The 144,179-nt window shown below is 42.2% G+C and overlaps 1 protein-coding gene and 1 pseudogene across 1 annotated transcript; both read left to right on the top strand.

Annotated features, from left to right (window-relative positions):
* Nucleotides 1-26,514: 26,514 nt before the first annotated feature.
* Nucleotides 26,515-27,117, top strand: TCEAL2 (transcription elongation factor A like 2). The gene has a single exon (XM_052663859.1). It carries the CDS (start codon nt 26,515-26,517, stop codon nt 27,115-27,117), a length of 603 nt encoding a protein of 200 aa, XP_052519819.1.
* Nucleotides 27,118-76,036: 48,919 nt separating this feature from the next.
* On the top strand, nt 76,037-120,534 carry LOC128070112 (T-complex protein 11 X-linked protein 2-like; annotated as a pseudogene).
* Nucleotides 120,535-144,179: the final 23,645 nt, after the last annotated feature.

Below are 144,179 nucleotides of genomic sequence, written 5' to 3'. Positions count from 1 at the left end.
AGTTCTATTGGGTGTTAATGCTTTCAAATACTTTCCCTACATCTATAGACATGGGCATTTTTTTCTTGACTCTATTATTACACTAGATTATATTAATGGATTTTCTGATATTGAAACAGCCTGTGTTCTTAGAATAAGCTCCACATGTTATGATATACCTTTTTATGTGCTTTCGATAGTGTTTGCTAATATTTTACTTAATGTTTCTTCATTTCCATGTAGGAGATTGTTCTATAATTATCATTTTTGATGTAATCTTTATTAGGTTTTGGAATTGATTATATACTTGCGTCATCATAAGAATTTAAAAGTGTTTCTTCTTTTCCGTACCCTGAAATCGTTTAAGTAGCATTGGGATTACCTTACCTTTAAATGTTTGGTAGAAAGCGAGCAACCCCCTCTCCAAAAAAAAGAAAAGAAAAAAAACAAATTAAACAAACAAAAAGGTTTGGTAGAATTTTCCCATTGAGGCTTCTGGACCTGCTTCATTTTCAGGGAAGAAATTGAACCAGTTTCTCTATTTCTTCAATGTAATTGATCTATTTGAACTTTTTGTCTCTACTGAGGTAAATTTTTGTAAGTTGCATTTTTCTAGAGACATCTATTTCATCTGTGCTTTCAAATATATTTAAATAGAGTTATGTAAATTATTCATTTAAGAATCTTGAAAATTTCCTTTGATTAGATGAGTATTTCTCAGGAATTCCCTGCCGGTCCTGTGGTTAGGACTTGGTGCTTTCACTGCCAAGGGCCAGAGTTCAGTCCCTGGTTGGGGAACTAAGATTCCACAAGCCGAGTGACACAGCCAAAATAAATAAATAAAAAGTAAATAAAATTAGATGACTATTTCTCTTTTGGCATTCTAGATGTTATATATGTTCATTTCCCTCTATTTTCTTGATTAATTTACCCAGAAATTTGTTCATTTTGTTGACCTGTACATGTTCTGCTATAGTTTTTCCTAACTCATCCATTTCTGCTTTTACCTTTAATGATTCTTTCCTTCTGCATTTTAAAACTTATATTGTCTCTCTTTATCATGCTTTTAATTGAATATTAAATTAATTTATTTTAATTTTATTAATGTAATTATTTAATACTATAAAAATTGCCTCTGACAACAGCTATGCTATAGATTCTGCTATAGTACTTTATTATCATTTTTAAATCAAATTGTACAAATTTAATCTATTTCCACTTTGTTTTTATCAAGAAACCTCAGATACAGTCAGTTTTCATAAATATTTTATGTTTATCTGAATTGTACTTTTGCTGTCTAATAGACATCAGAGTTCAATATATGAGATCTACCTTTTGGATTATGTTTTTTAAATCTTCTCTATACTTAACTGAAATTTTTTGTCCACTTGAATATTCTTGGATTGAGGCAAGTACAGTAGAATGATATATTGTTGGAGCTTTTTTCTATTTCTCCTTACACTTCCTGTGGTTTTATTGTATGAATATTTTATGTGTCTGTGTACATAAATATTAATAACACATCTTCCTTGTGAATTTTATTGTTTACAGTTATCAAGTGTGCTTTTAAAAAATCTCTTTTAATCCATTTTGATCTCAATTCCTACTCCTTAAACATCAAGATTATAACATTTTCTTTCTTCTTATTTGTAACTGCCTGATAATATTTGCTTATTTTAGAATGTTGACTTCTCTGACTGTCTTTGTTTTAAGTATATCTCTTGAAAAAGCATTGTGTTAGATTTTGCTTCGATAAGCAACATGAGATGGTTGAATGGCATCACCAGTTCAGTGGATATGAACTTGGGCAAACTCCATGAGATGATGAGGGACAGGGAGGCCTGGCATGCTGCAGTCCATGGGGTCTCAAAGAGTAGGGCACAACTTGGTGGCTAAACAACAAAGCAACTTTGAGAAACTTTTTTCCTTTTAGTAGATGAGTTAAACTTATTTACATATATTTGATATAACCAATATGTTTGGTCATTTGGGCTCAATTCTGTCATATGGATTATACACACATGGAAATTATATAATTTGTGTATATATACATTGTGTACATATACACAATGAATAGAGATAGACAAATTATATCAGCAGATAATTCACATAAAAAAGCAATATACAGACTGATAAAACTTTCTAAAATATGCCAAATTACAACAGCTAAAGAAATTCAAGTTAACATCCTAATCTATCATGATAAGTGAAAAAGGCATCATGCTGAAAATTATGTATGTGATCGTAATGTTACAAATGATGTATGTATATTCATTGTTATATGCATGCATAAACATAATGAGAGGAAATGCCAGACAATATACATTTTTAAAAATTAATGAGGGGTAGTGTTACCAATCAGAGAAGGCGATGGCACCCCACTCCAGTACTCTTGCCTGGAAAATCCCATGGATGGAGGAGCCTGGTAGGCTGCAGACCATGGGGTCGCTACAAGTCAGACACAACTGAGCGACTTCACATTCACTTTTCACTTTCATGCATTGGAGAAGGAAATGGCAACCCACTCCAGTGTTCTTGCCTGGAGAATCCCAGGGACGGGGGAGCCTGGTGGGCTGCCGTCTATGGGGTTGCACAGAGTTGGACACGACTGAAGCAACTTAGCAGCAGCAGCAGCAGTGTTACCAATTAATCGCATATTTAACTCTGGACTTTACTATGTCTTCTATATTTTCTAATTTGTTTAGATCATATTAAAAATCAAGATTAAAGCTCATAGAAACATTACTTATTATTAAACATTTCAGATATACAAAAAGTTATATAAAATAATAAAGCAGACTTCTACATACTCAACTTAAGAAATTACATATGGGTTGAAACTCACTTTGAGGTCTTTTATGATTATAGTAGTCTCCTTCCTTAGGAGAAACTACTGTAAAGAATTCGAGTTTTCATTCTTCAAAACTTTCATTAATAGTTTAATTACATATGCATATATTCCTAAGTTAATATAAATACTATTTTCTTGCATGTGTTTATGGGTAGATGCCTGGATGAATGATAGAAAAAGAGGAAGACCCCCAAAAAGGAGAACAAATACACATAACAGTGTGACAGTATAACCTGTATATATGGCTTCCTTGCAATGTGTTTGCTTTCAGAACTTCTAAAATGGACACACCTATTATTTTCACAGTTTATATGCTGAAGGAAGCACTAAAAGAAATCTGCACATCCTATTTTCAATCACTTTTTCCCTGATGTGTTCAAAGTCTAACAGTTTCCCTGGTACCAGCTACTCTAAAACAATCTTTCAATGTACAATATTCTGAACATGAAACATCTGCATATTTGTCTAAGCCTAATTTTCTATCTTTTGTTCACATTGTTACTCCTTTAGACCTGTATATCCAGAACTTAACCTGGGTCAGTCTGGTGAAAAAGACAGTAATGGCAGGAAGTTAGTTTTCCAGTATTCTGAAAGTGAAAGTGTTAGTTGTTCCATCGTGTCTGACTCTTTGCGACCCCGTGGACTGTAGCTTGCCAGGCTCCTCTGTCCACGGGGTTCTCCAGGCAAGAATACCGGAGTGGGTTGCCATGACCTTCTCCAGGGGATCTTCCTGACCCAAGGATTGAACTCGGGTCTCCCATATTGCAAGCAAATTCTTTACTGTCTGAGCCACCAGGAAAACCTAACACCTGTAACCCTAGGTTGGTATAAAGATGTAACTAATTTTGAATTTGAGCTGATTTTGTATTACAAGTCTGGTCATGTGTATATAGTTGGCTGTTTGTATCCAGGGGTTCCACATTCAGATTCAATACTTTGAAAAAAAATTCCAGAAAGTTCCAAAAAGCAAGGCTTGAATTTGCACACACCTGCAACTATTTATATACCACTTACATTGTGTTAGATATTATAAGCAATCTAGAGTTGATTTAAAGTATACAGAAGGGAAGAGGTCTATTGGTTATATGCAAATACTACACTATTTTATATATTTTGTAGAAAGGATTTGAGTATACATGGATTTTGCTATCTGTGGGGCATTCTGGAACCAATTCCCTGTGAATGTTGTACTTCTGTCTGCTTTTATTAGTTTTAGTTGCAAAGGGGAAAGATTTCAAAGGTGTTTTAATTTACATGTGTTGATTACCCTGGGAGCCTAGGCTGAAAGAGGCTGTGATTAAACTTTTACTCTTGAAAACCTCTGCTTAAGAATTCTCTTTCTAGAAGCTATTGGATCAAGTGCTGGGTGATCTCATGCAGTTCCCCATCCTTTCCATCCCGTGGCACTCACTGCTTTGCTCACTGGGTGGTTAAATATAGTTTCAATTCAAAGGGCTTTCTTTGGGAGAGAAAAGAAAAAAGCATATTGTGCATGTCAATGTATGGCAAAACCAATACAGTATTATAAAGTAAAATAAAGTAAAAATAAAAAGTTAAAAAAAAGCATATTGTGAAACTATTTTAATTTCATGACCTTCACAAATATTCCAGAGAAATGGAGACATTGTCTGACTGTGCAATGTCGGCTTATTTGAGAGACGTGCTTGTGCTTTCTCTTCCCTTAGGCATCTGCAATTTCCCTGAAGCTACCAAATGGGGATTGTCAAATGGTAGCCTTGGCTTAGGGATGTTCCCCATTCTGACACTAAGCCATTTTCCTATGGAAAGGGCTAGGAAGTTTTTTCACTGATCTTTTCAATTTCAAAACCAAGACACATTTATTGCAGATAAAAGTGGAAAATACAGGAAAGAAAAATAATCATTAAAAATCCTTAAATGTCTACTACTCTTGAGTAAACACTCTTGTCATTTGAACACACATATTGTTTTCAGTGAAAGTGAAAGTGTTAGTCGCTCAGTTGTGTCCCAATCTTTGCAACCCCATGGACTGTAGTCCGCCAGGCCCCTCTGTCCATGGAATTCTACAGGCAAGAATACTGGAGTGGGTTGCCATTCCCTTCTCCAGGGGATCTTTCCAACCCAGGGGTTGAACCTGGGTCTCCTGCATTGCAGGCAGATTCTTTACCATCTGAGTCATTGTTTTCAGAATGCTATCTGCCTGCCAATGCAAGAGACATAAGAGATGCAGATTTTATCCTTGGGTAAGGAAGATGCCCTGGAGAAGGAAATGGCAACCCATTCCAGTATTCTTGCCTGGAGAATCCCATGGACAGAGGAACTGGCAGGCTAAAGTCCATAGGGTTGCAAAGAGTCGGACACAACTGAAGTGACTTAGCATGCACGTCCATAATTAAGAATAGCAATGAGACGATATCTTCCTTATAGTTTTGTAAACAGATTTGTTTAGACAAACATTGTATTATGAATGTCAACCCATGCCAATCAATATAAATCTACATACTTAAAATGACACTAATGGTCAATTCAGGTATGGAAATAATGATGGCAATGGTTACTATTTATTGCTGACTTCCTCCATGCCTGACTCTGTTGTAAGTGCTAAACCTATACTTACTCATTTAATGCTTACCTCAACCTATGAGGAGGAGCCATTGTTGCCCAACTTTAAACATAAGAAACTAAGGGCAGGGCTAGCAGGTGATGAGGGAAAGATATATTGTGTGGCTCCTGAGTCCATACATCTAACCAGGACATGCTACTGTCTCTCCTATCACAAGGCCTTCAACATTACCATTATTCAAGGCAAAGTAAGATTAAACAACCTGAGGTACCATGTTTTTTCCCAGTTAACTAGGCAGAAATTCAAAATATTGATTATAATCAGTGTGGTTTGGAGTTTTGGGGAAGTATGTCCTGTTACACTGTGAAAGTTCCCCCACTATCTTGTCTCCCTTCCAGTTCCTCAGGTGCATTCCCTGTTCTCAAGCTAAGCGACTTTCCTGTTGATAGAACTGAAAGTATTTGTTTCCATACCACTTAATTACTTTGTATCGCTGCAAGATCAGTAAGTGTGTACTATAGGTAAAAACTATACATAGAAAGGAAATAAAGTACCATTACCTGAAAATGTACCATTTAAAACATAACTGCTGTATTTATTTCCTTAGGGCTGCCTTAACATAGTACCACAAAGTGAGTGGCTTAAAAAATAGAAATTTATTGTCTCTCGATTCTGGAGGCTAGAAGCCCCGAATCAAGATGTCAGCGGGCCATGCCGTCTCTCTCTGCAGCCTATGCGACTGCAGCCTTGCCTCTTCCTAGCTTCCTGGAGCTTGAAGACCATCCAGTGTTTCTTGGCTTGTAGATGCACCACTCCCAATCCTCCAACTTCATGTGACTTTCCCCCTCTGTCTCTTCATCTTATCTTCTGTGTGTCTCTGTGTCTAAATGTCCCCTTTTTATGAAGACACCAGTCATATCAGATTATAGCCCATCCCAATAACCTCATTTTAACTTGATTACCTGTACAATGACCTTGTTTCCAAATAAGGTCACATTCTGAGATAGTTGGAATTAGTACATTTTTCAGGGGATATATTTCAATCCAGAATAACTGTCAGGAAGCATTTAACAGGAGGCTTCCTGTGTGCTCTTTTGGATCTGTCATGAATCCTCTGTCCCTTATTAATTCCTGAATATTCAGGAATTAAGTAGGGTAGCAAACTACTCCCGGGGGCTTAGGAACGCATGCATTTCCTTCCTTAGTTTTTCCATATGGTGATAAGCAACTATTTACAACCCTCTTCCTTTTAATGAACCATATGGTAAAAGTGATTGTTTACAACCCTCTGTCTTTGATATGGATCGCCTTATATTTTCCTTGATAATTTGTAAGTCTGGACTTTTGATTTTTATCTTTGCTGCAAATAGCTACCTTATAGGACAGTATATATACTCACACAATGTTGAATAAAACACCTTTGCTCCATCAGAGCTTGGGTCCCCATGTCTTTCTTTGTCTCTCTCTCTCTCTCTCTCTCTCTCTCTCTCTCTCTCAGGCTAATTCTCTGGAGCACAGAGGCTCACTGAGCTCACTTTCTTGCCCTTGCAGGGCTTCTAAGACCCTCTGACTGCCTTCACCCCCTAAAGAGGGTGCCTGGTGCCTATGTGTAGCAGTGCAAGCCTTGTGCCAAAGGCTTTATTGGCTTTCTGCATAAACCAAGGAATATCAGCCTCTTTCTCTCTCTTTTACTTTCTTATCATCAACTCCAGACCACCAGGTTCCAGTCCATTAAAGGACCTCAATAAATAACCACTAATGTTTTCATCTGTATTGTACTCTTCTAATAGCTTTCTTATACAGGAATTTATATAGTTATGCATGTATGCATGCATTTTCAGATTTATGTACAAATATAAGATCACATTTATTCTTACGGGGTTGGCCAAAATGTTGATAAGATGGTACAGAAAAACCTGAATGAACTTTTTGGCTAACCCAATAGTTTTGTAACCTGCTTTTCTCACTAATGACATTTCTCAAAGTCACTGACTGTAAATAAATATCAGTCTATACTATATGCATAGTAGGTATACTAATGTCTGATAAGACACAGGAAAATAAAATGACTAAAATTTTACATGCCAACTGCTTTTTCTATATTGAGACATTTAATGATCATAGCATCATCATAAGGTAGTTATGGTGTTAATCTTCATTTTATAGATGAAAAATTGAGGGACAGGGAGATTAAGGACTTGGCTCAGGACTGCACAGTTAGAGAGCAGGACAGCTTGGCTTTGTACCCAGCACCTTATGCTCCAGAGCATGAGAAGCTGTCAAAGATTTGTTAAGTGACAGGAGCAGTCTGCACAAACATGCATTTTTTGGAGGTCATTAAAAGTAGCCCTCAGTATGGTAACATATTATACAAAATATTCTGCACCTTGTGACAAAGCAGTGATTTGCAACCATTGTGAGAGCATGTGACAGTGTGATAATGTCAGTTGGAAGTGAAGAATGTTAACAGGAAATGTAGAAAATGTCTTTGAAGAAGGAGCAATAGACAGAGATAGACACAGAGATATTGGGGGGTTAAGCAGGAGAGATATCCTATGGCTAACCAAGGATTAAAGGTCCATAGAGAGGTTTTTTGAAAAATCTTCAATGCCTTGAAACTTGAGTAAGTTTAAAAGTTTATATGAAAGAGCTGTCTTTTTCAGGTTTAATCTTTGATTTTTTTCATATAATCATTTTCTTTCTTACCCTCCTATTCCTGCCATAAATTTGATGAAACACCTCTAAAGGAACATTATAAGTTTTAAGCTCAACATACATTTAGTTATTAATGAATAGAAAAATGAGTCTTTGTATATCAGAGGAGTGCTATTCCTTTTGGGACTTTTCAGGGAGGCATCAGGTGGCTGGAATCCCAGTGGATGTGGCTGGATAATGCACAATCAGAGGCCTCCTGCACTAGTGACTGTGGCACCGGTCCAGAATTATTCTGTCAATGTATTGACTTAGGAAGCAATCCAGGAGCAGCTGTTAGCTAACACCACAGCACACTGCCCTGGTGCCATCTCTTAGCACACCAGGTGAGTCAAAGGCAAGCCTGTCTTCCCAGTGCAGGGACTGAATTAGGGTCTGCTCAGAGCCCCAATGTGAAACAGTTCTTATGAGTTACTGAAGTTAGTCAATCACCCAAGAAAGTAGAGAACCTCTGTCCCCAAACCTTTGAACTTAAGACAAATCAGAGAGATATTTGCTCCCTTCATCTGGATGCCTGAATTCTCATTATGAGAAAACAAGGAAAAAAGATTTATAACTTCTAAACTGCCACTAATGGTGGAAAAGGTGGTACCCAGTTGTATTTTTGAAGATGGCATAGCATACAGTGAGAATTTTTCTTTGATTTAATAAAATAGAAGCTTATTCTCTCATAGAACAGTCCAACACTGGTGTTACTTGTCAAGTTTTTCTCATAGATGCTTTTCCTGCAAGTGGGGTTACGGGAACTAGGACCTTCTATCTTGTGGCCCTGCCATTACCTTGAGACTCAGAGTTCTATGACAAATTCTCTGCTGGCAAAGAATGAGGGCAAGGAGTATTGCTTGGGGTGATTTTAGAAGCTAAGTGTAGGAGTGACATGTATCGCTTCTGTCCACATTCCTATGGATAGAACTCCATTACTTGGTGTTTCAGTTTGAGTTACCCACAAAGCAGAACTTGGGTGCTAGTATTTTCTTTGGGAGGTGATCCCAGGAAGCAGCAATGAAGCAAAAGCCAGAATTGAGTCAAGAAAGAGTTAAAGGCATCATTTAAAGGTAATGCGGACTACGGTTAGCTGGGACATCTGAAAAGTATACAAAATGTCTCCCAGAACTGTCTGTTAATAAGCTGAGGGTGGGGGGCTGGAAGGTTTATTTATCTCTGTCTTCTGTTGGTTAAGGATTGCTCAGGGGGGGACATTAAATCCCCTGCAATTCAGGGAAGAGCTTGTGTGGGGATTCTGAAGACTGTTTGAGTTGAATGAGAAGAATTTGAAGTAGGAAAGTGAATGGAAGTGGCCTGCTTGAGGTAGGACACTACCGCTATCAGAGAGAGCTCACAGGCAACCGTCCACAATAGCTGTGGATGTAGCCAAGGAGATACGATAGAAGGCAACAAACGTGCTTCCTACACATGACTTTCACCTAATTACAAGGGAAGTTAAGCAAAGTAGTATACTTGTGTATCGTAGAGGAAACGAAAATTGGAAAGAATCTAAATTTCCATAAGAAGTAGAATATTTAAATAAATTAAGAAGCATGTTCATTAACAGAAAGTTCTCTCACTTTCAAAGGGGAAAGAGTGAATTGCACAGCAGTCAAATATTATCCAGATTTCAGGAGTGAGATATGGACTTGGGGAGTTATAATTGTATAGGTAACATGAATTGCTTGAAATCATCTATTAAGTAGGTCTTCCCTGGTGGATCAGTGTTAACAATCCACCTGCCAATGAAGGAGACATAGGAGATGCAGGTTCAATCCCTTCGTTGGGAAGATCTCTTGGAAGAGAAAATGGCAACCCACTCCAGTATTCTTGCCTGGAGAATCCCATGGACAGAGGGGCCTGGCAGACTACAGTCCATGGGGTCTGAAAGAATAAGACAAAACTGATCACATGTGTGCATGCATGAGCACATACACACATACACACACACCTATTAAGTAAGGAATAAATAGATAGACAAACGTTTTTGAGCTGCTTATTTCACCTGTTTTCTGTTTTCTGTTTCAGGCAATGCTGAAGTCAATATCCTTTTGCCAGCCTATTCTTATCAGTTCAGTTCAGTAGCTCAGCTGTGTCCAATGCTTTGTGACCCCATGGACTGCAGCGCGCCAGGCTTCCCTGTCTGTCACCAATCCCTACAGCTTGCTCAAATTCATGTTCGAGTCAGTTATGCCATCCAACCATCTTATCCTCTGTCATCCCCTTCTCCTCTCGCCTTCAATCTTTCCAGGATCAGGGTCTTTTCAAATGAGACAGTTCTTTGCATCAGGTGGCCAAAGTATTGGAGTTTCAACTTCAGCATCAGTCCTTCCAATGAGTATTCAGGACTGATTTCCTGTAGGGTAGACTGGTTGGATCTCCTTGCAGTCCAAGGGACTCTCAAAAATATTGTCCAATACCACAGTTCAAAAGCATCAGTTCTTTGGCACTCAGCTTTCTTTATAGTCCAACTGTCATATCCATACATGACTACTGGAAAAACCATAGCTTTGACTAGCTGGACCTTTGTTGGCAAAGTAATGTCTCTGCTTTTTAATATGCCATCTAGGTTGGTCATAGCTTTTCTTCCAAGAAACAAGTGTCTTTTAATTTCATGGCTGCAGTCACCATCTGCAGTGACTGTGGAGCCCAAGAAAATAAAGTCAGCCACTGTTTCCAGTGTTTCCCCAACTATTTGCCATGAAGTGATGGGAGTGGATGCCATGATCTTCGTTTTCTGATTGTTGAGTTTTAAGCCAACTTTTTCACTCTCCTCTTTCACCTTTCATCAAGAGGCTCTTTAGTTCTTTGCTTTCTGCCATAAGGGTGGTGTTATATGCATATCTGAAGTAATTGGTATTTCTGCTGGCAATCTTGATGACAGTTTGTGCTTCATCCAGATTGGCAATTCTCATGATGTACTCTGCATATAGGTTTAAAAAGCAGGGTGACATACTCCTTCCCCAGTTTGGAACCAGTCTGTTGTTTCATTTCTGGTTCTAACGATTGCTTCTTGACTTGCATACAGATTTCTAGGAGGCAGGTAAGGTGGTCTGGTATTCCCATCTCTTCAAGAATTTTCCAGTTTGTTGTGATCCACACAGTCAAAGCCTTTGGCATAGTCAATAAAGCAGAAGTAGATGTTTTCATGGAACGCTCTCTGTTGCTTTTTTGATGATCCAATGGGTATTGGCAATTTGATCTCTGGTTCTTCTGCCCTTTCTAAATCTAGCTTGAACATCTGGAAGTTCAGAGTTCAGGTACTGTTAAAGCCTGGCTTGGAGAATTTTGAGCATGACTTTGCTAGCATGTGAGATGAGTACAATTGTGTGGTAGTTTGAGCATTCTTTGGCATTGCCTTTCTTTGGAATTGGAATGAAAGCTGACCTTTTCCAGTCCTGTGGCCACTGCTGAGTTTTCCAAATTTGCTGGCATATTGAGTGCAGCACTTTCACAGCATATTCTTTTAGGACTTGAAATAGCTCAACTGTAATTCCATGACCTCCACTAGCTTTGTTCGTAGTGATGTTTCCTAAGGCCCACTTGACTTCACATTCCAGGATGTCTGACTCTACGTGAGTGATCACACCATTGTGATTATCTGGGTCATGAAGATCTTTTTTGTACAGTTCTTCTGTGTATTCTTGCCACCTCTTCTTAATATCTTGTGCTTCTGTTAGGTCCATACCATTTCTGTCCTTTATCAAGCCCATCTTTGCATGAAATGTTCCCTTGGTATCTCTAATTTTCTTGAAGAGATCTCTAGTCTTTCCCATTGCATTGTTTTCCTCTATTTGTTTTTTCACTGATCATTGAGGAAGGCTTTTTCTCTCCTTGCTATTCTTTTGAACTCTGCATTTAGATGGTATATCTTTCATTTTATCCTTTACCTTTTGGTTGGACTTCCCTGGTGGCTCAGACTGTAAAGCATCTGCCTACAGTGTGGGAGACCTGGGTTCGATCCCTGGGTCAGGAAGATCCTCTGGAAAAGGAAATGGCAACCCACTTCAGTACTCTTGTCTGCATAATCCCATGGAAGGAGGAGCATAGTAGGCTACAGTCCATGGGGTCGCAAAGAGTTGGACACGACTGAGAGACTTCACTTTGCCTTCAGTTTCTCTTCTTTTCTCAGCTATTTGTAAGGCCTCCTCAGACAACCATATTGCCTTTTTACACATTGTGATAAAATGTCCCTATATTACATATTTACATATATTAATATATCTCTTGGGAGTTTATTTCAATAATGTAAACTCTCTCAAAAAGTGTATGACAATTCTCGTTTCTTCATCTTCACCTTCCTGGGGTCCCCAAAATATTTCAACTTATGTCTAACTGAAAACTGTGTTCCCATTTCCTTGATGTATATTGAAATTGAGCCTCTTTCACTCTCTCTCTCTTTCCACACATACAGAATCAGTTTTAAAATTTTTCTTATGTAAATTTTGGCCCATTTTGTTGGGTTCTTTCCATACTCAATTTTTGTCAGATAATAAGTGATAAATGTTTATTTAGATTTTTTTGTTTACATTCCTTAAATTATTAGTAACTTTGAACTGTTTCTTGTAGTAATTGACCACCTATATTTTTTCATCTGTGCACTATTTACAAATTTTGTCCATTTTGCTATTTTGTTCTAGGTACTAAGTGATTAAGGCTAATATCTTTCACTGATGCATAGATTTATCATTTTGATATATATTTACTGAATGTTTATTATTTTTCAGACACACCCACCAAAATTCATGCCCCAGATATTTCTTCTGAGATCTAGATGTTTATAATTATTGGAAATGCCCACTTAAAGAAAGAAAAGTATTAGTATCCATTCATACATGCATGAATTGTCAACAAAACATACACATTTCAAAAATACTTACCCCTGAGCACTCTGTGTGTGTGTGTGTGTGCGTGTGTGTGTGTGTGCTCAGTTGTGTCTGACTCTTTGCAACCCCGTGGACTGTAACTTGCCAGGCTCCTTTGTCCATGAGATTCTCCAGGCAAGAATACTGGAGTGGGTTGCCATTTCCTACTCCAGGGGGTCTTCGTGATCCAGGGATGAATCCCCCATCTCTTGTGTCTCCTGCATTGGCAGATGAACTCTTTACCACTAGCGCCACATGGGAAGCCCAGAATGACCACAAAGTAAAAAGGGTTCAGTGTGTTATCTGAGGAGAACCACTGGCTCAGTGTTAGTTTTTCTATGATCACTGTACCTATGGGAAGATATTTAAAAGGTACCTGATATATGTGAGTTTTCTTCTTCTCATTTTTAAAATGGGAATAATTGTATTCATATCAGACAATTATTTTGAGCAGCAAAATATTTCAAGTGTCATATACAGAACATGTATGTGTATAGGTAACTTGGCATGAACAGACATTAGTTCCCTTCCCTTCTCACATTCATCCTTCCTTTAAAGAAGACTCTTTTAGACCTACTCCAAATAGCATGATTACATGTTAATCACGTGGAAATGTTAACTGGAAACATTAAAAATTAACTTCAGTGTCATTTCTATTGATTTCTCTGATAATTTAGAAAAAAGAAAAACAATCACTGGGCCAGTTCCAGAGGGTTTGCAAATGAAAACTATCACCCTATCCCATTTTATTTCATATACTTTCCCACCCCTTTTTAAAATTCTATGTTATTTTCTAAAGAATAATGTGTAGTATGTGACCCATAAAGAAGAGTCCTTGCAGAGGAGTATTGCATTAGAACTTTAGAGACCAGGCACACCATAGAGTCTTGGATAAATAATGTTCCCTGTACTGGTTGATTTTTGGATAACATCTCAGATAGATATAGGGGTTAATGATATTTCATATGAGAAAACATGTATGATAAAATGTCAAAACACTAAATACACTTACTCATGAAGAAACAGGTGCATGTAAAATGGTGAAATCTGAATAAGATAGGTGGTTTGTACTTGTCAACCATAAAATTAATCAATAGTCAAATCTCAGAGAGAAATGGAAAATTTATTCAAGACAACCTGAAGATTACAACCCGGGACTCAGTCTTTGAAAAGAACCAGACACTGTTTCAAAGAGATAAAGGGAAGACCAGTATAAATGTGATTTTAGGGAAGGGGTATGTACAATCAAGCACACATATTGGAAAAAAGTTACTGCTATTTGCAAAGAACATGTATCTTAGTTAATGATTTTAGTGCTTTTCTAAGTATGAGAAGATGCAAGGAAAGTGGATTCATAAAATTTTTCTCCTGAAAATATCTAGCTATCTGAAGGCCAGTTCTGCTGCTTTTCATTGTGTCTCACTCCTGGTCTTCATCCTGAACTCCTTTCTGTGTGTGTTGAAGGTCAGGGACTTGTAGAACCTAGCGGTGAGCAACCTTCTTTAATTGTTAGGGCTTCTTCCTAGTTATAAACTTGACCAAGGGTTGGGAAGCCTTTCGTGACCATTTTGTTCCATGGTGCTAGGAATGCTCACTCACAGGTCAAGCCACGATTTCATTGACAGGCCAACTCAATATGTTATTACTGCTTAGGGCCTTTTGAAAGTGAAAGTGAAGGAGGAAACGGAATAGGCTGTATCTTGAAGCAGGACTCTATCTTGGTCCGGACTGTGGACTTTGAGCTATATGCCCAGTATCTATGGAAACGACATACCAACTGAAAAACCAGGCCGCCGGAAGGAAGAGCCCCAGGGCTCTCCATCGCCTAAAAGAATTATCTGTGTAACCGAATAGAATCATACATTCTATTATGCTTATTGGGGAATGACCACAACCTATTGTCAATTGTCCACTGTTAACTACCTAGGCTTAAGGCTTATGAATCACGGGTTAACTTAGATTGTATCTCTCTTTTCCCTTTGTTCAGACTAGTTTGAAGGAATTTTGGGGAGGTGGGTTTGGGCACGTTCACTTAGGGTATATAAGGTTTTCACAAAAACTGGTCAGGGTCCTTGGCTAAGAGGAGACTCTACCTTGGGCTCACTGCTGTAATAAACTGCACTCCACTATCTGCATTGTTCTTCTGAGTGAGTTTGTTTCCCACAACGTGTGGCTACAACAAAAGTGTTAGTCACTGTCTGACTTTTTGTGACTTCATGGACTGTAACCAACCAGGCTGTTATGTCCGTACTGAATACTGGAGTGGGTTGCCATTTCTTTCTCCAGGGGATCTTCCCGACCCAGGGATTGAACCCGGGTCTCTTACAGGCAGACTCTTTACAAACTGAGCCACCAGGGAAGACCCTTAGGGCTTATTAACAGTAGCTAAAAATCTCTAGACCACCTGTCTTATTAGACAATTATGGTCCAGGAAAAGATTCTTCCTTTTGTTTCTTCACATATCTAGAGTTACACTGTTACAATCATTCCTCTCATTTGGAATTACATACTTGGTCAATTGATTCAAGTCTCCAAGTCTTCATTATTATAACTGGTGATTCAGTCACACATTTGGTAATGCAAGAAAAAAAATAAAATAGGCAGAATACAAGTAATATTACTTGTAATATACAGAATACAAATAACATTAATCAGGTCATACATAAGTATTTAAGCTAAGACCTTCTATCAGGTGAAGGACCAAGTATATTCCCAAGTCATATGACCAGGTTGTTCTTCACAGATCACTATCTTTAAGGAAAATGATATACTGGCATTGTACATAAAGTTCACCAAAGATGTTTGCATGTACAAGGTGAATGGTGGGGCATTGTAACCCCTTACAAGACTGAGTAGGGAATGTTCTTTTCTAAGGAGTTACATGGGTGGCGTCAGAAAAAGAAAAATTTCCCTTTGTGGTTGAGCAGTTATTTCTGCTTTTGGGGAGGTCTGGTCAATACATAATACAGATGCACAATGCATACTAGAAGAGAAAGAGGAAGACCAAAGAAGTGGGGAAAATGTTTATGCTTAAATTTTTGTCTTACCTTAAACTATGAATTTTATTTCATTATACCAATGTCTATTTTCTGTTTGTGATATTTTATTGTAGCTACATGGGTTACCATTTAAGGAAAATGGGTAAGGGGCATAAGATATCACTCTCTATTGCTTCTTACAACTACATGTAAATCTACAATTGTCTAAAAATGTTTTTTTTTTAAAGGCATGATTGAAAGAAGACATACAGATGACCAAGAGCCACATGAAAAGATGTTCAACATTGCTAATTATTCAGTTCAGTTCAGTCGCTCAGTCGTGTCCAACTCTTTGCGATCCCATAAACTGCAGCACGCCAGGCCTCCTTGTCCATCACCAAATCCCGGAGGTCACCCCAACTCATGTCCATCGAGTTGGTGATGCCATCCAGCTATCTCATCCTCTGTCGCGCCTTTCTCCTCCTGCCCCCAATCCCTCCCAGCATCCGAGTCTTTTCCAATGAGTCAACTCTTCGCATGAGGTGGCCAAAGTACTGGAGTTTCAGCTTTAGCATCAGTCCTTCCAAAGAACACCAGGACTGATCTCCTTTAGAATGGACTGGTTGGATCTCCTTGCAGCCCAAGGGACTCTCAAGAGTCTTCTCCAACACCACAGTTCAAAAGCATCGATTTTTCAGCGCTCAGCTTTCTTCACAGTCCAACTCTCACATCTATACATGACCACTGGAAAAACCACAGCCTTGACTAGATGGACCTTTGTTGGCAAAGTAATGTCTCTGCTTTTGAATATGCTATTTAGGTTGGTTATAACTTTCCTTCCAAGGAGGAAGCCTCTTTTAATTTCATGGCTGCAGTCACCATCTGCAGTGATTTTAGAGCCCAAAAAAATAAAGTCTGACACTGTTTCCACTGTTTCCCCATCTATTTCCCATGAAGTGATGGGACCAGATGCCATGATCTTCATTTTCTGAATGTTGAGCTTTAAGCCAACTTTTTCACTCTCCTCTTTCACTTTCATCAAGAGGCTTTTTAGTTTCTCTTCACTTTCTGCCATAAGGGTGGTGTCATCTGCATATCTGAGGTGATTGATATTTCTCCTGGCAATCTTGATTCCAGCTTGTGCTTCTTTCAGCCCAGCGTTTCTCATGATGTACTACTCTGCATAGAAGTTAAATAAGCAGGGTGACAATATACAACCTTGATGTACTCCTTTTCCTATTTGGGACCAGTCTGTTGTTCCATGTCCAGTTCTAACTGTTGCTTCTTGACCTGCATACAGATTTCTCAAGAGGCAGGTCAGGTGGTCTGGTATTCCCATCTCTTTCAGAATTTTCCACAGTTGACTGTGATCCACACAGGCAAAGCCTTTGGCATAGTCAATAAAGCAGAAATAGATGTTTTTCTGGAACTCTCTTGCTTTTTTGATGATCCAGCAGATGTTGGCAATTTGATCTCTGGTTCCTCTGCCTTTTCTAAAGCCAGCTTGAACATCTGGAAGTTCACGGTTCACGTATTGCTGAAGCCTGGCTTGGAGAATTTTGAGCATTACTTTGCTAGCGTGTGAGATGAGTGCAATGGCCTAAGGAACAATGTTAATTTGGGGTGGAATTCAAGCTTCTTTTATGCAGTAAAGGGAGAAGCAGGAGGAGGTGAGGTCAGGTGGTAAGTAATAGCCTCAAGCAGCTGGGCATCAGCGAGGGTCTGAGGGAGGTTACAAAAGTTCTTTGTTCTTGGTCAGTTAACTTCTACTGGGATCTGGTCAAGATATTCCTGCAGAACTAGATAAGACAAAAGCTAATTTTTCTTTTTCTTATTTCCTTATCACCTTAGTGGAAGTAAAGTTTTTTTTAATTTTTTTTAAAAGGGGATATCAGGTACATCCTAAGCTGCAGGCAAAATTCTCTCAGTGATTAATGAGCCTGAGTTAGCATGACTAAACAAAGGCAGCTAACTACAGAATACAAAGGTAAGAACTAAAATAGGTTCAACATGGAGTAAGTATTATTCTTCCTTACAGTAAGGACAGTAGCCCCTCAGGCTCCTCTGTCCATGGGGTTCTCCAGGCACGAATACTGTGGTGAGTTGTCATTTCCTTCTCCAGGGGATTTTCCTTACCTAGGGATCCAATCCAGGCATAACTGCATTGTAGGCAGATTCTTTACCATCTGAGCCACCAGGGAAGCCCTCAAAATAGGTTCAATATGGGGTAAGAATTATTCTTCCTTATTACAAAAGTAAGTTGATATGGATTTAGTAGACTGTTTTTACTTGAATTAGTTTCCTAATGCTTCCTTAAAATACACATATATCATCCTATAAGGTAATAGCTGCAGAAGTCAAAAGCCCCAAATTAGAAGGGAATGGCAACCCATTCCAGTCTTCTTGCCTGGAAAACTCCATGGACAGAGGAGCCTAGTGGGCTACAGTCCATGGGGTCCCAAAGAGTTGGACATGATTAAGTGACTTTCACTTTTCTAACTCAACATAATTAGCACATTGCTTCCAAGGACAATAAAAACACCAAATTTACAAATCTGCTAAAGAAACATTTGCATCTGCTTCAGAAGACAGTAGTTATTTTAAGACTATATCAATTAAGTACATACAGATTCAGAAATTGTGTTGACTTATTCTATGAACAGAACTTATAATTTAGAATAAATTATTTTTTCTTTTAATTTAATTGTTCAAAATTTGAATTGCAAGTTTTCATGCCCATGTTAAAATATAGGAGTGATGTCTCTTAATATTTGGCTTCATTAGCAAAAGAATTTAGGAAACAATTATTGACGATAGTTTAAAATCAGCATCATCAAATACTAAAAAGAAAATCAATTAATAGCAAGTGATTTGATATTGCTTTTATCAAAATAATATAATAATAATACATTTTTGGAAGTTCATGCTGATGAAAGAGAAACATCTAGCCTTGTTATTAGTGGCATTGTGAATTCAGTTAATGATTTCAACATTGAGGATACAATTACTTGTTATGTGACATTGATGTGTTAATTTGAATACACGTTTTGGTGGAAGAAAATGTTATAGGAGGATAAATGTTTCACTAAATTAAAAAACATATGCATCAGAAATATAATTGGTTGTGTCACATATGTAATTAACCATTGTATAAAAAAGATGTATTATTTTTCAAATCAAATAGAGATGGAGATGTCCCATAGTTACACATATGAACACTCAGACATCTGTATACTCTATGTGTGTGTGCTTGTATGTGTCACAACACTGTAGAAAATACAATGTTGGTAGTTTACTAGTCTTGGGTAGTAGTTTCACAAATGTCAAAGAGAAAAAAAAAAAGAAAAGGAATAGAAGGAACAGGAACAAACATGGGTTACACGATGAATCTGTTCATTTGTGGACCATAGTTTTAAATGTTTTAATCAGAAATCTTCAGCCAAACAAAAGCCCAGAACCAGACGGCTTCACAGCTGAATTCTACCAAAAATTTAGAGAGGAGATAATACCTATCCTACTCAAACTCTTCCAGAAAATTGCAGAGGAAGGTAAACTGCCAAACTCATTCTATGAGGCCACCATCACCCTAATACCAAAACCAGACAAAGATGCTACAAAAAAAGAAAACTACAGGCCAATATCACTGATGAACATAGATGCAAAAATCCTTAACAAAACCCTAGCAAACAGAATCCAACAACATATTACAAAGATCATACATCATGAACAAGTGGGCTTTATCCCAGGGATGCAAGGATTCTTTAATATCCACAAATCATCAATGTAATACACCAGGTTAACAAATTGAAAGATAAAAACCATATGATGATCCCCATAGATCAAAGAAAGCCTTTGACAAAATTCAACATCCATTTATGATTAAAAAAAAAAAAACCCTCCAGAAACCAGGACTAGAAGGAACGTATCTCAACATAATAAAAGCTATATATGACAAACCCACAGCAAACATTATCCTCCATGGTGAAAAATTGAAAGCACTTCCCCTAAAGTTAGGAACAAGACAAGGGTGCCCACTCTCACCACTACTATTCAACATAGTTTTGGAAGTTTTAGCCACAGCAATCAGAGCAGAAAAAGAAATAAAAGGAATCCAGATTGGCAAAAAAGAAGTAAACCTCTCATTGTTTGCAGATGACATGATCCTCTACATAGAAAACCCTAAAGACTCCACCAGAAAATCACTAGAGCTAATGCTTTTGAACTGTGGTGTTGGAGAAGACTCTTGAGAGTCCGTTGGACTGCAAGGAGATCCAACCAGTCCATTCTGAAGGAGATCAACCCTGGGATTTCTTTGGAAGGAATGATGCTAAAGCTGAAGCTCCAGTACTTTGGCCACCTCATGCGAAGAGTTGACTCATTGGAAAAGACTCTGATGCTGGGAGGGACTGGGGGCAGGAAGAGAAGGGGACATCAGAGGATGAGATGGCTGGATGGCATCACCGACTCGACGGACATAAGTTTGAGTGAACTCCGGGAGTTGGTGATGGACAGGGAGGCCTGGCGTGCTGCAATTCATGGGGTCGCAAAGAGTTGGACACGACTGAGTGACTGAACTGAACTGAACTGAACTGAATCAATGAATACACTAAAGTTGCAGGATATAAAATTAACATAGAGAAATCTCTTGCATTCCTATACACTAACAATGAGACAACAGAAAGAGAAATTAAGGAAACAACTCCATTCACCATTGCAATGAAAAGAATAAAATATTTAGGAATAAATCTACCTAAAGAAACAAAGACCTATAAATAGAAAAGTATAAAACACTGATGAAAGAAATCAAGGATGACACAAATAGATGGAGAAACATACCATGTTCATGGATCAGAAGAATCAATATAGCAATTGATTGATTCAATGCAATCCCTATCAAGCTACCAATGATATTTTTCACAGAACTAGAACAAATAATTTTACAATTTGTATGGAAATACAAAAAACCTCGACTAGCCAAAGCAATCTTGAGAAAGAGGAATGGAACTGGAGGAATCAACCTGCCTGACTTCAGGCTATACTGCAAAGCCACAGTCATCAAAAGAGTATGGTACTGGCACAAAGACAGAAATATAGATCAATGGAACAAAATAGAAAGCCCAGAGATAAATCCACACACCTATGGACACCTCATCTTTGACAAAGGAGGCAAGAATACACAATGGAGAAAAGACAATCTCTGTAACAAGTGGTCTGGGAAAACTGGTCAACCACCTGAAAAAGAATGAATCTAAAACACTTTCTAACACCATACACAAAAATAAACTCAAAATGGATTAACGATCGAAATGTAAGATCAGAAACTATAAAACTCCTAGAGGAAAACATAGGCAAAACACTCTCTGTCATAAATCACAGCAGGATCCTCTATGACCCACCTCACAGAGTAATGGAAATAAAAGCGGAAATAAATAAATGGCACGTAATTAAACTTAAAAGCTTTAGCACAACGAAGGAAACTGTAAGCCAGGTGAAAAGACAGCCTTCAGAATGGGAGAAAATAATAGCAAATGAAGCAACTGACAAAAAATTAATCTCAAAATTATACAAGTAGCTCCTGCAGCTCAGTTCCAGAAAAATAAATGACCCAATCAAAAAATGGGCCAAAGAACTAAATAGACATTTCTCCAAAGAAAACATAAAGATGGCTAAGAAACACATGAAAAGATGCTCAACATCACTTATTATCAGAGAACTGCAAATCAAAACCACAATGAGCTACCATCTCACGCTGGTCAGAATGGCTTCTATCCAAAAGTCTACAAGCAATAAATGCTGGAGAGGGTGTGGAGAAAAGGGAACCCTCTTACACTGTGGGTGGGAATGCAAACTAGTACAGCCACTATGGAGAAGAGTGTGGAGATTCCTTAAAAAACTGGAAATAGAACTGCCTTATGACCCAGCAATCCCACTGCTGGGCATATACACCAAATAAACCAGAATTGAAAGAGACACGTGTACCCCAATGTTCATCCCAGCACTGTTTATAAAAACCAGGACATGGAAGCAACCTAGATGTCCATTGGCAGATGAATGGATAAGAATGCTGTGCTACTTATACACAATGGAATATTACTAAGCTGTTAAAAAGAATACACTTGAATCAGTTCTAATGAGGTGGATGAAACTGGAGCCTATTATATAGAGTGAAGTAAGTCAGAAAGAAAACCACCAATACAGTATACTAATGCATATATATAGAATTTAGAAAGATAGTATGGATGACCCTATATGCAAGACAGCAAAAGAGACATAGATGTATAGGACAGTCTTTTGGACTCTGTGGGAGAAGGCAAGGGTGGGATGATTTGAGAGAATAGCATTGAAACATGCATATTATCATATGTGAAACAAATCGCCAATCCAGGTTCGATGCATGAGACAGGGTGCTCAGCACTGGTGCACTGTGATGACCCTGAGGAATGGGATGGGGAGGGAGGTGAGAGGGGTTTCAGAAATATTGTAAAGTAATTAACCTCCAATTAAAATAAATAAATTAAAATTGCCGGGGTCCAGCCCCATGGATCCAGGGTAATTCAAAGGTGGGGACGGAGTCGGCGTCCTGGAAAAAACTTATTTAATTACATATATAGAGGGAGATTAGAAACAGACAGTGTAGTAGGAGAATTAGTGGAGAAAAGAGGCTGAATAACTGGTTTACATGGAATACCAATCACCACCTACATAGGCCACAGGCGTCTTTCCATTCTCCCAAAGGAGAGGAGGCACTGAGGCCTCCCCGGTCCGATCTCAGAAGCCCAGGCAGAATTAGCAGGCTTGGTGAGTACCCACATTTCAGATGGGAATTCAGCCAGGAAAACGGGGATCGAGAAAGAAACGACACGGGGGAATCAGTCTTTCCAGAAACTGATCCGATTTCTTTATTTTTCAGGTTTGTTTATATACCTTTTTGTTATACATAGGGATGAATACAGAGTCACGCGGGGGTCAGCAGACCTGACCCTTGTCACAATCAGGTGCTTCATATAAAATTATACAAAGGTCTGATGAGTTTCATCATCTTCTGGCCATGAGGTCTGCTGACATTTTATGGCCCTTTCTGATACCGGTCAGTTAACCAGAAAACTTATTTTTCCAGGGGTGATTTTTTCTTAAATCAGGCGCCACCCTCCAAATAAAGTTGCATTCCTATAGGGTGAGGGTGTAGTGAGTTACAATCAAGCAAGGAATTTACTTAATCTAAGGTTTAACATGATTAATCTTAAAGGTTAATACTTATTTCTCCTATATGCTAGTTATATTCATTATAAGGGCAGGAATATGGAGATTTAGCAGCAAATATTGGCTCAACAAATGTAAACCCTTCACCAATGTTTCCCTTAAGATCTATTTAGTCTTAAGATAGTGATAAAGTTACATTTTTGCATAGCAAGGACACAGTGATTTAAAGTGATTTATAACAAAGTACAGTGATCTATAACAAAAGAGAAAATTCATTAACTCAAAAGGTCTAGTATTGCTAACATCAAAAAACTACTATATTTCCTTTTCTATATTCCAAATACATTGATTAATATATTCCCAGGTGCCTAAGGATATGGAGGCCTGATGGCAATCATTGACTCATCAATGAAAAAAGCCCTATGCTAATACTCCAAACTCTCTGTGCTGTTTATGGTTGAGAGGTTGTCACACAAGCTAATCTGTCAGCAGAGAGGTTTGACCTGAGACATCCTTGTCACACCCAGGGCAGGGAATTAGCAGTAATTATTGGCACGACAAATGAAAAAACCCTTCATCAATATAATTCCTAATCAACCCACTATACTATACTAATGATCTTCTAACTTCTCAAAAGAGTCTGTATTTAGAAAGTTTTAAAACATCCCGTGCCTCTCATAGTTGGGAGGCTGTAAAAAATCACATGCGGCCAGATGAGCCTGATCAGGCAGGCCGGAGAACCTTCAGAGTTCGTAAGCTGAAACACTCTTGTCACACCCAGGAATTTTTATTAACTGGAGCTGCAAGTTAACTCCTTCTCTGAGAGAAATGGTTATGGGGGAGAGCTCCCCGTAAAATACTCTGGTTTTGGGGGTAGATGCCCGGGAACAGGGGGTTTCCTGAGGCTTGATCACGCCTTTGCCTATGCCAAGCTTCCTTCCTCATGACCTTTGCCATGAGCGGAGCTCCTCACGCTGGCTCCCTACATCAAATCATAAACATTTTAATGCTTCCTTTTTTTTCTTTTTTTAACTTTTCATTCTCTCTAGATGAGAATGGGTCAAATTTTGGAGTCCAAGTTTTCAGTATGGAGAGAAGTGAACAGAGAAGGCGAGAAGAAAGTTCGTGAGCTCCGTTTGGAGTGTATGGATTTTGAGGTCCCTCGGGGACATTCAGGCAGTGGTGTTCAATAGACAGCTGGCAAAGAAGGTCTAACATTCGAGGGAGGGAATAACCTGGACAGGTAGGTTATTGGGGACCATCTGTGTTTACAAGAAAACGGACAGAGATCAGCCAAGGAGAGAGAACACGTAAACTGAGAAAAGCGGAGGCTCAGAACAGAGCCTCCCTGGCAGCGCAGCTTCCGGGGGAGCACCAGCCCCAGGGCTCTGGAGTCAGGTGGAGCTGGTCTTGAAAGCGGGCTGTTGGGCTGTGTGGTGCGCTCTTGGCAAAGTCGGGTACCCTCCCTGCGATCTGCTGCCACAACTGGGGATAATGGACATCTCAGAGGGATGCTGGGAGAAGGCAATGGCACCCCACTCCAGTACTCTTGCCTGGAAAATCCCATGGACGGAGGAGCCTGGTAGGCTGCAGTCCATGGGGTCGCTAAGAGTCGGGCACGACTGAGCGACTTCACTTTCGCTTTTCACTTTCATGCATTGGAGAAGGAAATGGCAACCCACTCCAGTGTTCTTGCCTGCAGAATCCCAGAGACAGTGGGCCCCCGTCTCTGGGGTCGCACAGAGTCGGACACGACTGAAGCGACTTAGCAGCAGCAGCAGCAGCAGCAGCAGCAGCAGCAGCAGCAGAGGGATGCTGAGCGAGGACCTGAGATGCTCCAGGTAAAGCACCTGCAATCAGGAAGCCTCCCGCCTGCTGTTTGTAGGTCCCCCTTCTCCAGCCCCACTCCACCTCTCCGCCGCTGTCGGGTCCCTATGGGAAGGGGGTGAAGAGGCGGGGCGCGGGGCAGAGAGAGAGCTCGGTGGTGCGGCGCTCACGTGACCAGCCAGGCGCCCTGCAGTCAGGTCTCGCGCAGTCCGCTTGGCTCGCACAAGCCGCGCGGAACCGGCTCGCAGAGCTGCCCAGGTGGCGGGCGAGGGGCGAGCGGGCTTGGGCGAGCCCGAGGAGGGGCAGACCTGACCCGGGCCCCGCAGGTCAGTGTGGAGGTGGGCGCTGCTGGCGCCCGGGGCGTGGGTGGAAGTGGGTGCGGCTAGGATCCGGGAGCAGCGGGGAGGCGCGCAGAGAGGAGAGCCGCGAGACGGATGGGGAGTGGCACCGGGCGCGCGGCGTGGGCAGGTGGGGAGGGGGGACCCGGCAAGTGGCCCCGCCGCCTCCTCCACGCCCCTCCTCTGTGCCCTCACCCATTTTCGAGCCTGAAATGGGGCCAGAGGTGGGGGGAGCAGTGTGACTTTGAAACGTAGACAAATTTCTGAGAATAGCCCCCCTCTCCCGCTTCCCTGGTGGCTCAGACGGTAAAGCGTCTGCCTACAATGTGGGAGAGCCGGGTTCGATCCCTGGGTTGGGAAGATCCTCTGGAGAACGAAATGGCAACCCACTCCAGTACTCTTGCCTGGAAAATCCCATGGACGGAGGAGCCTGGTAGGCTACAATCTATGGGGGTCACAAAGAGTCGGACACGACTGAGCGACACGACTGAGCGACTTCACCTCACCTGAGCCTAGGAGGAAATATTGACCTCTGTGTAAAGGGCTGGGGGGGGGGGGGATTGTCTTCAAAGGAGGGTTCCCAGCGACTCAAGCAGCTTGTAAAGCATCCTGGTCTGGTGCCTGAGGCTTGATGAAAAATTTTGGCGACTGAGGTGCAGGGTTATGGGAGGTGGGGGAGGCAACGGTGGGGGAGGGCCCTGTGTTCATGGAGTTCCCAGCACATTTTCTTGTCTGCAGGTTTGTGACGCTGTTGTTCCTAGCGCTTTGCTGGGCTACCAAAAGAGGAGGAACCTGTCCAGAATCCCTGTAGGTCAGCGAAGGAAGAGGGCTCTGGACAAGGACCCAGAGGGCTGGGAAGTGTGGAGGGACGGGCCCGCACAGAATTGGGGGCCTCAGTGCCCACTTCCCAACACATTTACACACTGCAGCGCTGAGCAAGCATCGGGAAAATGGCAGGGCCTGCCAGGGAAGTGCCACGTGTGCACGAGGAATGGTGGGGTAAAGGGTGGGCAAAAGGCACTCTCGGAGGGCCAGACCAGGCCAGGAGATCCCTGACAAAAGGCAAGAAATGACTACTACTATCCGGACCTGCATTTCCCCCCAAACCCTCAGTCTCTCTTGTCTCCTCTTTGTCTTCTCTTCCCCCGCCCCACTCCCAGGACAGGAAAAGGAGGGGACGCTCAACTTGGAAAAACTCTGCAGTGAAAATGAAGCGAAGCCTGAGAACCAGGGCAAGATGGAAAACAAAGAACAGCCACTGGATGCAGGAAAACCAGGAGCAGCTTGTACTAGGGAAGATGAGGAAAACTTAGAAAACCAGGGAAGGACAGATCCCAAGGGAAAAACAGATGAGGAAGTATTAACAGTTACGGAAAGGCCAGAGAGTGAGACCAAGCCAAAAGAAGGAGCCCCAGAGAGCCAAGAAAAGCCAGAGAGTGAGGAACAAGCACAAGAAAGAAAAGCAGAGAGCGAGGGGAAGCCAGGGAGCGAGGGGAAGCCAAAAGAAGACAAGCCAGCCAGTGAACCAAGGGAACCAAGGGCTGGCAGAAAGCGCCCAGCTGGGGAGGATGTACCCAGGAAGGCCAAAAGAAAAACCAACAAGGGGCTGGCTCAGTGTCTCAAGGAATACAAGGAGGCCATACATGATATGCATTTGAGCAATGAAGAGATGATAAGAGAATTTGATGAGATGGCCAGGGTTGCAGATGAAGCGAAGAAAACCAGACAGAAATGGGGGGGGGGGGTTTATGTGGATGCAAAAAAGTTTACAGGACCCCTTCCACCCAAGGGGCCCAAGGGAACTCAGGGGTGGCTGCAGGGCCCCGCGAAAGGGCTTTGAAGACATTCCTTTTGTGTAGTGCCTCTGGCAGGCATTTACCAGGCCTTGTGCTTTAAAGTTTTGCAAATACTTTGCTTAGGTGTCACTCTTAATATCAACAGTCTTTGATCAAACTAGAGTACTCTGCTGCTGCTGCTAAGTCGCTTCAGTCGTCTCCAACTCTGTGCGACCCCATAGATGGCAGCCCACCAGGCTCCCCCGTCCCTGGGATTTTCTAGGCAAGAATACTGGAGTGGGTTGCCATTTCCTTCTCCAATGCATGAAGGTGAAAGTAGGAAATTTTTACCCATGTGCATTAATTACAAAGACATCATGATTCTTGGGAAAATAAAGTAGCTTATAATATCATCTACAGAATCAGTCCACTGTTGTAAAAGAACAGAAATTTACATAGTACATCTTGCACAGCAAAAGTAGAAAACTTTGTTTACTAAGTGGTTAACAGTAGTTTTACGAGTTGTGAGATTGTGATTGATTTATTTTCTTTGTTTTCTTTCTACTCATTCATTTTTTCCTTGAGAACCCAGATTACTTATAAAGAAATACTAAAATATAAAAAAAGAAATCAATATATTAAAAGCAATACAAAGAATTGTTTACTGAGTTTATGAAGACAGTGAAAACACTAAAATTCTTGTTGTCAGACTTAAAAATGTTATGTAAAACTCACATGACTTTTAGACTCATATCTGGAAGAATCAACTTGGCAGTTATAATATATCCACTGCTCTAAAGGACAATCATGTCATCTGTGAAATCTGGATAATAATTGCCTCACAGGATTGTGGAATGGATTAGATGAGATACTGAGTATGTAAGCTGTGTTAGGCTGGTTTCTAACATTTTTTAGTAGTTGAAATAGGACCCCATCAGACCCTTGGAAGAGGGTGGATGTAGATCTCACCTGTGCCCAGGAATAAGTCCAGGAAGCCAAAAAGTGGGTACCACCCTCCCATGGGTATTGCTAAATCTTCTGGGCACTGTGCCCCTTTGTGAGTCCTGTACCCTTAAGGTCTTCACTGCTGCTGATGAACTCGTGGCCCCAAGATGACAAAGTCCAGTTGATTTCCTTGGAATCCCCCTCAGTGAGTCCTAAACCTGCCCCACCCCATGACACTTATTGAAGTGAGGATAAAGCCCTTTTCCTCACTTTAGAGTTATACTTATCCAAGTGGGTAACACATCAGCGATGCTTTGGTCCCTAGGGGATTTCAAATTTTTGCATACAATGATCTTTCCACCAGATTCAGATATAGGAAGCTGGGATAAAACTTGAGTGGCACACATTGTACTTTTCTCATCTGTCAGTACCTTCTCAGCTCCATTCCTCTTTCCTTAGAGGAAATTATCTCCTAGGAGACAGATGCGAGGCCCTGCATCACAAGGTTAGCATATACTTGTGGTTTTTACAGCATTGCTACTCAAACAGTGGTCCATGGATCAGTTGCATCAGCATCATCTGAGAGAGAGAAATGTAGAATCTCAGGTCCCCATCCTAGAGCTACTGATTGAGAATCTTCATTAAACAAGATCTTTAGGTGATTTCTGAGCACTTTAAAGTTTGCAAAGCACTGGTTTATAAGGAGACTCTCCTTACCTCTTACTGTCACCATCATGTGAAATATGTACCTACAAGGGTAAATACATGTGCTGCATAAGATATACCCCCACAGACTATTAAGTAGGCCTGTTTGTCAAACTGCACAAACACATCTCCAACATTAGTAGAACCTAAAACAAAATCAGTGACTCAATACCTGCAGTTTTTTATGAAGTAGAGTAGAACAGCATTGGTTAGAGCCAAAGAGTAAATATCAGATTGTATCCCAGGTAGATAGGATGAGTATTGTTTTGTGAAATTTGTATTTCACTTATTTATATATGTATGTATATATGTTTGTACACCTTGAATTGTGATGAAAAATAAACTTCTGATTGTGGGCTGAATATTTTAAAAATTGAGAAAATCTGCTTTGGACTTTGCTTCTCGAAACACAATTTGTCTTTTTCATCCTGGCATCTCTAATGCCTAGCACGTGAGTGAGTCCTCTGCCTTTTCTAAAACCAGGTTGAACATCTGGAAGTTCACAGTTCACGTATTGTTGAAGCCTGGCTTGGAGAATTTTGATCATTACTTTGCTAGTGTGTGAGATGAGTCAGTTGTGGGGTAGTTTGAACGTTCTTTGGCATTGCCTTTCTTAGGGATTGGAACGAAAACTGACCTTTTCCAGTCCTGTGGCCATTGCTGAGTTTTCCAAATTTGCTGGCATATTAGTCACTTCAGTTGTGTCCAAATCTTTGCAACCCCATGGACCTCAGCCCACCGGGCTCCTCTGTCCGTAGGATTCTCCAGGCAGGAATACTGGAGACTGACTGTGAAAGTTGCTCAGTCATGTCCAACTCTTTATGACCTCATGGACTATACAGTCCATGGAATTCTCCAGGCCAGAATACTGGAGTGGATGGACTTTCCCTTCTCCAGGGGATCTTCCCAACCCAGGGATTGAACCCAGGTCGCCTGCATTGCATGTGGATTCTTTACCAGCTGAAGTACAAGGGAAGCCCACGAATACTGGAGTGGGTAGCTTATCCCTTTTCCAGTGGATCTTCTTGACCCAGGAATCAAACCAGGGTCTCATGCATTGCAGGCGGATTATTTTTTTTAATATATTTTTATTTATTTTAATTGGAGGTTAATCAGGCAGATTCTTTACCAACTGAGTTATCAGGGAAGCTCCAGTAATACTGGAGTGGATTGCCATTTCCTCCTCCAGGGGATCCTCCCCACCCAGGAACTGAACTCACATACCCTTCCTCTTTTACACTGCAGGTGGATTCTTTACCACTGAGCCACCAGGAAAGCCACTGCTAACATGGCCTCTTTGCTTATTTGCTAAAAATCTCTCGATCTTCCCATCATGATTCAATCTTCACCCTCCCACCCTGCTCTATATCCCAGCAAATCTGACTTATATTGACTGCATCAAAGGGCTCCCTTGTTCTTTGGGAATCAATGGTGGACAGTATGGTTAGGAAATTTTCTTCCCAGCTTGTTCCCTGTAGTGTCACCAGATGCTGATTGAAACTCTTCTCTAAGGTTTCCTGGGGGATTGCATTCTCCAAATAGGCTCTGTATCTCCAGCTTTTGGTAACCTGTCTTTCCTTTTGTCCCTCAGGCCTAGATAATCCTACCTTTACTAGCCACAGAGCATTGCAGTATCTTTTGTGGTTCTCAGGACTACCCTTCCCATATCTTTGTATACTGTCCTTTAAAAAAACTCAATTTTTCTAATGTAGATGGGTCCCCTGTTTTCTGTCACGCACTTCTCAGATACAGTAGTAGATACCAGAAGTTACCCCAGAAATTGGGTTACTAATTTGGAGGGGAAAAAACTACCTCTTTATAACGGTGTTTGGGAGAGTTGGAGGTGGGTGTTAGGAGAGCTTCCTTGGTACATGGCATGTAGGAGTGTCACACTCAGATTTACACCACTGGTAGCACTGAATGAAGTACAGGTGGAATCCGACGTTTGGGGAATCAAGCTGCTCTATCATTTAAGCACTGTGCCAAAAATAATTATCCAAAAGGTTGTGGAGTTTCCCATTTCATCTGATGGTCCTAAAGAGTATGCATAGGAAAAAGGAAATTGAAAGCTATGAAAATACAACAGAAAGCACATACAGAGTGCCAGAAAGCCTGCATGCCATGTTTGGAGTCCCTCATCTTAGGGATGAAAAAAAAGCTGATGACCAGTCTCAGGTCCTTGCAGTGTCACTGAGTTCCACTGCCAATTACATGCCCTACATGCTACGGATTTTATAATAAGGTAAGGACACTGAGCTTCCCAGGTGACTCGGTGGTAAAGAATCCCCTGCCAGTGCAGGAGACGCAGGTGATGTAGGCAACATGGGTTCAATCCCTGGGTGGGGAAGATCCCATGGAGAAGGAAATGGCACTGCACTCCAGTACTCTTGCCAGGATAATCTCATGGACAGAGGAGCCTGCGTGGCTACTGTCCATACAGTCACAAAAGAGTTGAACATAACTGAGCAACTGAGCACACACACAGCACACATATAAGGGCACTAGTAGGGAAGGAGTGGAGCCCCAGATAGAGGTATTTGTAGACATGCTCCAAGGCATTAAAAAATGCATTGGTGAGAGGGTCGTGGGCATCCTTGATAGTTTCCATGGGCCTGTGCTTTGTAGGCTGGAGATGATGGTGGACAATGCTGCAGTAGAATTGGGCTACTTCATCTTAATGTGAATGAAGGGATCTCAGAGTGGTAGAGGTCAGGTGACAGTGCTTAATCATATGTGACAAGGTGAGTGCAACTACCACAATGAGCCACAGGAATGAAATGGTAATAGGATGTTTGACCCATGGGGTCTGTGTAGCCATCAGGTTAATCAGAGCATTCTTAAAAATGAAACAATTGGGCAGCCTATAGGATGCTGCCTAACATATTCAGGCAGTAAAGAATTTTAGGTCTGCTGTTTGTTAATTTGAGTTGCTGTAGTAAGGTTTTTCACTCTCACCCAATTGAGGTGAAAGCAGGGCACCTCTGAGGTGGACCCAGCAGCCACTAGTGTATACTATGCATCTGACATGAAATCTTTCTCAGTGGGACCTGCACACACTTTTCAAGGTGACTGTGCCTTAGGGAAATAGAAACACCAAGACCTCCTGGGAGTTATTAGCTGTGAAGTATAAAGTATGAAATATACAAGTATATGAAATATACATAAGCTTATGAATTATATGAAGTATAAAAGCTCTGAATTGGTGTTAATCTCTAGACTGAGGGGTGGAGAGAGAGACAAAAAGACAATAACAGAAAATATAGTGACAGACTAATGAGATATGGTGGAGAAAAAATCTAATGTATATATGATTGACCCTTGAACAACATGGGTTTAAACTGCTTGATCCACTTATATGCAGATTTTTTCAATAAATATACAAAAATATTTATGTAGAATATTGTGTGCAAAATTTATGTCTAAATGGATAGCCTATTCTTACATAGGTATCAGATGAGTGATATAAAATTAATAATGTGTTAATTTTCTTGCTGTTTTATAACTTTGCTTTAAAGAAGAAAATAATTGGAGAATTAACATAAGCCATCTTCTTAAAGAGATGGTAATACCAGACCACCTTTCTTGCCTCCTGAGAAATCTGTATGCAGGTTAAGAAGCGACAGTTAGAACCGGACATGGAACAACGGACTGGTTCCAAATTGGGAAAGGAGTACGTCAAGACTGTATATTCTCACCCTGCTTATCTAACTTATATGCAGAGTTTATCATGAGAAATCCCTGACTGGATGAAGCATAAGCTGGAATCAAGATTGCCGGCAGAAATGTCAATAAACTCAGATACACAGATGACACCACCCTTATGGCAGAAAGCAAAGGGGAACTAAAGAACCCCTTGATGAAAGTAAAAGAGGAGAGTGAAAAAGCTGGCTTAAAACAACATTCAAAAAATGAAGATCATGGCATCCTGTCCCATCACTTCATGGCAAACAAATGGAGAAAAAATGGAAAGAGTGACAGACTTCATTTTCTTGGGCTACAAAACCACTGCAGATGATGACTGCAGCCATGAAATTAAAAGAAGCTTATTCCTTGGAAGAAAAGCTATGACCAACCTAGATAGCATATTAAAAAGCAGAGACATTACTTTGCTGACAAAGGTCTATCTAGTGAAAGCTATGATTTTTCCAATAGTCATGTATGGATGTGACAGTTGGACCATAAAGAAAGCTGAGCACCGAAAAATTGATGCTTTTGAACTATGGTGTTAGAGAAGACTCTTGAGAATCCCTGGGACTGCAGTGATGTCAAACCAGTCAATCCTCAAGGAAATCAGTCCTTGAATACTCATTGTAAGGACAGATGCTGAAGCTGAAACTCCAACACTTTGGCCACCTGGTGAGAAGAACTGACTCACTGGAAAAGACCCTGATGTTGGGGAAGATTGAAGGCTTAAAGAGTGAAAGATGGGAAGAAGGGGATGACAGAGGATGAGATGGTTGGATGGCATCACCGACTCGATGGACATGAGTTTGAGCAAGCTCTGGGAGTTGGTGATGGACAGGGAAACCTGGCGTACTGCAGGCCATGGGGTCACAAAGAGTCAAAGATGACTGAGCAACTGAACTGAACTGATCTGTGCATCAGCCTATCATCATCACAGGTAAGTGTCTTTCTTTAATGTAATAGTGTTTCAATGTCATATTATGAATATCACTGTAAATTATATGCCATAGAAATTTTATAATGGTTCATTCATCAGTGTACAGGCTAGCTTACCATGAGGCAATGGTATTGATTACACTATGTTACCATAAAGCAATCACATTGCTGCTGCTTTGTTATCAATGCCTGAATCCTTATATCTGTAAATAAATATGACTTTCTTTTTTGCACGATTTTTTCCTTTTCAAAGTCTAGTGTTAGTAATATACACAATAGCTACAGTATTTTGTATCATATAAAACAATATTGATGTAGGCATTGACAGACTGTGTAAACAAACAATGTAAACTTACGGTATTGACAAAACAGCACTGTACATGTCTTTTCTCTTCCTTATGATTTTCTCAATAACATTTTCTTTAGCTTACGATATTGTAAGAGTAAAATATATAACAGAAAATAATGTGTTAGTCGACTGTTTATATTATCAGTAAGAGTTCCATTCAATGGTAGGCTATTAGCAGTTAAATTTTTCATGGATGTTCAACTGTGTGGGGAGTCAGCACCACTAGACTCTGCATTGTTCAAAGGTCAAATGTATAATCAAAGTCTCAGAAGAAGAGGAGAGAGAAAATGGGGATGAAATACTATGAAGACATAGTGGAAGACTGACTTGTGGCCTGGTAACTTAAGGAGCACCATTGACCTGATCCCTGGTGAAAGTGATAAAAATGATACTTTAAAATCAGCCATTAAAGACCTTTGGAAATGGTCCTAAAGACAACAATCCACACACACACACACATGTGTTCCAGAAAATCTACAAAAATTCACTAAGAAAGCTAAAAGCTCCTAATATTTGAACCAATGTTGCTTCTTCCCCACTTTTCAAGTTCACTGAGGTAGATATTCCATTTTAGACTGCTGTAGCTAAAACACAGGGCTCCCTGTGGCCTATTTCCCAGCTGTGTGAGACACTGTCAGGTAATAAATGTGTTGTTTTAAGCTTCAAAATTTAAAGTAATTTTTTACATAATAATAGAAAACTAAAGTGGATATTGACATTGAAAATGCCAAATACCTAAAAATGTTAAATGGCTTGGGAACTGGGTAGTGAATGGAGATTAGGAGAATTTGGAGTAATATTGCTTTGAACTACCTGTAAATAAACATATACACTTCACAGACCCTGCTAGCCAGTCCCAGAAGGATGCGAGAAGCATGTCATTAGAAATTGGAGGAGTGGATCCTCATATGCAGAATGTTTCATGAAATTATCTCCCACAGTTCAAGGGAAAGCAGAACCTGTAAGTGATAAACGTGGACATTTAGCTGAGGAGATTTCCAAAGCGCTGAGGTATGACCGGGTTTCTTACTATTTATATCAAAATGTGGCAAGAGAGAGACAAATTGAGGGAGTATTTGATAAACAAAAAAAGAAATAGGACTTGATGATTTGGGAAATTCCCATTCTATTCAAATGGCAAAATACACTAAAATTAAGAGATGCCTTCTGAACGAATGACATAGAGAAAAAGCTGAGGGTTTGGTAGTATAATATTTTGCTGAAACTTCCAAAAGTTAAAAAAAAAAAAGTCAGAGTACTCAGCCCCACAAAGCTCACTTTTTCAACAAAAGTTGACAACGTGTAGGATGCTTAAGGGGTCTAGATGTCAGAGACAAAGAAGCGAATGATGTAAAGTATGAGAAGGATTTAACGTGTCACCACTGGCTTGGTGTTGGGGGGCACCATGTGGTAAGGAGTATGTACATCCTTCAGGAGCTGAGTGCATGCATACTCAGCCACCTCAGCAGGAGCCAAAGATAGAGAAAAATGATCTTAGAAATAACTGTGGGTGCTCAATGGAGTAAGACCCAGTGCAATTTGTTCAAGACGAACAAGGTTCTGAAGGAAATTATATCAACAGAAATACTGTCAGCTTGGAATGAAAGAAATAGAAGAGTACAAAATGAAAGGAGGATATCAGACTCCCAAAACTCTTCTGGTGGGAAGTAATCTGATAAAATTATTTAACTGGGATCACATGCTACCTTTAATGAAAAAGGAAGAATGAATCAGAGGCCAGAACCAGAAACTCTAAATACAGAGCTAAGAGTCCAGAGTTCAGAGTCATGAACACAGAGGGTGACGCTAAGAGCCACAGAGGATTATTCTCAGGGCTTGAAATCTAACAATGGAAGTCCAGGTCTTTGGGATGAGTGACTCTTTCTTATCTTCCATTTTCCCCACTTTGGTCTATAACTGTTATCCTGTGCCTCTCCCATCATGAGATGCTGGGAATTTTGTGGGCAGGAAATTTGTGTCTTTACTATCATAGGTCCACAGAAGAGAGAAATATCTTCAGGAACTGCACTTAATGAATTATGCCCAAGATTCTCATCCACACTTGGTTTAGATAATTTGGATGATGACATTTTTTTACTTTTGAGCTGACACTGTCACAGGATGAGAGTCTTGGGAACCTTAGGAGAATGTGTTTTGTATTTGGGAAGGACATTAATCTTTGGGGACCAGAAGGCAGACTGTGGTAGGCAGAATTTTATGATGGCCTACCAAATTACCAGCCAATAGTGTATACATCGGAGAAGGCAATGGCACCCCACTCCAGTACTCTTGCCTGGAAAATCCCATGGATGGAGGAGCCTGGTGGGCTGCAGTCCATGGGGTCGCTAAGAGTTGGACACGACTGAGCGACTTCCCTTTCACTTTTCACTTTCATGCATTGGAGAAGGAAATGGCAACCCACTCCAGTGTTCTTGTCTGGAGAATCCCAGGGACGGGGGAGCCTGGTGGGCTGCCGTCTGTGGGGTCGCACAGAGTCAGACACGACTGAAGCGACTTAAATGCAGTGTATACATACCTTCTTCCAGTTATTCAACCAAACACTAATCCATATATTTCTGTAAAATCATCTTGTAGATGTCAGTTGACCTTAATATAGGAAGATTATCTGAGTGAGCCTTACCTAACTAATCATTTCATCTCTCTAAATAAGCGGTCTAAAGTCAGAGATTAGAAGCATGAGAGAGAGTCAATGTGCTATTGCTTGCTTGAAAATGCATAAGCCTCATGGTAAAGAATGCAGGTAGCCTCTACAAACTGAAAACAACCTAGCTGACTGCCAGCAAAAAAATAAAATATGACCACAATTCTACAGTTGCAAGGAACTGATTTCTGCAAAGAACTGAAATGAACTTGGAAATAGATTTCCCCACCTAGAGTTTCTAGATGAGAATTTTGTTTGTCTGACATCTTGATGTTAACCTTTTGAGACCCTGAGCAGAAAATACAACCATGGTGTGCCATACTTCTGACCTACAGATGTGTGAGCTAATAAATGAGTGTTTTGTTAGGCTGCTAAGTGTGTGGTAATTTGTTGTGCAATAGTAAATAATTATATCTTGAGACATAAATATTTGTACCATCTGTGCCCTTTATGAGTGGCCATATACAAACCTGTTCCTCAGACTTCCTCATCATTAATTTTCCAATGTAATTCTCTGCCTGAGAGTCCTATGGGAGCCATTCTTCCACCAGGTATTTGGTGGGAGTAGGGTAACAACACATCTCATACATTCAGAACCTCATTTGATCCACTTGGCAGGCCCATGAGTCAAATATTATCCCCAGTTGACAGATTACAACACTGACTCTTACAGCAGTGTGTCCTTATAACAGGGCTTCCCTGGTGGCTCAGTGGTAAAGAATCTGCCTGTCAATGCCTGCAATGCAGGAGATGTGGGTTCAATCCTTGGGTCAGGAAGATCCTCTGGAGAAGGAAATGGCAACACCGTCCAGTATTCTTGCCTGGGAAATCCCATGGTCAGAGGAGCCTGGCAGGCTACTGCCAAGTTGATTCCTCTAGCTCTGAGTACCATAGTTACTATGAGTTTTATTTATTGTGAGTTTTACTTTATTATTCCTAACAACAGGAATATTAAGTGTCTTCATTGCACTTGTAAACTCACTGAACAGTCCAATCACTTATCATGTATTGTTTTGTGGTCTTAGTTGTTTTTTTTTAATGACTAACACAATCCATATCATTTAGAAAAAAGCATATATGAGAGGGCAAAGAAAGAAAAAGAATCACACATGTTGGGATCCATAGGATGGTAGAGGATTCAGGAGAAGGGCTGGCAGTGCCCACTGACATGGTTACAACTAGGGGGAGACATAGGGATGGCCATACCTGTGGAGGAATGTCATGGAGGTGATTTGAGTCATTTTCGAGTAGAGGCAAGACCTCTTTTCTGGCTACCATGCAAGAAAAAAATACCACCTAGTTTTTAGTTTCATAGTTTGTGCACAAATGCATTATGCTAACATTTATACTTTTACAAAAATGGTTTGATAGTATATATTCTGAAATATATAGTATACAAAACAGAATATATAGTATCTGAAACAGTTTTGAAAAGTTTTTCTTTATTGCTCTTTTACAGTGTACGGTATATCATGAACATCTCCTCCACACACATGGGTGAAAACCCCCTACTGAAACACAGAGAGCTCTGTAGTTGGATCAAAAGACTGCTGGTAACGACAGTGACACCTAAAGCAAAGTATCAGCTTGAGGATAAAGCACATAGCTTGGCAAGTGCCTGCCAGGGAAAGCAGGGTCAGCGATATTCTCATCAAAGAAATCAGAATCAAATGCCAAGGCATTCAAGATATGGGATATCATGTAAGCCCCCTTTAACCCTCCCTCCGCCCCTCATTCCCCTGACACCCCAATGCCCCTTGGGGTGAATGGATCCTGTACATTTCTTTGTATTCAATGAAAACCACCCATTTCCTGTCTTTTCCTTAGCTCTTCCTGAGCCCTGGATAGATCTCTACATTCTCTCAGCAGCTCCTCACCTCCCAGATGCCTGTCCTGTAAGTTGTCCTGATAGTCCCTGGGGGAATCCTCCATTGTCCTGTCCATTTTTCTTTTTGCTTTCCAGGGCACACAATCTTCAGCAGGGTGCTTTTCCACAGTGTGTGGCTGGCTCTCTGAATTTGCCTGGGATTCCAGCTTGATTTCCCTGAGTGGGTTTCCCTCAGCTTCGGACTTGCCCTGCTTTTCTTGCTTCCCTCATCTGCTGGTTGTCCCTCATGTGTGGGTTGTCTCTCATCGTCTGGCCATCCCTCATTCTGGAGCTCTCTCTCCTGTTCTGACTTCCCCTCCACTTCCAGCTTTTCTTTCTCATCTGACTTTCCTTCATTTTCAGGCTCTACTTCATCTTCTGGCTTTCCCTCTTTCCAGTTCAGTTCAGTTCAGTTGCTCAGTCGTGTCCGATTCTTTGCGGCCCCATGAACTGCAGCACGCCAGGCCTCCCTGTCCATCACCAACTCCCGGAGTCCACCCAAACCCATGTCCATTGAGTCGGTGATGCCATCCAACCATCTCATCCTCTGTCGCCCCCTTCTCCTCCTGCCCTCAATCTTTCCAACTTTCCTTCATTTTCATTTCAGAGTTTTCCATGTTGAGATAGCCCCTCCATTTCCTGTCCTGGGGGATGGGGGTGGGGTGGGGGTGGGTGAGAAGAGACAAAGAGGAGACAAGGGAAACTGAGGGCTTGGGTGGAAGGCAGATCTGGACAGCACTCACCCACATCAGGGGTCCTCTTACTTGGCCCGGCCTAGTGTGCCTTCTGCCTACCCTTCACTGCACCATTCCTCCTGCACTGAGAGCCAACCGTTCCCTGGCAGGCCCTGCCACCCTGTACCATCCTTTAGTGTGGCAGGGAGGGTGTATAGTCTATGTGGTGGGGGGATGGGCAGTGGGGCCCTCAAATGCTGCCCAAGCTGTGCCCGCCAGCTCCCAGCCCCGTGCCTGTCCAGTGCCCTCCTCCTTCACTGACCTCCAGGGGTTCTGGCCAGGTTCCTCCTCCTTTTCTATCCGGGTCTGCTGGAAACAGATCTGCAGACGTGCAGACAGACAGGAGGCAGACCCGGCCCTCCTCATCCAACGGTTCCCCCACCCCCGACCTCTCCTGACCCCAGTTTTTTCGTCAGGCCTCAGGCACCAGACCAGGATGCTTTACAAGCTGCTTGAGTCTCTGGGACCCCTCCTCTGAAGGCAAGCCGCACCCCTCCCCCCACCCCTGGCCCTTTACGCGGAGGTCAATATTTCCTCCTAGGCTCAGAGAAGGGGGCTATTCTCAGAAATTTGTCTACGTTTCAAAGTCACACTGCTCCCCCCACCTCTGGCCCCATTTCAGGCTCGAAAATGGGTGAGGGCACAGAGGAGGGGCGTGGAGGAGGCGGCGGGGCCACTTGCCGGGTCCCCCCTCCCCACCTGCCCACGCCGCGCGCCCGGTGCCACTCCCCATCCGTCTCGCGGCTCTCCTCTCTGCGCGCCTCCCCGCTGCTCCCGGATCCTAGCCGCACCCACTTCCACCCACGCCCCGGGCGCCAGCAGCGCCCACCTCCACACTGACCTGCGGGGCCCGGGTCAGGTCTGCCCCTCCTCGGGCTCGCCCAAGCCCGCTCGCCCCTCGCCCGCCACCTGGGCAGCTCTGCGAGCCGGTTCCGCGCGGCTTGTGCGAGCCAAGCGGACTGCGCGAGACCTGACTGCAGGGCGCCTGGCTGGTCACGTGAGCGCCGCACCACCGAGCTCTCTCTCTGCCCCGCGCCCCGCCTCTTCACCCCCTTCCCATAGGGACCCGACAGCGGCGGAGAGGTGGAGTGGGGCTGGAGAAGGGGGACCTACAAACAGCAGGCGGGAGGCTTCCTGATTGCAGGTGCTTTACCTGGAGCATCTCAGGTCCTCGCTCAGCATCCCTCTGCTGCTGCTGCTGCTGCTAAGTCGCTTCAGTCGTGTCCGACTCTGTGCGACCCCAGAGACGGGGGCCCACTGTCTCTGGGATTCTGCAGGCAAGAACACTGGAGTGGGTTGCCATTTCCTTCTCCAATGCATGAAAGTGAAAAGCGAAAGTGAAGTCGCTCAGTCGTGCCCGACTCTTAGCGACCCCATGGACTGCAGCCTACCAGGCTCCTCCGTCCATGGGATTTTCCAGGCAAGAGTACTGGAGTGGGGTGCCATTGCCTTCTCCCAGCATCCCTCTGAGATGTCCATTATCCCCAGTTGTGGCAGCAGATCGCAGGGAGGGTACCCGACTTTGCCAAGAGCGCACCACACAGCCCAACAGCCCGCTTTCAAGACCAGCTCCACCTGACTCCAGAGCCCTGGGGCTGGTGCTCCCCCGGAAGCTGCGCTGCCAGGGAGGCTCTGTTCTGAGCCTCCGCTTTTCTCAGTTTACGTGTTCTCTCTCCTTGGCTGATCTCTGTCCGTTTTCTTGTAAACACAGATGGTCCCCAATAACCTACCTGTCCAGGTTATTCCCTCCCTCGAATGTTAGACCTTCTTTGCCAGCTGTCTATTGAACACCACTGCCTGAATGTCCCCGAGGGACCTCAAAATCCATACACTCCAAACGGAGCTCACGAACTTTCTTCTCGCCTTCTCTGTTCGCTTCTCTCCATACTTGGGTTCCAACATTTGGCTCGTTCTCATCTACAGAGAATGTCAGACAGCTAAAAATTTAAAAAAAAAAAGAAAGAAAGAAAGAAAAAACGAAAAGAAAAAACATTTCAAACTATGGTCCACAAATGAACAGATTCATCAAAAGCCTTGGTTCACAACGCGGTCTTTCCATTCACTCCTGTTGTTCCTCTTTCCTTTGCGTCCACCCCTTCCCTTCCCTTTCCTCTCTCACACTTGTAAAACCAGGACCCAACTAGAAAATTGATCGTGTTATAGTTGCTACAGTGTAGTGTCATATTTTGATTTTGATGACCTGACTACTCTTCCTTAGTTTGGATCTCTTTTCAGTTTATCCTGATTGGACTTAATCAACTTCCTGGATTCAGAGATTAGTGTCTCTCTTCTCATTTGAGTAATTTTCATCCATTATTTGTTCAAAAATTCTTTCCATCCTTTTTTATCTCTCTTCTCCTTCTCAAATTCCCATCATGAATATATTTGTATACTTGATGGTGTCTCATGGGTCTTTTCATTTTTATTCATTTTTCTTCATTCTTTTTACGTTCTGTGCTCAAACTAAATAATCTCAACTGACCTGCCTTCAAGCTAGTTTGAGCTTCGCTGGTGGCTCAGTGGTAAAGAATCTGCCTGCAATGCTGGAAACCAGGGTTCATTCCCTGGGTCAGGAAATTCCCCGGGAGGAGAGCATGACAACCCACTCCAGTATTCTTGCCTAGAGAATTCCCATGGACAGAGGAGCCTAGCAGGCTGCAGTCCATAGGGTTGCACAGAGTCAGACACGACTGAAGGGACTCAGCACCAGCAGCAACAGTAGCAAGTTAACTTATTCTTTCTTCTGCCTGCTCAGACAGTCTGTTCAACCTCTGTAATGAACCTTTCACTGTAGTTATTGTACTTTAAGATCCAGAATCTCTTCTTACTTTCTTTTCATAATTTCGTTCTCTTTATATTGTCTCTACTGATACTCTACATGTTTTGAAGCATTTTCTCTTCATTTTGTTTAGTGTTTGTCCATGCCTTCCTTTAGCTCTTTGAGCATATTTAAGATAATTCATCCAAAATCTTTGCCTGGTTATTCTACTACATAAGTTTTCTCAGTTTCTAATAATTTTTAAATTTCCTTTGAATAGGCCATACTTTCTCATTTCTTTATGTACCTCACAATTTGTGTTGGAATCTGAATATAATAAAGTGTCAACCCTAGAAGTCAGATTCTCCCACTTCACAGGCATTGTTGTTGCTCTCTGTTGTGGGTTATTGTTTCCTTGTTTAGTGACTTTTAAAAATACTTTAGTAAATTCTGCATTTTTGGTCATATTTGGCCACTGAAGTCTCTGTTTCTTTTGCTCACTGGTGGTCAATTGGTGTTTGGGCAGAGTTACTTTAAATGCCTACAGCCAACAACAAAAAGAACTTTCTCAGTCTTCACAGATGAACCCTGAGCTGGAACACATTTTAAGTGCTTTACTTTCTGCTTACGCAGAGCCTGAAGGCCAGCCCAAGGTGAGTGCTTAGGGTCTTCTCTAGCCTTTCCTGAGCATGTGTCTAATCTTGGGCATGTACATAAACTTCTTGATTCCCCAGGATATATGAGTGTTTAAAAGTGTTTGCTTCCCCATGTATCTCTTTTCCCTAACTCTTTCTATCTAGGCTTCTCAGTCTGTCTCTTGCTTATCCCAAATATTGTTCCTTGCCCCAGGCTGCTACAGCCAATACCTATGACTTCAAATGCTTTTGGCAAAAGCCCACTCAGGTAGCTCTTGTTCTAGCTGTATTCCTGGGAATGCCCTCAGTCTGCTGCGACAAAGGGAAATGTTTGTGCTGGTCCTTGAGACAGCTGCCAGGCAGTCCAAGAACCACAACCACTAAGCCATGAGAGTAGGGTCCAAATCCTCCTCCTGACACTAGGAGTCCAAACCAGAAGAGTGGGCAGCCACCCGAAACTACTGCCAATTTTGTGCATAGATGATAGTAGGCCCGCAGTTTACATTTTTTTTTAACCTCAAAGCAAGAGCTTCTTTCTTCACCAAATTTCCCCTAGTTGTAATTTTTTTTACCAGATTCCAGAGTTCTGCAAAAGTTGATTCTAATAGTTTTTGCCAGTTTATTAATTGCTTTTGAGGTGGTGGGATGAATTCCTATAGTTCCATACCTTGTCATTTTCAGTTTTGTTACTTTTCTATTTTTCAAGTTTGGTAGTTTGTGTCTTTATGGGAATTTGTCCATTTCATCTATCTGGTCTTATTTGTTGTCTTACAGTTGTTGGTAGTGTTACCCTATAATCCTTTTCAAACCCATAAAATTGGAAGTGGTGTCCACTGTTTCATTCCTGATTTTGTTAAATTGAATCCTCATCCTTTTCCCCTTGGCAGTCTACCTATAGGCTTGTCAGGTTTTTAAAATATATATATATATTTTCAAAGAATCCACTTTTCCTTTTAATAATGTTATCCAGTGTTTTTCTATTTCATTTATCTCCACTCTAATTGTCACTATTTCATGTCTTCTAATTTCTTTGCGTTTGTGCTGCATTTCTTTTTCTAGTGTTTTAAGGTGGAAATTTAAATGCTTTATTTCAGAGTTTCATCTTTTTTATATAAGCGTTTAAAGTTATAATTTTCCCTCTAAGCACTGCTTAATTACGTCTTATAAGTGTTGTGTTTTTGCTTTTATTAATCTCAAAGTACTTTATAATTTCTCTCATGATTTCTTCTGATTAAATGAAAGTATACTGTTGAATTTCTATGTATTTGTAGATCTTCCAGATTTCCTTATGTGGTTGATTACTAATTTAATTCTGTTATGGTCAGAGAATATTCTTTTTATGATTTCAGTCCTTTTAAGTTTATGTAGAATTTTATTATGGCCTAATAATGATCTATCCAGGAAAATGCTCCATGGATGCTGGACAAGAATGTATATTCTGATATGCTTGGAATATTCTGTTATTCTAGTTGGTTTGTAGTTTAATTCAATTGTCCTATTTCTTTATTGATATTCTTACTATTGTTCCATCCAATTTGGAAAGATCTTCTCTCTTCTTTTTTTAAAATAATTTTCTTCTTTGTTGATTGATTGGTTCTGGCTATACTGGGTCACCATTGCTGGGTAGACTCGCTCTCAGTGAGGCGAGTGGGGGCTGCTCTCTCGTGTGCAGCGTGGCCTCTGGGACATGTGGCCTTCAGTAGCTGTGGCTCTGGGGCTCTAGAGCGCAGGCTTAAAAGATCTGGCACATGGGCTTAGCTGCTCCACAGAATGTGGGATCTTCCCGAACCAGGGATGAAATCCATGTCTCCTACATCAGCAGGTAGATTCTTTACCACTGAACCACCAGGGAAGCTCTTGAAAGTGTCATTTTGAAGCTCCAAGTTATTATCATCGACGTATCTGTTCTTTCCTTTTACTCTGTCAGTTTTTTTTTAAATATATATTGATGTTTGTTTATGTTCATTTAAAAATATTCCTTATGGATTGACCTTGTTTTTATTATAAAACACCTTTCTTGTTGTCCAGTAACATACTTTGTCTTAAACTCTATTTTGTCTGATTAGAAATAGTTACTCCTTTATTTGTTGTTACCTTTTGCATGGTATTCCATCTTTTCACTTACACTCTATCTGTTCCTTTAAATCTAAAATGTTTTTCTTGTAGATAGTATATAACTGGATGATGCTTTTTTTTCCATTCTGCTAAATTTTTCCTTTTGAATGGAGCATTTAATCAATTTGCATTTTATGTAATCATGGATAAGATAGGATTTATATCGACCATTTTACTATTTGTTTTTATATGTCTTCTGCCTTTTAGGTTCCTCTGTTTCTCCACTATTGTTTCTTTTTTAAAGATATAAAAATATCTTTGTGCCATTTTAATTCTTTTGATGCTTCTTTTAAAAAATTAATTTATTATTTTAATTGGAGGCTAACTACTTTACAATATTGTAGCAGTTTTTGCCATACATTGACATGAATCTTTCACAATATTTAAAAAATTATTTTCTTTGTGGTTGCCCTAGGGATTAAAATTCAGTTCAGTTCAGTTGCTCAGTCATGTCCGACTCTTTTCGACCCCATGAATTGCAGCACGCCAGGCCTCCCTGTCCATCACCATCTCCCGGAGTTCACTCAAACGTCCAATGAGTCGGTGATGCCATCCAGCCATCTCATCCTCTGTCGTCCCCTTCTCCTGCCCCCAATCCCTCCCAGTGTCAGAGATTTTTCCAATGAGTTAACTCTTCACATGAGGTGGCCAAAGTATTGGAGTTTCACCTTCAGCATCAGTCCTTCCAAAGAACACCCAGAACTGATCTCCTCTGGAATGTACTGGTTGGATCTCCTTGCAGTCCAAGGGACTCTCAAGAGTCTTCTCCAACACCACAGTTCAAACGCATCAATTCTTTGGCACTCAGCTTTCTTCACAGTCCAACTCTCACATCCATACATGACTACTGGAAAAACCATAGCCTTGACTAGATGGACCTTTGTTGACAAAGTAATGTCTCTGCTTTTGAATATGCTATCTAGGTTGGTCATAACTTTCCTTCCAAGGAGTAAGCATCTTTTAATTTCATGGCTGCAGTCACCATCTGCAGTGATTTTGGAGCCCAGAAAAATAATGTCTGACACTGTTTCCACTGTTTCCCCATCTATTTCCCATGAAGTGATGGGACCAGATGCCATGATCTTCGTTTTCTGAATGTTGAGCTTTAAGCCAACTTTTTCACCCTCCTCTTTCACTTTCATCAATAGACTCTTTAGTTCTTCTTCGCTTTCTGCCATAAGTGTGGTGTCATCTGCATATCAGAGGTTATTGATATTTCTCCCAGCAATCTTAATTCCAGCTTGTGCTTCCTCCAGCCCAGCGTTTCTCATGATGTACTCTGCATATAAGTTAAATAAGCAAGATGAAAATATACAGCCTTGACATACTCCTTTCCCAATTTGTTTCCCAGTCTGTTGTTCCATGTCCAGTTTTAACTGTTGCTTCTTGACCTGCATATAGATTTCTCAGGAGGTAGGTCAAGTGGTCTGGTATTCCCATCTCTTTAAGAATTTTCCAGAGTTTATTGTGATCCACACAGTCAAATACTTTGGCATAGTCAATGAAGAAGAAGTAGATTTTTTTTCTGGAACTCTCTGGCTTTTTCAATGATCCAACAGATGTTGGCAATTCCATTTCTGGGTATATATTCAAAAAATAATCAAGAGCAGAGGCTTAAACAGATATCTGTACTCTCATGTTCATAAGAGCATTATTCACAATAATCAAAAGGGAGAAACAATCCAATTGTCCACTGAGAAATGAATAGATAAATAATATGTGGCATATAATTCAATAGAATTTGATCAGCTTCAAAAAGGAGTGAAATTCTGCTATATGCTATAATATGGGGAGGGGGACCTGGACAACATTATGCTAAATATGCCAGGCACAAAAAGAAAAATACTGTATGATTCCACTTATATGAGGTCCCTAGAATAGTCATATTTATGTAGAGACAAAGTAGAATAGTGGTTATCAGTGGTTGTGGCATGCATGCTAACTCATGTCTGTCTCTTTGCCACCCCTTGAGCTATAGCTCCCCAGGCTCCTCTGTCCATGCCATTCTCCAAGCAAGAATACTGGAGTGGGTTGCCTTGCCCTTCTCCAGAGGATCTTCACGACCTAGGGATCGAACCTGTGTCTCTTATGTCTCCTGAATTGGCAGGCGGGTTGTTTACCACTGAGCCACCTGGGAAGCCCTGGGGGATAATGGTAAGTTATTGGTTTAGTGGGTACAGAGTTTCAGTTTGTAATGATGAAAGTTTCTGGAGCTGGATAGTGGTGATGTTTTCACAGCAATGTGGATGTACATAATGCCCCTGAATTTCACACTTATAAATGGTTAAAATTAATTTTTGTATTATGTTTATTTTTCCACAATAAAAATCCAGAAAGAGAAAGATAAATATCATATTCTAGTCCTTATATATGGAATCTAGAAAAATGGTACTGAAGAATTTATTTACAGGGCAGCAATGGAGAAACAAAGCAATGGAGATCCTCTGGAGAAGGGAATGGCAATCCACTCCAGTATTATTGCTTAGAGAATTCCATGGACAGAGAAGCTTGGCAGGCTACAGTTCATGGAGTCGCAAAGAGTCAGACACGACTGAGCGACCAACACAAACACAATGGAGAAAGAGACATAGAGAACAGACTTAGGGACGTGGGGAGAGGGGAGGAGAGGGTGAGATGTATGGAAAGAGTAGCATGGAAACTTACATTGCCATATGTAAAATAGACAGCCAAGGGGAATTTGCTGTATGACTCAGGAAACTCAAACAAGGGCTCTGTATCAACCTAGAGGGGTGGGAAGGGGAGGGAGATGGGAAGGAGGTTCAAAAGGGAAGGGATATGTGTATACCTATGGCTGATTCATGTTGAGGTTTGACAGAAAACAACACAATTCTGTAAAGCAATTATCCTTCAATAAAAAATTAATTGAAATCTAAAAATCCAAAAAATTATACCATTTTAAAGAGAACGATTCAGTGATATTTAGTACATTCACAATGTTATGCAACCAGCACCTGTATTTAGTTCAAAGCATTTCCAACACCTTAAAGTAAGACTCTTTATTCACTAAGCAGATTTCCTCCTTTACTCTCCCCCCAGTCCCTGGTGGCTCAGCTGGTAAAGAATCTGCCTGCAATGTGGGAGACCTGGGTTCGATCCCTGGGTTCCCTTCCCCTGGAGAAGGGAAAGGCTACCCACTCCAATATTCTGGACATGGACTGTATAGTCCATGGAGTCACAAAGAGTGGGACACGAATGAGCGACTTTCACTTTAAGTCCCTGGCAATGCCAATGTGTGTTATATCTTGTATTAGTCTATTCATAACAAGATATCACAGATTAGGTGACTTTAACAACAAGAATTAATTTCTCACAACTTTGGATATTGGAATTCCAAGATCAAGTTGTCAGCAGGTTTGCTTTCTCCAGATCTCATTATAGCCTCCTGTGGCCTTTTCCTCTTCTTCTTCTTATAAACGTATCAGACATATTTGATTGTGGCCCCACCCTACAACCTCATTTAACCTTACTTTCCTCCTTAGAGACTCTATCTCCAAGAGTCACATGGAAACATATACATTACCATATGTAAAATAGATAGACAGTGGGAATTTACTGTATGACACAGGGAACTCAAACCAGGGCTCTATGACAAGTTAGAGGGGTGGGATGGGGTGGGAGGTGGGAGGGAGGTTTAAGAGGGAGGGGACATATGCATACCTATGGCTGATTCATGTTGATGTATGGCAGAAACCAACATAATATTGTACAGCAATTATTCTTCAGTTAAAAATAAATTAAAAAAATTTAATGATGATGAAACAAGAAACAAACAAAAAGGACCCTATTTCCAAATATAGCAACACTGGGCATTAGAGCTTTAACTTATGAATTTGTGGGACACACAAATGTTAGTACCTAACATTTAACCCTCTGGCTCCCCAGTATCCATGTTCTCGTATTTAAAAAAAGTTCATCTAATCCCAGTAGCTACCAAGCATTAACCCATTGGCATCAACTCCAAGTGAAGTCTCATCTAAACATCATCTCAATCATGTCCAGGTGAGATTGGAGATATAATTCATTCCAAGGTAAAACTTCTCTCCAGTTGTGAACCTGTGAAACTAAAGAAGTTATGTATTCCCAAATTCAATGGTGCAATAGGCATAAAATAGACTTTATTTTTCCCAAAAGGAGAAATCCAATATCATGAAGATTTTCCCCTATGTTTCCTTCTAAGAGTTTTACATATTCACCTCCTACATTAGGTTTTTGATTCATTTTTAAATCATTTTTGTATATGGTGTAATATAAGGGTCCAACCTCATTTTTTTGCAGATGGATATCCAGTTTTCCCAACACCATTTGCTGAAAAGACTGTCCTTTCCCGAGTTTATGGTCTTGCAATCAAGTTGTATAAATTTCTTTCTCAGATGTTTATTCTATTCCATTGGCCTATATGTCTGTCTTTATGCCAATACCACACAGTTTGAATATAGTAGCTTTGATAGGGGTTACATTGCAATGAATGAATTCTCCTGTAGAGCTTTCAGTGGGAGCATGGCCCTGCCCAGACGTTGATTTCTGATTCCCAGTCTCCAGAAGTATGAGGATAAGTTTCTACTGTGTGTGTATTTTTTTAACAGCAGCCACAGGAAGCCAGTACCAATGGTGAGTGGCAGGCTCTCTGGCAAATGAATATTTATCCCTAGTTTCACCTACAACCTTTCCCCTGAGACTAGCAGTTAAACTCTCCTATGTTACTGGATAAATCCAAAATGGCTAGGACAGACTCTTACAATCAAGATTTTAAATGTGCAAGAGGAATGTGATTTTTATTAATTTTATTGTTTATATTTTCCCCATATAGTAATGAGAGTGAAAAGCATTACATGGTGTTCAGTTCATCTTATTAAGTCATACAGACCCTTGAACTTCTAGTTATAGTCTTGCTTTACAGAATATTTAATATTTTTTACATAGTATATATCAATTTTTCCCTTTATGGTTTCATCTTTTCTAATTTTTCTAGACTTTCTCTTCTATGATCGTTCCTCTGGATTCAGATAAACATATATCTATATTTTTTCTTTGAGCTATTTTATTGGTTTGTCCTTAATATACTTGAAATAAAAATATATGCTTCCAGCATTCATTAGAATTACCTGGGAGCCTGTTAACAATGCATCATTACCAAAGTGTGGTTCTTGGATGTGGAGCTAGGATTCTATATTTTAAACAAGCTCCATATATGATTTTGAAGCATTTGATAGGCTAGAAAACATCAAGGAGCATGACATAAACTATCTTAAAAGATATCATGTGTTGCTTTGGGGTGTAATTCTTCCTCTCTGATGTGTCTTTCACAAGAAAAATATTCTAAATAAACGAAATTACTTCCTTAGGTTCACACAGTCAATCAAGGGTAGTACAAAGAAAATAAACCGAAGATATTTTAGTGACAAATTATACCCAATTGTTCTCAACTCTACATGTACATCAGAATCATTGTGGGAGCTTTTACAATGTAATAATCCCTTGACCTCGAATTCTAGTGAGTTTGATTCAATAGGTTGGGATTGGGTCCTGAGCTCCACTTTAAAATCTCAGGTAATTCAAGGCTTCAGCCAAGGTTAAAACCTATGCACTGAAGAAAACAGTATAAAAATAACAGTTTTCTCTTTAAAAAAGGGGATGGCCTCGAAGTAAAATAAAATCCAATGTGTGTGTGTGTGTGTGTGTAATGAGGAGGTGAGTTTCTAAACTTGAACTAAAGTTGGGGCCTCCACTTAAAGTCCAAAGATGTCTGATGAACTTATAGGATGCGGTGGGTGTGGAGTAAAACCTAGTTTCCTGAATTTTTAACCAGTTCACAGGTGATTCTGATGCTGCTTATTTGTATAACACCTGTTGATAAACAGTGACATATATAACATTACAATGTACACGCATTGAAACTGATGTATAATGCTCTCTTTGTTGTGTTCCTTTATCAATCACAAGCTACAGTCTGCAGAGAAAAGAAATAAATTGCTTACAAATGATCAGAGGCAAATTTGGGCCCAGCCAGCAGGACTTTAAAAAAAAATTTATTGGGCTAGAGTTGATTTACGTTTTTTAAAATTTTAGAACTTTCAACTCAGCTCTCATTAACTGTGGTGCCCTACAACTTAACAGACCTTGTGCCAGGCACTATGGGTCAGTATATTTACTGTGAGAAAGGGCAGTCTAGTTAGGGAGCAGTGGAACATGTCCTAAAAAATGGGTCTATCTACCAGATCCCCAGTCTTGACATGTTTCCCACTGATATGTGATTACAGGTTTACTGAGCACAGCAAAAGTCAAAGTAAAGAAGAGAGAAACTGCTCCAGATCCATGTTGGTTGGGGTGAGTAGAGACTACCAGAGACTCCCACAGTGAAGGTGGTGTGGACCAGAACAGTCTTTGGGACGTAAGGCACCCCTGCAATGCCAGTGTATGCAGAATGAAACCTGTTTAAGTGTCTACACAGAAAATGGACAACCAAGAAGACTGAGCAATATTCATGGGAGAACAGAGGCATAGTCCAACTCTGAGACACTATCATGAGTGTCACTCAGATTTATCTTGGGGAAGGCAGGGGTGAGGGAGAAAGTCTGAGAAAACCACAAGGGGATCTTTGGATCCCTAAACAGCACTGGGGAAGTATCCACCTAGATGAAACATAACTCTAAAGCAAGAAGGGCTTCCCAAGTGGTAAAAGTGGTAAACAACTGCCTGCAAATGCAGGAGACATAAGAGACATGGGTTCAATCTCTGGGTCAGAAGATCCCCTGGAGGAAGGCATGGCAACCCACTCCAAAATTCTTGCCTGGAGAATCCCATGGACAGAGGAGCTTGGCAGGCTACAGTTCATAGAGTCACAAAGAGTCAGACACGATGTATGCTAAGTCACTAGAATTGATTTACATTTTTTAAAATTTTAGAACTTTCAACTCACTTAGTCGCTCAGTCCTATCAGACTCTGTGCGACCCCATGGACTTTAGCCTCCCAGGTTCCTCTGTCCATGGGGATTCTTGAGGAAAGAATACAGGACTGAGTTGGCATGCCATCCTCCTGGGGATCTTCTCAACCCAGGGAATGAACCCAGGTCTCTTGCACTGCAGGCTGATTCTTTACCAAATGAGAGATACCAAGGGAACGTGTCATGCAAAGATGGGCACAATTAAGGACAGAAATGGCATGGACCTAAGAAGCTATTAAGAAGAGGTAGGGGGGCGGTCCTAAGATGGCAGAGGAATAGGACAGGGAGACCACTTTCTCCCCGACAAATTCATCGAAAGATCATTTGAACGCTGAGCAAATTCCACAAAACAACTTCTGAACGCTGGCAGAGGACACCAGGCACCCAGAAAGGCAGCTCATTCTCTTCAAAAGGAGGTGGGACAAAATATAAAAGAGAAAAAGAGAGACAAAAGAGTTAGGGACAGAGTCCCATCCTGGGAAGGAAGTCGTAAGAGAAGAGGTTTCCAAACACCAGGAAACCCTCTCACCGGCGGGTCTGTGGGGAGTTTTGGAATCTCAGAGGGCAACATAACTGGGAGGGAAAATAAATAAATAAATAAACCCCACAGATTACGTGCCTAATGGCAACTCCCAGCGGAGAAGTAGCCCAGACTCTCACATCCGCCACCAGCAAGCAGGGGCTGAACAGGGAGGTGTGGGCTGCGTTGCTTAGGGTAGGGACCAGGTTTGAATGCCCTGAGGACAATCTGAGGGAGCTAATGTGATATAGCAACCCAAACAGTGGGAAAGCCAGAGAGAGAGATAAAAAAGAGAAAGAGAGAGAACTTTCCCGTGAAAAGCTCTAACTTAAGGCACTGCCAGACTGGCTCACAGAACAAAGGACTGATCCCCCGCCAGAGGCAAAGAGGCAGGCGGGTGACAGCCAGAGCCGGAAAGCGGCAATCTCGGCCCCAGAGACAGCATCCTCTACCTAACTGTGAACAGGCTCCCAGTTGCTAACCAAGTCTTCCTGGGATCCTCGATGGTTGACATCCGCTGGGAGGGTTGCAGCCAGAGATCAGCTCTCCAGAGGAGACACACAGACCACCTGAGACAGCGCTCCCACTGCATCAAGATTGCTGGGAGAAATATCAATAACCTCAGATATGTAGATGACACTACACTTATGGCAGAAAGCAAAAGTAACTAAAGAGCCTCTTGATGAAAGTGAAAGAGGAGAGTAAAAAAGTTGGTTTAAAACTCAACATTCAAAAAATTAAGATCATGGCATCCAGTCCAATCACTTCATAGCAAATAGATGGGGAAACAAAGGAAACAGTGACAGACTTTAGTTTCTTGGGCTCCAAAGTCACTGCAGATGGTGACTGCAGCCATAAAATTAAAATACGCTTGCTCTTTGGGAGAAAAGCTTTGACCAACCTAGTGAAAGTCACTCAGTCATGTCCAACTCTGTGACCCAATGGACTATAAAGTCCATGGAATTCTCCAGGCCAGAATACTGGAGTGGGTAGCCTTTCTCTTCTCCAGGGCATCTTCCCAACCCAGATCTCCCACATTGCAGGCAGATTCTTTACCAGCTGAGCCACAAAGGCAGCCCTAGACAGTGTATTACGAACCAGAGACATTACTTTTCTGACAAAGGTCTGTCTAGTCAAAGCTATGGGTTTTCCAGTAGTCATGTATGGATGTGAGAGTTGGACTTTAAAGAAGGCTAAGCACCAAAGAATTGATGCTTTTAAACTGTGGTGTTGGAGAAGACTCTTAAGAGTCCCTTGGACTGCAAGGAGATCCAACCAGTCCATTCTGAAGGAAACCAGTCCTGAATATTCATTGGAAGTACGATGCTGAAGGTCCAATACTTTGGCCACCTGATGCGAAGAACTGACTCATTGGAAAAAGACCCTGATGCTGGGAAAGATTGAAGGCAGGAGAAGGGAATGACAGAGGGTGAGATGTTTGGATGGTGTCACCTACTTGATGAACATGAGTTCAAGCAAGCTCCAGGAGTTGGTGATGGACAGGGAAGCCTGGTGTGTTGCAGTCCATGGGGTCACAGAGTCAGACACGACTGAGTGACTGAACTGAACTGAAAGCACACTAAGCAGGAAGGGGCATTCTCCTCATTTCTGAGTGGACAAACTGGGGATTCAGACCACCAAGGGGTCCAAAATTATCAGGCAGTCTTTGTCACCTTTAAGACTCCCCCAGAGCATCAGTCGTGGTGGGGACTAGTGGAGGGAGGAAAACCTAGCAGAAGGGAAGGACTGCCAAGCAGTCATGGCATTATGCACAACTATATCCCTCCCATATACAGAAGGGTGCCTCCTACTGGCAGTCAGTCGACTTGCTGGTAGACTTGCTTGTGCCCTTCCCTAAATATGAAGGACACCTGGAGGGTTGGGCCTTGCATGTGTCCTTTGAGCCAGACACAGATTTCAGTCACTACCTCATTTGATTACCACAATAGCTCTGTAAAGCATGTTCTATCTTCATTTTATAAGCAAATAGGCTGATATTTGTTTATATTTTGACTTACTGGAAAAGTCCCTGATGCTGGGAATGATTGATGGCAGAAGGAAAAGAGGGCATCAGAGGATGAGATGGCTGGATGGCATCACCCGATGCAATGGACATGAACTTAGGCAAACTTCGGGAGATGGTGAAGGACAGGGAGGCTTGGTGTGCTGCAGTCCATGGGGTTGCAAAGAGTCAGACATGACTGGGCAACTGAACAAGGCTGATATTAAAGAAACATATCTGTAATGATTAATAGGTTTGTGCTTCTAAATAAGAGATCCAGAGATAATATAAGATTTATGTCTTTAAATTGTACCTCAAATATTTATTGTTTCCATTCCCTTTATAATCTGATTGGTAAGTTCTTTGATTCTTTTCTTTTTGTTTTTGACACATGTATAATTATTTTGGGAAAATAAGAAAAAAACAGCTAATCAAGAAAATAAAAAAGACACATTCAGATCTATCTATCTATCTATATGTATATAAAATGCATGCTTTAAAATGAGATAGTATATCTACTAACTGCTTTTTGAAGTGCTTTATTAGCTTTACAATATGTAATAGACATCTTTTCATGCAAGTTCATTAAATCTCCCCTGCTATTCTGCAAGTTGACAGAAATTCTTTTAAAGTCAAAAGTGAAAATGAAATCACTAATCTGAAAAATGACAGAACACAAAAGGTTCAGAGTAAAGGGTACATCAAGAAAATGCAAGTTTGTGAAGCAGGGGGTTTATGATTATTAACCTCAGCATTCAAGGCATAAGGCAAAATTCATCATGATGGTCATGGTGAGGAGGATCTCCAATAAGAATGCGCAGACTGTACCTCAGCTGAAGCTCTCTAATTTTCCTCCTTAGCTCTCTCATCTCCTCCATGAACCTCTCCATATCATCAGCATCCCCATGTATAATGTCAATGTTATTGACAAGCCCATTAGGCATATCCTCTCTAAAATCCTGGGCAGGTGGGTCCCAATCCCCTCTAACATTTTCTCTAGGCTTGGCGCCTTCACCACCTCCCATAGGACAAGCTTCTTCATTCTGCACCAGAGCCTGCTCCTCTTCTCTCCTTTCCTTGGGGTCCTTTTCCATCTTGAGATATTTTTCCCCGCTGCTTCTTCCTAGGAGATGAAAGGATTGAATGCTTTGTAATAACAAGATTCAGACCTCTGTGAGCAAATGTTTCACCACCTGAGAGACTTCAGTGTGCCCTCTAAGGGGGCGCCCCAGATCCAAAGAAAAGAAAGTGAAGTCGCTCAGTCGTGTCAGACTCTTTGATACCCCACGGATTGTAGCCTACCAGGCTCCTCCATCCATGGTATTTTCCAGGCAAGAGTACTGGAGTGGGCTGCCATTTCATTCTCCAGCCCCAGATCCAGCCCTGCCCCAAAGCCCATCATTTTCCCTGAAAATCTTTCCCCCCTCCACTCCTGGCTCCCAGTGGATGGTGGGCAGGACCATGGTGGAAAGACCAGGCCTTAGCCTCCAGAGCTCCTTACAAGTTGTCCAGGGGGCACCCAGAGCTTGTCCTTCTACTCCCTTCTTCCGTCACCAGCCACAGACCCAGTCTCGGCCAGGTTTCTCCTGCACTTAGTCGGGCAAGGAGGGCTGGAATTCCCCCCATTCTGCCCTGTGCACCCCTACAATAGAGTCCCGGGCACCTCCCATACCTGCAGGGATCAGAAGCAGTCTTCCTCTCTCAGCCTTGAAATCTGCTGCACCAACGGACCTAAAGACCTATAGAGAGAAATGCGACAATAGCCAGCACTGATCACTCTGATTCAAGGACCAGCGTCGGGGGTGGGGCGCCAGCTGTCTAGTGGGTTTAGGACTCCGCTAGAAATGTGTTGCTGCCTTCCCTTTCTCCTCTATCCCTTCTCACGGCTTTTATTCACGCCCTGTGACCCTGTCTTCCAGAAACAGACATTCTAATCAAAGCTGATTATTTCCAAACCTCTTCTTTAGGCCCCTCATCTCCACTGTCTGGTCCCTCCCCGTCATCTAATTACCATTTCTTGAAAGCAAAGGGACAACTTGTGAGGCGGGGGTAGTCCGAAGAGCTTGCTGGGTGGCTATATGGTTCATTTATAAATAATTTCAATGTAGGTATCTGCCAGGACCTTTCGGGGACTTTCTGGAGCTCCCCCTTCTTCCACTGCCCACCATTTTATGCATCAAGATGGACGAAGGGCAAAGAGGGAACGTGGGCATAGCAAACCTGTCCCCGCTGTGGCGTCAGCGCTTTGTCAGGCTTACCCTAGCGTCCGCAGGCAGTGCCCACACTCACACCGACCTGAAGCGACCAGAAGCGGTTTCCTGCTCCCGGCCTATGTTCAGAAGTCCGTAGCACACGCAGTCGATTGCCTCTTCCATAGAAAGGACGTGCTTCCCACACCTAATCCCTGTCTCTATCCTCTGCAGCAGCCGCCCGGTCCCCTCCCCTACTCCTTCGAGTTCCCACAGCCACCATTTCCGGCTCCAAAATGGAAGGAAGGTGAAGAAATACCGAGAACGGAGGCTTAGACCCGCTGCAGAGTCTGCCACCCCCAACCCAGGGTCGCCGGTTGCGCACCCCTCCCGGCGCGCTGCAGCAATCAGGTCGTTTCCTCGCAGTCTCCTTTCCCGGTCCTTCTCTTCCAGACATTGCCCAGTCGCCCAACTCTTAGCAGATACTATCTCGTACCCATTCTTCAACCCTCGGCGCCTCTTGAATTCCTCCCACCAAGTCCTCCATTTCTTGCAGCAAACAAACGTGAGGTCATCGGAGAAGCAGCAGAGAGAATCCAGTCCCGGCCTCGCTCTGGTCTTTACCCTCAGGCCCCCGCTCCCCTCCCCAGTCAGCGCCCTCCAACCTGCCGAGGATCGCGGTCAGCTTCCACGGCTTCCTCCTTTCTGGGTACAGTTCGCCCACCTTAAGGCAACAGCGAGCCGGCGCACAGCCGCAAAGGACTACGGACTGCAACTGGAAAGAGAGACCAGTTCAAGCGCGGGCTCTAGGTCTGCGTCACTGTGAGCTCACATCCCCATTTAAGGTTCCTACCTGCGGAGCGAGAGCGAGCTGGGGGCGGGAGCGGGGGCGTGGCCACCTTTCGCCTCAGTCCTGCTTTCTCCCCAACTATACCACTGTGCCCGGAGCCAGTGTGAGGAGTCCCGCCCGTGACAAGGTCATGAGGAAGGAAGCTGACATACGCAAGGCGTGCTCAGACTTCAGGGGCCCCTCTGGAAATTCCTAAGCATGTACCCCAACAAAAATCTGCCGGCTTTTGTGCTCTGCTTTTCCACTTTTCTGATATTCTCTGGAAAAAAGTCAATTCAGGGTTTTAGTCTTCTGCATTTGAAAGGGATGTTTCAGTTAAACCCCTCTGATAGCTCTCTAGCCTGCCTAACAGGTTCCCCAGACCTCTTACAGCTTGTGAATTGCTTACAGCCCCCCAACCGCGGGAGGCACAAAGCTTAAAAGCATCTTAAAGATACAGAGCCTTTTCTAAAGAGTTAAAAATTATATTGGTTGAGGGTTTTCACTGTTGACTCAAGGATTGCTGCCAGACCTCCATATTCTTTATCTTTTAGGCACCTGGAAGGATGTTAATGTAAGCAGGATGTAGAAAAAGATACATAGTAGTTTTGATGTTAGCAACACTAGACTTTTGAGTCAATTGCTTCTCTTTGGCTGTAAATCACTGTACTCCCTCTACTTGTTATAAGTTGCTGTATCCTTGCTATGTAAGAATGTAACTTTATTTAGTGCTTTCTGAGAGTGGCACCAGACCTTGGGAAGATCAACACAAATAAGTCTTGTGGTTGACAAACCCTTATCAGAAAAAAGGCTGTAAAATGTTAATTGGCCCTTTTGGCTGGAAGATGATGTAAATGACCTAAGACTTGTGTATACAATTAGGTATGCAGAGAGAAAGCCTGGTTTTGATAAGAGTCTGGACTGCTAACGCTGCATAACTTTGTTTTACCCATTGATCTCCATGTTTTATCAAAAGTATAAAAGGCCTTCTGAACAATAAAGGATGGGACCAGTTTCTTGGACCAGCTTCTCGGACTAGTCTCGGCCTGGTTTCTTGGGAATCTGGCTCCCCCCGTGTCTCTCTCTCTCTCTTTTTCTCTCCCTTTTCCTCCCTCTGCTCTTTACTTTAATTTCAGGCTGAATCTCCATCTGGGGCGCGGAGGCTCGCCAGGTCTACTTATTTGCCCTGGCTGTTAAGACCCGCGCGAAAGGAAGCTTAAGGCGAGGCACCCTTAGATATTCAAGCGGGCGCCGGTGGCCCAACGTAGATGGTGCAAATTCCTTGTCTGGAATTTTATTGGTCTTCCGCGTAAACCAAGCTATTCAGCCCTCTTCCTCCACTTAATCTTCTTACTGCACTATAGTTTCTTAATCTAATCTTATATCAATCAATAAACAAGTCTTTCCACGCCAACGCCGTCCACCCTTCGAATTCCCTGGATCCACCGGGGCTGGACCCCGGCACCACTGGGTACTGCACATCCATTATTTATTGTTTGTTTATCTATCTATTCATTTTCCTATTTATCATCTTTGACACCAAACAGGTCATAATATTTGGTCGTTTGTATTTGCCTTTTTCCTGATTTCTGCTGGAGCTTTTAAAGAATTGCTTCTTCCTCTTCTGTACTATTAAGTGTTCACTTCTCTCCCTTCCAGTCGGAAGCAAGTAAGGCCTAGAATTTCCCCCATCAGTCTTGTTGGTTTTGTCCCAGGCTGGAACCAGGACAGGGTGGGGTGCGAGTCTAGAAAGTCTGGAAAACAGGTAGGAGGTAACATTGAAAAAAAAAAAAGATTTCACCCTAATTATTTCCCTTTCTGTTTATTTTTTGAAGGGGTGGGTGATTGTTTTTGTTCTATTTCCCATCAACATACATTCATGTTTTAGTTGTTGTAATTAGACAATAGTTATTTTTATTTGAAAACTAAGATTAAAGTTGCAAAACCTTGCCATTCTGTTTCTGCTGTTGAATCATCCTACAAATATAGTCTCTCTAGACAGCACCCTCAGTTCAGTTCAGTCACTCAGTCGTGTCTGACTCCTTGCGACCCCATGAATCGCAGCACGCCAGGCCTCCCTGTCTATCACCAACTCCCGGAGTTCACTCAAACTCATTTATTAAATATTGCAATCATATAAAACTAGATTAAAAGAATATAGCATATATCCATGCTTTATAATATATATAGCTTGAAAATATATATAATAAATACATTTATATATATAAACACATACATAGTTATTTTATGTACTTTAAATGTGAGTATATATACATACATATTTATGTATATATATATTTACATACACAAACAGCCTACTTTTCTTACACACCTACTTCTCCTAGAAATCAGTTTTTTCAGATTCAATTATGTTGATATATATAGATGTAGGTCCTTTATTTCTACAGCAGTATAGTATTCCCTTGTATAATTGTACTGTAATTCATTTTTTTGTTTTCCTATTGATGCTTATTTAGATTTCTAATATAGGTACATTTTAAGTGAACATCTTTGTGTGTGGCTACACTGTACTTAATTCATTTGAACAGCGAAAAATTTTTTGTTGTTGTATTTATTTTTCTTAGTTTTTAGGGTTGTTGTTGTTTATCCTGATCTGCCAGGATTTTCCAAATCTGCCCCATTTTGGATGACATCCTAGATATGAAAATAACACCCAGATACACAGGTTAATCCTCTTGAAGTTGTAATTTAGTAGGTCTGGGATGGGACATGAGTGTGTATTTTAAGAAGTATCCCAGATAATTTATAAGATCAGATAAGTTTGGGAAACACTTTGATGGGTTTTTAAAAATCATCAGATTTTTTGCTGATTTATTTTCTTTAATTCTTAGTGTAACTCAGCTTCTATTTTAAATATCTTTATTATCCTTAATGATTGGGTTTTAAAAAGTAAAGTAATACAGACATGAATAATGTAGAAAGTGCATGAGTTTACTATATATTCTTTCAGAAGCTTTATTTTATATGTATTTATATAAAGGAATACTTTCTTAGTTCAAACAAGGATAAAATGATACTTAAAATTTTTCTTTAATATTTAGGACGTTACATAGCTTCTATATAGAGAATCAGTTCAGTTCAGTTCAGTTGCTCAGTCGTGTCCAACTCTTTGTGACTGCATGGACTACAGCACGCCAGGCCTCCCTGTCCATCACCATCTCCCGGAGTTGACTCAAACTCATGTCCAGTGAGTCAGTGATGCCATTCAACCACCTCATCCTCTGTTGTTCCCTTGTCCTCCTGCCTTCAATTTTTCCCAGCATCAGGGGCTTTTCAAATGAGTCAGCTCTTCGAATCAGGTGGCCAAAGTATTGGAGTTTCAGCTTCAACATCAGTCCTTCCAATGAACGCTCAGGACTGATCTCTTTTAGGATGGACTGGTTGGATCTCCTTGCAGTCCAAGGGACTCTCAAGAGTTTTCTCCAACACCACAGTTCAAAAGCATCAGTTCTTTGGCGCTCAGCTTTTTTTATAGTTCAATTCTCACATCCATGTAACAATTAAGAACAGAATTTTAGGTTGAAGGGAAAAGTTTCAAACTGGATACATTTCCCTAAAATTTCTATACAAGCAAACAATCCATTTCAGTAACCCTGAAATTGGTTATTATACACACAAATACCACCCCCCCCAACACATCCCTCATTGATTGGTAATTTCCATTTCTTCTATTTTTATTTCAGTCTCTGTTCTTTTTAAATTGTTTAATTTTAATGATTGAGTTGTTTTTCAAAAATAAAACCATTTCCTTTGGTGTGTATCATTAGAAATCATTTTCTATGCATGTACTTTTATAAAGTGAGTGAAGTCGCTCAGTCCTGTCCGACTCTTTGCGACCCCATGGACTGTAGCCTACCAGGCTTCTCTGTCCATGGGATTCTCTAGGCAAGAATACTGGAGTGGGTTACCATTTCCTTCTCCAGGGGATCTTCCCGACCCAGGGACTGAACCCAGGTCTCCCGCATCGGAGGCAGACGCTTTTAACCTCTGAGCCACCATCAAACCAGGGGAAAATTATATAATGTGAGCTTCTCCCTTAAGAAAGGAACAGAACTATGCTTAATAGCAAGATGAAATTTTGAAGAAAAAGAAAATTTTAAGGTCACTACATTTTCCCCCATTAATCAGTACAAGAAACTATTGTTCACAGTGTTGTGTTGTTCACCACTCAAGTAAGTTTTTTTAAAAGTTATTACAATTTTTTTTCTAATGATAAAAGTTGTAAAAATTTCATGGTCAAAAAAAAATGGTTTGTTCTTCTGTTACTTCAAATACTTTTAAAAAATTGAACCATTGTAATACAGCATGTGTCATACAGCAAAGGCTAGTGGGAAAATTATCATTTAAACATTCTATCAGCTAATGTAAAACATTCCTTTGTTAAACTTAGTAAGATTTTTGAAAGAAAGCTTTGTACCCAAATGCTTTTATTAAAACTCAGTTTTTCTTAATATTAATAAGAATGTTTTAAGGTAAATCTCCTTTCTGTACTAGAAATAAAGCAGATTCTAATGGCTTTTCCAATTCTAAACCTATTACAAATTTTTTTTAATTAAAATAACACAGTGTGTATGCACACATTTTAGTTGAACCATATATAGTTTTCTGGGCTTCCCTGGTAGTTCAGTTGATAAAGAATCCGCCTACAATGCTGGAGACCTGGGTTTGATCCCTCTGGAGGACGGCATGGCAACCCATTCCAGTATGCCTGCCTGGAGAATTCCATGGACGAGGGAGCCTGGTGGGCTACAGTCCATGGGGTTGCAAAGAGTCAGAAATGACTGCGCAACTAAGCACAGCATAGCACATATAGTTTTGAGACTTTTTAAAAATTTAACAGTATATTTGGACATCTTTCCACATCAGGAAATACAGCAAAATCTGTATTAGTCTTCTGTTGCTGGGTAACAAATCACCACAAACTTAGAGGCATATGTAAGAAAATTTATCTCACAGTTTCTATAGGTGGGAAATCAGTCACAATATGGCTGTGTTCCCTGCTCAGAGACTCGTAAGACTGAAGTTGGCTTGCTGTGTCCTCATTTGGTGACAAACCTAGGGAAAAATCTGCTTTACAAAACATTCTTATCATTCAATTCCTGGAGGATATAGGACTGAAATCTCGGTTTTCTTACTAGCTGTCAGCCAGGCACTGTTCTCAGCAACTGCAGATTACTCTCGTATCTTACTATGTGGTTTCTTCAATCCCAGCAAGAAAGAACTGCTATTAATTCAGGTCCTTCTCACACTTAGAAGTCAAGCAATTCTTTTTGTTCATCAATTACCCATTGATTTCTTTTATGTTTAAATAATTTATACTTCTTTTTCATAGAGGTTACTGTGAAGATTACAATTAGTAACTTTAATTTTTAACAGTCTAGTTTGAATTAATAACAACTTAGTTTCATAGTTTACATAAATTTTGCTTCTATACAATTCTATCCTTTCTCTTTATGTTGTTATTGTCACAGATTACATCTATATACATTTTGTGCCCATTAATATAGATTTATAATGATTATTTTTATGCATTTGTCTTTTAAATCATGGAGAGGAAAAAAAGAGGGTTACAAGTCAAAAACATAATAAAATTCTGACATGTTTTTACCCATATAGTTACCTTGACTGATATTTTTTATTCATATTGTTTTGTGTCAATATTTCTAGAGTACATGGATAAGGGGTACAGTATTTTATTGGTTCAGTGATCTTTTTGTGTGTGTTCATGGATGCTTGGTTGTGTCTGACTTTTTGCGACCCTATGGACTGCAGCCCACCAGGCTCCTCTGTCTCTGGAATTTTCCAGGCACGAACACTGGAGTGGGTTGCCTTTCCTACTTCAGGGAATCCTCCTGACCTGTGTCTCTTGTGTCTCCTGCACTGGCAGGTAGATTCTTTCCCACTGTGCCACTTGGGTCTAGTGGGTAAGCATTTAGGATGGAAGATTTCTGTTAGAAGTTTAATAAAGCTACTATACAATTCCTATTTCTGTAAACCTTAAAAGTATGTGTTATATGGCTTCTCTGGTGGCTCAGATGGTAAAGAATCCATCTGCAATGCAGGAGACCTGGGTTCAATTGCTGGATTGGGAAGATCCGCTAGAGTGGCCTGGAGAATTCCATGGACTGTATAAACCATGGGGTCCCAAAGAGTCAGACATGACTAAATTACTTTCACTTCATATGCTCTTTGAGAAATAATTCAAATAATAAAAAGTGTGTGAATTGACAGTATGGGAATTGGCTTACCCACTTCCGCTGACTCCATTAAGATAGTGGGCATCCCTTGCAAACATCTCATTAGCTAAATAACATCCCTGCTTCTGCCAATTTCCAAGTATTGCCTCTGGCTTAGCCACCTTATCTCCAAGTCTCCTCCCTCATTTGACAGGTTTTATTTACAACTCTTTGGGACTACACTGAAGTAATGTGAGCGCTAGGACCTGCCTTTTAGTCCTAGCCCTGTTGCCTCATAGTTGGAAAAAATAATCCAGGATATACAACATAGAGCATGTAACATTACTTACAGAACAAATGTCACTATTTTGAAAAGAAGTAGGAATTCTGGGGAGGACAAATATACAGAATAACTGACCTTTTGGGTGGCTGAGTGTCAGTCCTTCACAGTAAGGCTTTTGCTTTCTGGACAAGCTGTACCTCTCACGCCAGTCACAGGCTAGAGAAAACAGGAAGAAAGGTTAGGATGATGATTACAAGTCCAGTGCTTCTCTTACAGCTTTTGTTTTCAGGATCCTGGATCATTTCATGAAAGCCTCTTCTTAGACCTTGGTTATAGTTTGTAGGAAGTGAAGGTAGGGAGTGGGGGGACTATCAGTGCTAGGAGCCCTGAGTGTCATCCCCGACACATTTAACCTCCACTTTCTTCAACCAACTCAATTCCCAGATCTCACTGTGATCAGAGCAAGAAACTTTTGACTCTTATGTAGTCCAGTGGTTGTTATGAAGCCATCTGGAGTGGATGTGGATGAAGGACAGACAGCATCTGTTAGGACCAAATTGGAGGCACACTGACAGCACAGTGCAGTTTCCTAATCCACGTGATTAAAATATCCTTTCAAATTTACTGTGACATATTCCTTGGGATGGGCACTGTGGCCACAGTGTGTATTGGGGGAAAACGTGTGTAAATCTAAATGTCAATCATCAGGCAGGATTCATGGAATTCAGAACATTACTGTACACATGTTCAAAGCACAAAAGTAGCTTAATTTTTACTGAGAGAGAAAGATGTTATGGGTATGAGTGATAAAAAAGGGAATAAATATAGTAGTATGAGAGTTTTCCAGGTGGTGCTAGTGGTAAAGAACCCACCTGCCAATGCAGGAGACATTAGAGAGGTGGGTTCGATTCCTGGGTTGGGAAGATTCCCTAGCGGAGGGCACAGCAACCCACTCCAGTATTCTTGCCTGGAGAATCCCCATGGACAGAGGAGCCTGGTGCTCTACAGTCCATAGGGTTGCAAAGAGTCAGATACGACTGAAGTGACTTAGCACACACACAGCATAATAATATGAATAGTGGAACATCGTTTTAGTTTAAAATTTGTTTGCATATATTATAATTTTTTTAAAAAGTGAGTTCTCATTATTTACTCCCCTGTTCCTCTCAACTCACTCCTATTCCTGTATAATCTCATCACTCTCTTCTAATACCAAACAAATTACTTTAGACTGAATGGAGACAGCCTGCACCACTTCTAGCTGCTTATGGGAGACGATGGGCATGGAACTAGAGGAGGGTGTGGGTGCTAACTTGGAGAAATTGCTGTGTGCCTCTTTGGGCCTGGTATTCCTTGCAATTAGTTCACCACTACAGATATTTGAGGGCTTTCCAGGTGGTTCAGTGGTAAAGAATCCACCTGCCAATGCAGGAGACACATGTTTAATCCCTGAGTTAGGAAGATCCCCTGGAGAAGGAAATGGCAACCCACTCCAGTATTCTTGCCTGGAGAATCCCATGGACAGAGGAGCTTGGTAGGCTACAGTCCATGGGGTCGCAAAGAGTCAGATATGACTTAGCCACCAAAAAACAACAATAGATATTTGACCTCACACAACTGAGTAAATCATTTATGTAAGGGTGTGTCTTCACATCTGATGCTGAAACTTGAAGACCAAAGTGCAAGCACTTAGAAAGAGAAGCTACGTATAACCTGGGGGAGAACAAGAACATGCCATAATGCATAAACACAAGCTGGAGCCCTTGAGAGCAGACTGAGTTTGTTCTCAGGGTCTCATTTAGTGGCATGAGTGTCATGCAGAATCCAGGGCCTCTAACATATATCTAAATATACATGCCACACTCAGGAGTCAGAAAAGCTAAGAAAAGGGAAATTTGGGGCAGTCTCAGGCTTAGCCAATATCCCACACCATTGAGATGAGTCAGCCAATTAGCAATGTCTTTGAACTACAAAGAGGCAATGTCTTCACTTCCACCCTCAAACTCTCCCATAATAATCTCTCTTGTGACTAACTCTAGCCACAGATACACAGGTAAATGAATCCTCGAAAATGCAGTCCATTTTACCTAGGTTGACACATTTAAAACAGCCATAACTTGATTCCATTTATAAGGCATTCTGGTAAAGATAAAACCATAAGGATAGGAAACTGATCAGTGGGCGGAAGTTGTGACTACAAAGTGGCATGATGAAATGTTTTGACCTGATAGAACAGTTTTATAGCCCATCATCTCCACTGAAATGAGGGTGACCAAGTCAATGACAGGATTTCCCATCTGTGGCCTACACAAGTCAGCAACTTCAGAATAAGTTGAAGATGCCCTTCTCACTAACATGTTTCTCAATGCTCTGGGGAAAGGAGTAACCTCTGAGACCCAAACAGTAGCTGCTTGGTCCACTAAAATATTGCCTTCAAAAGCATTTCAATTCAAGTGATCACAGGTGACAGCTCTTGCAACTGCTTCACCATTGCATGCCATAGAATGCCAATATTTCATCTTCTAATATCAACTGGATCATTACTGTCTTCATATCTACCTAGGCAGATAACCTATCCCAGACCCCCAGTTCCTTCAGGGCCCCTTGCTTGCAAACAATTTTGGTGTCAAGCACTCTATAAATTTCCCAGTTGCCTATGCCAGCTATTTGTTCTAGCTATTTTTATAAAAATTAGGCATCCTCAATAAAATATATTAATTACATAGCTCACAAAAACACTGTGAGGGCCAGAAATGTGGGCTTGGGTGCTACATAGGCAGGAGAAACCTACTTATGTTATGTAGTAGTTCTCAACATTATGGTACCAGGGGCCGGTTTCGTGGAATACAGTTTTCCATAGACCGAGGTTGGGGGAATGCTTCAGGTGGAAATGCCAGCAATGGGCAGATGAAGCTTCACTTGCTTGCTAGCCCACATGCTGTGTGGCTGGTTGCCAACAGGTCCATGGCCAGGGGGTTGGGGACCCCTGTGCTTTGGAACTGTTAGAGCTGAAACACCACTGCTGCCTGTGTGCTAAGTGACACGTATGCATTTCAGGAGCTCTGCTGTGACTGCTCCATAAAAACCAGAGATCCTCCCATCATACACAGGTGACCATGTCATGTCACGCATGACTCCTATGTCATTCAGTTACACCTCCAAGTCTCACGACAGTGCATATGTTTTATAAAACCAAGATCCCAATTAGAACCTCAGCTGTAAGGAGTTCTGGTTAATACACACACACACACACACACACACACACACACACACACACACACATCTACTGTCTTGTTTTTAGCTTTCCAGACTATTTAGCATAAGAAAGCAAATTAGAGGGCTTCCCTGGTGGCTCAGTGGTAAAGAATCCACCTGCCATGCAGGAGACACGGGTTCGATCTCTGGTCCGGGAGGATCCCACATGCCACGTGGCACCTAAGCTCAACTATTGAGTCTGTGTTCTAGAGCCCAGGAACCACAACCACTGAGCCCTTGCACTGCAACTACTGAAGCCCACGAGCCCTAGAGCTCACGCTCTGCTACAAGAGAAGCCGCCACAATGAGAAACCCATGCACCTCAATTATAGCATAGCTTCTGCTCACTGCCACTAGAGAAACCCCGTGCAGCAGCCAAGACCCAGCACAGCCAAAAATAAATGAGCATATATTTTTAAAGAAAGTGAATTAGAGTGTTGGAATATCTTCCAAGTGAGCTAATTCAATAGTATATTTCAAATTCTTTACAAAATGTTTTTTGCTATTGTAAGTGGTATATTCACAATGAAAACTCTATTTGTTGCAATTGTCTTGTGCATATGTCTTACATGCAGCAAACTGCTCATATATACTATGATCATAATTTTTCTGTGGGTTTTCTTGAGTTTTATATGTGGACCGTCATATTAACAGTTTTATTTTCACTTTTATACACTTAATAATGTGTGTATGTACATGTATACTTATTTTGTCTTACTGCACTGGCTAGGACACTTAGTACTATGTTGAACAGAAATGGTTATAGGAGTCATCCTTCTGTTTAAAGAGAATGTTTTTAATTGCACTGTTAAGTATGGTTTTTACTATAGTTTGTTTAATGTCCATTTATCATTTTAAAGACTAACCTTCTATTCCTGGTTTGCTGAAGTTTATTATTGTTTTTAAATTATTTACTAATAAAGAATGATAGCTTAATTTCATTATATACCATTTTTTTCTGGAACTTGTTTTATAAAATCAACTTTTTCTCCCCTTATTTATTCTATGAATGTGGCAAATTACATTATAGATCCACTAATGTTAAATCAACATTGCACACTTAGGATAAGCACAACTTTGTCATGCTGTAGTATTTGTTTTAGCCATTGCTGGATTTAGTTTCTTATTTTATTTATTTTGGTGCTTGATATCATTCCCAGAATAATAGCCAGAGGAGAAGGGGGGAATAATCCTTCCAGATAAAAGTATAGTAGAAGCCTCTTTAACTAATTTCCACTTATCTACCTTGCCAGAATCTGGGAGAATCTGCATTCCTTCTCTTAAATATAATTGATATGCCAGCTTGCCAAACACTGGTAACTTGTAGTCCATTTTCCAGGAGATATTTTTCCAAAAGTACAATTTGAGACCTAGAGACAGAGTAGCCTAGTGGGCTGCCATCTATGGGGTCGCACAGAGTCGGACACGACTGAAGCGGCTTAGCAGCAGCAGTGGGCCATTACACCAATATAGGGAGCAATGAGAGGGCTTTTATTATAAAACAATATAAAAGGTGGAAATTAGAAATCATAACAGGTGTACCAATAACTGTGCACATTTCAGGAAATACTGAAGCCAACCAAGCCAATGAGAGACTCAAAGCAGTGGTATGATGAATGCCTGCCCTTCCACACGTTGCTCACTAATTTCTCAATTTATTTTTCAATTTAAACATCACTCTGATTGAAGAATTTAAAATGCAGAGTCTGATTTTTATTAATACAGTTCAGTTACTTGTGAAGTAAAGTGTGGGGACATTTTTTCCCCCACTTTTGGCAACATATCTGTTTTGAAATGCTGGGGTTTTTAAGAAATGAAGCCTATTGGATGGGATGTTTTTCATGCTTGAGACTCAGTAACATTTTAATTTAGCTAATACAAATGTCTTTACATAGGATGATTTTAATGATGAAGGGAAAATAAAGTGGCATATTCTTGGGCAAATTCTGGATCTAGATGAGCAAATTAAAGAAAAATAAAATAAACACTGAGGCCATTTTCCCATACAGACAGCAAACTTCATCTTTGTTTGAATAGCATTCCTGGAAAACACATGCTTATACTAAAATTAGTTAAAACATGTCTTTTCAATTTTATAAAACCCAGTGAAAATGGAGGCCAAAACACATGTTTAATGGTATTTCTACAAATGAATGTTCAAAGGCTTCAAAATTTAAAAGATGACTGAAAACACAGAGGCTAAGCTTGTCAGTAAGCTTTGTCTATGCTATCAAACAATGAAAAAGGCATGAACATGTTGAGATTTCTTCCTAATTGCTAAATGACTGTTGTGAGAAAATTTTATCCTTGCCATATGTAGTTCCATATTGTGTAGCAAAAGAGAAAATGGCATAACACTGTTGAAATAAATATATGACCAGTCAATCTGAATATAGTGCATAAGATTTTTTGTTAAAAACCTGAATAAATTTAAATTATCACAACACATAATATCTCATTGAATTAATTTTGTTAGATAACACATTTATAGTCTGGTAAAATATTTTATAATCCAAGATGATAAAATGCAGAGGAACTAGAGATCAAATTGCCAACATCCATTGGATCATTTAAAAAAAGCAAGAGAATTCCAGAAAAACAACTACTTCTGCTTCATTGACTACACTAAAACCTTTGACTGTGTTGATCACAACAAACTATGGAAAATTCTTAAAGATGGGAATACCAGAACACCTTACCTACCTCCTGAGAATCTTGTAGGCAGGTCAAGAAGCAACAGCTAGAACTGGACATGGAAGAACAGACTGGTTCCAAATAGGAAAAGGAGTACGTCAAGGCTGTATATTGTCACCTTGCTTATTTAACTTATATGCAGAGTACATCATGTGAAATGCTGGGCTGGATGAAACAAGCTGGAATCAAGATTGCTGGGAGAAATATAAACAGCCTCAGATATGCAGATGACACCACTCTTACGGCAGAAAGCAAAGAAGAACTAAAGAGCCTCTTGATGAAGGTGAAAGAGGAGAGTGAAAAAGTTGGCTTAAAACTCAACATTCAAAAAACGAAGATCATGGAATTTGGTCCCATCCCTTCATGGCAAATAGATGGGGAAGCAATGGAAACAGTGAGAGACTTTTTTCTTGGGCTCCAAAATCACCGCAGATGGTGACTGCAGCCATGAAATTGAAAGACACTTGCTCCTTGGAAGAAAAACTATGACAAACTTAGAATATTAAAAAGCAGAGACACTACATTACTGACAAAGGTCTGTCTAGTCAAAGCTATGGTTTTTCCAGTAGTCATTTATGCATGTGAGAGTTGGACTACAAAGAAAGCTGAGCATCAAAGAATTGATGCTTTTGAACTGTGGTGTTGGAGAAGTCTCTTGGACTTGAGAGTCTCTTGGACTGCAATGATATCAAACCAGTCAATCCTAAAGGAAAACAATCCTGAATATTCATTGGAAGCACTGATGCTGAAGCTGAAACTCCAATACTTTGGCCACCTGATGGGAAGAACTGAATCATTTGAAAAGACCCTAATGCTGGGAAAGACTGAAAGCAGGAGGAGAAGGGGATGACTGAGGATGAGATGGTTGGATGGCATCACTGACTCAATGGACATGAGTTTGAGCAAGGTCCAGGAGATGGTGAAGGACAAGGAAGGACTGGCATGCTGTAGTTCATGGGGTTGCAAAGAGTCAGACATGACTGAGCGACTGAACAACAACAACATTGCTTGTATGTCACCTTTCAGTCCAGTTCAGTTCAGTCACTGAGTCATGTCTGACTCTTTGTGACCCCATGGACTGCAGCACGCCAGGCCTCCCTGTCCATCGCCAACCCCTGGAGTTTACTCAAACTCATGTCCATTGAGTGGGTGATGCCATCCAACCATCTCATCCTCTGTCATCCCCTTCTCCTCCTGCCTTCAGTCTTTCCCAGCATTAGGGTCTTTTCAAATGATTCAATTCTTCCCATCAGGTGGCCAAAGTATTGGAGTTTCAGCTTCAGCATCAGTCCTTCCAATGTATATCCAGGACTGATTTCCTTTAGGATTGACTGGTTGAATCTCCTTGCAGTCCAAGGGACTCTCAAGAGTCTTCTCCAATACTACAGATCAAAAGCACCAATTCTTTGGTGCTCAGCTTTCTTTATAGTCCACCTCTCACATCCATACATGACTACTGGAGAAACCATAGCTTAACTAAATGGACCTTTGTTGGTAAAGTAATGTCTCTGCTTTTTAATATGCTGTCTAGGTTAGTCATAGCTTTTCTTCCAAGGATTAAGTGTCTTTTAATTTCATGGCTGCAGTCACCATCTGCAGTGATTTTGGAGCCCCCCCAAAAATAAATTTTGTCACTGTTTCCACTGTTTCTCATCTATCTGCCATGAAGTGATGGGACTGGATGCCATGATCTTAGTTTTTTTAATGTTGAATTTTAAGCCAACTTTTTCACTCTCCTCTTTCTCTTTCATCAAAAGGCTCTTTAGTTCTTCTTTGCTTTCTTCCATAACGGTGGTATCATCTGCATATCTGAGGTTACTGATGCTTCTCCTGGAAATCTTGATTCCAGTTTGTGCTTCATCCAGCCCAGCGTTTCTCATGATGTACTCTGCATATAAGTTAAATAAGCAGGGTGACAATATACAGCCTTGAAGTACTTCTTCCCTATTTGGAACCAGTCTGTTGTTCCATGTTCCGTTCTAACTGTTGCTTCCTGACCTGCATACAGATTTCTCAAGAGGCAGGTCAAGTGGTCTGGTATTCCCATCTCTTGAAGAATTTTCCAGAGTTTGTTGTGATCCACACTGTCAAAAGCATTGGCATAGTCAATAAAGCACAAGTAGATGTTTTTCTGGAACTTTCCTTCTTTTTTGATGATCCAGCAGATGTTGGCAATTTGATCTCTGGTTCCTCTGCCTTTTCTAAATCCAGCTTGAACATGATGACACCTTTAGTTTATGTTTTGTATCTGTGGTGAGATGATTTTTATGTGTGATGATTTTTATGTGGCTAATTCAAATGTAATTTCACACATCCCTGAGGATGTTGGTCCTGCAGACTACTCTGAACTCTCAGAAGTTGCAGAGATGGCATGATGGTCTAGTAAGCATAAGCACTTCTCCTATACTACAGAGGCCTTATCTCAGCAATGCAATAGATGTTACCTCCAGGAGTTGCCCCTACTTCCTCACAAGGCTTCCAGACCATTAATTAGTGTTAAGTCACAGAATGATCCATCTGTGCACAATCTGAGGAAGGAATGATAAGGAATAAAAGAGATAATATCTTGAGGTTGCTTCATGTAAGAATTACCTAGCATGTACCAGCAGGAGCCCGGGATATACTCCCAATATTGGAGTTTGCAAGTACATGAATAAGGTGATATGAATATAAAACTTGATAAGCAAGAATTAATTTTGTACTTTCTAGGGACATGGGATTTAACAATAGCAAGGACCCTAGGAAATGGCAAATTTGCTGTTCATGTGATTGTTAGAAGCCTGAAGAACACAATGGCCCACGCTTAACGAAGTGGAAATGTTTGAGGTACCCTGGTATACAATAGAGGGAGAAATACAAAGTCTCAGGGAGGTGGGCAAGATCGAATGGCTATTTTATGAGAGGCAAAAAGACACAGCTGATGATAGAGTACCAGAGGATACACCACTCATCTAAGCCGTCAGGAATGTATGGGAAGAGGGGCACCAATATCAATATGAAGTTTATTGATGGCTGTCTACAGACCAGAGATGATGGTCGGAGAGGGAGTCACAGAGCTGGGCTCATTAATATCCATGGGGATGAAGACAGGTCTTAACTTCCTGAAGCCAGGAGGTCAGAATTACAATAACCATCAGTTACATCAGTAGAGCAACCAAATGGGTTTACCCACAGGCACTTGTGGAGATGGTTAATGGAATATAGTGTCCCTAGAAAGAACATAAATGGACAGCCCAAAAGGGTGTTTGTCAATATTCATAAGCTGGAAAGATAAGAATAAAAGAGGAGCAGGCTGAGGGAGGTACTCCCAATAAAAAGTCATGTTCCCTTGCTTAGTTTCTGGACCTAACCAAATTTTACGAACCAGAACACATTTATTAAAGAGTTCTCTAGAAGGAAGAACCTTGCAACACCACAATAAGTATATACTATAATGATTATGCTAATCCTTCCCCCAAAGAAACTATAACAATTCACTCAGGTGACTGTATACAAGGGAAATAAGAATACCCAGACATTTCAACAACTTTTGACCACAAGACCTGTGATTGACATTGATATCTGGAGCCCTAAAGCATCTTCACGGCACAACTGTTAGAGCAGGGGCGTACAGAGATCAAGTAATAAATAAATTCCTGTGTAAAGTCTCAGTTCAGTCGCTCAGTCGTGTCCAACTCTTTGCGACCCCATGAATCGCAGCACGCCAGGCCTCCCTGTCCATCACCATCTCCCGGAGTTCACTCAGACTCATGTCCATTGAGTCCGTGATGCCATCCAGCCATCTCATCCTCTGTCGTCCCCTTCTCCTCCTTCCCCCAACCCCTTCCAGCATCAAAGTCTTTTCCAATGAGTCAACTCTTCTCATGAGGTGGCCAAAGTACTGGAGCTTCAGCTTCAGCATCATTCCTTCCAAAGATATCCCAGGGTTGATCTCCTTCAGAATGGACTGGTTGGATCTCCTTGCAGTCCAAGGGACTCTCAAGAATCTTCTCCAACACCACAGTTCAAATGCATCAATTCTTCGGCACTCAGCCTTCTTCACAGTCCAACTCTCACATCCATACATGACCACTGGAAAAACCATAGCCTTGACTAGACGGACCTTAGTCGGCAAAGTAATGTCTGTGCTTTTGAATATACTATCTAGGTTGGTCATAACTTTTCTTCCAAGGAGTAAGCGTCTTTTAATTTCATGGCTGCAGTCACCATCTGCAGTGATTTTGGAGCCCCAAAAATAAACTCTGACACTGTTTCCACTGTTTCCCCATCTATTTGCCATGAAGCGATGGGACCAGATGCCATGATCTTCGTTTTCTGAATGTTAAGCTTTAAGCCAACTTTTTCCCTCTCCTCTTTCACTTTCATCAAGAGGCTTTTTAGCTCCTCTTCACTTTCTTCCATAAGGGTGGTGTCATCTGCATATCTGAGGTGATTGATATTTCTCCCACCAATCTTGACTCCAGCTTGTGTTTCTTCCAGTCCAGCGTTTCTCATGATGTACTCTGCATAGAAGTTAAATAAGCAGGGTGACAATATACAGCCTTGACGCACTCCTTTTCCTATTTGGAACCAGTCTGTTGTTCCATGTCCAGTTCTAACTGTTGCTTCCTGACCTGCATACAGATTTCTCAAGAGGCAGGTTAGGTGGTCTGGTATTCCCATCTCTCTCACATCAAGTCACAGCTTCCATGGTCTTTCTCCCTACTGTCTGACTATAAAGTTGCAATATTTATTTTGTATTTGGAGTAACAGCCCTCCTTATTGAGTCATTGGGATATGGTGTATGAGCTCTCATAATGGAAAAACTCAAGTGGAAACTTATGAAAATGTTCTTCCACTTGGGCAAGGATTTAAATAATAAATAGTATAGCATCCTTGGGATAAAGAAGGGAATTACTGCCACTGTCAAAGACCTAATGGATACAAGGGCATGGTCTCTATCATATCTCCATTTACTTTGCAGTCTTACTCTTAAAAAAAGTTTTTGAATTCTGGAGAAGAACAGTATATTACCACAAGTTCAACCACTTGATAGCCCCAATCAGAGCTGCTGTGCTGAATGTGGTATCACTACTAGAGAGGATTTATAAGGCCTAAAGTATAAGGTATATGCTGTGTAGCTATTGATTTGGTGAATGTGTTCTTTATATGTACTTAGAATCAGAAGCAGTTCACATTTTGTGAGTAACCATCAAAATGGTAAAAGAGTGTTCTACTGTTTTCCCCTTAAATAACCTTGATTTTGACAATCACTCACAAATGAGAGTGCCTTTGTTGAAGTCCAGGAGTGAAGCAGAGAAATTCCAATACAGTGTTGGAGCAAACACACACACACACTAAAACTCCTGAGATTGAACCCATTGAAGATTGTAAGAGGAAGTGTTTCACTTTATCATATTACCTGTTCCCCAAAGCAGCACAGCTCAGTGCCAAGAGAGACATTCTGAGTGCATGATTTCACCTATGGAGGAGATTAAGAGTGCGTGAGTGTGCATGCAGCTTTCCCAGTTCTGTGGGTTGCTGACCCATGAAGAGACCCAACAACACAGAGACCCACTTCTTTCTCACCCTAGCCATAAAACCGAGGTGTACTACATAAGTAGGTGGCAAGGAATGACTGGGAGAACAGCAGTCAGGGCTCTCAAAGGGCATCACAGGGATGCAGAGCCTACTAACTACTTCATGCACTCCATCAGGAAACCTACCCATGAGCTGCTGCTGACAAGTCCTCACCTAAAGATACCCCCAGTTGGCCCATGGGCACCTCCAGTGCTCCGTGTGCCTCATCCACACCTGCCTCCACCATCTATATAGATGGCTCCCTGTGCATGCCCACAAGGGCAGCAAGAGTGAGCCTTTGTAGATGGTTAGTGTGCATGTGCAGAAAGCTGATCAGACGACGAGAGAAAGCACGAGAACAAAATTTCAGCACCACCCTAAGGAAAGCAAGAAAATAGGAGTCTACAAAACTTAGGCTGGATTTGCAGGATGAAAAGAAACTGGAGCCTATTATACAGAGTGAAGTAAGTCAGAAAGAAAAACACCAATGCAGCATATTAACACATATATATGGAATTTAGAAAGATGGTAAAGATGACCCTATATGCAAGACAGCTAAAGAGACATAGATGTAAAGAACAGACTTTTGGACTCTGTGGGAGAAAACACAAGTTGCTGCACCTTTTGGACTTTGTGGAATGGTGGGATGATTTGAGAGAATAGCACTGAAACATGTATGTTATCACATGTGAAATAGATTGCCAGTCTAGGTTCGATGCATGAGACAGGGCACTCAGGGCCGGTGCACTGGGATGACTCTGAGGGATGGGATGGGGAGGGAGGTGGGAGGGGGGTTCAGGATGGGGAACACATGTACACCTATGGCTGATTCATGTTAATGTATGGCAAAAACCACTACAATATTGTGAAGTAATTAGCCTCCAATTAAAATAAATAAATTAATTTTTAAAAAAGAAAAGCATACAGTCTTAAGAAATTCCTCCTCAAGAAAGAACAAGAAATGTGAAGCAGGCATATTCATGAAAAAAGTTCTGAGAAGACCTCAGAATCTCTAACAAAGATGATGGTATTTCTATTTGAAGTCAGTAAAGACTGGAAGAGGGGACAGCTCCTTCAAATATGAACACAGAAATGTAAGACGTCATGGAACATGACAAATCAAGGAAATATGACACCACCAAAGGTACACAATCATTTTTCAGTAAATGATCCCAAAGAAACAGAGATCTGTGATTTTTCAAATGAATTTAATATAGTTGTTTTTTCCTTAAAGTTCAGTGAGCTACAAGAAAACACAGACAATGTAATGAAATCAGGAAAACAGTACACAAAAATAAGATTAGCAAAGAGATAGAAATCATAATAAAAGAACCAAACAAAAATACTGAAGCTAAAGATTACATGACTAAAATAAAACCTGCAATAGAGATCATTAAAAACAGACTGGATCAAGCAGAAGAAATAATCTGTGAAATAGAAAACAGGACCTTTGAAATTATCCTGTCAGAGGATAGAAAAGAAAAAAGAAAGAAAAAAAATGAAAAAAAAAAAGCTTATATGAACTATGGAATATCCTTAAGAGAAGCAATCTATGCATTATTGGAGTCCCAGAAGGAGTAGCAAAGTAGAAAGGAACAGAAAGTTTATTTAAAGAAATAATAGCTGAGAACTTCCCAAATCTACAGAGAGATTTAGACACCCAAGTTAATGAAGTTAATGGGTGATCTGAAATTTTCAGTACAAATGATCACCTCCAAGACATATTATAATAAAATTAACTAAAGCAAAACACAAAGACAGAATTTTTCAAACAATAAGAGGAAAAAAATTCCTCACATACAAGGGAACTTCTGTAAGGCTATCAGCTGAAATCTTACAGAACAAGAGAGATTGGAATAGTATATCATTGTGCTAGAAGAAAAGAAATACCAGTCAAGAATACTTCACCAGCAAAATTATCTTTCAGAAATCACAATGAGGTACTTTCCCAAACAAACAAAAGCTAAGAGAGTTTGTCATCACTAGACCAACCTTACAAGAAATGCTGAAAAGAGTTCTTCAAGATGAAATAAACAGACACTAAAATTAGTAACATGAAAACATATTAAAATATAAAATACACTGGTAAGTAAGCATATAGTCAAATTCAGAAACCTCTAATACTATAATATGCATGCTAAGTTGCTTCAGTTGTGTCTGACTCTTTGCGGCCCTATGGCTTGTTGCTCACCAGGCTCCTCTGTCCATGGGATTCTCCAAGAACACTGGAGTGAGTTGCTGCGTTTTCCTCCAGGGGATTTTTCTGACCCAGGGATCAAACCCAGTTCTCTCATGTTGCAGACAGATTCTTTACTGTTTGAGCCATCAAGAAGTACTAAGAAAATATATCTTAAATACTCTCACTCATTATTCACAAATTGTAATTATGTGAGGTGATGGAGATGTTAACAATCTATGGTGGTAATCATTTCTCAATATAAAGGTATATCAAATCACCATATTGCAAGCTTTAAACACACACAACATTATATGTCAATTACATCTCAAAAAATCTGGGGAAACAAAAAAACATTTTACATTCACATCTGGACCAGATAACTTATTCATTTATAGATTTTGCCTACCACCAACAAGATCTGAACTGCCAAGACATCTCACAGAACATCATACTGATCCATTATATACATTACATTATACTGATTGGACAGGAAGAGCAATAAGAGGCCATGGTAAGACATATGTGCTCTAGAGGGTGGGAGATAAATCCTAAGAAGATTTAGAGACTTAGTACATCATTAACATCTTTAAAGTTACAGTAGTCAAGAGAATGTCAGGGCACTTCCTCCAGAGTAAAACACAAGTTGCTGCACCTTGCATCCCCTCCAACAAATAAGGAAGCATAGCACCTGGGAAGGATCTTCGGGTTTGGGAAGCAACACTTAGGAATACTGCTCTGGCCCATATCTTAGGTGACATAGAAGGCTCCCAGTGTTCAGTGGGGTATTCCGTGCAGGAAGGGTCTCTGCAATAGATCCAGACCATACTGCCATCAGCTTTGATACTTGAGTTACATGATTCAGTAGTATCTGTGCATTGAGTAGAAAAAGATACAACATGGACCTTATGGGAAGTCTCAGGATGCTAGAGTAAAGCCGTGTCATCCACAGCTGATAATTACACACCTTTTGAGAGAGACTTCCTAGTTTGGTACCAGGATCTGGCAGACAGAGAATGCGTGACCATGGAGTACCAAGTGACCATATATATGGAACTAGTCATTCGTGTGGATTCTTTCAGAACCCACAGAATTCTTTCAGGCCATTATAAGTTGGAAACAGAACATCCGAATTAGATCCAAAGAAGACCAGAAGGCACAGGGTACGTACATGAGCAGGTAGCCTAGATTCCCATGTTGCCCACCACAACTGCACCAGTGTCTCTCTCCTGGCTTGTACCTTTAGCTGTATGGTTGGTGACAGGAGTAGGGTGGGGTGGGGAGAATGTGTTTCCATATAGCCTGCTGAAGGAGAAGGAAGAATAGCTCAGGGTTGGTTTATAGGTGGATCAGCTTGGTATGTGGATGCATTTGAGCCACATTTAAGGGTGGGCTTGAAAAGTAGCAGGGATGGAAGATCTTCCCAATGGATAGGGCTACACATAGTGCACCTGATCATTTACTTCGTATGAAAGGACCAGTGGCTCAAGGTGAGAGTATACGTGGATTTATAGGTAGTGACCAGTGATCTGGCCACCTGGTCAGGAGTATGGAGAGAAAAGATCACAGAAAAGGTAGTCTGGAGTAGAGGCGTGTGAATCGACATATAGGAGTGTTCATGAAATAGGAAGATTTTGGTATCAATCTTACTTTAATGGCTATTTGAAACCATCCATCATAAAAGTAACTACACAGCTAGTAGACAAAATGACTCTGCTAATTGATATTGGCTGTCCAGATGGCACAGTGGTAAAAAAATCTGCCTGCCAATGCAGGAGATGCAAGAGATGCAGGTTCAATCCCTGGGTCGGGAAGATCCCCTGGAGCAGGAAATGCAACTCACTCCAGTATTGTTGTCTGAAAAACTCCATGAACATAGGAGCCTGGCAGGCTAGAGTCCATGGGTTGCAAAGAGTCAGACACGATTGAGCACACACGTAACTAATTGACCTTACCCAGCATCCATCTTGGCTACCTCAGGACTGACCTAATGGGCATTTCAAAGGAGTGGCCATGGTGGTAGAAATGGAGACTATATATGGGCCCAGTAGCATAAGACTCTATATACCAAGACATTCTAACTGCTTCCTACTATGAATATCCAATCTATGGCAACGGAGGCTAAGGCTGCTTCCCAAATATATCATGATTTTCGAGGAGACCAAGAGGTCACTTAATGGCAAGTTGAGTACATTGGACCCTTTCTATCTTGGAAGGGTCAGAGGTTCATGCTGACAGGGTATGAGTTTTTGTTTTCTGCTTGCACAGCCTCAGTAAGCACCACTAACTGGGGGCTTTTTGAGTGCCTCATCCATGGTCATAGAACCCCATATAATCCCACCCAGTATAACATCTGCACATCGTAGCCACTTCACAGTACAGGATGTGAAGAAATGGGTCCATGACAAAGGGATCCATTGATCATATCACATGCTGCACTATCCAGAAGAAGCTGACCACATAGAATACGTTTAAAGGCACAGCTAAAGTACCAAAGGCAACACTGAAAAAAATAGGTATTCTCTAGAACAGTATATAGACCATAGTATTGGGCTTTGGCCTTAATTGGAAGAATTGGATCTGGAATCAAGGTCACTATTAGTGGCTCTAGCTAATGTATTCCCCACCTTTTAGCAACATATCAAAGTGGACCATATTAATAAAGATAGATTGAAGAAAATAAAATTAGGTATACAACTCAGTTTTATATTTTATATTTTGTCTCAGTGCCGTTTCCAGACAGAAAGGCCATCAACTTCAGTGGTGCTGCCCAGCTCACCTCATTTACTTTGTGAAACCATGTGTAGACCTCATCTTGCCCTTTCTAGGTTCTTCTCTGATGCAGCTGAAAACATGTTATGTAGGAATTAATGGATTGCATTCATTCATTCATTTGCACACCAAATATTGGTGGGGCATCCAATATGTGGAATGGATCACACAATCTCCTGTTCCAAGCATTTATTGAGCACATATCAATACAATGTGGTAGGCCCTGTGCTAGGCACTAGGAAGGCAGAGAAAGGCTTTGCTTTAAAAGAGTTTATGACTGATCATAACCTTTAGTTAAGCGTGAGGGTGCCCCTCACCTTTGTGTGAAGGCAGCATTTCTCATTGTGCACAAAGACAGGAGCAACACAAAAGTTCTTGATCTTATTTGGGCCATCACTTGACAATTTCCAGTCTTCAGAGGTTAATCTGAGTATTAAGATCTGGTGCCTAAATCCCAAAGGACAGTCAAATCTTCATGATCAAAGCCTTTCATTCTCCAAATTTACCCAGTCTAAAGAGAATGCTTCAACTTCCCCTACCCTAACTTATCTGCCCTGAAGGTACTCTAACTATATGTACATCTCCAGTCCCCCATGCCTAGTGACTCCTCTAAAAGAAGCCAGAGGTATTGGCCTCTTTGCTCATTGTTGTATCCCCAGTATCTAGAAGTGACAAAAATGCTAGTATGCTACTTCAGAGATTTGGTTCTAAAAAAAAAACTTGTATCTTCTATCTTGGTTTCTCTCTCTTACTCTCTCTCAGATCATTCACTCTGGGGGAAGCTAGCTGTCCTCTCATGAGAAGCTTTGTGGTGAGGCCCATACAGTGAGGAGATAAGGCCTCTGGCTAACAGCTAGCAAGAAAATGTTGCCACTTCCAATAGCCATATGAGTGAACCTGAAAGCAGATCCTCCAGACCATCAAGCCTTCAGATGACTACAGCCCTGGCAGACATATTAACTGTAACCTCATGAAGTAATCTCAGCTTTCCCAGAACTCCTAACCCTTGTAAACTGTGTAAGATAATGAATGTTTATTGTGGAGACTGATGCATTTTGGAGTAATTTGTCAAGAAACAAAAGGCTGTTAACATGTCAACTTCACAATGGCATGAATCTTTATTTTTGTGTGTGTGGGTTTTTGTTTTGCTTTGTTGTGTGTGTGTGTGTGTGTGTGTGAGTGAGTGTGTATGTGTTTGTTTTTAACAAATGTATCTCAAGTACCTTGAAGGGTATCTCGTGCATAGTGGCAGTTTAGTCATTAAGTCGTGTCTAACTCTTGTGATCCCATAGATTGTGGCCTACCAGGCTCCTCTGTCCATGGGATTCTCCAGGTAAAAATACTGGAGTGGGTTGTAATTTTCCTTCTCCAGGGTATATTCCTGACCTAGGGATTGAAAACACATCTTTTATAGCTCCTGCATTGGCAGGCACAGTCTTTACCAACAGAGCTGCTAAGGAATTAGATGCCTATTATGCACCTATGTGCCAAAATCACTGCAGATGGTGACTGTAGCCATGAAATTAAAAGATGTTTGCTCCTTGGAAGAAAAGCTATGACCAACCTGCTGCTGCTGCTAAGTTGCTTCAGTCTGACTCTGTGCGACCCCATAGATGGCAGCCCACCAGGCTCCCCCATCCCTGGGATTCTCCAGGCAAGAACACTGGAGTGGGTTGCCATTTCCTTCTCCAATGCATGAAAGTGAAACGTGAAAGTGAAGTCGCTCAGTCGTGTTCGACTCTTCGCGACCCCATGGACTGCAGCCTACCAGGCTCCTCCATCCATGGGATTTTCCGGGCAAGAGTACTGGAGTGGGGTGCCATTGCCTTCTCCGATGACCAACCTAGACAGCACATTAAAAAGCAGAGACATTACTTTACCAACAGAGGTCCGTCTAGTCAAAGCGATGGTTTCTCCAGTAGTCATGTATGGACGTGAGAGTTGGACTGTGAAGAAAGCTGAGCACCGGAGCGCCGCCGCCGCCGCCGCCAGTGCGACCTCCGGGCGCCGCCGCCGCGGAGCAGCGCCGGCAGCCTCTCGGCCCAGCCGAGGGAGGCGCCCGCGACCCCCGCTCCCCGGGGAGGTGGCGAGGGGCTCCTGGTTACCCCCGGCTCCGGGCACGCAGGGTCGTAGGGGAGGCGGGCTGGCGGGCGGAGGTGCGCGCGGACACTTACTCGGAGGCTGCAGGTGCCGAGGGGTCCCCCGTGGAGAGCGGGCTTGCTGGCCGGCCGGCCGTGGAGGGGACGCATTCCTGGGGAGCCGGCGCGGCCGCCCGTCCGCGGCCCCGGGTGTGTGGCATCGGCTGCAATAATGCAAGTTTCCTGTGGGGCTCTCGACTTCTCAGAGTTGAAGGCGCCGATTCGGGACTTGAGGTGCTCTTGGAAAGAGTTGAGAAACGCAGACCTCTGCTGGCCTTATGCCCGGTAGCTAGGATGTCGCTTCCCTGTCTTTCGTCCTTTTGGAAAACTAGAGTGGGAGGAAAGGAGCTTGGGGTGACTACGAGAAACGTTCGACCTTGCTTCTTAAATAGCTTTCGGTGCAGGAGAAGCTCGATTATTTATCAGCATTTCAAGAGGGGCTCTTAGACATTGCATCTAGTGATAAGTTGCCCTCACCATAAATAAGGGAAGCGGGCCCACGCTGGAATTTCTGTCCTAAACCAGATTTGAGCTTAAGCCACACCTGATGTAAGTTCCAGGCTCAGCCCAGCTGCTGGTACTGCACAAATGACCCTGGCAGTTAAAGTAGCCTGGCCGGCTACGAGGAGGACTTCTGGGATGGTGTCTTCCCCGCAGTGCCTCAAGACAGCTCTGCACCAATCTACAGTTACCAGGATAAGTCATCCTTGCGTTCAGCTGCAGCTAAACTGGTATTGAACAGAGCGGGTTCGTGCCAGATGGATGTTCCGGAAAAAGAATGACCCCTGTCAGTAAACCCAGTGCCTTGGAGATCAACTAGCCCAACAAGCTGGATATGTGACTACCACTCATTCTTAAACCAAGCCCTTTGCCCCAAGGTTTTGGTGTGGAGGAGAAAATCTTCTGGCGCTATGGAGTGGAAGCTCCACTGAAGGCCTTTTCCTAGGCATGTCCATTTACCATCCTGAACCTCATGTTCCTAATGTGGGGACTACATGAGAAAGCATGTCACAGCAGGTCATAAAACACAGGTCCATATCACTGGTGCTCTGACTTACCTGGCCCGCAGATACATCCTTAAAGGTACACATAACATTTAAAAACATACATTTGAGTCCAAAGTAGAAGATATATTTTAAAATCCAAATACTGAATGATGAATGGACAAATATGCATATTTAATACTGCTACTGCTAAGTCACTTCAGTCGTGTCCGACTCTGTGCAACCCCATAGATGGCAGCCCACCAGGGTCCCCCGTCCCTGGGATTCTCCAGGCAAGAACACTGGAGTGGGTTGCCATTGCCTTCTCCAATGCATGAAAGTGAAAAGTGAAAGTGAAGTCACTCAGTCGTGTCCGACTCTTAGCGACCCCATGGACTGCAGCCTGCCAGGTTCCTCCATCCATGGGATTTTCCAGGCAAGAGTACTGGAGTGGGTTGCCGTTGCCTTCTCCCATATTTAATACAGTGGGATATTATTCAGTCATTAAAAAGGAATGAAGTACTGATACATGCCACAGTGTGGATGAACTTTGAAAACATCCTAAGTGAAAGAAGCCAGTCACAAAAGGACAAATAGCATATGATTCCACTTACATGAGTTATCTAAGCTTGGCAAATCCATAGAGACAGAAACCAGATTTGTGGTTGCCAGGGACTGTGGGGAGTGGGGAATGGGAAGTGACTTCAAACGCGTATGGAGTTTCCTTTCTGGGGATGGAGGGTTGGTGAAAAAAAGTTCTGAAAGAAGATAATGGTGACTATGAATGTGCTTTATGACACTGAATTGTATACCTTTAAATTGTTACAGTGTTTGGTGAGTTTTTTTTTTTTTTTTTTTTTTTGGTGTGCCACTCAGCTTGCAAGATCTTAATTCCCCAACCAAGGATCAAACCTAGGCCCTTGGCAGTGAAAGCACTGAGTCGTAACCACTGGACTGCCAAGAAGGTTCCACAATGGTCCATTTTATGTTATGTGTATTTGACCACAGTAAAAAGAAATCCAAATATCCAGCTTCTATTAGAACTGGACATGGAACAACAGACTGGTTCCAAATAGGAAAAGGAGTACATCAAGGCTATATATTGTCACCCTGCTTATTTAACTTATATGCAGAGTACATCATGAGAAATGCTGGATTGGAAGAAACACAAGCTGGAATCAAGATTGCCGGGAGAAATATCAATCACCTCTGATATGCAGATGACACCACCCTTATGGCAGAAAGTGAGGAGGAGCTAAAAAGCCTCTTGATGAAAGTGAAAGAGGAGAGGGAAAAAGTTGGCTTAAAGCTCAACATTCAGAAAACGAAGATCATGGCATCTGGTCCTATCACTTCATGGGAAATAGGTGGGGAACAGTAGAAACAGTGTCAGACTTTATTTTTTTGGGCTCCAAAATCACTGTAGATGGTGACTGCAGCCATGAAATTAAAAGACGCTTACTCCTTGGAAGAAAAGTTATGACCAACCTAGATAGTATATTCAAAAGCAGAGGCATTACTTTGCCGAATAAGGTCCATCTAGTCAAGGCTATGGTTTTTCCTGTGGTCATGTATGGATGTGAGAGTTGGACTGTGAAGAAGGCTGAGCACCAAAGAATTGATGCATTTGAACTGTGGTGTTGGAGAAGACTCTTGAGAGTCCCTTGGACTGCAAGGAGATGCAACCAGTCCATTCTGAAGGAGATCAGCCCTGGGATGTCTTTGGAAGGAATGATGCTAAAGCTGAAGCTCCAGTACTTTGGCCACCTCATGTGAAGAGTTGACTCATTGGAAAAGACTGTGATGCTGGGAGGGATTGGGGGCAGGAGGAGAAGGGGATGACAGAGGATGAGATGGCTGGATGGCATCACGGACTTGATGGACGTGAGTCTGAGTGAACTCCGGGAGATGGTGATGGACAGGGAGGCCTGGCGTGCTGCGATTCATGGGGTCGCAAAGAGTCGGACACGACTGAGCGACTGAACTGAGCTGAACTGATAGACATATCAGATCTGCAAACTGGGCACCCCGTCCACATGGCAACAATCAGCTGAAGATGAGGAACCCTGTACCCTTTGGATACAGCTTCCCAGGTGACCAATGTGTCACCTAGTCACTGTACTCATTTGTGTTACCACATGGTCCCTGAAGGCATGTATGTTTTTCATCTCCGATTAAACTACAAAGCTCTCTACAAAAATAAAAAATAAAAAGAAAGCTGAACACCAAAGAATTAATGCTTTTGAACTGTGGTATTGGAGAAGACTCTTGAGAGTCCCTTGGACTGCAAGGAGATCCAACCAGTCCATCCTAAAGGAGATCAGTCCTGAATATTCATTGGAAGGACTGATATTGAAGCTGAAACTCCAATATTTTGGCCACCTGATGCAAAGAACTGACTCATTTAGAGAAGACCCTGATGCTGGAAAAGATTGAAGGCAGGAGGAGAAGGAGATGACAGAGGATGACATGGTTGGATGGTATCACTGACTTGATGGACATGAGTTTGAGCAAGCTCTTGGAGCTGGTGATGGACAGGGAAGCCTGGTGTGCTGCAGTCCATGGGGTTGCAGAGTCTGACATACTGAGTGACTGAACTGATGTGCCAGTGTGTGAACAGTAAGAATTCAATAAAAACGTATTAAATAAGTGAACAAAAAGAACTCAAAACTGCTTCATTACCAAAACAGAAACAATGAAATCAAACTTCCCACTCTCTAGTCACAACTTTTCTCCTTCTAATAGCTTGCTCAAGGGCTTCCTCATAATTATGTTTCAATACAGTTAGAACCCCAGGCCAATGCTGTTGCCTCCTTCACTTTCTCAACATATTTTAAAAGCATTTTTTCTTGTATTCACATCTTGTTTCCATAATTTCATACTTTCTCTTTGAAATATTGCAAACATTTTTCACTTTTCAATATAATTTTATCTCTCTTCTGCCTCTAATTTTTGTTCTGCTCAGTCTTGATGAAGAGATCTCAAATTTGAAGTTATGAGATATATATTTTAATGGTCTTTATTTTTAGAGCAATTTTAAGTTCAGAGCAAAATGACAGAGAGTTCCCATATACCTCCCACCCCCCTATACCTTCCACCCCCCAGCCTCCTCCACTATCAACCTTTCGTATCAGAGCACTTGTTGCTGTTCTTCGGTCATTCAGTCGTATTCAACTCTTCGCAACTCCATGGACTACTGTAGCACTTCAGTCCTTCCCTGTCCTTCACTATCTCCCGGTGTTTGCTCAAACTCTTATCCATCAAGTCAGTGATGCCATCCAACCATCTCATCCTCTGTCATCCCCTTCTCCTCCTGCCTTCAATCTTTTCCATCATTAAGGTCTTTTCTAATGCGTCACCTCTTCACACCAGGTGGCCAAAGTATTGGAGCTTTCACTTCAACATCAGTCCTTCCAGTGAACATTCAGGGTTGATCTCCTTTAGGATGGACTGGTTTGATATCCTTGCAGTCCAAGGGACTCTCAAGAGTCTTCTCCAGCACCACAGTTTAAAAGCATCAATTCTTCAGTGTTCAGCCTTCTTCACAGTCCAGCTCTCCCATCCATACATGGCTACTGGAAAAACCATAGCTTTGGTTATGTGGACCTTTTGTAGACAAAGCAATGTCTCTGCTTTTTAATATGCTGTCTAACTTTGTCATAGATTTTCTTCCAAGAAGCAAGAGCCTTTTAATTTCATGGCCGCAGTCACCATCTGCAGTGATTTTGGAGCCTAAGAAAACAGTCTGTCCCTGTTTCCATTGTTTAACCATCTATTTGCTATGAAGTGATGGGACCAGATGCCATGATCTTGGTTTTTTGAATGTTCCATTTTAAGCCAGCTTTTTCACTCTCCTTCTTCACCTTCATCGAGAGGCTCTTTAGCTCCTCTTCACATTCTGCCATAAGGGTGGTGTCATCTGCATATCTGATGTTATTGATATTTCTCTCAGCAATCTTGAGTCCAGCTTGTGCTTTATCCAGCCAGGCATTTCACATGATATACTCTGCATAGAAGTAAATAAACAGGGTGACAATATACAGCCTTGATGTACTCCTTTCCGAATTTGGAACCAGTCTGTTGTTCCATGTCCAGTTCTAACTGTTGCTTCTTGACCTGCATACAGGTTTCTCAGGAGGCACATAAGGTGGTCTGGTATTCTCATCTCTTTAAGAATTCTCCATAGTTTGCTGTGATCCACAGAGTCAAAGGTTTTAGCGTAGTCAATGAAGCAGAAGTTTTTCTAGAATTCTCTTGATTTTTCTCTTGTTTCACATACTGTTGAAGCCTAGCTTGAAGGATTTTGAGCAAAAGAAATGCAAAAATGCAAAGTGATTGTCTGAGGAAGCCTTACAAATAGCTGAGAAAAGAATAGAAGTAAAAGGCAAAGGAGAAAAGGTAAGATATACCCATCTGAATGCAGAGTTCCAAAGAGTAACAAGGAGAGATATGAAAGCCTTCTTAAGTGAACAATGCAAAGAAAGAGAGGAAAACAATAGAATGGGAAAGTCTAGAGATTGCTTCATTAGAGATACCAAGGGAACATTTCCTGCAAATATGGGCATAATAAAGGACCGAAAAGTTATAGACCAAACAGAAGTGTCAGAAGCGTTCTCTGTCTCTTTTATACTTTAATAAAACTTTATTACACAAAAGCTTTGAGCGATCAAGCCTCGTCACTGGTCCCAGATTGAATTCCTCTCCTCCAGGGGCCAAGAATCCCGGCATCTTTCATGGTTCAGCAACAGCTTTTCATCTTGGAGGCTCATCTGGGATTCTTCAGGACAAGGTAAGGATGCTTGGAGCTCTAGTTCTTGGTTCTCCTACCAAACAAGTTTTCTGTTGTACTTTACTAACTCTACGGTGTGCTTGTGTGAGTGAATGACACGCCCTGCACGAAGCAAGTGAGGAGCCCTGCTCTGAGATTTCACGGTGACCTCATACAGCTTATGGCAGAAATCTTGTCAGGGGATTATACTGATCTGCCAATGCCAAGAGTCACCCAAGCTCCCTTTGAGGGGAGCAGCCAGAAATGGACAAATCGTGTGGACCAAACTCTCCTTTCTCAGTGAAACTTTCTAGTCTCCTTGACCATTTCATAACTTCCTGGGAATTAGAACTACTAAGTTAATCTGTTGGATCATAGACTTTCAAGGGACTTGTGATCTATGCTGTTACTGTGTACTGTTACTTAGGTCCCAAACTTGGATTGACAGTCAGGAAGTGCCTAGCCTCGCTAGGAATTGAAAGTTCAGGAGCTAGATGGAGCTCTAGCTTCAAGAGCATCTCTCAGGTTAAAGGTTACTCAGATAGGAAGCACAGTGTGCTTCTTCCTTTGGTAACGCTAGCTCTTAGTGGACCAGAGGAGGTTTGCCAGTGGGTTTTGTCCCAATTCCTCAGATATTCTTTCTGTGGAATCTGTGGGAATGAATTGGAAGGACAGGTCCTAATAACTTGAGGACAAAAATCACTTTTTCCTCACTGACCAGTCTTTCACCATCTCTTTTGCTATTGCTTATACTTGTGTGGTGATGCTTGGAAGGAACATCTTGGTTTTATGTCTGTACTGGTCTTACTGTGGTCAAGAATATACTTAGGGTCATGCACAGGCACTCAGGAGACAAATGCTTCCCCCAGAAGTTTTAGCCTAGGAAGCATTCCGGAAGGTTACTCTGATTGCACCCCAGGTGGCATCAGAGGCAAGCAAGGTTTTAATGGTAAGGAACTGGACACTAGTCTGAGATGCTATCAGGTCTACCCCTGGTGCGTCTCCACCCCGCCTTGCTGGTAGAACTGAGAAGGACAAGTATGGCACCTGTGTCAGTAAGGGACAGACTAAATCTGACCAGGGAAGGAAAGCTTTGGTGTAAAGTCTGTCTACACCCTCATCTAGAGCAGGGAGGGACATCTCAGTAGAAAGATGGTCGCTTTTTTTCTCTCTTACAGATGGGAGCTAACAATTCCAGCCTCACTCCTTTGAACTGTATCCTGAAAAACCGGGATAGATTTGATCCCCAGTGCTTAAAGAAGACACGCCTGATCTTTCTATGTGATACTGCATGGCCACAGTATCCATTGGAAGATGGCGAACCGTGGCTAGCTGGAGGGTCTCTTAATTATAATACTGTTTTACAATTAGACCAGTTCTGTAGAAAACAAGGGAAATGGGTAGAAGTAGCATATGTGTTGCCCTTTATCTCTCTGCGAGACATGCCAGACTTATGTCCTAAGGGTATAGATTTGGGTATGAAACCTTCAGCTCCCTCCTGTCCTCCTAGTTTGCCCCTGTACCTGGGGCTCCAAACTGACCAAACTGAAAGTCAGGGAACAACCCCCACCCCAAAGGGTTGCCTTTGTCTTGGCAGAAACTCAAACTGAGATTCAAACTGCCCAAGTAAAGGTCCAAACAACCCCTGTCTCAGTACTACCTGAGACTACTCTGGTTTCAATAGAAACTCAGACAATTGAAGTAAGAGAAGCTCAGATCAAAAAACAAACAAACAAAAAAAAACAAAAACAAAAAACTAAGGGTGAAATACAAGATAAGACTGAGGACAGGAGACAAAGAGATAAAGAAAATAGGTTTCTCCAGTCTATCCCTGGGATCATATGTGCAAGCAGCCATAGAGGCTGAGGAACAGCCACACAAGCTGTTGCCTCTTCATGAAGCACCCACCGGGAGAAACGATCAATCTATGTGAGTTAATAAGCCCTTTTCTTATCAAGAAATGCAAAGAATCAAGGAGGATCTAGGAGATTATTTAGAGGACCCAGAAAAATATATTAGAGCTTTTAAAGGTGTTACTCTGCTTTATTACCTTACTTGGAAAGATGTGATGTATATCCTGGGACAAATGCTGACTCTTGACTCAAAGACTCGAGTTTTGGGGAAAGCGGTTGCCTATGGAGATGAATGGCTTGGTAATGAATCAGTAGGGAAGAAGGAAGACAAGATAGCCACCCTCCCCACTAGGAATCAGTCAGTCCCAACTATAGATTGGGACTCTAACACGGCTAAAGCAAAATGGGATCAGAGTCACTTTGTCAGATGTGTTCTTGAAGGATTCAGGCAGGCGTGTGCTAAGACTTTAAACTATTCCAAATTGGCAAACACAGACAGGAAGAGAAGGAAGCTCCTGGTAAATTCCTAGATAGACTGAGAGAAGCCCTTCACAGATTCACTGAGATTGATCCTGAAAGTGAAGAGGGAAGAGTAATCTTAAGAGAGATTTCTCACTTGGCTAGTGAGATATCCACTATCTCAGTCAGCTCCAGATTTACCCCACAAGCTATTAAAACAGGCATATAGGCTATTAAAACAGGCGTATGGGACCAAGTCAGTCTTTAGATAATCTGTTGCAACTAGCTCAGTCTGTTATGGTAGCGAATATGAGGGAAAAGAAAGACAAGCAGAGAAAGACAAAGGAACAGGTGGAAGCCCTTGTAGTGGCTGTCAGAACTATTCTTAAACAGCCTGAGAAAAATGCCCAGAGGGACCCAGGTGAAAAGGGATGGGCTTGCTATTACTGTGGAAAGGAGGGGCACCGCCAGTGGGATTGACCTCAGGCATCTAAGCCGCCCCCAGCTCCATGTCCGGTCTGCAAGGGACCACAGTGGAGGAGAGACTGCCCCCAGAGGCATAGATTTCAGGGGTCAGACTCTCAAGACAATCAGGACTGAAAGTGCCCAGGGGTCCCCACACAAGCTCCCATCTTAATTACATCTGAGGAACCCCAGGTATTAATAACTGCAGGGGGCCAATCTGCCAATTCCCTTTTAGACTCTGGGGCAACTTACTCTGTGCTTACTGAAGCCCCTGGCCCACTTTCTCCCCGATCCACTTCCATAAAGGGACTGTCTGGATGAGCCAAATGTTATTATTTCAGTCATCCTTTAAGCTACAACTGGGACTCTGTGCTATTTTCACACGAATTTCTGATCATGCCAGGGTCTCCCTCACCTCTTTTAGGGATGGATATACAAAGCAAGGTCCATGCCTCTGTTTTCATGAATATGGGGCCCTCCCTTTCTCTCCCTTTAATTGACTAAAATGGAAATCTTAGAGTGTGGGCTGATGAAAAATCTGTGGATCAAGCACAAAATGCCATTCCTGTAGTTGTCAAGCTCAAAGACCCACATTTATTTCCACATAAAAAGCAGTATCCACTGAAACCTGAGGTTAAGGAAGGGTTGAAACCCATCAATGAGAATTTAAAGGAGCATGGGCTATTATTTCCCTGTAACAGTCCATGCAACATTCCTATTTGGGGTATAGAGAATCAAGTGATAAATGGGGACTAGTTCAAGATTTATAAATAATAATTGAGGCTGTAGTTCCTTTATACCCCGTGGTGCCTAATCCTTATACTCTATTGTCTGAAATTCCTGAACGAGCCAAATATTTTTCAGTCATTGATTAGAAGTTTGCTTCCTGAGTTAAACCTGTATTAAATCATCCTCTACCTATGAATTTAAGACAGTTGAGAGGATTTTTTGGAATCACAGGCTACTGACACATTTGGATTCTGGGTTATGGGAAACTTGCCCGACCTTTATATAAACTTATAACTGAGACTCAGCAGCACAAGCTGACAAGCTGGTTTGGTCTCCAGATACTCAAACGGTTTTAAGGCTCTTCAAACTGCTCTAGAGTTAAGCAAAGTTCAGCAAGTAAATATCTACACTGATTCTAAGTATGCTTATTTGACTTTATATGTTCATGCTGCAATATGGAAAGAAAGACAATTTAAAACAGCAACAGGAGAACCTATTAAGCATTTCAGAGAGATTGAGAGAATTTTAACTGCTATATATTGTCCTAAAGAAGTAGCCATTTTGATTTTTTGCATTTCTTTTCCATGGGGATGGTCTTGATCCCTGTCGCCTGTAAAATGTCATGAACCTCAATCCATAGTTCATCAGGCACTCTATCTATCAGATCTAGACCCATAAATCTATTTCTCACTTCCACTGTGTAATCATAAGGGATTTGATTTAGGTCATACCTGAATGGTCTAGTGGTTTTCCCTACTTTCTTCAATTTAAGTCTGAATTTGGCAATAAGGAGTTCATGATCTGAGCCACAGTCAGCTCCTGGTCTTGTTTTTGCTGACTGTATAGAGCTTCTCCATCTTTGACTGCAAAGAATATAATCAATCTGATTTCAGTGTTGACCATCTGGTGATGTCCATGTGTAGAGTCTTCTCTTGTGTTGTTGGAAGAGGGTGTTTGCTATGACCAGTGCATTTTCTTGGCAAAACTCTATTAGTCTTTGCCCTGCTTCATTCAGCATTCCAAGACCAAATTTGCCTGTTACTCCAGGTGTTTCTTGACTTCCTACTTTTGCATTCCAGTCCCCTATAATGAAAAGGACATCTTTTTTGGGTGTTAGTTCTAAAAGATCTTGTAGGTCTTCATAAAACCGTTCAACTTCAGTTTCTTCAGCATTACTGGTTGGGGCATAGACTTGGATAACTGTGATACTGAATGGTTTGCCTTGGAGACGAACAGAGATCATTCTGTTGTTTTTGAGATTGCATCCAAGTACTGCATTTCAGACTCTTTTGTTGACCATGATGGCTACTCCATTTCTTCTGAGGGATTCCTGCCCGCAGTAGTAGATGTAATGGTCATCTGAGTTAAATTCACCCATTCCAGTCCATTTTAGTTCACTGATTCCTAGAATGTCGACGTTCACCCTTGCCATCTCTTGTTTGACCACTTCCAATTTGCCTTGATTCATGGACCTGACATTCCAGGTTCCTATGCAATATTGCTCTTTACAGCATCGGACCTTGCTTCTATCACCAGTCACATCCACACCTGGGTATTGTTTTTGCTTTGGCTCCATCCCTTCATTCTTTCTGGAGTTATTTCTCCAGTGATCTCCAGTAGCATATTGGGCACCTAATGACCTGGGGAGTTCCTCTTTTGGTATCGTATCATTTTGCCTTTTCCTACTGTTCACGGGGTTCTCAAGGCAAGAATACTGAAGTGGCTTGCCATTCCCTTCTCCAGTGGACCACATTCTGTCAGGCCTCTCCACCATGACCCACCCGTCTTGGGTTGCCCCGCAGGCATGGCTTGATTTCATTGAGTTAGACAAGGCTGTGGTCCTAGTGTGATTAGATTGACTAGTTTTCTGTGATTATGATTTCAGCGTGTCTGCCCTCTGATTCCCTCTTGCAACACTTACCATCTTACTTGGGTTTCTCTTACCTTGGACGAGGGGTATCTCCTTACCACCACCATTCCTGACCTTCAACGTGGGATAGCTCCTCTAGGCCCTCCTGTGCCAAAAAAGCAAAACGGCTGTCGGGGGAGGCCTTACAAATAGCTGCGAAAAGAAGAGAAGCAAAAAGCAAAGGAGAAAAGGAAAGATATAAGCATCTGAATGCAGAGTTCCAAAGAATAGCAAGAAGAGACAAGAAAGCCTTCTTCAGCGATCAATGCAAAGAAATAGAGGAAAATAACAGAATGGGAAAGACTAGAGATCTCTTCAAGAAAATTAGAGATACCAAGGGAACATTTCATGCAAAGATGGGCTCGATAAAGGACAGAAATGGTCTGGACCTAACAGAAGTAGAAGATATTAAGAAGAGGTGGCAAGAATACACAGAAGAACTGAACAAAAAAGATCTTCACGACCCAGATAATCATGATGATGTGATCACTAATCTAGAGCCAGACATCTTGGAAAGTGAAGTCAAGTGGGCCTTAGAAAGCATCACTATGAACAAAGCTAGTGGAGGTGATGGAATTCCAGTGGAGCTATTTCAAATCCTGAAAGATGATGCTGTGAAAGTGCTGCACTCAATATGCCAGCAAGTTTGGAAAACTCAGCAGTGGCCACAGGACTGGGAAATGTCAGTTTTCATTCCAATTCCAAAGAAAGGCAATGCCAAAGAATGCTCAAACTACTGCACAGTTGCACTCATCTCACATGCTAGTAAAGTAATGCTCAAAATTCTCCAAGCCAGACTTCAGCAATATGTGAACCGTGAACTCCCTGATGTTCAAGCTGGTTTTACAAAAGGCAGAGGAACCAGAGATCAAATTGCCAACATCTGCTGGATCATGGAAAAAGCAAGAGAGTTCCAGAAAAACATCTATTTCTGCTTTATTGACTACGCCAAAGCCTTTGGCTGGGTGGATCCCAATAAACTGTGGAAAATTCTGAAAGAGATGGGAATAACAGACCACCTAACCTGCCTCTTGAGAAATCTGTGTGCAGGTCAGGAAGCAACAGTTAGAACTGGACATGGAACAACATACTGGTCCCAAATAGGAAAAGGAGTACATCAAGGCTGTATATTGTCACCCTGCTTATTTAACTTATATGCAGAGTACATCATGAGAAACGCTGGACTGGAAGAAGCACAAGCTGGAATCAAGATTGCTGGGAGAAATATCAATCACCTCTGATATGCAGATGATACCACCCTTATGGCAGAAAGTGAAGAGGAGCTAAAAAGCCTCTTGATGAAAGTGAAAGAGGAGAGTGAAAAAGTTGGCTTAAAGCTCAACATTCAGAAAACTAAGATCATGGCATCTGGTCCCATCACTTTATGGGAAATAGATAGGGAAACAGTAGAAACAGTGTCAGACTTTATTTTGGGGGATCCAAAATCACTGTAGATGGTGATTGCAGCCATGAAATTAAAACACGCTTAATCCTTGGAAGAAAAGTTATGACCAACCTAGATAGTATATTCAAAAGCAGAGACATTACTTTGCCGACTAAGGTCCGTCTAGTCAAGGCTATGGTTCTTCCTGTGGTCATGTATGGATGTGAGAGTTGGACTGTGAAGAAGGCTGAGCGCCGAAGAATTGATGCTTTTGAACTGTGGTGTTGGAGAAGACTCTTGAGAGTCCCTTGGACTGCAAGGAGATGCAACCAGTCCATTCTGAAGGAGATCAACCCTGGGATATCTTTGGAAGGAATGATGCTAAAGCTGAAGCTCCAGTACTTTGGACACCTCATGCAAAGAGTTGACTCATTGGAAAAGACTCTGATGCTGGGAGAGATTGGGGACAGGAGGAGAAGGGGACAACCGAGGATGAGATGGCTGGATGGCATCATGGACTCGATGGACGTGAGTCTGAGTGAACTCTGGGAGATGGTGATGGACAGGGAGGCCTGGTGTGCTGCGATTCATGGGGTCACAAAGAGTCGGACACAACTGAGCGACTGAACTGAACTGAACTGAACTGATGCTCCGACTTTGTACTCTTCAGATGGGCCTGATACTCTATGTGAGCCTACTTCTGCTGACTCCAAAAATCCTGAGTCTGGAGTTTGATCCTCAAGACAACGCCTTCCTGTCCTGGGCTCACTCCTACGCTGCATTCCACAATCGTTCTAACTGCTGGATCTGTGGAGCATTCCCCTCTTCATCAGTGGAAGCACTTCCCATAGTGGGCATCTCCACTTCAAGGAAAGGACTTTCTCCAAGTCTGTGACTACCTTCGATAACAACAATCATATATGATGACTGTTATTAATCTGATGACATCTAACAATCCTAAAATGGACTGTTGCAACACTTTGCACCTTAACTATGGAGATAATGTGACTTTTAACTTTGCTGATTGTTCTGTTTTTTCTGTTTGCTCCCTACATCTGTAACTGTGTAACTGGATTTGTTTCTAGCTGCATGAAGGCTTTTAAGTTACAAATGGTTGCTCAAACTTCTGAGACTGGGGCAGCTTCCTCCAACTACTACTTGGTGTCCCTGGATCAGAGAGCCTCAATATGAGGGTTAGGAGAATATGTTGCCTCACCAATTTAGGGACAACACCCCTTATCAGCTCAGAAGCAGTTACAGAACAAGAACAATGCCCCTTTCCCTAGGCAACATAATTCTCCTAAAAGAAAAGGGGGTAATGAGAGGGTAATTGTCAGGAAGGCCAGAGGTCTCCAAATGGAGGAAATAGGCTGCAAGTATCAGACATTTTTTCTCTCTCTCTTAAGCAGCAGGAGGAAACAAACAACTGTTAGTTTTTTTTCCCCCCTTGTCTATACAAATTTAAAAAGAGGTTTCTTTTAAAATTCTGTATTGCCATGATGACACCTGGCTCCACCTGAACTTAACTTTTCTCAAACCTTAAGCTAACCAATGCATTATTTTATGGAAGCTATGTTAATGAACTATGTATTTACCCTAGACTCTGTTTTCAAGTCGGTTCCCCTTAAGACTCAAAACCAACTTGACAAACCAGTATGTTTTACTAATGCAAATGTTCTCTTAAGCTATGTTAATGAGACTGTATTTGCTTGGAAACCTGCCTTTCTCCAAGATTCAAGTCAATCATTTTATGGCCCTGGACAACTCTACCTTTGTGCCAATGTCATCTCAAAATGTGTGTTATGGGTGAGGGTACCAGTCTCTGAGTTTTGAGACATTTCTTTTCTCTAATTAGCAGACTGCTAGTAGCTATATAACATCCAGCTAAAGACTAGTGGGGGGGGGGCACTCTTTCTAGCCCCTTCTGATGTCTATGTCAGAAGCTTTCTCTCTTTTATACTTTAATAAAACTTTATTACACAAAAGCTGTGAGAGATCAAGCCTTGTCACTGGCCCTGGATTGAATTCCTCTCCTCTGGAGACCAAGAATCCTGGCATCTTTTGTGGTTCAGCAACAACGTTTCAAAAGCAGAAAATATTAAGAGGTGGCAAGAATACACAGAAGAACTATGCAAAAAGATCTTAATGGCCTGGATAACTACTATGGAGTGATCACTCACCTAGAGCCATACATCCTGGAGTGTGAAGTCAAGTGGACCTTAGTGTTGGAGGAGTGTGTAATCTCCTCGGTTCTGTCTTGCTGCAGCAAAAATTTGAGGTGATGGACGAATTGGTGTTACAGCTCAGTTTTATTAGGAAGAGCAAAGGATAGTATACCCTCGAGGAGTGAGGGTGGGTCAACCCAAAAGGCAAGAGAAGAGAGGCCTCAATCCTCCTAGTCTTCCTCCTTTTATACATTTGTTTCCTCCCTCCTGAGCCTGCCCTATGTAAATTGGGCTAGCCAGGAAGGCTGTTTGTTTTACTTGAGGTCCTCACTCCAGTCCTGGGACCTTCCTTTGTTCTATTTTCATGAGCTTTTCCCTTCTCTGTCTTTTAGCCACTGCCATTTTGGACTGCTTTTTCCTATTCTAACTACCTAACATTCCCCCCTCAAGAGATGGGAGGCCCAATTCTTTGGGAATAGGGGCATCAAGGTATCTCTGGCTACTTCCTGCTGAATTGGGACAGTGAGGGGCATTGGGCCTCCCCCTTTTGCTAGTCTCAAGCCTCAGAGTCTTTATAGTGGTGTCCATCTAAGAGTGAGTGATATTTTCCATGGTCGGCTATAGTTGTATATATCCTTGTTGAACTGGCAGTGCATGTTGTAGCTTGTTGACCTGGGCAGGGACAAAACAGGTGAGACAATTGATAATAGATGGAGCAATCATAAGCAGCATCAGTATGGTGATAACAGGGATTAGTAGGGGCATTAGCCAACTCCAAACTCCCCCTCACCAGGAGAAGGATCCCCCAAAGAGACTGTAGCCACCCCAGGAACTCTCCAGCTCATTCTTTGAGATCCTGTAGAGTCTGAATGTTTTTATTGAGGACTTCAAGACTTTCTTTAACTTACCTGGAGGTATTTACCTGGAAACAACACATCTCATTTAAGATGGGTCAAGTCCCTCCTTGTTCAGGGATCAGAAGATCTATCTCCTGTCTATTTTGGAGTACAACCCCTGCCAAACTATGTTGGCTTTTTAGAGCTATCCTGAGAAATCTTATCCCCAGAAACTTAATTTTGGGGGTGTTCATTAGAATGACACTCATTTGTAGTCCTGAATAGGTATCTGAGATCTCCCAGGGGCTCACACATGTATTATGTGTCTTCTTCTGTTTTCTTCCATGGCTTGACACATGAGTAGTGAATCCAGGAGTCATGTCCTGGTATCTTGACTGCTGTGGGAAAGAAATAGAAAATACTATTTCTACCCTGTAGAAAGTATTACAGGGTAGGGGCCCTTCCATGTGGGCTGAAGTTGAGCCTTTGGGGATCCATCTTTCCAGACTTTAATTAGGATTTGAGTCCCTGGAGCATATAGTGGTGACTCTTCAGAATCTTTTGAGCCTTGATTGACACCCCACAAGTGTATATATCCTGTTGGAATTGTCCAATGGCCATGGTATAAGGCCAGACGGACTGAGCCTCTGGATCAAGGAAGAGGTCATTGACATAAACAAAAGGTCTCCCATACAACATCTCATAAAGACTAAGACCAACCTGTTCCTTAGGGGATATACGGGTGCAGAGGAGAGTTATTGGTAAAGCCTCCTTCCAAGCCAGGGAGGTCTCCTGGGTTATCTTTTTTATCACTGATTTTAAGAATTGGTTGGCTCTTTCTACTTTTCCTGAAGACTCCAGGCACAATGGAGACAATAAGTAATGCCCAATGCTTTAGAGACCCCTTGGGTGACCTTAGAAATAAATGATGTCCCATTGTCACTCTGTAATGACCCAGGCAGACTAAACCTTGGAATGATCTCATGGAGCAGTTTTCTTTACCACCTCCTCAGCCTTCTCAGTCCAGGTGGGAAAGCCTTCAATCCATCCTGTGAATGTGTCCGTCATGACTAATAGGTATTTATACCCTTGAGAAACTGGCATCTGTGTGCAGTCCATCTGCTAGTCCTCTTCTCGGTAAGTTCCACATCACTGGATGGGCTGGGCCAGCTGGGGTCTTCAAGCTCCTTGGGGGTTGTTTAATTGGGAAGTGGGACAATAGGAGACAACTTGCCTTATAGTCGTTTGGAGGTCTGTTCCTCTGAAGGACCTTTCTAGTAATCTTTGGAGGGCCTTCTCCCCTAAATTAGTGGTGGCATGTAAGGAGTTAACCAACTTCCATTGGAGGTTCTCAGGCAGAAAAAGGACGCCCTCCTTTTGGAACCACCCTATATGATCTTCTTGAAAGCCCTCACTCTTAGCTTTAAGAGTCTCACCTTCAGTATATGAAGGCTTTTCTGGCAAATTAATCTGTGGAACTAAGGTGGCAACCTCTATTAGGTCATTGTTCTGTAATGCTGCTCTCTTAGCTGCCTGACTGGCTGTTTGGTTCCCTCGTGCCACTTCTGTGCTCCCTTTTTGGTGTCCTTTACAGTGGGAGACTGAAACCTCAGTGGGCAGATGGACTGCCTCCAAGAGCCTAAGGATTTGATCAAAATATTTGATTGGGAACCCTCAGGTGGTCAACTGGCCTCTTTCTTTCCAAATAGCAGCATGTGCATGTAGCACCAGAAACGCATACTTGGAGTCAGTGTAAATGGCTACTCTTTTTCCTTTTCCCAGCTCTAAAGCTTGAATCAAGGCTACGAGCTCAGCTAATTTGACTGAAGTACCTTGTGGCAAAGGTTTAGCCTCTATGGTCTCAAAATGGGAGACTACTGCATATCTGGCTTTTCTTTTTCCATCCAGGACAAAGCTGCTTTCATCAGTGTACCAGATTTCCTCAGGATTGGTCAGAGGATCTTCTGATAATCCTTCTTGGGATTTTGTCCAGTGGCCCAAAGTTTCTAGGCAAGACTGAAAGGGGAGAGAGCTCTTGGAGGTAGGCAGGAGGGTGGCAGGGTTAAGAATCTCACAGGGGGCTAAGTCAGGCCTGGATTTTCCATCATCACTACTTGATATCTGAGGATTCTTTGATCAGACATTCATAAATGGCCTCTCCCATTCAGGAGTTGTTTCACTTGGTGGCTGGTAAAAATAGTTTGCCCCCAAGAGAGAGTTTTAAAGCATCTTCTATTAGGACTGCAGTAGCTGCAAGATTTCAGAGCCAGGGATAGATCTCTTCCCAGTAAGGGAGTAGGATACTCAGGGACCAGCAGAAACTTGTGGGAAAATATTTGTCTATTCCTGCAACGAAGAAGGGTTCAGGTGAATCTTTTGTTAATTGTTTTTCCTGTAGCACCCAAAATGGAACAGGTTTGGGGGGAGAAGGCTCTGGAGCAGGAGGTTAGGACAGTGTAGGTAGCCCCTGTGTCAATCAAGAAATTCTCGGATCTACCTGCCACATCCAGCTGCACCCTTGGCTCTATCCCCATGATGGTTATCTGTGACAGGTGGGCTGACTGGAGCAGGCAGCTTTAGTCCTGTTGAACCATCGTGAAGGAAGTCTTGGCGTTTGACCTTGAGGCCACTAGAAAAAGAAAAACAAACCCACCTACCCCCACAAAGTTAGTAGAAGGAAATAAATCATAAAGATCAGAGCAGAAATAAATGAAAAAGAAATAGGGACAATAGCAAAGATCAATAAAACTAAAAGCTGATTCTTTGAGAAGAAAAACAAAATTAACAAGAACAAAACAGACAAGCCAGCTTCATCAAGAAAAAGGAGAAGACTCAAATCAATAAATTTAGACATGAAAAAGTAGATGTAGCCACAGATAACACAGAAATACAAAGGACCGTAAGAAACTAATACAAGCAACTATATGCCAATAAAATGCACAACCTGGAAGAAATGGACAAATTCTTAGAAAAGTATAACCTTCTAAAACTAACCAGGAAGAATTGGAAAATATGAACGGACCAATCACAAGCACAGTAATTGAAATTATAATAAAAAAACTTCCAAGAGGCAGAAGCCCAGGGCCACATGGCTTCACAGGCAAATTCTACCAAAAGTTTAGGAAACACCTAACACCTGCTCAAACTCTTCCAGAAAATTGTAGAAGCAAGAAAACTACCAAACTCATTCTACAAGGCCACCATCACCGTGATACCAAAACTGGACAAAGATTCCACAAAAAAGAAAATTACAGGCCAATATCACTGATGAACATAGATGCCAAAATTCTCAACAACATTATAGCAAGCAAAATCCAAGAATATATTTAAAAGATCACCATAACCAAGTGGGCTTTATCCCAAGGATGCAAAGATTCTTCAGTATATGCAAATCAATCACTGTGATACACCATATTTATAAGCAAAATGAAAGATAAAAACCATATGATCATCTCAATAGATTCAAAGAAAGCTTTAGACAAAATTCAACACTCATTTATGATAAAAACTCTCCAGAAAGTAGGCATGGAAGAAAAATACTTCAACATAATAAAGGCTATATATGACAAACCCACAGCAAATATTATTCCCAGTGATGGAAAATTGAAAGCATTTCCTCTAAGATTGGGAACAAAACAAGGGTGCCCACTCTTGGCACTAGCATTTAACACAGTTTTGGAAGTCCTAGCCACAGCAATCAGAGAAGAAAAAGAAATAAAAAGAATCCATATTGGAAAAGAAGAAATAGAGTACTCACTGTTTGCAAATGACATAGTACTATAGATAGAAAATGCAAAAGACACCACCAGAAAATTGCTAGAGCTAATCAATGAATATAGTAAAGTCACAGGATATAAAATTAATACCCAGAAATCCCTTGCATTCTTATACACTGACAATGAAAAAGTGAGAAAGAAAAATCAAAGAAATAGTCCCATTCACCATTACAAAAAAAAAAAAAAAAAAAGAATAAAATACCTAGGAATAAACCTACCTAAAGAGATAAAAGACCTATATGCAAAAGACACTGATGAAAGAAATCAAAGACAAAACAAACAGATGGAAAGATACACCATGTTCTTTGATTGGAAGAATCACTATTGTGAGATAGTGAGCACTGTCCTCAATGCGATCTACAGATCCAAAGCAATCTCTATCAAACGACTAATGGTATTTTTTACAGAACTAGAGCAAATAATTTCACAATTTGTATGGAATCACAAAACACCCTGAATATCCAAAACAATCTTGAGAAAGAAGAATGGAGCTGACGAATCAACTTTCCAGACTTCAGTCTATACTACAGAGCTACAGTCATCAAGACAGCATGGTAATGGTACAAAAAGAGAAATTGAGACCAGTGGAAAAAGATAGATGCCCAGAGATAAACCCAAGCACCTATGGGCATCTTACCTTTGGCAAAGGAGGCAAGAATATACGATGGAGATAAGACAGCCTCTTCAATAAGTGGTGCATACCAATGAAAGCATATGCAAAATGGTAGGCTCACACATATAGAAAACAAAATTTTGGTTACAAATGGGTGAGGGAAAGTAGGTGGGACAAATTAGAGATATGGAATTAAGAGATACAACTACTAAGTATAAAATAGGTAAGCAACAATCATATACTCTATAGCACAATGAATTATAAGCATCATCGCATAATAACTAATAGTGCGGTATAACCTGGAAAAATACTGAATCACTGCCATACACTGAAGACTAATATAATGTTGTTAATCAACTATTGTTGTTGCTGTTTAGTTGTGAAGTCATGTCTAGTCTTTATGACCCTGTGTATTAATCCTTTACTACCAGGCTCCTCTGTCCATGGGATTTCCCAGGCAAAGATACTGGAGTGAGTTGCTATTACCCACTCCAGGGGATCTTCCTGACCCAGGAACTGAATCTGCTTCACTGACAAGCAGATTCTTTACTGCTGAGCCACAGGGAAGCCCGAATCTACTATACTTCAATTAAAAGAAAAAACATGAAAATTATTTAATATATTGTTCATCCTGCTTCTATATTGAAATAATACTCTATTTCAAAGACTTACCAAAAAACCATAATTAATTAACCTTGGTGGTTACCACCTTGCCTACATGAAACATCTTTAGTTATACCACTCATATTTAAGATATTAATAATAGCAGCTTCATTTTGATTGTATGCAAAAACTCCATATTTTTACTTCTTCCCACTTCATTTTGTGTTACTGATGTCCTAGTTTACATCTTTTGATATTGTGAGCACTAACAAATTATTGCAACACTACTTTTCTCTTTTCACTTTTATACCAAAGTTTAAAGTGTTCTGTATTTGACTATTTGCTTTACTTTTACCTGTGAGTTACATGCTTTCCTAGGCTTTTACGTTGTTAATTGGTGTCTTTTCATTTCCTCTTGAAGAGCTCTTTTGAGCATTTTGTGTGACGCAGGTCTAGTGGTGAAAAACTCCCTCAGCTTTGGTTTCTCTGGGAATGTCATTATCTTTCATTTGTGAAGAACAACTTTTCTGAGTATTCTTGGTTGTCAGTTGTTTTCTTTCAGCGCTTTGAATATACCATCCCACTCTCTCCAGGACTGCAAGGTTTCTTTTGAGAGTCTCCTGATAGCCTTATGCTGTTCCCTTTTATGTGACAAGTCACATTTCTCTCACAAACTTGGAATTTCTCTCCTTGAAAGGGGACCATCTTACAGTATCAGTGCTAATGTAAATTGATACTGCCACTATGGAGAACAGTATGAAGGTTTCTTAAAAAATCTAAACAGAGAATTATCATATGACCCAGCATTTTCACTCCTGGGCATATACCCAGAGAAAACCAGAATTGAAAAAGACACATGAACCCAATGTCCATTGCAGCACTATTTGCAACACCCAGGACATAGGAGCAACCTAAGTGTCCATCACAGAAGAATGAATAAAGAAGATGTGGTACATATACACAATGGAATATTACTCAGACCTTGAAAGGAATGACCTAGATACTGTCATACAGCATGAAGTAATTGAAAAAGAGAAAAAGAAATATCAGCTGGTAACAACAGTGGAATCTAGAAAAATGATACAGATGAACTTATTTGTAAAGCAGAAACAGAGACAGACATAGAGCATGGACGTATGGAGAGTGGGGGCAGGGAAGGGTATACAATGAATTGGGAAACTGGGCTTGACACACCTACTAGGTATAAAATAGATAACTATTGAGAACCTACTGTATAGCACAGGAAACTCTACTCAGTGCTCTGTGGTGACATAAATAGGCAGGAAATCCACAAAGAGGGGATATATGTAGATGTGTAGCTGATCAACTTTCCTGGATAGCAGAAACTAACACAATATTGTAAAACAACTGTGAAAGTGAAAGTGAACTCGTTCAGTCGTGTCTGACTCTTTGCGACCCCGTGGATTGTAGCCCACCAGGCTCCTCCATCCATGGGATTCTCCAGGCAAGAATACTGGAGTGGGTTGCCATTTCCTTCTCCAGGGGATCTTCCCCACCCAGGGATTGAACCCAGCTCTCCTGCATTGCAGGCAGATGCAGGCAGATGCTTTAACCTCTGAGCCACTAGGGAAAACAACTGTTCTCCAATAAAAATTGATATAAAGAGACACAGATGTATAGAACATTCTTTTGGACTCTGTGGGAGAGGGAGAGGGTGGTATGATTTGGGAGAATGGCTTTGAAACATGTATAATATCATATAAGAAACAAATCATCAGTCTAGGTTTGATGCAGGATACAGGATCCTTGGGGCTGGTGCACTGGGATGACCAGAGAGATGGTATGGGGAGGGAGGTGGGAGAGGGGTTCAGGATTGGGAACACGTGTACACCCATGGTGGATTCATGTTGATGTATGGCAAAACCAATACAGTATTGTAAAGTAAAATAAAGTAAAATTTAAAAAAAAGAAAAAAAAAGTTGACATGAAATTCTAGATTGTAAGAATTCTAAATAAGTAAAATATCAAGACAGACAAAAAACAATTCTTTTCCTGTCTTTGACTTTCAACATTTTAATTAAAGTATGTCTTCATATAACCTTCTATGAGATGATAGTATTCAGGAAATTGTGAGCTTGTGACCTGGAATGTTGCTCCCATAAATTGGATAGTTTTCAGCCATTATTTCCATAAATAATAATTTCCCTTTTCTCTCTTTCTGTCTACTCCTCTTCTTTCTCCTTCACCTCCTTACCTAGTGTCTCCCATCATGCATATGTGGGTCCATATAATGGTGTTCAAAAAATTTCATAGATTACCCCCCACACACACTTTTTCATTTTTTCACATCTGATTAGATAACTTCAAATTATCTCTTTTTGAGTTCATAAATTCTTTCTTCTGCTTGATGCAGTCTGCTATTGAAGGTTTCTAGAATATTTCTAACCCCATCCATTGTATTCTTCAGCTCCAGAATTTCTTTTTGGCTCCATTTTATGATTTCTATCTCCTTGTTGACTTTCCCATTTTGTTCAAGTTTTGCTTTCCTGATTTCACTGAGTTTTCTTGTAGCTGTCTGAGCATCTTTAAAGTAATCATTTCTGAATTGTTTGTCAGGCACTTCATGGACCTACATTTCTAATGGAGTCAGTTACTGGGAAATTATCTTGTTTCATTAGTGGGGTGTTGGGCTTCCTGATTTTTGCTATTGCTGGAAATCTCATGCTGGTGTCTTCATATTTGAGGAATCAGTCTCCTCCACCAGTCTTCAATGACTTATTTCAGGAGATAAACACATGCACCAGTCAACCAACTAAGGGATAGTAGGGGTCTCTGAGGCTTCTTCTATGTATTCACCTGACCAACCCCTCTTGTTCTATTTTGTGAAGGAAGTGTTATTATGATATAGGCTTTCTGTCAGTTGCACAAACCCAGGACACATGCTGACAGCCTCCAATTTATTTTCCCTATCTCAGTACCCTGAAGTATTCAAGGTAAAACTGTTCATCCCATCCAGCAGAGAGGTGCCAGTTCTCTTTATATGCCTGTGCATGATCTGTAGAGGCTTCAGTGCACCTTCAGCAGGGGTGCCAATGGAAGGCCAGTTCTGAAGAGGAAGGTCACAGGGAGTGCTGAGGGTGCTTGTAGGCATATTGGGGCTACTTTAGGTGATAAGTCCTGTGAAGTTTGTAAAGGACAGTCCGTGAGGCAGTTAGTAGGAACAGCAGAGCTTTGTTGATTTAGTGCCCAATTTGCTGTCACTCTTACCCCAACTCATTGTTTGTTGTTGTTGTTCAGTTGTTCAGTCGTGTCTGACTCTTTGCGACCCCATGACTGCAACATGTGAGGCTTTCCTGTCCTTCACCGTCTACTGGAGTTTGCTCAAACTCATGACCAGAGTCGACACCATCAAACCATCTCATCCTCTGTGGTCCCCTTCTCCTTCTGACCTCAATATTTCCCAACATCAGAGTCTTTTCCAATGAGTCGGCTCTTCCTATCAGCTGGCCAGAGTGCTGGAGCTTCAGGTGCAGCATCAGTCCTTCCAATGAATATGCAGTGTTGATTTCCTTTAGAATCGACTGGTTTGATCTCTTTGCTGTCCAAGAGTCTTCTCTAGCACCACAGTTCAAAAGCATTGAGTTTTTGGTGCTCAGCCTTCTTTATGGTGTAACACTCATTTCTACCTGACTACTGGTAAAACTATAGTTTTGAATATAGGGACTTTTGTTAAGCAGCCTTATATCTCTGCTTTTTAATATGCTGTCTAGATTTCTCATAGCTTTACTTACAAGGAACAAACGTCTTTTAATTTCATGGCTGCAGTCACTGTATGTGGTGGTTTGGAGCCCCGGAAAAAAAAAAAAAGTGTCACTGTTTCCATTGTTTCCCCTTCTGTTTGCCATGAAGTAATGGGACTGTACGCCATGATTTTCACTTTTTGAATGTTGAGTTTTAAGCCAGCTTTTTCACTCTCCTCTTTTGCCTTCATTAAGAGGCTCCTTAGTTCCTCTTTGCTTTGTGCCATTAGGGTGTTGTCATCTGCATACCTGAGATTATTGATATTTCTCCCATCAGTATTGAATCCAGCTTGAGCTTTTTCCAGCCCGGCATTTCGCATGATGTACTCTGCATATAATTTAAATAAGCAGGATGACAATATACAGCCTTGACGTACTCCTTTCCCAGTTTGGAACCAGTTCATTGTTCCATGTCTGGTTCTAACTATTGCTTCTTGACCCGCATGCAGGTTTCTCAGGAGGCAGGTAAGGTGGTCTTGTATGTCCATCTCTTTAAGAATTTTCCACAGTTTGTTGGGATGCACATACTCAAATCATTTAGTGTAGTCAATGAAAAATAAATAGATGTTTTTCTGTAATTATCTTGCTTTTTCTATAATCCAACATATGTTGGCAATTTGATTTCTGGTTCCTCTGCCTTTTCTAAGTCCAGCTTATACATTAAGAAGTTTTCAGTTGATGTACTGCTGAAGCCTGGCTTGGAGGATTTTGAGCATTACTGTTCTAGCTTTGAAAATGAGTGCAATTGTGCAGTAGTTTGAACATTCTCTGGCATTCCCCTTCTTTGGGATTGGAATGAAAACTGACCATTTCCTGTCTTGTGGCCTGTGCTGAGTTTTTGTGTGTATTCTTGCTGCCTCTTCTTAATATTTTCTGCTTTTGTTAGGTCCATAATATTTCTGTCCTTTATTGTTACCATCTTTTCATGAAATATTCCCTTGTTGTCTCTAATTTTCTTGAAGAGATTTCTACTGTTTCTCATTCTATAGCTTTTCTCTATTTCTTTGCATTGTTCACTTAAGAAGGCTTTTTTATCTGCGCTTGCTATTCTTTGGAATTCTGCATTCAGATGGATATATATATTCTTTTCTCCTTTGGCTTCTGCTTCTCTTCTTTTCCTGTCTATTTGTAACGGCTCCTCAAACAACCATTTTGCCTTTTTGCATTTCTCTTCCATGGGGATGGCTTTGATCATCACTTTCTGTGCAATGTTAGTATCCTCCGTCCATAGTTCTTCAGGCACTCTCTCTATCAGATCTAATCCCTTGAATCCATTTGTCACTTCCCCTGGATAATCATAAGGGATTTGATTTAAGTCATACCTGAATGGCCTAGTGGTTTTCCCTACTTTCTTCAATTTAAGTCTGAATTTTGCAATAAGGAGCTGAATATCTGAACCACAGTCAGCTCCCGATCTTGTTTTTTGCTGACTTTATAGAGCTTCTCCATCTTTGGCTGCAAAGAATATAATCAACCTGGTTTCAGTGTTGACGATCTGGTGAAGTCCAGCTCCTTGCTATCTCATGACTATTCAGCCTTGCTCACTACCTCTGGGTTCTGGGTTTAGATGAGAAAGAAGTGTGATTCTTGGGCAGTGTCTAGCAATACTGGCTCATTCAGTTGCTCACTGCAGTCTTACCTTCTTCTGTGGGAATAATTACTGGTCTAACTTAAGCAGAGGAGATTAAGAAGAGGTGGCAAGAATATACAGAAATACTATACCAAAAAAAAGTCTTGACGTGGATAACCACAGTGATGTAGTCACGCACTTAGAGCCAAATATTCTGGGTTGTGAAGTCAGTGGACCTTAGAAAGCATCACTTACGAACAAAGCTAGTGGAGGTGATGGAATTCCAGTCGAGCTGTTTCAAATCCTGAAAGATGATGCTTTGAAAGTGCTGCACTCAATATGCCAGCAAATTTGGAAAACTCAGCAGTGGCCACAGGACTGGAAAAGGTCAGTTTTCATTCCAATCACACAGAAGGGAAATGCTAAAGAATGTTCAAACTATTTCCCATGCTCACAAGGTTAGAACTGGACCTTTGTGAGTCACAGTTAGAACTGGACATAAAATAACTGACTGGTTCCAAATTGGGAAAGGAGCGTATCAAGGCTGTATATCATCCCTCTGTTTATTTAACTTATATGTAGAGCACATCATGAGCAATGCTGTGCTGGATGAATCACAAGCTAGAATCAAGATTGCTGGGAGAAATATCAACAACTCCAGATATACAGATGATACCACTCTAATGCAGAAAGTGAAGAGGAATTAAAGAGATTCTTGATGAAGTTGAAAGAGGAGAGTGAAAAAGCTGGCTTGAAACTCAATATTCATAAAACTAAGATCATGGTACCCAGTCCCATCACCTTATGGCAAATAGAAGGGGAAAAAGTGGAAGCAGTGACAGATTTAATTTTCTAGGGTTCCAAAATCACTGTGGACTGTGACTGAAGCCACGAAAGTAAAAGACGCTTGCTCCTTGGAAGGAAAGCTATGACAAAGCTAGACAGCATATTAAAAAACAGAGACATCACTCTGCCAACAAAGTGCCATACAGTCAAAGCTATGGTTTTTTCCAGTAGTCATGCACGGATGTGAGAAGTGGACCATAAAGAAGGCTGAGCACCAAGGAACTGATGCTTACGAATTGTGGTTCTGGAGAATACTCTTGAGAGTCTCTTGGACTGGAAGGAGATAAAATCTGTCAGTCCTAATGGAAATTGACCCTGAATATTCATTAGAAGGACTGACATTTCAATACTTTGGCTACCTGATGCTAAAAGCCTACTCATTGGCTAAGACACTGATTTGGGGAAAGATTGAAGGCAAAAAGAGAAGGGGGCAGCAGAGGATGAGATGGTTAGATAGTAACCATCTTATACAGTTACACTGGTTAGATAGTAACACCGACTTAATGAACAAACTCCAGGAGAAAGTGGAGGTCACAAGAGCCATGTATGCTACAGTCCATGGGGTCACAAAAAAGATGCGGACATGACTTAGCAACTAAATAGCTTTGGGGCTTCTCTGGTGGCTCAGTGGTAAAGAATCTGCCCTCTAATCCAGAAGACCCTGGGTCAAGAGGACCCCCTGGAAGGGGAAATGGCAACCCACTCCAGTGTTCTTGCCTGGGAAGTCCCATGGATAGAGGGGGCCTGGACGGCTATGATCCCTGGGGTCACAAAGAAGTCAGACACAACTTATCGACTAAACAGCAACAACAAGAAAATATTGCTTCTTGTTGATGGGGTGATGGGAAGGTTCTAAAGAACTTTAAATGATCATGTCATTATCATCAGATTTTTATCTTAGAAAGGCCATTGGTCTTAGCAAGAGTATGTGGCATTGTTGGAGTAAGACTTTGATTGGGGGCAGGAGTACCATTTACTAGAATATTGCAATAGTCTAGGCAGGAAATGATGGCAGAAGGGGATGGATTCCCAGACATATATAGGAATCAAAATCTCTATAATTTGGGGACCAAGTACATTAAAAGGATGAAGAGAAGTAACTATTATGCATTAGATAAATAACAGTTGGTAACATCTCACAAATGGGATTGGTGTGTTGGGGAAGGAACTTTGACTTTTTTCATTTATCTCTGTATTGCTTGTAAATTTTTCAACCAAAGCATGCATTACTATTCTATCTTTAATGAGAAAATTGTAAACTTTATGATTTGCTTGAATAAGACACAGGTTGGAGAGGAGAAGATAATGAGTTGAAGGTGCACATAAAATTTTCAAGTGTTATCAAAAAGGAAAGACCTTTCCTGGATTTTACGGCTTAAGGGAAAAGATCATCTAGTTCAAAGTATATGGATTTAAAAACCAAGGCACACATTTAAATTAGATAAAGAATCAAGGCTAGTACTCAGAACCTCTACTCCAAGTTACTGGTTCTTCTTACTAGAGAGAGAGCTTTTCTGGAACCATGAGGAATCCTTCTGAGAGAAATTGGCCAGTGCCTTTGCATCTGAGACTAAACTCAGTTTATGCAACTCTGCTAAAGTCCAAACATAGCTCCTGCCCTGTCAACATAGTGGTCTTTCATGATCTTAAATGATGTTTGGGATTTAGATTAGGAACCTATATCAACTCTCTGGGTAAAGAGCAAGTTGCTCACTTAACCTGCTTATAGTCTGGAAGGCAGGATTAAGGAGACAATGTACAAGGCCTTTTGGGACCACCTGAAAGTCCAGCTATCAAGTACTCTGGCTGACTTCAGGTGTGCTCTTGAACTCTTAAAAGAAATTAAGCAGTAGAGTAATCAACTTCCCATTTGTGGATATTAAGTCTCAGTTGTGGCATGGGGGATCTTTCATTATGGTGCACGGGCTTTTCTTTAGTTGTGATGCATGGGCTTCTAAGTCCATGCTGCAGTTCGTGGACTTAGCTGCCTTGCAGCAGGTGGGATCTTAGTTCCACTGAGCAGCGATCAAACCCATGTCCCCTACACTGCAAGGTGAATTCTTAGCCACTGGATCACAAGGAAGTCCTTTGATTTTTTCATCCCAGACCTTTTTTTTTTTTTTTTTAATTTATTTATTTTTAAATTTTAAAATCTTTAATTCTTACATGTGTTCCCAAACATGAATCATCCCAGACCTTTTAATTGTTCAGTTCAGTTGCTCAGTCGTGTCCGACTCTTTGTGACCCCATGAATTGCAGCACGCCAGGCCTCCCTGTCCATCACCAAATCCAAGAGTCCACCCAAACCCATGTCCATTGAGTCGATGATGTCATCCAACCATCTCATCCTCTGTTGTCCCCTTCTCTTCCTGCCCTCAATCTTTCCCAGAATCAGGGTCTTTTCAAATGAGTCAGCTCTGCATCAGGTGGCCAAAATATTGGAGTCTCAGCTTCAACATTAGTCTTTCCAATGAACACCCAGGACTGATCTCCTTTAGGATGGACTGGTTGGACTTCCTTGAAGTCCAAGGGAGTCTCAAGAGTCTTCTCCAACACCACAGTTCAAAAGCATCAATTCTTTGGCGCTCAGCTTTTTTTATAGTCCAACTCTCACATCCATACATGACCACTGGAAAAATCATAGCCTTGACTAGACAGACCTTTGTTGGCAAAGTAATGTCTGTGCTTTTCAATATGCTATCTAGGTTGGTCATAACTTTTCTTGCAAGGAGTAAGCGTCTCTTAATTTCATGGCTGCAATCACCATCTGCAGTGATTTTGGAGCCCCCCCAAAATAAAGTCTGACACTGTTTCCACTGTTTCCCCATCTATTTGCCATGAAGTGATGGGACCAGATGCCACGATCTTTGTTTTCTGAATGTTGAGCTTTAAGCCAACTTTTTCACTCTCCCTTTTCACTCTCATCAAGAGGCTCTTTAGTTCTTCTTCACTTTCTGTCATAAGAGTGGTGTCATCTGCATATCTGAGGTTATTGATATTTCTCCCAGCAATCATGATTCCAGCTTGTGCTTCCTCCAGCCCAGCGTTTCTCATGATGTACTCTGCATATAAGTTAAATAAGCAGGGTGACAATATACAGCCTCGACGTACTCCTTTTCCTATTTGGAAACAGTCTGTTGTTCCATGTCTAGTTCTAATTGTTGCTTCCTGACCTGCATACAGATTTCTCAGGAGGCAGGTCATGTGGTCTGGTATTCCCATCTCTTTCAGAATTTTCCACAGTTTATTGTGATCCACACAGTCAAAGGCTTTGGCATAGTCAATAAAGCAGAAATAGATGTTTTTCTGGAACTCTCTTGCTTTTTCCATGATCCAGCAGATGTTGGAAATTTGATCTCTGGTTCCTCTGCCTTTTCTAAAACCAGCTTTAACATCTGGGAGTTCACAGTTCACATATTGCTGAAGCTTGGCTTGGAGAATTTTAAGCATTACTTTACTAGCATGTGGGATGAGGGCAATTGTGAGGTAGTTTGAGCATTCTTTGGCATTGCTTTTCTTTGGGATTGGAATGAACACTGAGCTTTTCCAGTCCTGTGTCCACTGTTGATGACAAACAATTATTCTGAGGCTTTGTGAGTGGCGTTAGTCTTATAGAGCCCACCTTCCAGTGCAGGAGAAGTCAGAGACCTGAGTTTGATCCCTTCGTGGGGAAGATGTCCTGGAGGAGGGCATGGCAACCTACTCCAGTATTCTTGCCTGGAGACTCCATAGACAGAGGAGCCTGGTGGCTACAGTCCATAGAGTGGCAAAGAGTTGGACACAACTTAGCATGCACACAGGCACACACAAGCTTCCCTTGTACATATGGTCCATTACTTAAATAGATGATGTGGAGGAACTTCCATTTCATTTGTATGAGATGGAGCTTGAAAGTTGAGATCTTGCTGTAACTGCACAGTATATCATTCAACTAAACAGATTTTCATTTAACTCCCATTAGGTTTTCTGTGTTTCAGAAGCATATAGATACATAAGAGAGTCCTTGCCAACAAGAAACTTATACTTTTGAGTGAAGATGTTATTTCTGGTGATACTTAAAGATTTCTCTGCCTATCTCATCTTTTTCCTTTGCAGTCAAAGAATCTAATAATGGCCTTATCCCTTATTAAGAATATCTCACCACCACAAGGCTATATTTAAAATGGATAACTAAGAACCTACTGTATAGCACATGGAACTCTGCTCAATATTATGTGGCCACCTGAATGGGAGGAGAGTTAGGGGAAGAATGGATGTATATATATGTTTGGCTGAGTCCCTTTGCTGTTCGTCTGAAACTATCATGCTAATTGGTTACCTAGATAGAAGCTAAAAAGTTTTTAAAAAAGAATATCCCATTACCTTGTGATGGTATTTTATACTTTTTATATCTTGCATTTTTTAGTCACATTGTTATTTTTCTTCCTATCTTTATCTCATTCTTCGCAGAAAATAATATGGCACTATGGTTACTACTAATCCCAATGAAGCCTTAAATTGTGATTGGCTCCTAGACAGATAAAAACAATATACTCTACATGCCTTTGCCTTAAGGAGATTGCTCACTGGAGAGTGTTTGGGGTTCTAAACACTTTGGCTTCACTGATTTTCTTTTCTGGGCAGATCTTGCTATCATTGCTATTACCACACCAGAACAGCCTAAGAGATGAGATTGTAGGTATGGAGGCGTTTGATGAGCTCCTGTCGATCAGTGTTCCCTGGAGTCAGGAGTTCTCTGGCTTTCTCAGGATTTGGACTTAAGCCTCCTGCTTCTGGTTTTCAGTCTTATTTTTACAGTAGCCTCAAGACTTCTCCATCTATATAGCACTGATGATAAAACATCTAGGTTAAAGATGAAAAGTTTCTCCACAGTGAGGGACATTCAGAGAGGTTCACAGAGTTACATGGAGAAGAGAAGTGGGAGGATGGTAATAGAGGTGACCAGGATGAGATGAGGGGGAATCAAAAGAGGAGAGAGCAAGCTAGCCAGTAATCACTTCCTTATGTGCACTCCGCAGTCCGGACCTCTCAGAGATGTTCACAGAGTTATACAGAGAAGAGAAGAGGGAGGAAGGAGACAGAAGTGGCCAGGAGGATAAAAGAGGGAAATGAAAACAAGAGAGACAGACCCAGCCAGTAACCTGTTCCCTAAGTGTTCTCCACAGTCTGGAACACACAGAGATTCACAGAGTTGGGTAGAGAAGAGAAGGGCGAGGGAGGAGATAGAGGCGACCTGGTGGAGAAAAAGGAGAGTCCAAAGGGGGAGAGAGCAGGCAAGCCAGTAATGACGCTCCCAAGTAAAAATGGGTACTGAAGATTGGGTTCTTAAAGGCACAAAATTGATAACAAATACCAAAAAGCAAAGATTAAAAATCTAGAGTAGAGGTTGGATTTTCAAAAATACAATATGAAAGTAAAAAAAAAAAAAAGCCACAAAATTATAATATATATATATATGAAGTTTGCTTTAAAAACTAGGGTCTCTTTTTTTGCAAAGTAATAGTAGGTTACAAAAATGAAAAATTAAAGGAGTAATAGAGGACTTAAAATCTAAAAAAATTAAAGAATGAGAGTATAAATAGTAAAAATATATCTAGGACTTTCTCTGGTGTTGTTGTGAGCAGTGTGGGGTCAGTTCATTTTCGGATAGTTCCCTGATCCGGCTTATATTTCTCAAGATCTATAGGCCCCTTCCTATGTAGTCGGTACTAACTACAGGGTTTTAATCTATTGCACCTGTCACTTCCAAGGCGGTTCCCTCTGTTTTAGCTTCTTCTGTTCGCTGGTCTCTTCAGTGTCTAATTTCCGCCCTGACACAAGGGGGCAGTGGTGGACACGTTTTTAGGCTCACTTGTTCAGTTGTGCTGTGGGGAGGGAGGGACGCTGCAAACAAATAACACTGGCGTGTGTTCGCAGTGTCTCGGCCACACTGGGCCTGCCCCCGCTCATGGCTTGTGTGCCCTCCCTGCCCACACTGCTTAGGCTCTAGGTTGCTCTGCCAGGAACCGTCCGAGGCCAGCCCTGGGTTGTATGCACTTCCCAGGTCTAAGCCGCTCAGGTTCAGGTACTCGGGTAGTCCTCAGAGGTGCAGACTCAGTTGGGCCTGCATTTTGTGCCCTTCCCAGGCCCGAGCAGCTCAGGTGACCAGGTGTTTGGCTAGCGCGGTCGCTGCAACTTATCGCCTCCCCTGTCCCTGCCGCTCGGTTTTCTGGGGGTACAACCGGCACACCTTCTCAGGCGGATGTTGACCGTTCAGTATCCCAAGAAGTCTTAGTTAGCAATGAAGCCTGATTGCAGTTTGGTAGCTAATGCCTCTCTCGGGCCGCAATTGCCCCCTTCCAGCTCTGGCTGCCCTCGCCTGCCTGTCACCATAGGGGAATGGTCTCCAGCCGGCTAGCTCTGCTCAGTCCTTCGTTCTGTGATCGGGCCTGACGGTGTCTTATGTTAGGGCTTTTCGCGTAGCTCTAGTCAGTCCTTTGTTCTGTGCGCGGGCCTGGCGGTGTCTTAGGTTAGGGCTTTTCGCGTGGTAGTTATCCCACAGTCTGGTTTGCTAGCCCAAGTTAGGTCCCTCAGATTGCCCTTGGGGCATTCAGGCCAGATCCTTACTCTAAGCAACGCAGCCCGCGCCTCCCTGCCCAGCCCCCGCTTGCTAGTGGCGGGTGCAGGCGTCTGCGCTGCTTCTCCGCTGGGGGAGTTACCGTTGGGCACATAATCTGTGGGGTTTAATTATTTATTTATTTTTCCTCCCGGTTATGTTGCCCTCTGTGGTTCCAAGGCTCACCAGACTCAGCAGTGACAGTCTTTCCTGGTGTTTGGAAATTTCTCTCTTTTTAAAGACTCCCTTCCCAGGAAGGAACTCCATCGCTACCTCTTTTGTCTCTCTTTTTATCTTTTATATTTTTTCCTATCTCCTTTCGAAAACAATGGGCTGCTTTTCTGGGTGCCTGATGTCCTCTGCCAGCATTCAGAAGTTGTTTTGTGGAATTTTCTCAGCGCTCAAATGTTCTTTTGATGAATTTGTCGGGGAGAAAGTGGTCTCCCCGTCCTATTGCTCTGCCATCTTAGGACCACCTCCTAAGAGATGAGATTGAAGAAGCTCTGGACATAGAACTCCTCAAGCAGAAAGCAGAGCATAAGGCCCTGGATGTCCCTCATCTCTCCTGCTGTGTGCACCAGTACAAGATGAAGCACTGCTAAAATGAGAGACCATAATTACTAAGGTGAGAAACTAGATGTACTGTCCCTGAACTCAGTCTTAGACACTGCACCAGAAAACTCTGGGCCAGATACTGGGTTATAGCCCCTGGCTTGTGTAGTCCTTCTATACTGCAGAATGGATTAATACTTCTATTGCTCCTCTCTGGTTTATTGCCTTTTATTTTCAAAGGACAGATTCTCAGAACACTTTTGATGATCTTCAGATCATTTGGACACTTTCTAAGAAATGATCCTGTTAAGACACTGGCTTCCCAGGTGACACTAGAAATAAGAATCCCCCTGCCAATTCAGGAGATGCAAGAGAAGAGAGTTCAGTGCCTGGGTTGGGAAGATCCCCTGGAGAAAGAAATGGCAACCAACTCCAATATTCTTGTCTAGACATTAAAGTAGAGTAACTGTTTCTTTGGGAGATTTCAAACAGCTCTTTTGCAGATATTCTCCCATGTATCCTAATTCAAACCCTGTGGAGGGACAGGGATGAGGATGATCCATGTTTCACAGATAGAAGAACCAATACCCAGAGGTAAAGTGATAAACCACATGAGTTGGAAATTCAACCCCCAATATCCCAAGTACCCACAGAGAGTTAGAATTTTGGTCATTTTTCTGAGATGGAGTACCTACAGTGGAAAGACCCTTCTAACTAAAAGGTCAGAAGGTGTATCTGTTCCTAGCTCTGAAAACAACTCACTCTGTGGCCTTGGGTCCCTGGTGCAATGTCTGTATTTGTAAATTGAACTAGGACTGAGGTTTTTAAAGCCATTTTTAACTCTAAGATATTGTGATTTTAGGACTCTTAGCTTGAGTTCCACCTCATCCCACTAGATTTCCTTTCAGAGTGTAAACATTTGATTTTTTCCTCCCTTGACAGGGGCATCTTTCATGTTCTGGACCTGATGAAAATGGACATGGTGAACTATATTATCCAGAGCCTCTGACCCTACCTGGAGGAACAGTCTATCCTTTATGAATGAACTAAATTCCAGAAACTCCTCAACAAGCAACCCAGTATGGTCAAAATTTAAAGACAGAAAAGGGGTATATTTGACTTTGGGTCTGATTTCTTACAGTGATAGCGTATTTTCTATGTTTTTAAATAGTTTCTCCCTATTGGGCAGGTGGCTAGGACATGGGGTCGGAAGAAAGAATATTTCTCCAAGACAAAAGATGTACAAAATAATTTATTTATTGAGGAAGAATATATCCTCAAGCCTTAGTTTTCAAGCCTTGGTGTTTCAAGGTATTTACCTATCCTTTCTATGTCATAGATCTCCTTGACTGGACCACAAAATTCTCCTGACTCTCCCAACTCCTCCAGCATGGCCCGTTCATCTCCAAATTGGGGAGTGGACAACCCACAACTTCCCATTTCCACAATGGTGCTATACCAGGGATACCTGGACCTTCTTCTCTGTGATCTTGGCAGTAAAGAGTTTCCCGAGGTAGAAACATACGTTAGAATATTTCCTTTTTGTTTGGTATTCAATACCTTTACTAGAACACTCTTCTGACAGCTTGCTTTTCCCTGCCTCACCAGACTCTGCTGATGAATGGAATCTGGCTGTGGGATATGGAGTCCCAGTTGAAGCAGTTAACCGTCTGGCCTCGGTCTTGCTAGTGGCTGGAAGTTTCTCTGGACATGTTTTATTCAACTCGACTGAATTTGTAAATAAACTGAAACACATAACCAAGGCCCTAACAGATGAATTTAACTCCAGGTAAACTTCATAGAGGCACCCCCAGTGGCTCAGTGGTAAAGAATCTGCCTGCCAATGCAGGAGACTCACATTTGATCCTTGAGTTGCGAAGATCTCCTGGAGCAGGAAATGGCAACCCACTCCAGTGCTCTTGCCTGGAGAATCTTGTGGATTGAGAAGCCTGGTGGGCTACAGTCCATAGGATTGCAAAAGAGTCAGACACGACTTAGCGACTAAATAACATGAACAAAAAAACTACCTAGATCTTTCTGAGCTGAAAATAATATGTAGGGTTTGAAACTTAGGCAATTAATGTATTGCTGCCTTATTCTTTATCATAAACCATGCAAAAGACCTTGGGCATCATCTGCAAAGGTTGTTGGTGTCTTTCGATAAATTGTATTAAAGTTTGTGATGGAAACAAAACCTATTTCCAAGGAGGTGAGTGTGGAAACTAGTTTGCTATGAATGATTCAGTACTGTGTTTGCTTAAAATGAGTTATTATATACTTAAATAAGTGACACTGGATTTGTGTATGTATATCCAGAAGTTGATCCCTTGGTCAATATGTATCCATAATTTGCTTCATGCAGGGCACCGCAGCTAATGTACAAAGAAGAACTGGAGGTTCCGATCTCAATGTATTTACAATTCAATTGGTGAACTAGGGAAAACAACCACAGAAAATGCCTAAGAAATCTTAAAACAGAATTTGAATAAAGTTTATGGGACTAAAGAATACTGGGTAGTTCCAAGAATGGAACTGAACCCTTGTCCAATTTGTTTCAATTGAAGTGGAAAATAGTATGAATTAGTTGACACCTTGCGGGTAACAATAAAATGATTTCAAATACTGCGTCCTCTGTTAGTGGTACAGAACTGGAATTCTTTTGTGAGTGGACCTGGCTTCTGGTGTTGGACTCTCTGGGCTTTGCTCCTATGCCAAGGCCACTCTGCTTTCTGTCCTTCATTATCTAGGCCTAAATAGGCTATGGTGAGTGTGAGTGAACACATGTCTCAGAAAATCCATGAATATCTCAAAGACATGGGCCTAACTGCCCTGAGTAGTGAAAAGAAAGCTTTTTTTTATAAGCCAACTTCAGATCATTGCCAGGAAAGAGAACTGATTGTAGCATCATTGTTAAGAGTCATATGGTGGTGGTGTTGGGGAAGGGTGGCAAGAATATGGAAGGTGAGAAGGTGGTACAAGCCTGGAAGTCAGTTGTGAAGCCATTCAAAACTGGAATAATCATTGGGAAAGTCTTTTGGCTTTAGTTTTCTTATGTATAATGTGCATAATTGAAGTAAATCTCTTTCAGTTTGAAGAGTGAACATATGGTTTTAAGGTCATCTAGGATGTGTAACTTGCAGGTGCTAGTACTGAGTGACTCTTGGTCATTCTCTAACCATAACCCAAGGCTTGTGATGGGAAACACTTTCTCTATTCCATGCTTTAAGTTACCGTGACAGTCCCTACTTCCCTCTAGGGAACTGATGCTAATATAGGCTGCAGGATATATTCTATGCTAGAATGGAAGCAGTGAACTTGACCGCCTTGCTTCTAATTTTTCTATGTTGACATAAGTCTGATTTGGCTATGTGGACCCAGACTTTATAAACTGGCTGCAATGTGTGTCCTTAGAATTTCAAGTACAATGTCTAGGATCCTCTACTTAGGTCATGCACACCTGGAGCTCACTTAGCACCACATTAACATTATGAACAGCCAGAAACGTATTGGCTGGACATCTTTGAATAATGCATTGCCTTTGGGAGCTTGATAACATTCCTTCTTCCAAAAGAACAGAAAGAAATCTCATTAATACAGTTTACCTAAATGAGTGGGTATGTCAGTGAAAATCTCAGTTAATTTAAACGTTGGCTAACAGAGAGTGCAAGGGCATTGTGAATTTCTCTTGGAAAATCTTTGATCTTTCCAACTCCTTTCTTGCTCGCAGATCAGTGGATCCACTTGTTTCTCATAGGTTGTTTGGTTCGTGGGATGCAGAATCTCTGCTAGACCTCTCTGCTGTCCTTATTCTCATCAACGGGGAGTTAACAAAACTAGGTTGGAAGCTTTTCAGTCTGATGTGTCACAATCATCAGGTATTTAGCCCCTATTATGATGAAATCATAGTTTTGCCAAGAAAATGCACTGGTCATAGCAAAGACCCTCTTCCAACAACACAAGAGAAGACTCTACACATGGACATCACCAGATGGTCCACACCGAAATCAGACTGATTATATTCTTTGCAGCCAAAGATGGAGAAGCTCTATACAGTCAACAGAAAAAAGAACGGGAGCTGACTGTGGCACAGATCATGAACTCCTTATTGCCAAATTCAGACTTATATTGAAGAAAGTGGGGAAAACCACTAGACCACTCGGGTATGACCTAAATCAAATCCCTTATGATTATACAGTGGAAGTGAGAAACAGATTTAAGGGACTAGATCTGATAGATAGAGTGCCTGATGAACTATGGACGGAGGTTCATGACATTGTACAGGAGACAGGAATCAAGAACATCCCCATGGAAAAGAAATGCAAAAAAGCAAAATGGCTGTCTGAGGAGGCCTTACAAATAGCTGTGAAAAGAAGAGAACCAAAAAGCAAAGGAGAAAAGGAAAGATATAAGCATCTGAATGCAGTGTTCCAAAGAATAGCAAGGAGAGATAAGAAAGCCTTCCTCAGCGATCAATGCAAAGAAATAGAGGAAAACTGAGCACACATGCACAGGGCAGTGTGGCACAAGAAGCTCTAATGGGAGTTGGAACCTGTTTTGCTCTTTGTTTATCGTCTCTGGTTGAGTGAGTTAAGGGGACATCTTTGCACATTTCTGGACTTTTTGTTTAGGTTGAGGTGAAGCAGGGCTGAAAGAAGTCCTTTTGAGGATTGTTTGAAGCCACTGGACTAGATTATCTTGAAAGATTCCTGGGTTATTTTCTTACAGTGGCTGTAAACATTACCATGAACCTGGTGGCTTAAAATAACACACATTTGTTCTCTTCTAGCCCCAGAGGCCAAGTACAAAATCGGCTTTACTAGGTGCAAACCAAGCTTTCTTAGCAAGGCCACTGTCCCTTCGGCAGGCTTTCTCTAGGGGAGAATTTCTTAAGTTGCCTTTTTACATCTAGAGCTGCATTATTACAGTCCTTGCCTTGTGACCCATTCATCCGTCATCTGAGCCAGCAGCATAGCATCTTGCTTCAGTCATAACACTGCCCTCCTTCTTCTGTGTCAAATGTCCTCCTTTCCTCTTTATAAAGACACACTATTACATTTAGGGCTCACCAAGCTAATCTCCTGGTGGCTCAGACGGTGAAGAGTCTACCTACAATGCAGGAGACCTGGGTTCGATCCCTGGGTCAGGAAGATCCCCTGGAAGGGATTGGCTACCCACTCCAGTATTCTTGCCTGGAGAGTTCCATGAGCAGAGGAGCCTGGCGGGCTATACTCATGGGGTCACAAAGAGTTGGACACGACTGAGTAACACTTTCACTTTTCGCTTTCAAGATAGTCTCCCCATCTCAAGATCCTTAACTTAATCACATCTGCAAAGTCCCTTTTGCCAAATCAGATAACATTCACAGATTTCAGGCACTAGGGCATGGATATCCTTAGAGGTCACTGTTCAGCAGACAACAGTCTGTCTTCTGACCCCTGCAAAGAGTCAGATCCATCCATCATGCAAAACACATTCCTCTCATCCCAATATTCCCCAAAGTCTCAACATATTACATATCAAGTCCAGAATCTCACCTGTAAATCATTTAACCAGATATGTGAGAAACTGGGTATGAGTCTCCCTGTGGCAAAAATTTTCTCCATCAGTGGGTCTGTGAACTAGTGAAAAAGTTACCTCTTCCCAAATTACAGTAGTGGGGTAGGTATAGGATAATAGTTACACTCCCACTCCAAATGGGAGAAAATGAGGAAAAGCGTTATTGATTCCAAGCAATCTTGAAATCCAACTAGGTAAACTCCACCAGGCTACAAGGCCTAGAAATCATCTTCTGTTTCTGGAGATTCTGGCCTTTGTGCCTGAGGGTCTATACTTCACATAGAAGATTCTGTACTCAGAATCATCCTTTCATTTTTCTTGAATGATACTACATGTTTGAAGCTGAGTACTTTTTATCAATTTGTTTCCTGCCTGTAAGTTTTTAGGAATCTAACACCCTTTTTCATTTATATGCTGAAAATTGGCTTATAAAATGGCAAACCAATACAATATTGTAAAGTAATTAACTTCCAATTAAAATAAATAAATTTATACTAAAAAAACATGTCCTTAATATTTTTAAAAAATAATTCACCATTCTTTATCAGAGACATTTTGCACGGATAGACAAGATCTACTTAACTTCACTTTAATTTTTGTAAATACATTTGAAAGCTTTTTCAGTCATATTGCTAGTTTTTAATTCCTTTGATGATATCTATACCGTTTCTCCAATGTACACAAGCCACCTACTTGGTGCTGAAGAAGATAAGGAAGATGAAATCCTGCTGCAGACCCGGATATAGAACTGCAAAAAACGGTTGTGTGTGAGGTTCAGGAAGAAGCACTGGAAAGGTGTGACCTCTGAGGAGAGAAGGGACTTAACAAGAACAGAATTAAGAAACTATTATGTTTTAATTTATTTATTTATTGGACTCATGCTGCAACATGCGAGATATTAGTTCCCCAACCAGGAATCTACCCTAAGACCTGCTGCACTGGAAGTGCAGAGTCCTAACCAACCACTGAACCGCCAGGGAAATCCCACAAATAGAATTAAGCAGAGGCATTTTCTATGGTGTCTTCTTTCAGCCAAATAAGCATTCAGTTATTCACAAGTTGTATAATTTTTGCATTGAAAAAATCAATGAGAACTCCACTGGTGCTCCAGTGGTTAGGATCAGTGCTTTCCCTTCCTGAGGCTGGGTTCAATCTCTGGTTGAGGAACTAAGATCTTGCAGTGCAAGCTGCGTGGTCCCCACGCACCCACCCCCAAATAATCAATGAATAAATTTAAACAGTTTCTGTACTACCAAAAAAAGGAAACGTGTTACAAGTAAATATTATAGACTTTATGCTAATGTGCTTGACCAAAGAAGAGCTTTACTAATCAGTAGAGAAGTGGTTGTTACTGCCCCCTTGCTACTGCTAATCGGATGGATGGTTTAGTGAGGCACTGGGATCGGCTCCGCCAGGGTCTGCCCAAAGCCCTAGCTGAGCATTAAGACAGTGGAACTTGACTATATACATAGCTGAACCTGCAGGAGGGTCATTAACGCGGTTCTGAGAGCCTGGAGGCCTCTCCAGGCAGCTCTCCAGCCTGCCCCCAGGCGGGACCGGAAGGGGGCACGGAGGCGACCCGAGGCAGTCCGCGCGTTTGCAAGGACCCGGCGCCTGGGCAGCTGGCAGTCGGGCCGTAGAAGAAAGGGACGACAGAAGAGGTGGCGTGAAGTGATTAGGTGGGATGGCAGCTCCTCGCCTTTCCCCCGCCCGCCTTCCTCTTGTGTCTACACCCGGAACACCCCGAACCCTGTCTGGAGGGCCGAGGCGAGGCCCGCCCCGCGTCCCGCGAAGTCGTCTCTGGCGTGTCTTTCCTGCCCGACCTCCCTGCCAGCTCCCTCGAGGTTATGTTCGAGAGTTCCGTGGGGCCGAGCACCGCCCCCCCACGCGCCTTCGTCTCTGGGGCCAGTTACGACACCCCGTTCCCCCCACGCCCATCGCGACCGACCAGCATGGAGCCTCTGGCGTGTTTCTGGCTATGCGGCGCGGTGGAGGCGTCTCCCCTGTGCGGACCGCTTGCTTGCATGTCGCCCAGCGCCTCTCCCCGACCTCTGCGTCTCGGGCCTCCCCTCCGTCGTCGGTCCAGTTCTTTCTCGCCTTCCCGTGCGCCCTTCTCGCTTGTGCCCCGCTACCCATTGGAGTTTCCCTTCCGCCCTCGGTGGCTGGGAGGGTGCCTGAGACGTGGGTGCAGGGAGAGGCCCGGGGTTTAGGAAAGAGAAGGGGCGATCGGGGAGCCAAGGGTTTCTGCCTGCTTTCCAGGGGCCCGGGGTTGTCGTCGGGCAGCAGTCGACCAGCACCCAGCGATCCCGAGTCACGGACCCATAGCGCCGAAGCCTGAAGCCTGCGTGCCCCAGGCGGTCGCGAATGGAGTATGGTGGTCCAAGCCCAGCGGCAGCCTTGGGGCGCTCCGTCTCGGCTTTGCTGCCTCGCTTTTCGCAGGTACCTAGCCTGCCCTAGGGTGGAGGTTTAAAAACTCCTGGGGAGGTCGCCCTCCGCCTTGGGTAGTCAGGAGACTGATCTCTTCTTCCCCGGATTTCCCCCGCCCCAAGGGGCCATGGCGCCGCTGGGCGCCACGGTCACCCGGTCTGAGGCAGTCGGGTGGGGGCTACCCGGCGGCAGTTCGCTTGGCTGCGGCCGCTTGTTCCGCAGGTGCGACCGGCCTCCCTGGACTGAGGCGGGAATCCGCCTCCGCACTCCCCCCACGCGCCCAGCGCCTATGGAGTGTCCTAGGCAGCCCCTGATGGTTGGTGCCGTCCCATCTGGAAACTTTCCAGATTAGGTCTGCTGTTTCCCTCTGGCTTGGCCTGCCAGAGGTACCCTCCTGGGCGAATGTGCCTCACCAGGGGCGGGTCTCTCCTTGGAGTGGGAGGGGGCCTGAAATAAAAACAAACTGATAGGACTCTTAGAAGTGGGATCACTCTGCTCCAGCATCCATGAAGAATGTGGTGAGAATTAATGTGAATTGCAGGATGCAGAGGTCATTCACACTTCTGTTGCGCTTGTGGTCCTGGGCCTCCTCCAGCTGCTAGGCCTATCTGGGTGTGGCTTGGTGATCCAAGTCCCCCGCCACTTTCCACTACATGCCTGCGTCCCCCACCCCCGCCCCTGCCAAGTTTGCGCTGATGGGGATGTCCTCGCAGGGCCTCCAGGCCCTCCTTCCCCCTAAGTATAGACAAAGTGGCCCACGCCTTTAAGGCAGATGCCTGCCCCCATGCGCGACGGGAAGGAGGGAAGGAGTCGTCTGTAGGCGGTCCGCTCGCTTGCGGAGACTCGGAGTCTGGGCTGCCCGCAGTAGGGTTGGTGGCCTTCTGTAAGGGACGACAGTGAGAAGGGGTGTCCTGAAGCAATCGGGTGGGAAGGCAGCTCCTGGCTTTCCCCCCGCCCGTCTCCCTCGCGCGCCTACTCCCTGGACACCGTGAACCCCTTCCGGCCGGCCGTTCCAGGCGACGCCCGCCCCGCGTTCCGCGACGTCGTCTCTGGCGTGCCTCTCCCGGCCAACCTCCCTGTCACGTCCTTCGAGGTTCGGTCCGAGGGTTCCGTGGGGCCGAGCACCTCCACGCTCCTCCGTCTCTGTGGCCAGTTAGGACACCTCCTCCCCACGCCCACCCTGGCTGTGACCGACCAGCGCGTAGCCTCCTGAGCACCCGGCGCAGAGCCTCAGGGCTACGCGGCGTGGCTGGGGCCGCTCCCCTGCGGGGCTGGCTTGCCTGCCGGTAGCCCAGCGCCTCTCCCCGCGCTCGGCGCCTCGGGCCTCTCCTCCGTCGGTTAGGCAATTCCTCGCCCTCCCCGCGTGTGGCCCTGCTCGCTTGTGAACGGCTTCTGCTTGAAGCCCCCGCTTCCGCCCTCGGTGGCTGGGAGGGTGCCTGAGACGTGGGGAGGGTCCCGGGGTTTGGGAGACAGAAGGGGCGATCGGGGAGCCAGGGGGCCCTGCCTGCTTTCCAGGGGGCCGGGGTTGTCTTCGGCGGCGGTCGGCTAGCGCCCAGCGGTCCCTAGTCCCGGGCCCATAGCGCCGAAGCCTGCGTGCCGGGCGGTCTGTAGACGGAGCGTGGTGGGCCAAGTCGGGGTGGCGGCTGGGGGGCGCTCCGCCCCTGCTTTGTCTGCCTCGCCTTTCGCAGTCACCTAGCTTGTCCTGGGGCTGAGGTTTCAAGACTCCTGGAGAGGCCGCCCGTCCGCCTTGGGGTCGGGCCCACGGGTAGTCAGGAGCCTGATCTCTTCCCCAGATGCCACCGCCCGAAGGGGCCGTGGCGCCCCCTGGCGCCACGGTCACCCTGGCTGAGGCAGTCGGGAGGGGGCTACCGGCGGCTGTTGGCTTGGCCGCAGCTGCTTGTTCTCCTGATTGCGACCCTCGTCCTGGAGGGAGGAGGGAAAACACCCCCCTCCGCCCCCCCACACCCCCAGCGCCTATGCGGTGTCAGAGGCTGCCCCTGCTGGTCCCTGCCTGGTGCCCCATCTGGAACTTTCCAGACCATCGGGTCTGCTGTTTCCCTCCTGGGCATCCTCCTGGGTGAATGTGCCTCACCAGGGGCCGGTCTCTCTTGGGATGGGAGAGGGGCTGAAATAAAAACCAAACTGGTAGGACTCTTAGCAGTGGATCACTCTGCTCCAGCATCTATGAAGAATGCCATGAGAACTAATGTGAATTGCAGGAGGCAGTGACCATTCACACTTCCTTTGCCCTGGGATTGTGGCCCTGGGTTTCCTCCAGTGGCTAGGCCTATCTGAGTGTGGCTTGCTGATTAAAGGCCTGTGCACCCGGCTACCCCAGTGTTGCTCTGCTGGGGGTTCCTCTCAGGGCCTCCAGGCCCTCCATCCCCCTAAGTGCAGACATGGTGGCCCCTGCCTTTGTGGCAGATGCCTGGGAATGCTGCCCACGAGAGGGAAGATAGGAAGACAGTTACACAGAGTTACCCTGGCTGTGGCCTCTGTGATCGGCCCCCCTCGGCAGCTTCCACGTGCTTCACGCAGTCTTTGGGCGTGCCCCTCTGGGATGTCCAGCATGGGGAACATCTTGCACTCCCCAGGGTGCATGTGGCACCAATCTGAAGGTGGTCCCCGCCCTGCTATTGGCCTAGTCGGGCTTTCCTCGCCTCCTCTGCGGCCCCCTCCCCACTGTATTTTTATCTACTAACTGGGGACTTCCCAGGTTGGGGGGGGGGGCGTGCTTCCCTGGTAGGGGGAGGAGGCTTCCTCCTAGGGAGCCTGATGACTAAGTGGTAAAGAATCAGCCTGCAGTGCAGAAGACCCGGGTTAGATCCTTCAGTCCTTCCACTGGGAAGAGGCCTTGGAGAAGGAAATGGCAACCCACTCCAGTGTTGCCTGGGAAATCCCATGGACAACAGAGCCTGGCAGGGCTACTGCCCATGGGGTCCAAAGAGTCTGATATGGCTGAGTGACTAAATATGCCATGACATAAATGTGACAGAGTCAGCAAATAATACATCTAAAAAGGAAAGTGCTTCTACAATAAACCTCTAGACAGATGCCAAATCACATTAGCTTAAAAAATGGAAGTTAGGAGATATAAGTGAGAAAGTCAGTTTGAAGAAAATTTTATGTGATAGTAACTTTTAAAAATAATATACAAAAATCCTAAATACTTTTAAGTATTTTAGGTAGGTAAGCACATTACCTAAGGATAAATGCATTTGGAAAGTTTGTACCAACCTAGTAAATACTGAATATCTAAGAGTCATGGCGATGGAATCATATAGATGGAAGATGCAGAATGACTTTATTTTCTAAATACACATTTAGAGTGTTTAATAATTTGTAATTGGCCAAATTTGTTGAGAGAAAACTCTAGAAAATATATAATAATAAATTGACTAAACATTCACATATATTTTTAGAGTTTGTTGAAGATTTATCCCTCAGAGTGTGTGTATTTTTGTCTTACACTTCCATCATCCAAAATGTTCACAACTCTTGAGCAGATTTCTCTTCAGCTCATGCAGGAGATGGATTTCTTGTCTTAGGTCACAGAGACTCAAGAGGAACTTGCTGTTAGGAGACAGAAAATTCCGTAACGTTTTGTCTGATGCCCTGTCTTCACTCCCTCTCCCTTGCTGAGTAAGCTGGTCTGAGACTTCCAGAGTTCCAATTCTGTCTCGGACAAACAGGGAACACTGATCCACACTGTCCACATTTTTCAAAAGGAAGCAGCATGACTTTCCCCTACTATTGTTTCAGTGGCCACTAAGCTCTGCTTCCTATGTCCTTTATGTTTTCTGTTTCTGTCCCTGGTATGCCCTCCCTGGAATGGGCTGAACTGTCACGCAGCTACTTTCAGATCTTTCTGCAACTTTGATCGTCCTTCAGAAAACTCCCATAATGTGGCAGCGGGAGTTTATTAAAACTACCCATGGTGGTATCATGTTCATTCAGTAGAGCTCAGCCCCAGGGTCTGCATCTCCGTGTAGCATCTGAATGACTCCTGACAAGCTCTTATATTTCATTAAGCTTCCGCAGCCTCAGAGAGGGCCAGGACCTGGCGACTCTGCATATCAGAGTCCTGATCAGCATGTGAGAAGGAGGAGAATATGAAGCAGGAGGCACGGGGCCTTGCACGCAGCAGGCCCTCAGAGTTCCCTGGATTTGGAGATCCGAGTAAGTGGGCCCAGGCCTCCTGATTCTAAGGGATCTCTCGGTGTCACACTGGTAGCAAAGTTGGGCGGGAGGGCAGTAAGAACTGGGGGCTCAGTCTCCCCTGGCCACAGGGCTCTCCCCTCTCTCCCTGGAAAAGGAACTCCTTTTGAGGACTCATCCTTCTTATGTGGCCCTGACAAGGTGATTTGGGGGCTACTCGTGGTTTCCTTGACCGTTTGCCTTAGTTTTCCAAAAACCCATGACTTCATCCCCCAAGCTCTCCTCACAAACACCCTGTGAAGACATGGTCACTGCCCACAAGCCAAACTGGGTGAGTCGGTCACCATGAGGTCTTGGCCTTAGGACCCTATAGGGTAGGTGGGATTGAGGGATCCTCCCCACCCCAACCCACAGGACACCCAGTGGACTCCCCATCACACAGACGATGGTGGTACGACGGCTCAGGCTGATTGTTCTCCACTCTTCTAAGGATGTGGCTTGAGTGAGCCCTAAGACATATGCCATGATTACATGTGGTGAACCTGTCCTCTTGTGGCTGAGTCATGGCTGATGTAGAATCCTCCCTCTGCTGAAGGGGAAAGGCTCTAATCATGTGATTCCTTGAGTCTTGCAGAACTCTAGGCTCCTAACTACTCCTTCAAATTGAAGTCATTCAGTCTTGTCCGGCTCTTTGCATCCCCATGGTCTGTAGCCTTCCAGGTTCCTCCGGCCATGGGATTTTCCAGGCAAGAATACTAGAGTGGGTTGTCATTTCCTTCTCCAGGATATCTTCCTGACCCAGGGATTGAACCCAGGCCTCCTGCATTGTAGGCAGATGCTTTACCATCTGAGCCACCAGGGAAGTTGAAACCTCTTTCAAAACCTCTGCACTAAAAGACTTGACTAAACCTAACCATGGCTTCTAGCAGCTTAAGGATATGTCTGTAGAGATACCACCAGCCCCGCCCCTACCTTTAATTGTAACCTTGAAAAAGCTCAGTGCTAACAGTTCAGTTAGGTTCAGTGCAGTCGCTCAGTCGTGTCCAACTCCTTGCAAATTGCAGCACACCAGGCCTCCCTGTCCATCACCAACTCCCGGAGTTCACTCAAACTGATTTCCATCGAGTTGGTGATGCCATCCAGCCATCTCTTCCTCTGTTGTCCCCTTCTCCTCCTGCCCCCAATCCCTCCCATCATCAGAGTCTTTTCCACTGAGTCAACTCTTCACATGAGGTGGCCAAAGTACTGGAGTTTCAGCTTTAGCATCATTCCTTCCAAAGAACACCCAGGACTGACCTCCTTTAGAATGGACTGGTTGGATCTCCTTGCAGTCCAAGGGACTCTCAAGAGTCTTCTCCAACACCACAGCTCAAAAGTATCAATTCTTCAGCACTCAGCCTTCTTCACAGTCCAACTTTCACATCCATACATGACCACAGGAAAAACCGTAGCTTGGACTAGACGGACCTTTGTTGGCAAAGTAATGTCTCTGCTTTTGAATATGCTATCTAGGTTGATCACAACTTTCCTTCCAAGGAGTAAGCGTCTTTTAATTTTATGGCTGCAATCACCATCTGTGGTGATTTTGGAGCCCCCCAAAATATAGTCTGACACTGTTTCCACTGTTTCCCCATCTATTTCCCATGAAGTGATGGGACCAGATGCCATGACCTTATTTTTCTGAATGTTGAGCTTTAAGCCAACTTTTTCAGAACTCTAGGAGCCTAACTACTTCAAATTGAAGTCATTCAGTCTTGTCCAACTCTTTGCATCCCCATGGTCTGTAGCCTTCCAGGTTCCTCCAGCCATGGGATTTTCCAGGCAAGAATACTAGAGTGGGTTGTCATTTCTTTCTCCAGGATATTGGGCAATTATCCCTTAATCCCAGTGTGTTGAGAGAGATTTTATCATGAATGACTGTTGGATTTTGTCAAATATTTCTTCTGCCATCCATTAATGTAGTCGTGACAATTTTTTTCCTTAGACTGTTGATACCAGGGATTAAAGTAATTGAATTTCAAATGTTAAATCAGCTTTGTATACTGAAATTAATACTACATGGTCATGGTATATAATTTTGTTATACGTTATTGGGTTCTGTTTGCTAATATTTTGCATCTATCTTCATGAGAAATACTGGTCTGTAGAGTTTGATTTTTCTATCATTATCATCTGGTTTTAGTGTTAGGGTAATGTTTGCCTCATAGAATGAGTTAGGAATTACTGTTTCTATATTCTGTAAGAGATTAGAGAAAGTAAGTCTAATTTCTTACATAAATATATTGATGTAATTAACCCATTAAGCAGTCTGGACTTGATGTTTTTTGTTTTGTAAAGGTATTAATTATTGATTCAATTTCATTAATAGTTTAAAGCTTGTAAAGATTGTCTAGTATATTTTAAGTCTGAATGTATAAATTTATGCCTTCTTTGTTGTTGGGTGTGTGTGTGTGTGTGTGTGTATTTAACTTCTTTGTCCTTGTCCTTGTGTCCTACTCTTTGCGACTCCATGGACTGCAGCCAGTGAGGCTTCTCTGTCTGTGGGATTTTTCCGACAAAAATACTGGTGTGGATTGTCATTCCCTTCTCCAGGGGATCTTCCCCACCCGGGGATCGAACCCGGGTCTCCTGAATCACAAGCAGATTCTTTCTGAGATGGAATTCACATATCATACAATTCATCCAAACTGTACAATTCTTTTGTCTTTAGTATATTCACAGATTTGTGCAACCACCATCATAGACAATTTTAGAAGTCTTTCATCATTTCAAGAAGAAACACCTAACCCTTGAGCCCTCTGTCACCCCCTTACTCCTACCCCTTAAGCCTTAAGCAACTAGGAAACTACTTAATAGATTTCCCTATTTTGGATTTTTTTAATTAATTATTTTAATTGGAGGCAAATTACAACATTGTGGTGGTTTTTGCCATACATTGACATGAATCAGCCACAGGTGTACATGTGTCTCCCCCATCCCAAATCCCCCTCCCACCTCCCTGCCCATCTCATCCCTCTGGGTAGTCCCACTGCACCAAACTTGAGTGTGCTGTTTCATGATCCAAACTTAGACTGGTCATCTATCTTACATATGGTAATATACATGTTTCAGTGCTATTTTCTCAAATTATCCCACCCTCAAGTTCTCCCACAGAGTCCAAAAGTCTCTTCTTTATATCTCTGTTTCTTTTGCTGTATCGCATATAGTGTCATTGTTACCATCTTTGTAAATTCTGTATATATGTATTAATATACTGTATTGGTGTTTTTCTTTCTGACTTACTTCACTCTGTATAATAGGCTCTAGTTTCATCCACCTCATTAGAACTGACTCAAATGCATTCTTTTTAATAGCTGAGTAATACTCCATTGTGTATATGTACCAAAGCTTTCTTATCCATTCATCTGCCTAAGGACCTCTAGGTTGCTTCCATGTTCAAGCTATTGTATACAGTGCTTCAGTGAACATTGGGGTACACATGTCTCTTTCAATTCTGGTTTCCTCAGTGTGTATGCCCAGCAGTGGGATTGCTGGGTCGTGAAACTACATAATATGTGACCTTTTTTGACTGGCTTCTTTCACTAAGCATAATGTTTTAATGTTGATTCATGCTGTAGGATATATCAGTAAAACATTTGTTTTTTTTTTCTGAATAATAGTCTGTAGTGTGGTTATACCTCAGTTTGTTTATCTGTCAGTCAGTGGATGGACAATTGGACTATTTCTACTTTGGACTATTTCTACTATTCATTATTATGAATAATGCTGGCACAAAATTTAACCTATAATTTTTGTGTGAATATGTTTTCATTTCTTAAACCTAGAGTGGAATTACTGGATTGTATAGTAAGTGGTGGCTCAGAGGATAAAGCGTCTGCCTGCAGTGCAGGAGACCCGGGTTCAATCCCTGGGTTGGGAAGATGCCCTGGAGAAGGAAATGGCAACCCACTCCAGTATTCTTGCCTGGAGAATCCCATGGACAGAGGAGCCTGGTGGGCTACAGTCCATGGGGTCGCAAAGAGTCAGACACAACTGAGCGACTTCAAAGAAAAGAAAAAAAAGAAGAGATAGTAAGTCTATTCATTTCAGGAACTTGCAGGCTGTTTTTATGAAGTGACTGCACCATTTTATATTCCCACCAGAAGTGAATGAGAGTTCCAGTTTCTCCATATCCTCACTGTTTCGTGTTACCTGACTTTTTCATACCAGCTACGTTTGAAGTGCGTTTCAAGTGGTATCACATTATGGTTTTGATTTGAATTTCCCCAATGACTAAGGATATTGAGCATCCCATTGCCCGTTTTTATATGTTCCTTAGAAAAATGTCTATTTAGCTCATTTGCCCAGTTTTAAACATTGAGCTGTTTGTCTTTTTATTACTGAGTTGCAAGTGTTCCTTACATATTAAGGACACAAGTGTCTTATCAGATATATGATTTGCAAATAGTTCCCTCTATCCTGTGGGTGCAGTTTTCACTTTCTGGGTGATACCTTTTGAAGCAGAAAAGCCTCATTTTGATAAAATCCTTCATGTCTATTTTTTTGCTCCTGCTTTTGTTGACATATTGACAAATTCTTTGCAAAATCCAAAATCATCAAGATTTACTCCTAGGGGCTCCCCAGTGGCTCACTGGTAAAGAATCCACCTGCCAATGCAGGAGACACAGGTTCAATCCCTGACCCGAGAAGATCACACATGCTGTGGAGCCACTAAGCCCATGTGCCACAACTATTGCGCCTGTGCTCAGGAGCCCATGTGCCCTAGAACCTGTGCTCCTCAAGAAGAAAAGCCACTGCAATGAGAAGCCAGCACACCACAACTGGAGGAGAGCCTGTGCAGCAAAGAAGACCCAGCACAGCCAAAAAGAAAGAAATAAATAATTTTTAAAAAAGATTTACTCCGATGTTTTCTTCTAGGAATTTTGTGGTTTTAGATGTCACACTTACTTTTTCTGATTCATTTGCTGTCAGTTTTTGTACATGGTGTGAGACAAAATTCTAACTCTGTTCTTTTACATGTGATTCTTTAGTTATCCCAGCAGCATTTGCAGAAAAGGCTATTCTTTTTTTCCCATTGAATGTCCTTGAAACCCTTGTCAGAAATTCGTCGACTAAAGATGCTTGGTTTTGTTTCTGGACTCTCCATTCTACTCTGTTCATCTGTATGTACATCCCCATGGCAGTCTCACAGTATCTTCATTATCATTGCTTTGTGGTAAGCTTTGGAATAGAGAAGTGGAAAATAATCTTTGAAATAGAAATCTCTCCCTTTATCTTTTTGTAAGTTTGTTTAATCCGAGTTCCTGGCAATTCCATATGTATGCATTTTTAAATCAGTTTGTACATTTCTACAAAGCAATCTGTTGTGTTTCTGATAGATACTGCAATATATCTGTAGATCAATTTGGAGAGTATTGCCATCGTAATAATATTTAGTGTTCTGTACCATGATCAGGGGATATTTTCCCATTTATTTAGATCTTATTTAATTAATTCAAAAAATATTTTGTGTTTTTCAGATGTGGATTTTGTGATTTTTTTGTTAAATTTTAACTCATAAGTATTTTATTTTTGATACCATTGTAAATAGAAATGTGTTTTGAATTTCATTTTATATTGTTCATTGCAAGTGGTAGAAAGACAAGTAGCTTCTGTATCCTGATCTTATATTGAAAACTCAGCAAATTTAAAGTAGTGGAAGATCAGTTTCTTCTCTGGGACTTATTGTATTTCTTTTCATTGAAAGTATTTAAACATTTTCAGATGCAATAAGCCAAACAAGCTAGGATGTGATTAATTTTAAAACAATAATCAGATGTATTAAATCCTTCTAGTAGAAAAGTATCACATCTTCACAAAACTAGGAGAAAAGGATTTTTATTTACACACTCAGAGACACTCAGAGGGCTCACAGGTTTGGCTCTGCAATCTGACCAAGGAGTCTAATGCAAAATCAGACACAAATACATATATAAACAAACTCTGCAGGAAAAAAGCAATAATTATTGAAAGGTGCTGACCGAGAATGGATACTTGGTCTTTCTACTTTTTCATATAGAAACTTTCTGTGCTTTTCATGTAGTATTCTCTCCATTCTTTTCCAAATACTCAGGGATTTCAAGAGCCCCCTTCCCAACATGTAGAATCCATTAAACAAATGTACTCTTTTTTCACATTCTGAAGGTTTCACAGGGTTCCAGTCCTGAACCTTGTTACCAAAAGTCAGACATCAGATTCTAAGGTAAACGAAAAGTGTATCAGTCTCTTCTCTGTGGCTGAAATTTTCCTTCATGAATTCCATCATCAATTCAGACCAGATCTTTAAGATTCCCACTGGTAAAGACACTTTTGAATAAAAAAAAAAAAACTCAGTGGTTTGCAACTAGAATTCTCTCTTTACTCAAGGAAACCGATTTTAAAAGATAACTATAACTGGAAGAGTTAAATGAGCATCATATTTGGAAACCTAAAAACACAGAATGTGAATTTCATCCATCAGATTTCAGAAAGAGCCCATTATGGGCCATGCCAGCTCAGGCATCAGGAAGTTCAAGGCGGAGCAAAAAACTGCGAAGACAAGCTTAATGTTACATTTTCTTATCAAGGAGATGCTCTCCATTGCAGTGAATGATCAAAACAAGAGCAGAGTTTGGTAAGCTCACTAAAGTCATCAAAAAATAATGATTAGAATCATGATCCTTGAAACTTCCAGTCTAGGCCAAGCTTGAGTAATCTGTCTACATCAGAACAACCTGAATATAATACAGCACAAAAGCAAAGATAATTTTAAACAGTGAAAAGGAGAAGAGGAACTAGTTAGTGTCCATGGGACTTGAATCAGGACACAAGAATGAGTTCCCTTAGTTTTTTTTTTTTTTTTAATTTATTTTTAGCTGTGCCAGGTCTTAGTTGCAGCACAAGGTATCTTTGTTCTGGCACTCAGGCTCCTCTCTAGTTGTGGTGGGAGGGATTCAGAGCCTGTGGACTCTCTAGTTGGTGGCACAAGGACTCTTTAGTTGAGGCTTGCAGGCTCAGGAGTTTCAGCATGCCAGCTTAGTGTGTGGGATCTTAGTTCCTTGACCAGAGATCAAACGCATGTCCCTGCATTGGAAGGCAGACTCGTAACCACTGGATCACCAGAGAAGTCTTCCCTCAGTTTTCTTATTTCCTCCCAATGTCCCACTTAAGGCACTGCTGCTGCTGCTAAGTCGCTTCAGTCGTGTCCAACTCTGTGAGACCCCATAGACGGCAGCCCACCAGGCTCCCCCGTCCCTGGGATTCTCCAGGCAAGAACACTGGAGTGGGTTGCCATTTCCTTCTCCAATGCATGAAAGTGAAACGTGAAAGTGAAGTTGCTCAGTCATGTACGACTCCTAGCGACCCCATGGACTGCAGCCGACCAGGCTGCTCCACCCATGGGATTTTCCAGGCAAGAGCACTGGAGTGGGGTGCCATTGCCTTCTCCAAGGCACTGCAGAAGCCTCCAACTGAGAATCACCGACAATGACAGACACAAAGCTGTAAGAAAAGTTGACTCCTCTAACCAAGTTAAGTTAGTTAAGTTAAGTCGCTCAGTCGTGTCCGACTCTTTGCGACCCCATGGACTGTAGCCCACCAGGCTCCTCCGTCCATGGGATTCTCCAGGCAAGAATACTGGAGTGGGTTGCCATTTCCTTCTCCAGGGGATCTTCCCGACCCACGATCAAACCCAGGTCTCCCGCATGAGAGGCAGACGCTTTAACCTCTGAGCCACCAGGGAAGCCTATGAAAAGGGTAGTCTGAACACAGAAAACCTGTTTGGTAATACTGCAACTCCTCTCCAGACAAACACCAGTGGAAACCCTCACCCCAAGCTCTGAGGTTTCAGAGGCCAGGAAGTGTGTTAATCTTCTGACCTGCTTCTCTAAAATCAGTGATGACCCTTCAATTCACCTGTCAGGGTAACGTCAGAGGGGTCCAGCAGCAAGTCAAATCTCCACCTCCACTCAACAACAGTAAACTGAATGAGGCAGTGCAGACTGTGACTAGTAAGCACTCCGTTCATTCTCATTTCTGGTGCCGCTGTTGCCAGTGGTCAGCTGAACCTCCATATCCACCTGGCATTCATGAGGTGGTGTGAGACGGGGCTACTCAATACTCTGGTTTCTCCCTCATCATTTTTTGTGTTCTGAGCCCCACCCATCATCCAAACCAAACCCAGTATTGGGAGGCAGAGTTGCTTAGCACTCAGCTTTCTCCTTTTCCCCTTGATGTCTCAGAGACCAGAGACAAGCTAGCCAAGCTTCATCTGCCAGCCCTGCAGCCACTCACAAATTGTTCAGTTTCCCATTCCCTTCCCCTTTCCCCAGGGTCAGCAGTGCCTAGAGAGGAGGAACTGAGCTTATACTCCCATTCTGAGGCTACAAAAGGGTTGTGAATTGGTGCCTCTCACTGACTGGGATGTTATCCATGCCTGGAGCGGGTGGTCTGCTATCATTGAGGCAGCATGAATCAGCAATCCACTTTTGCTAAGGTGGAATCAGAGCAGGAATCTGAAGGTACAGCCCACACCATTGTGTGTTGTACCCAAAAATCATATAAAAATACAGATGAATAGGGTCCAGAGTCTTAGAATGTGGTATTCAAAATGCCCAGGATATGATAGAGATCACAGAACACAGAATCAAGAAAATCACAGCTTGAATACTAAAAGACATTCTACAGATGTAAACATTGATGTGAATAATGTTGAAATAATGACAAGAAGTTTGAAGTGATCATTCTAAAAGTAATTATCAAGTAGTTACAAATTCTTTTAAAACAAATGAAAAATTTGAAAATCTCAGCAAAGAAGTGGTAGATAAAAAAAACAAGTGGGAATTATAGAAAACAAAAGTTATAGAAAACAAAAATAATGTATTTCTTACTGAAACTGCACAGATCCTGGGAAATGTATTTCAGACAGAAAAGTGGGCTTCTTCTACCTTACTTTCTATCTTATTATCCGCTGAACAATATTACATTTGCAGTACAGAGGAAGATGCCATAGAGTGTCATTCATACATTTACTGAAATTGAAAAATGAAGTCACACTTTTACTTATAAACTATAATTCTATTAATAATTGAGAATTTTCAGTGAGAACTAAATTTCCAATTGTTCAGTCATATGCTGAACATTTTTCATAAAATGAGTGAACTATACTTGTAATACCAAGATTTACAAAAAGGATATCTAAAACACATCTATTTGGTATATCTACAATAGTCTAGAAATGACATCCATTGCTCCATTTGGTGAGCTAGGGTTAGAAGCACAAAAAAGAGGCTAGAGTAGCTGGAGAACAATTCAGTGAAAAAATATTCAAGTATGCATCCTACCAGGCTTTACTATAAGGATATGTTAATGAACAAATAAAGATGCCTGCCCTCCAGGAATTTAAATTTTTCCACCAGAGGGAGATGGCGAGTTTACAAAATAGCAGATAAATAAAATGTGTTGTATTCCGAAAGATGATAAACAATTGAGAAGAGAATAGGAAACAAACGGAAACAGGGGAATCCGGATTTCAGGGAGAAGGTTGGAAACAAATACTCTGAGCGATCCTTGCAGGTGATAGGTGTGTTATTAAAGGAAAGGAAAAGAAAGTCGCTCAGTCGTGTCCGACTCTTTGCGACCCCATGGACTGAGAAGCCTGGTAGGCTACAGTCCATGGGATTTTCCAGCCAAGAGTACTGGAGTGGGTGGCCATTTCCTTCTCCAGGGGATCTTTCCGACTCAGGGATTGAACTTGGGTCTCCCGCATTGTAGGCAGATGCTTTACCCACTGAGTAAAGTTCTCCGGGGTTGAGTCCTGGCCTGGCAGCAACCCTGGCCAGGCGGTGCCTAGGCCACAGGGAAAGACGTTGTGCTGGGCTTCCCAGTCAACTGGTTCTAGAGGTGTGGAGCCCGCGCCTGATTGGAACCCTCTCACCGGACTTCTCTGGTGGCTCAGACAGTAAAGCGTCTGTCTACAATGCGGGAGACCTGGGTTCGATCCCCGGGTCGGGAAGATCTCCTGGAGAAGGGAATGACAATCCACTCCAGTACGATTGCCTGGAGAATCCCATGGACAGAGGAGCCTGGTAGGCTACAGTCCATGGGATCGCAAAGAGTCGGACACGGCTGAGCGACTTCACTTTCACTTTCACGGATAAGCCTCTTTGCCTGCAGCCCCTGTGGGTGGGTCTGCAGTCTGGCCCCGCCTCCCAGTACCGAGCTGATTGAGTGAGCCGGTGGCATCTGACCTGAGCTGCGCCAATCCAAGTCCTCTTCTGTGGCGTTTTAACTTGGAGCGGCAACCGTTAAGACGCCAGTTATCTCCAGTACTGCGGCTTGTTGGCCGCAAGAGGGAGGAACGCGGTGCCGCTGCTGGGGTCTTGGACGTCTCAACTATTTTGCAACTCTTATTCCAGTCAAGTAAGTCACAACAGTATTCTTTCTATAAATTACATCTCTACTGATGTAAATGAAAGTACCTAGGACCAAAGTTCGGGGATTACTAAGAAAGGAGATCTAATGGATTGCTCGCCGGCCCACAATCCTGTCCATCCAATGGGCACCTCTCTTTCTTAACCTGTGATTCGCTTCAATTGTGTGGCTAATCATTTCGTGCTCTCGTTAAAATCCATCAATCAAAAAGAAAGAAATACCTTGGTCAGCCTTGTGCTTCTTTAAAGAATCGTTATTTCTTTGCATCTGATTATTTTTGTGGTTCGTATCGATATGCCAAACTTTAAATTCTAAGTGTTGAAGTGCATGTTTGTATATGTGTGTGGGGGTGTATACTTATATATCTCTATCTATCTATCTATCTATCTATCTATCTATATGCTGTGCTAGGTTGCACGTTCCTGTCCAACTCTGTGGCCCTGTGGACGGTGGCCTGCCAGGCTCCTCTGTCCATGGGATCCTCCAGGCAAGACTACCAGAGTTGACTGCCATTTCCTTCTCCAGGGGGCATTCCCTACCCAGGAATCGAATCCAGATCTCCTGCATTGTAGGCAGATTCTTTACCGTCTGAGTCACCAGAAGCAGAAAAATACTAATCTACACCTTGGAAATGGCTGCACTCTCATTTATTTTTAATGGGCTCTCGAAACAGGAAATGGCAATCCAGGCCAGTATTCTTGCCTAGAAAATCCAATGGACAGAGGAGCCTGGCAGATTTCGGTCCATAGAATGAAAAAGAGTCAGAGAAGACGGAAGCAGTTTAGGCCGCAGATAGAATTATGGTTCCTTTCAGCAGTGAGTCTTTGAAAACAAGGGTTTTTTTTTGAAATAATTTTATACCCACAGAAAGGTTTCAAAAAAACAGTATAGAAAGCCCTCACCCAAATTTCCCTAATGTTAACATCTTACATATGCATAGAAAAATTAAGAAAATTGAAAATTAATATTGATGCAGTACTATTAACTAATTTACATACTTTATTTGAATTCTACCATTTATCCCGGTAATCTCCTTTTTCTGTCCCAGCATCCCATTCCGGATGCCACATTTGGCCATCATTTCTCTTTAGTCTCCTCCAGGCTGAGAATTCCTCAAGCTTTCTGGGTCTTTCCCAGCAGTGACTCTTTTGAAAATACTGGTCAGGTATTTTATAGAATGTCTATCAATTGGGTTTGTCTGGTGTTTTCTTAGGATTAGATGAATGTCACACATTTTTGGCGATAATCCTGTTTTATCTCCTCTCCTTCATTCTAATGGTGATGGAGTGATTTCAACCATAGGGATCTGGGGGTGGCTGCTGAACATACACACCTGACACTGGACAGGTGCTACCCACAGCAGCTTCTCAGTAATGTTCACTCACTGCCTGGGGGTGGAGGACACTGCTGGCTAGGTCGAGCCTCAGGGAAGTCATGCTCTGGAAGCGAGTGAACAAGCAGGGCTGTGGGAGGCAATCTGTAGTAACAAGAGGAGGAGGTGACCCTTGGTTCCCAATGAAGGATGTGATTAGCTTGTTTGAATACTTCTGTGGGCTGGTGGGGAACTGAAACCTGATAGTCAGGGGCAAGCAGACACTGTGGCTACTTCCTATGATAAGGCTGCTTTGGGGCTAGGGGAATTCTTGCTGGGAGCCACAAAGAGGGATAGCATTCTTCTCAGACTTTTAGTCACTACTTTTAAAATTCATCTCTTGATTTTGCCTACAACAATTATGACTGAAAGGTGACATTCTATTTCCTTATTCCTACCATATTTGTTCACTGGAATTCTGTAGAGCTGTGTTTTCTCCCTCATTTATTCATAAATTTTCTAATTATAAAATTATTTTATGAAATATATTTCTAATTATCAAATCAAGTAATCAAATTATCTATGTCAATAACTTTGTTATATTGTGACATAATCAAATTATATCATTATTTAGTTTCTTGCATTTTTCCAGCTCTGGTGATTAGGAACTCCTTTGAGGGGTTTGTATTCTTTCAGCATGACCTGGTCGTTTTTTGTGTACTTCCTTGCTGGTGTTATATGGTATTCCTATTCTTCTTGTGTTTTTCTTTCCCCACCATGGCCTTGAAATCAAAACACTTCTGCAAAAACCCATGTTTCCTTTCCTTGGAAAATGACATTTAGTAACTGATATCTCCCTGTGTGTTCATTGCTACTGGGATTTCGTTGCAGCTAGGTCCTCCTTCTCCATTCACAAATGAAGGAAATATATTGGATGCATATACTTACACTTCCAGATACATCTGAATTTCTCTACCTATTTCTATAGATAGTGAAAGCCAGGAGCTCCTACTAATACTTCTTTCTAAAAAAATTATTTAATTAATTTTGGGGGGGATAATGAGTTTACAATATTGTGATTTTTTTGCCATATATCAACAATCCATTCTCGGCTTATTTGCAACTTCTTTGTCTCTCCTGGCTCTCCTTATCTTCAGTATTTACTTACTTGCCCACTCCTGATTATACATGAAGTAGTTGGAGAAATGCTACTCAATGATTAGATAGTATGACCGACTCAGTGAACATGAATTTGAGCCAACTCCAGGAGATAGTGATGGACAGGGAAACCTCGAGTGCTACAGAGCCTGGGGTCACAAAAAGTTGGACATAGCGACTGAACACACAACACACACCAGATAGAAGCAGATCTGATGTCTTGTGTTTGTGTACAGTTCTTTATGTTTTAAGCCTCAGAGGATGCAATCAAAATATTGTTTCCCCAAGTTGCTTAGCTTAGCTATTTTCTTCCTCACTCCATCTCCTGTGGTTAAGACATTCATTTGTAATATATTTAGGTTAATTTGTTGGTGTTTCTAATTTGAGTTTGCTGCCCCCCCACCACATCCCAGTTGATTTTAATTTTTCATTTAATCCTGGGGTATGTGAAATACTACTGTGATTCAAAGACTCAGGGCTACAAAAAACATCTACTATAGGAGTGTCACTCTTTCCACATGCTTTCTATCCCCTTCCATTCCCCATTTCTTTTGCACAGTCCCCCTGTAGATCACCAATCTCTTTAGTTGCTAGTTGAATCTTTCCTGTGTTTACTCTGCACAAATGAACAGATACATATGTGCTTCCTTATGTTCCAATGTTTATTAAATGGACAGCATTTTCTCATGCTTCTTTGCCCTTTTTCTTTTGCACTAAACAGCATTCCATTAAAAAAAACCTCTTTATTCCATGGAGGGCTTCATTCTTTTTTACAGCTTCATTGGATTACACTGGCCTCTATATGGGCATTTCAATTGTTTTCAACATTTTGTACTTATTAATACAAAGAATGCTGCAGGAAATAACCTGGGTATTATTTTTATGTTGGTGGAAATGTATCTTCACGTTTTCCGCACAGAAGTTGGGCCAAAAGTTAAATGCATCTGTAGTTCTATAAGGTATTTTCAAATTTCTCACCAGAAGAGTTGAACTGGTTTTCATTACCACTGGCCGCTGGGATTGTTTCCTCAAAACCTCACTATCAGAACATGTTGCCCTACCACTGTGACCTTTGTTGATATGGTAGGTGAGAAATGATATCTCAGTGTTGTTTTAGTATGCTGGTGGTTTAGTTCCTCAGGCATGTCTGACTCTTGCGACCCCGTGGACTGGAGCATGCCAGGCTCCTCTGTCCATGGGATTCTCTAGGCAGGAATACTGGAGTTGGTTGCCATTTCTTCTGCAGGGGATCTTCCCCACCAAGGGATTGAACCCGGGTATCTTGCATCTCCTGCATTGCAGGTGAATTGTTTACCACTGAGCCACCAGGGAAGCCCTTGTTTTAGTTTGTATTTGTCTAATTATGAGAAAGTTTGACACATTATACTTTGAGGACTGTTTTATATATTGTTTTGTGAATTATCTGTTTATACCTTTTCCCATTCTTCTTAAGAAATATTATCCCTTTTTCCTGCAGTACTTGACTTCTGTATGTATACTTGGACTATTATTCATTTGTCCATTGGGCATGCAGCAAATACTTTATCCCAGTTTGTCCATTGCCTTTTGACTGGCTCAGCTGGTAAAAAATCCGCCTGCAAGACAGGAAACCCCAGTTCGATTCTTGGGTTGGGAAGATCTGCTGGAGAAGGGATAGGCTGTCCACGCCAGTACTCTTGGATTTCACTGGTGGCTCAGCTAAAGAATCTGCCTGCAATGTGTGGGACCTGGGCTTGATCCCTCGGTTGGGAATATCCCCTGGAGAAGGGAACGGTTACTCATTCCAGTGTTCTGGCCTGGAGAATTTGATGGACTTTATACTTCATGGAGTCCCAAAGAGTCAGACACGATTAAGCCACTTTCACTTTAACTTGCTATACGTTAAAAAAATTCCTTTTTAGTTGCATAGATTATTCTTTTCTTTAATCACCTCTGGAAATTTCAGTCACAGTTAGAAAGCTTTCCCCATTGCTGAAATGCAAGAATTCTGCCATATTTTCTTCAAGATTTTGTTATGGTTTCACTTTTTTTGTTTGGATTCCTAAACCCATTTACAGTTTATTTTTGTGGATGATATGTCATGGATCTGCACCGATTTTATTTTCCAAATGTCTCAGTTGTTTCAGCCATCATTTGCTGAATGTCCATCTTTGCTCCCCGTGATTGTTCATGCCCTTGGATCATATACTAAAACTCCCAACTGTAATTCATGTTTTTCTGGGTTTTCTGTTCTATACCACTGGATTATTTGTCTATTCATGTACCCCAGTGTTATAATTAAGAAGTCTTTATAGTGTGTCTGCGAATTATCCTTGTATAGATGCTCTCATTAAGTTTATTTCTATGTATTTAATCTTTGTCATTGCTATTGTATATGGGGTTTTCTCTACTCATGTGTCCTCCAGCTGTGTGTGTATGCAAAAACAGAGTATTGACTTTTGTATGTAACTCTGTATCCTACTGTGCTGTGCTATGCTTAGTCACTCAGTCGTATCCAACTCTTTGTGACCCCATGGACTGTAGCCTGTCAGGCTCCTCTGTCGGTGGGGATTCTCCAGACAAGAATGCTGGAGTGGGTTGCCATGTCCTCCTCCACAGGATCTTCCCAACCCATGACTGAACCCAGGTCTCCCGCATTATGGGCAGATTCTTTACCGTCTGAGCCACCAGGGGGAGCCTTTATACCCTACTACCTTGCTGAATTCCCTTTGTTTTACTTAATTTGTCCTGGTTTGTATAAGACTCTTCAGGTGTACTATAATATCACCTGCACACAGAGGTGGCTTTACATCTTCTTATCCATTACTAGAAATCTTATTGATTTATGTAGTCAACTGGCCAGTGCTTATTGTTGAAGATTGAACAGGAGTGATATAGTGGGCATACTTTTGTTGCTCCTGAAAACCTCCGGTGAAGGTGTTAGTTGCTCAGTCATATCTGTCTCTTTGCAGCCCCATGGACTGTAGCTCACTGGGCTCCTCTGTCTATGACATTCTCTAGGCAAAGTACTAGACTGGGTTGCTGTTTCCTTCTCCAGGGGGTTGTCCTAACCCAGGAATCCAACTCGGGTCTCCCACGTTCGCAGGCAGATTCTTTACCATTTGAGCCAACAGGGAAGCCCCAAAATGTCTGGTACTCCCCACTGTATAAAGTATTTTTTGCATGAGGAATTACTTATATTCTTATATCATGTTGATAATACATCCCCGATTCCTATTTCCTGAGTTTTCTCTT

The sequence above is a fragment of the Budorcas taxicolor genome, chromosome X, assembly GCF_023091745.1.
Source record: "Budorcas taxicolor isolate Tak-1 chromosome X, Takin1.1, whole genome shotgun sequence".
Lineage (NCBI taxonomy): Eukaryota > Metazoa > Chordata > Mammalia > Artiodactyla > Bovidae > Budorcas > Budorcas taxicolor.
Note: the sequence above shows the minus strand (reverse complement) of the source record. Positions and strands in the feature narration are given on the sequence as shown.

What these genes read in the sequence shown, in the direction of transcription:
- TCEAL2 (XM_052663859.1), top strand. Translation starts at nt 26,515, where the DNA reads ATGGAAAACAAAGAACAGCCACTGGATGCAGGAAAACCAGGAGCAGCT.